We start from the raw sequence: 144,179 nt of genomic DNA, 5'->3' as shown, positions 1-144,179 counted from the left end.
ATGTTTCAGGGAAGTTCATTTGATAGCACTTTTAGCTTTCAAAGATGGTTTGTGTAGAAGAGAACATGTGTGCTGTATCTTTAAGAAGCATTTCAAGGACTGGACATGCATATAAATATTCAGCATGTGCTAGTTTTAGTGCCACTTTGAGAGTGCAGCCAGAAAGTGAGCATGTATGAGTGTAATAGCTAATTTGTTTATAAGTTTATCTAAGTTAAAGTTATTAAGCTTCAATCCTGATGTGCTTGTACATAATAAAGCTGTTTGAACAGAACCCTCAAAGTCTCGTCTATTGTAACCTGACTAGACAAGTGACATGTTGTCAGAACCGGATTCCAGAGACTGATATTTAGCGCTATGAGGTGCAGAGATAACAGTGAAGGTAAACTAAGAGAAACAAGCATGAAAAAGAGCCAGAAAAGAACCAAAGGTAATGAAAACTTGCACAAATAGTTTATTTTATAAAAAAGATAAAACGGAGCATTACAAGGACACAAACTGCATTATTAAACATGTGAGAGGCACAAAAGGTTTGATTAAAACAAAACATTTACAATTAAGATATTTGATAAAACGATTGTCAGAAAAGCACATAAAGGGTCAAAAATTACCTCAGAAAAGCAAAATATGTATTTCTAAATCAAAACAGGCATGTTTAGAGTAAAATGAGCACAAGAAAAGTACAATGGGCATGAAAAGAAATTAAATGAGCAAAATGAATATAATAAAGGCAAAAGTGGCACATTAAGCATAAATAAAGCAAGGTGACTGCATGTTTTTTGGCAAACTGCTGTGTTTTGGCATAACTACTATTTCATATTGTATTCATGGGATAACTAGTTATTCTAAGTATCTTAAAGTGTGTAAAAGTGCTTGCAGTGTGTGCTTATTACTGTGCATTTACTCTGAAGAGTTTGTGTGCGAAGTGTAACTATTTCATAAAGTGCAGTCAAAATGCAGCAATTTCAAAACGTTTCTTGTGCTGGGTGTGTCTGTTCACAAAGTGTTGCCATTACAGAGTGTTTCTTGCACTGTAAAGAGTTATTTAGCAAAGTACCACCATTTTGGGGAAGTTTCAATGTATTATGTACTGTTTATTTGCAAACTGCATTTATTCAAAATGTTTCTTTCTCTGAACTTCTGCTGCCCAGACCATTCACACAGTGCAGTTATTTTGAGATGTTTCTTACACAGATAAGTGGTTATTTCTTACAGTACAGTGATTTCAAGAGTATCACAGTGCCCAAGAGACTTATTTTGCTAAGTTCAGTTATTCAGAGGCTTGTTGTGCTACTGGGCATAGTTACAAATACTGGCATACATTTCTGGCATATGTATGTGTGTATGTTTCTGCATATTTGCAAAACCCTTCACTGGTATGTGTTAATATAGCAGATGGATTTCAAAAGCCCTCACCACTTGAATTTAATCAGAATATTGCAGAGAAGTAGAGAATACTTGAGTAAGAGTGTGATATTTTTATGCAAGTAGCTTATTTTGACAATGATGAATGCAGTAGGGCATTCATTTTGTAAAACCTAGCTGGGTCAGAGGCCATTGAAAGAGTGCATTAATTTGTGTATGCACCAGCAGTATATGAAGGAGAAGGTGAAAACCATCATATTGTTGCACAGGCTGAATCAAGGGAAGACCCTGAGTGTTTAAAGTGCAAATTCAGGCAAATATTACATTAGAGAGGCATTTGTTTTACACAAGAGATCAAAAACAAGGGGAAACTTTTGCAGCTTACATAACTCATGAAAACGAATAAACACAAATGTATAAAAAACTGTATAACCAAAAAAGAAAGAGGAAAAAAAACACACTGGAAACAACACACTTAAAAGTTAGCGCTTTCGTTTACTTGAATGTTGTAAACTTCTTCAGACAATCAAAATTCAATTCACAAACCTTAAATACAATTAAATTAGTGAGGTCATCAATTGAAAAATGACCCACCTCATTTTAAAGAAACAAATAACAGGCATAATAAAACATGGTATAAAATGCAATAAATAGTACTAGATAGCATGACATGTTCCATTTACTGTCGTAAAAGACACATAACGTATACCTAATGAGAGAAATCTCTCATCTTATTAAAGCTTTTAATTTTAAAATGCTTTTGATGGAAATAACATCATTTAGTCCTGGTGGTGTTGCATCATTCAATTTTAGTTGCCACAACACTTCTTTCTCCTCTAGTTTTAAACAAATAGGGCCACCCTTACCACTATCTGAGACCTTATCAATTATTAAAAACTGAAATTCATGTCCTGGAAAGCTAAACACATGTCTCGCTAGTGCATTATTGAAATTGTTCTTCCTAATAGCATAACAATGCTCATAAATTCTATTTTTCAGTGATCTATCCGTTTTGCCCACATAATGTCAAGTCACATAGTGTCAATAAATACATCACCGAATACCCCCAGTTTACCTTTAGGAGGGGAATGAATTTGAAAAGCATATTAGAACACAGTAAACCTTACTGCCACAAACCACACTGTGGTATGTACAAATGTGAGAACTGCACTTGGTGTAAATACATCAAAGTGACTAGTTCATTAACAGTGGGTAGAATTAAAATTTACATAAATGACAAATTCAATTGTAACACTAGAGGTGTAGTTTATTTAGGGTTATGTTCCCAATGCTCTTCTTTTTATGTGGGCAAAACGGATAGATCACTGAAAAATAGAATTTATGAGCATTGTTATGCTATTAGGAAGAATAATTTCAATAATGCACTAGCGAGACATGTGTTTAGCTTTCCAGGACATGAATTTCAGTTTTTAATAATTGATAAGGTCTCAGATAGTGGTAAGGGTGGCCCTATTTGTTTAAAACTAGAGGAGAAAGAAGTATTGTGGCAGCTAAAATTGAATGCTGCAACACCACCAGGACTAAATGATGTTATTTCCATCAAAAGCATTTTAAAGTTAAAAGCTTTAATAAGATGAGAGATTTCTCTCATTAGGTATACGTTATGTGTCTTTTACGACAGTAAATGGAACATTTCATGCTATCTAGTACTATTTATTGCATTTTATACCATGTTTTATTATGCTTGTTATTTGTTTCTTTAAAATGAGGTGGGTCATTTTTTCAATTGATGACCTCACTAATTTAATTGTATTTAAGGTTTGTGAATTGAATTTTGATTGTCTGAAGAAGTTTACAACATTCAAGTAAACGAAAGCGCTAACTTTTAAGTGTGTTGTTTCCAGTGTGTTTTTTTTCCTCTTTCTTTTTTGGTTATGCAGCTTACATAACTGACCTGAGGAACAAAGCTAAAATGTGTTGGTTTGATGACTTAAAAGATGAGTTGATAAAGGACAGGCTTGTGTGTGGTATTAATAGTGCTGCCATGAGAAAGATTTTGCGCTGTGACAGTGATGTAACATTGAGAAAAGCTATAGAGATTTGTCAAATCCATGAAGTTACAGAAAGGCACACAAGTATGCTTGCAAGTGATAAGAGAATGGTTTCAGCAGGGTCCAGAGCAAATGTAGACAGCATGCAACATGTGGCAAGCAAAACCAGGCCTAAGCACATGGCAGACACAGCCCCTGCTTGTTCACTAGGGAAATTACATAGTTTTCTAGCGAATTCTAAGAAAGGAGCATGCTCAGTGCAGTACAAGTGTGAGCCAGCAAAACCCAAATCCAGCTCTTTATTGTTAACTGTTGCAGTTGTGGTGACAATCATGAGTCTAAAAGAGAGAGAGAGATGCTTAGCATTTAGTCAGCAATGCCACAAATGTAAAAAATTAAATAATTTTCAAAAGTTTTGCAAATCGAGTAAACCTCATGCAGTTATAAAGAAACGTAACTCAAAAAAGCAAACTGATCAAGTAGAATTTTAGCAGTCTACTTTCCACATAGATGGTGTATCAGTAGTTGGTGAAAAGGCTGATGCAATGAATTTGGTGACAAAAAATGAAATGTTTTGTACTGTCCAGATCAATGGTAAGTCCACCAAGCTCAAAGTATACATTGGTTCAAAGTGTAATGTTATGTCAGCAGATACTTTTGCTAAAGTGAGAGCTAATGAACAACTCAATGTGGCTAGCTGTGTGAAACGTGTTGCTTATGGAGGTGAATAAATTCAAACTGAAGGTTCAGAAGTACTTTCATGTTATTTGGCTGAGAACTGTTACAGCTTGTTATTCTATGTAGTCCAAAGACATGTGCAGTCATTATTGGGTCTCAGAAACAGTTTGAGAATGACTCTGCTTTCTTTTACCAATAAGGTTCATCATATAGGCACATCTCCTACTTTCAATTTTACTGAAGCCATTTTTCTCAGAGTATGCTGATGTTTTTGATGACAAGTTGGGCAAACTTTCAGTTGTGTATTCTATGAAATTAGACCCAGAGGTCAGTCAAGTCATCAGACCAGCAAGAAAAGTTCCAGTAGTTATGTAGGATAGTGTTAAAGTTCAGTTGGATAAAATGGTGCAGCAAGGTGTAATTTGTCCAGTCACAGAACCAACTGAATGGGTGTCATCCATGGTAGCAGCCCACAAAAAAGGCTCAGACAAAATCAGAATATATATTGACCCATGAGATTTGAACAAAGCATTAAAGAGACCACATTATCCAATGCGTACAGTCAAAGAAGTCGCAACCGTAATACCGAATGCCACTATTTTTTCTGTCTTAGATGCAAAAAGTTCCTTTTGGCAAGTGATGCTTGATCACGAATCCTCATTACTGACTACTTTCAGTACCCCATTTGGCAGACATAGATTCCTAAGGATGCCATTTGGAATAAATTCTGCAAGTGAAGTTTTTCAGTGTGGTATGGAACAAATTTTTTCAGGTTATCCTTATGCCATAATAGTAGATGATTTATTGGTTAGAGGCAATGGTGAAGCAGAGCATGACACAAATCTTAAAGAGAGTTCTAGACAGACCACATGAAGTGAACGTAAAGCTCAATCCTCTGAAGTGCAAATTCAGAATACCAGAAGTTACATATGTAGGACATTTATTTACTAGTACTGGCATGCAATCAGACCTGTTCAAATAAGCAATCATTATTGAGATGTCAGCACCAGATAATGTGCAAGCTCTACATTGTTTTCTTGGTATAGTCCACTATTTAGGCAAGTTTATATCAGACTTCAGTGAGTTGATAGCACCTTTGAGAGATCTGACTGACGCTCAAAAATGTTACATGGTCTTGGTTGGAACAGCACCAGAAAGCATTTGAAGACCTTAAGCAGACAATTGCCACCCCACCTATATTAAGATACTATGTTAATAAACCAGTAACCCTTTCCTGTGATGTTTCAAAATTTGGTCTTGGCATAGTTATTCTTCGAGAAGGCAGACCAGTAACCTATGCATCAAGAACTCCTACCCAAACTGAAATTCAATATGCTCCAATTGAGAAAGAACTTTTGGCAATAGTATTTGCATGGCAGTAGTATTTGCATGTTCAAAGTTTCATGATTATATCTATGGTCAAGCAATTCAAATTGAAACTGATCACCAACCTCTAGTTACTATTTTAAAGAAGCCTATGCATTCAGCTCCAGCAAGATTACAAAACATGATGCTCAAATTGCAAAAGTACAACTTCAAAATGGTCTATACAAAAGGCAAATTTCTTTATTGGCTGGTACCTTATCCAGATCACCAAGAAATACAACGGAACAGCTTCATGCAGAGAGTTTTGACTTTGATGTCATGGAAGTACATCATTTTTCTATATGAGACTTGATGAGCTGAGAGATCATACAAAGACTGATCCAACTTTGCAAAAGCTCAACCACTACATTAATGCTGGATGGCCATCAAAGCAATCTAGTGTACCACCTGTAGTGAAAACTTATTTTCCTTACAGAGATGAGATGTTAATGGAAGATGGCATTATTTTCAAAGGTCTTAAAATTATTGTTCCTGCTTCTTTACAACATGAATATATCCAGATTTTGCATTGTGGTCACCCAGGTTCTGCATCTACCAAAGAAGGATGAGAGGACTAGTATTTTGGCCTTCTCTAGCAAACAACATTACTAAAGTACTTTCTTCTTGTTCAATATGCAATAGTACTAAACCGCATTTGCAAACAAAAATACTTCAGCTAAGTCAAGTTCTTGAACTACCTTGGTAAACAGTAGCCCTATTATATTCTAGTGGAACAATCAGCATTACTTGGTATTGGTAGACTCTTATTCAAACTGGTTAGAGATTAACTTACTACCTAAATTAACATCCACTGCTGTTATTACTAAGTTGAAATGTCATTTCTCAGTCCATGGTAGTCCACACAACGTTATTTCTGACAATGGTACTCAATTTACTAGTAAGTTGTTTCAGGAATTTGCAAAAGAATGGAACTATTTACATGTTACTAGCAGTCCAGAATATCCACAGTCAAATGGTCTAGCTAAATGTGCAGTGCAGAGTGCAAAGCATTACTTGAGCGATCAAAGCATGACAATACTGATGTCTTTTTGAATTTACTTAATCTCAGAAACATACGCTGTGATGATATACTTGGCTTGCCTGCTCAGAGACCTCAGTCTACGCAAACCAGAACAAGATTGCCAATCATTTCCAGTTTGCTGAGGTCTAAAGGTAAGAACAACAAGACAATTATAGCCCAATTACTCAGAAAGTGTTTTTACCAGAAGTCCAGCTATTTAAATTGGACAGATTTCTTCATCCATTGAAACAAGGAAAGACAGTGAGGATACACAAAGTGAAAGGTTTTGACCAGATTGGTCATGTAACAGTTATATGTACCAAGCTGAGTTCCTACTTGGTAGAATCTGAGGGTGTGGAGTACAGAGGAAATCACAGACATCATCTTCCTGTACCATAATCGATATTGCAGCATTGTTCCTGTTATACAGACTCTAGATCTCAGAACAATCCAGACAATGTACCTATTGCAGAAAGTGTCTTAACTTCTACTTCTCTTTCTGATGATGTTCTTGATGTCCCAAGTTAAACATTCAGCAGAGACAGTCCCAGTTGCCAAACATGATTCTAATTTCTATGTCACACAATTTGGCCATATTTTCAGACCTACTGTGAAATACACAGCAACTTGGGCATAACTGTCTATATGTATTTAGTTCTGTATTATTGCATGATAAAGAATCATTAACATTGACTGCATGTCAGTTAATGTTATCAACATTGCATGACTTATTTCTCAAAGAGGGAGGATGTAGAATAGAGCATGTGTACTGTTTCTTTAAGAAGCACTTCAAGGACTAAACGTGCATATAAATATGTACTGGCTTCAGTGTCATTTTGAGAGTGCAGCCAGAGAATGAGCACATATGAGTGTAATAGCTAGTTTGTTTATAAGTTTATCTAAGTTATAGTTATTAAGCCTCAATCCTGATGTGTTTGCACATAATAAAGCTGCTTGAACAGAATCCATCAAGTCTTGTCTATTGTATCCTGACTAGATGAATGACAGTGTGTTACCAAAATGTGTCATTTGCCTGTTCTTTGGGGGGGGGGGGTGCATTTCTGTTATGGCACAAACAAGGATATGTTGTCATTGTTGCTCTCCTTTTTTGGCATCCAGCCTGTTGTTCATATTTCACATCTCTAGCCTGTTTTATGTTTCTCCAGTGGGTAATACTGAGATGCTACTTCTTCTGTTTTATCTGGGAACAGTTATTTTGTAGTTATGTGATACTTATGTGTATTATCCTTCTGTTGTCTTTTAGGACACCTAGGACTATGCCTCCCATGCATCTCAGTTCTCAAAGACCACCCTTCATTGATGGAGATGCCAAAAAACAAGTTATAGTCAACACTTTTAGGCAACATGGTGTCTTCCTGCTTGAAAGAGGAAGGGGAGATATGTTACGCAGAATGCAGATTTGTCTACAGATTGTCATTGATGTTAATGCCATGGGTGGCCATGGCAGGACATAAGAGCAGGTGTGCCATAGGACCACTGACATGATCACATCTGTAAAGAGGACAGCATCTGAAGTGGGCCACGATCAGATGGGTACCAGGTTGGGGCTTGTTACAGAACCACCATTAATGCCAAATGAATAGTTTCTATCCACAGTTAGGATCCAGACAGCTCCTAGGAAAGTGCAAACAGTATGTCCTCCACATCAGTGCTAGAGTTTCAGGGACAACAAGCATGTCGCAGGAATAGCTTCCAGGTAGGCTGTTGAATAGTAAAACAATTTAAATCAATATGTTACTTCTGTTTCATAACAGTTTTTTTTTTGGGTGCGGTTGAAGATTGCTACAGTTAATAACACATTCTAATCATATGGCTTAGGTCAGAGTCATCATACAAGTTAATGGACATATAAAGGGGTAAAAGTATTATCCCCTGTGTTACTGTTACTCGTGATGATATTGTCCTTACCTTTTGCTTAACTTCTTCCAGGACTGTCTTGCTTGTAAAATATACCCTCATGTACAGATGGTAAGCCAAACATTTTTATGTCAGTATTGATGAGCAATTCAAAGACATATTTTATTGTGTGATACTGATGTCAGGACTGTTGTGTGTATTGCTGTACTGTCCACTAGTGGCAGCACTCTGTTTTGTTAGCATATATGGGAGTATAGGAGTTTAGGTTTTAATTGTTCTGATGTTTGTTGCTTATTATCACAGGTGATCCTGACAGTGGAAGTGTGGGACTTTTACCCCCTGATGTCAGTGTATCAGCAGACTCTGATAATGATGGTGTCCAAACAGAAGCACAGTCAGGGGTTTCAAAGTTTAAATCTGACACTAGGGTTAACATAATGCCATCCCCTGCAATTCCATTGGATACAGCCAGTAGTCCTATGCTTATCTATTCCAGTGAGCCTTCAGATATTGGACAGGTGGAGGGTTAGGCGATTGATCAGTGAAGTGTGGTTACCGTGGCTTCAGTGCCTGTTGACTCTTGCTGTAGCCAAAGTGTGGGTGAGGTTCCATGCAGGAGGTTTGTTACGGGTGCTTGGAGGAGAGGAGGCCTGCTGTCCATCCTTCACCTGATCCAGGTGTTTCTTCCCATGCCACTCAACATATATTTAGGGCTATCATGGTAGCGCAGGCATGTTTCCATAGGTACTGCAGATAAATGCTTATGGTTGTAGATGCTGCACATGCTGACATGCATGACTACCTCCACAGTGTTGCTGAATCAATGGACTGGATGAATGACAGGTTGGAAAGAGGAGTGTCTGTGATGGAACGAGCAGTGTCTGTGATGGGATGTAACCTGAGAGGGGAATGGTATCCTCTTGGACGTAGGTCAGCCACATCATCTGCTGTTAGCCAATGTGGCCATGCCTGATCACACTCCCATAGTGGCAGTAGTGCCACTGCTCTGTCAGTGCGCACATAGAAGTGGCATGCCATGGGGTCATGGTCCTGGGTGTCTTCATGGAGGGAGCTCATCCAGCAGAAAATAGTCACATTCAGGTAACAGCAATGCATCTGACCATGGGAGAGGATGTGCCAGTCCAATTCCTAGCAGAGCTAGATCTTGTGGTCAGGGATGACAATGATGAACTGCCACTTCTGCAATACTTCTGCAATGCATGGCTCATACCTTTATGACATACCATGATGTAGAGCTAGCACAGAACTTGGCTGTGTTCATGCAGATACTCACAGATCAGTTTCACTTGGAGGACCCCTACAGAGACACACAACAGTTACACGGTTTAGATGTGCAGTTTAAAACTCATTTTGTCTCACTGGCCATTTGTTGGTTTATCCAAATGTCTGCCTGCTTCTCTTTCTTACTCAGACACACATATACTCACCAACCTTTTTTATATCAGGCTAGGCTTCTTGTCCCCCCACACAGCATCTGTGCAAGTAATGATAACTGTGCCATATCCCTGTTTTGTATCATTTGGATTTAGGAATACATAAGCTTTGTGTCTGATGCTCAGGGTGCATAGCTGACTTGGTGCTTAGTGTATCTGTATTTGTCATGTTGAACTGGTAATCATGCCTTTGACTTATATTGGTCTAAGAAAGTTAGACAGTTGACAGCATCAACATTTCCCAACTTTATTGTGAATGAGCTTGTGAGGGATGTGAATTCTGAAACTGCAATGTGTATCATTACTTTCTAAATTCTATCTTTAATGTTTTTCTAGTACAAATGTATGGTGCTAAACTGAGGGCATGCAGTGACTATCACTAGTTTTGAGAGGTATGATTGTGTGAATCTTTGATGTCTGAGGCCTACTTCTTAATAATTGACACATATAAGTCAAATAAGTCTCTGCTGTCACATCTTAAAGTCATTTCTGTACAAATCTCCCACCTTTTACTTGGTTATAGTACCAAGTAATGAAATACAAGGCTATACAATTCATTCATATTTTTACACAATACACTCCAGGTTCAGTACTTACCTTGTAAATGCAGCATTTGCCACAGTGTTAGTCCAGGGCTGACTCTGCCTGATGCAAGCAGTACACAGCCAATACATGAGAGGTAAAAGTTGTGAGACTGCCGGGCATCAATGTTAGCATATGTATGTGCATAGGAGGAAGGTTTTAGGCCCTTAGGTGGTGAATGAGTGTGGTATGTGTTGTCTATTAGCCAATGCAAGGGCTGAATGAGTACACCTATGTCTGCCTACACCCACAGCAGCTGATGCTTCCCCCTCTGACTACTCAGCAGTTTGTGGCTGTGGTTCCCTTGACATTGGTGGTGACGTGTACTCCTTCCCCTTGTTAATCCTGCTGCAGCTGTTTTCTCAGAATAATGTTGTGTAGCATGGCACATGCTGTGAATATTTCAGTACATGTCCATGGATTGTACTGCAAGGCTCCCCCAGACGTATCTAGACACTGAAAGTGCGACTTCAGCAGCCCAAACACACACTCTATGATATTTCTGGTTTGAGCATGTGCCTCATTATAGCATTCTTCAGTGAGTGTGTGTGCATTTCTGATGTTTGTCATCAGCCACAGTTCCAGTGCATAACCTGCATCCCCAGTAAATTATCCTGTGGGATATCCTCCCTAGTGAACATCTGATGCAGTTAGGTGTGCCAGATATGTGAGTCATGGTAATTGCCAGGGTTGCCAGCACACACATTCAAGATTATTCCCTTTGCATTACACAGAACTTGGCAGTTAATAGAGTGGAAGCCCTTTCATTTTATGTAGAGCCTTCCTTATTCCCCAGGTGGTGCCTTAATTTCTACATGTGTGCAATCTATGGCACCCAGTACGTCAGGGTAGTGTGCTACAGAGTAGAACTCAGGCATTTTTCTGACCCTATCCTCAGGAGTATGGGGAAAATATATGTGGTCACTTGGATGTTGGACCATAACATTCAGGAATTGATGGAGGATCCTGGATGCTGATACCTGTGACACCCACATCATGCCCCTATTGGTCTCTGAAAGGTACCTGTAGCTAAGATTCTAAGTGCTATACATACCTTTATCTCCACTGGCATGGGTGGTTCTTGGTTCACCCTGGCTCTGAGTTCAGGATGACAGAAGTTGCAGAGTTCCTGTGGTGTCTCTATCTTCCCTGTAGTGCTTTACTATTTCCAGATCATGTATGTTGTGATAAGTTACTCATGGTCTGAAAACTCTTCTTCTTCTTGGCCTTGGTCTGTTAGCAGCAGCAGCAGCACCAGAAGAGACTTCAGCCTTTTGTACATACACATGAGTTAAAGCAACAGCAAGCCTTAATATTGTTTCTGTGCAGATTCCTTTCCGTGGCTGTATTCCAAAAGGTTTTGGAATTCACAGGGAAAACAACCACTGAGTCTACACAGTTGCTTTATAGCTTATTGAATAGCTCCTCCATTTTAGATTGGTTGATTAGCATACCGTTCAGCTGCTTATGCTGTAATTACATGCCATGGTGTTTACCTTGTTTGCTTGGCTCTATACTAAATTTAAAACAGTGTGCTACCGTGTATGTGCTGCTGTCTTCATGGCCAGTGTAGGCTTTATTGAATCTGGCTGCATATCCTTTTAACTAACGGTGTTATAGTGATAATTTAAGGAGTCTTACTACTATTGTTGGATGAATGGTTGGCGGAATTTTTTTTTGATAATAGGTAAATATAAAACTTTTACTCTGAATGTTTTTCTGTAACTGATTTTTAATTTATTTTGCAGTCTTTGAATTTCTCCCAGCTTTGAGGTAGAGCTGCATTTAATACTTGAAAGCACTCATACATATTTTACCTGACTTTTCTGTTTATACATAATGTGGCTATGTCTGGTTGCTGCTGTATCTTAATAACAAGTGCTGAATGTGTTTTTTTCACCCCAATATATCTGTATTGGCTAGTTTATCCTCCTTATAGGGATGCAGTATTATTTGTTTGACAAAGTCTGTGGATATCAGTTTTATAGCTACTCTATAATGTAGCATTCATTTTTTTTTAATAAATGCCTTTATATCTGCTCTATATTATACAATTACTGTGTATTACCTCTCAGTCTGTTATACTGGCAGCTGACTGCAACAATAGTTTGGTGCACTCACAGACTGAATGCTCAGGAGGCAGGCAGTCCTGCATAAGGCGTCTCTGAAGTTTAACCTGGATCTTGGCATCTCTTTTTGCATTTTTTTAAATGTTTACACAGTTCAGTGAACAATGAAGGCAGATGATTGATTGTGATGAGAAGAGAAGCCCTCTGTTTGCCCACAGGCCAGGAGCTGTAGTGTGAACATCTGAAGTTCTTCAAGCATCAGTGTGTGTCAAAAATGGCCTGCAGCTTGAAGAAAATAATGAAGGCTAAGCATCACGTTACTAGTATGTGATTATAACATAAGTAAGCTTTCAAACACATACAGATCAAGTGATCACCTGATCAGAGCCAAGCAGGGAGCATTCTTCTTTCACAAACACAAGGCAAGTTTTCTCTATCTACTTAACAATCTGTAGCAGGAAGCTAACACATTTCTAGGAGGCACTATATTTGTAGCTTTTACTTGATTTAGCATTTCTGCCAGTCATAACTGTAGCTAGTGTATAATTCTATGTATAACTTTACAAGTGTATAATGCTTATCAACTGTATGTAATGCGGAGCTTTTCTCCCCGGGCCTCTACTGAAAACGGGCCCCCTGGGCCCAGTGGACCTCCCCGGTTATCAAACTGGAAATAAATAAACAAAATAAATAAATAAGTAGTGTATACAACATTGTTGTAATTATACAGGCAAAATCAATATTCCTTATGTCCTAAAACTTCCCTTATCATGCCCAGTTCATACAGCAAAATGTACTGCAGTTATATAATGGTTGAAGCATTTTCTTTTGAGTCATTCAGAGTTTTACCCTCATAGTCTCAATGCCAGCTTAAGCTGTTTTCCTGCTTTAGCAAGGCATCTTTGCTACAGGCAATGCTATTGCTCTACCTATTCCCTTTCAAGTGTCTTTTGTCAAATGTAGGTTCAATCATATCATGTATTGTGTTACCACATCACATCTCAAAGTCTCCTTACATAAAAACAAAAAGGGCATTGCCTCCAATTGTTCAATGTTTTAGAACAATCTTTTTCAAGTTTTCAGGGGAGTAGGTTATTGCACAAAATTTAAATTGTAGAGCAGATTGATTTTCTTAACCTTGCTCAGTTTGCACATCTTTTAAAGGCAATCACATGTACCCTCTGATTCAATTCATCATGGCCAACTGTGCAATTTTTACATCAGGATCTATTTTCCAGAACTGCATTCCTTTGTAGGACTTCCGGACTAGGAATGTTAGCCATGAATTAGGATTATGCCTATTTCTAACTGAAGCTCTGGAGAGGTATCCCATTAATAATGGTGTTGAAACAAGGATATAACTGTTAAGTGCTGAATCTTTGCATTTTTTTCTTGTGTATCTAATGTAATATCCTAACTATGTTTGACAGATCTCCTTCAGGAATTGTAATCGCATTTCTCTGTGATTGTGTCTGTATTATCTTGGTTTCCATTTGCTCCTAATTATACAATAAGGGTCAAAAACATGCAGAAACATGCACACAGATTAAACACATCCAATCAGCATGTTCACTGTAAATAGTGCATACATGAATAAAAAGATGTCTGGCCACTGAAACATTGTTTGTTGTGAAGTCATACTTTCAATTCACATGTGCTCAATAACTCTGCCATTAAAAACATTTTGCAAAGGAGATAGCAAAAATATTAGAAAAAGCATGAACATTTTGCAAAACTTTGGACAGTTGAGAGATATGCTTATAACAGTAGTGCTATCAGTAACAATACTGGTAACCATTATCACTGAACTGTTATGGATGTTTCAGAATTTTCCCCAATTTTCTTTATGATTCTGCATTGTGGCTTATAAAATTTTACATTTTTATGATAAATTACTGAGAATTTGTATCAGTCAATCATACCAAACATTATACTTTATACTTATGACTTTTTAAAACAAAAGAGAAGGTTGACAGACAGACAGAGAACTGACTATGGAGATGTCATCTCCTCCACTGCTTCGTTTATGCTGCACTTATGTACTGCGTAAGCATAAGGATTTCAATACCATTGCATGGACAGTGCATCAGAATGTGACAGAGGGACAGCGAGAACACTAAAGTGCCATCATGCAATAGCAATAACCCACTCCTGGATGTGGGTATCACAAGATTTACTCACGTTTGGCTTTGTGTGATCATGAGGGTGCATACCATTTATGGGTAAATGATACCCACACTAATTGTAGGTTGTTGCTAAAAGATATATTGATAAGCTTATATGCAGATAATTTGCACTGCTTTGTATTACAGTATATGGCAGGTCTATACTAAACCTCACTCTATATTCCATTGAAACTCAATATATCAAGAAACACACACACACACACACACACACACACACACACACACACACACACACACACACACACACACACACACACACACACACACACTGGCCACTACAGCTGTAAGACTGTAAGATAATCAAGCAATCACTGAACCTTCAACTAAGGTAACAAGAAGCATTTTTACTGAAACAAATATAACTCTATGAGACACACCTGCCTCCTCAAAGAAATCTAAAACATACATAGGGTCATAGGAAGTTACTAGACAGGTTACGCTTAAAAAGGTTTAATGAGGTACTCTGCTTTACATAGAAAGAGAGTCTATTCAACAAAAAGGGGGCAGTCTCTGGGACACAAATCTGTCCCACCAACAAGTCCTGTTGATGTCACAGACCAGGTTGAGGTTGTGCATGTGGGTTACTCGAGTGGCGCATGACTTGCAGATATGCAGCAGTCCCATCAGGGTGGGGTCTGAGATTGCTTTGTATGCCAGACAGAGGTCACCTCTGAGGAATCTGTATGAGACTGAGTAGAGGACAGAGCTTTTAGCCTATCTCTGTAAGGTAGATGTTTATGGCCCAGGATTCTCTGGGGGAGGAACCTCTGTGGTCTCTCCAGCTGCTGCATGTGCTTTGTGAAGTACATGCCAAAAGGGGTATTGTACTTAATTATGGGTCTTATAAGGGAAGAATAAAGGGATATTATGACCACCTTGCCCCTGGATGAGGTACCCTTGCTAATGAGGTGGGCCATGTAGAAAGCTTTCCATACAACAGAGGAAATATGGTGGTCTAAAGTCAGCTTGCTATCAACCTGGGAGCCCAAGTCCCTCATGACTGATTGCATGCTTACTACCTTATTATCAATGCAATCATTTGTGAGGATGTCACTCTCCCCAAAAGGGATGATGATGCATTTTTTGGCATTCAGTTTGAGGCCATGTTTCTGGCACCAGTCATTTGTTTGTGTGAGACCCGCTTGGAGGATGTCCACATCAATAGGGGAATTGATGACAGCACCTAGCTTGCAGTCATCTGCAAACTTGGTCAGCCATAGCCCACTAGATTTGGCCTGCACCTCCCAGAAGTATATCCCAAACAACAAAGGCCCCACAAATGATTCCTGGGGTACAGGGGTACACCGCTGGTTATGGATCTACTACTTGAGGTGTCTTCCCCTATTTTGACTAGGTGGGTTCTATCAATGAGACATTTTGCTACTCATCTCGTAACATATGGATTGATGTCTAGTTGAGAGAGTTTATCTATTATACCTTAGTGGGGAATAGTACTGAAGGCTTTGGCCAGGTCAATGTAGGTGTTGTGCACTGTCTTCCCCTCATCTATGGCCTTGTTGACTGTCTCAAAGAACGTGACCAAATTTAACTGGCACAACCTTCCCTTGACAAAACTAAACTGTGTGGGATCAAGTGTCTGGAGGTTGCCAATGTCCTTGTTAATGAGGTCCATGATAATCCACTCCATGGGTTTGCAGTTCAGGCTAGTTAGGATGATGGACCTATAATTTCCTGGATCAGTGGACTTCTAGCTTTGTGCAAAGGGATAATAGTAGCTGTCCCCAACTCGGCTGGGATGAAGCTAGTACTCAGGCTTTGGTTGAATAGGGTGTCTAATGGTGCTGCAAGTTCCTGCCTGAGTTCATGTAGGATACACCTTGGGATGTTATCTGGTCCCATGGAGGCTGAATTTTTTACCTTTGAGAGGGCAGTGATGGCTTGCTCCCTAGAGATAAGGGGGGGGGGCAGGTACTAGGGATGTCCTGTTTTACTGATGGAGGGGACAGAGGAGTGAAGTTTTCACTGAACCTGTCAAACAGCAGGTTGGCTATATCTACAGCTTTTGTGTATGCGGTGTCCTTGACCACCATTTCTGAGCAGATCTGGGTGGTTCCCTTGAGACTGTGGATGTATGTGAAGAAGGCCTTATGACTGTCTTTAGTGGACGTGGCCAGTTTGGACTTGAAGTTTGCTTTGGAGGATTTCACTTGTGCGCTTATTTGCTTGTTCAGGCTAAGGAGAGATTGCTTCCAATTAGGCACCTGCTTCTTCTTGGTCCTGGACAGCATTTTTTCCTTTTATTATAGACTTTGTTTATTGTAGATTTCCAGCAGACAAGCTTACTCTTCCTTGAGGAGGAGGATTTTGTCCTGTCTGGTATTCCTGATTCCATGCAGCTATATAAATGCTCATATAGTACTTTGATGTAGGTTTGGACAGCTGATTACACATAGGTAGCTTACATAAAGCTCTACCCCCCAGTGTCAATACACTCACACAGCTTCACTATTACACAGATTATTTATCAAGCCTAGCTGCATCCCAATAGGATGATAAAACTGAGGGTGAATCTCAGCCAAATCTAACCGAAATTCTTAAATACTTTAACATCCTGCAGAAATAATAAAAGAAATGAAACAATACTATACATCAACTAAACACATCAGAAGTAAGACATAAAATATACATTTATGTGGGAACCTCACCCCCACTCCTTGCTTTAATATAGTTACTCCATGAAATACCACCAACAAAATCTACAGTTGGGGGTATGAATCTTGACTATAGGTAAATAATTACTCCACAAACATTGTTTGACAGAAGTAATTGTACAAAATGCATGATACACGCACACACACACACACACACACACACACACACACACACACACACACACGCATATATAGATGTTTAATTTTTCTTGTAGCTTCCCAGACTTAGTGTTGCTTATACAGCTATGATCAGTTAAGCATGCTCTATAACTATTAGTATCAGCGTTATATGAAATACAAAATGTTGTTTTCTGTGGTATTTAATTCAAATAACTATGGATTTATCTAATGATGCTGCCATGTGCATTCATTAACTGTATTCTGACATTTGCTTTTATTTGTGCATTTTATTTTGCTTTATATATTCATTTCCTTGTCACATCTAACTGAATAAGTAGGGTGAATGCAGAAACCTAATATGTGCAAACTATACTGATGCATTATAAAAAGGAACTGTGAATCACGAAAAAAGTACAAATATTTGTCTGAGATTCCAAAGTAATTCAGTCTCTTCTAAAGTGAGTTACCGCTCTGTTGCACAGCTTAGGAAGGTAGACTGTTAGTTCATTTTGCTAAGACATACTAGAGTCTTTATTATACATATACTGTATTTTTTAATTATATTGGGAGTGCTTCACATATGATATGATCTTATGAACATTTCTAAATGTATGCTTTTGTGCTCATTATTAATAAAGAATATTTGGCGGAGAAGTCACAGTAATGCAGGTATCTTTCTTGTTAAATATGGAATTTTACATGCAAAAAAGTGAGTGAGGAGAGACATGGTATGAAAACTCTGTTCTCAAATGGAGTAGTTAATGATACAAAAGTGTTTTTCCTCTTGCTGTCAGAACAGTAAATAAAGATACTGTGCACTGCATTTATAAGGGAGTTCTTTTATTGCAGTAATGTTAAGAAGCAAATCAGATTCTGCCTTAAATGGATGCAATGCGTTGGATTCTGCTGTTATCTCCAAAATCAGGAAAAGAGAACTTGTTAAGCTGTTCTTGTTAAATACACCCCTAGTGCTTGTAAGCTTGGGTCTCATGTTAGAGACTAACAGCAGACAGTGCCAGCTGGCAGAAAACAGCAGGAGTATGTAAAACAGCTTTAAAAAGCTGCAAGAACTTCTCATGGTCATACTTATATGCTGAAAGCATGACAGAATGAAGTGCCTAACAGCTTTTAAAAGCTGTTTGACCTTCTGCCAGAGAGCGGCTGTTTCCACCTGCTGTAGCTCTTAGCTGTTTCTGGTTTTGCAGAACAACCCTAATTTATCTTCATATTCTTTGTTTAATTTTGGGGTAAACTATAAAGGAGTACAGCTGGGCAATAATGCCAGACATTAGATTTAAGTGCTTCTTGTTGTTCAGGAAATGCATGCTGATAAAAACTTGTTGTTCTAGTAACTTTTTATGTGTATTAGTACAATATTTAAAAATGAAAACTGCCCCTAAATTTGGTCTTTTATCCCCCGTTATTTATATTTGTGCAGAATTCTCAAGCACTCTAAGTACTTTACTGGCTTTAAAACCTGGTAAACTTTTGCGTTCCTGCACTTTCTCTTTCTTTTTGTTCTTCCTGCAAATCTTAGTGCATTGAGCAGATGAAGCTCCATGCCCTACAAAAAATTATGATCAGGTCACCAAACATAACCTTCTATTATGTGTTCTCAACATGGATGCCAAGTTTCACCTCATGTGCTTCACTCACAAGACGAACTTCTCTGCATCCAGGTCTCAAACACATAATAAGCTAATTATGTTTTGGAAGCCCAGTCATAATACTGTATATAGTGCATGGAGAATGGGAAATGCAGTCTTATTAAGTATCTTTCTGACATTAGAAAGGTGAAAAGCACTGTTGAAGTAGAGTCCTGGGCTGTTGATTGACAGTAGATAGTATCAGATGGCAAATAGCAGAAGGTAGAACAGCTTTAAAAATTGCTATATACTTTACTGTACAATACTTATAAGCATAAAGTATGACAGAATGAAGTATTTAACAACTTTTAAAGCAGATGGATCCTCAGAGAGATGATTTATTTCTGTCTGTGTGACAGGGCTAAAGTGTTTTACTAGTTTTCAAAGCAGGCAACATTTTGTGATTTCCTTTTTTCACTCTGTGTGGTAGAACAGGGGGCAGATAAAGCTCTTTGCAGTACATATAACTGTGATATGGCTAACTAATTCTAAACCTCATTTTATTGTCTTGAGATATATGCCAATATTCACCTCTCAGGCTTCACTCTCAAAAGGTAACTTTTATGGCATCCATGTTGTAAACACACAGCACATTGGATTTGATTGAAGGCCTGATCATAATAGTCTATGTGTAGTGTTTTCATTTAAGATACAAAATGTGTTTCTTTGTAGCAGAGGTTATGTTATAACATGCATTATAGAGCTATTGTTAAAAAAATTAAAGCCTCTTTGTATAAAATGTAGAGGTATATTACAAAATTTAAAAAGAACAGGATATAGTTAGTGGGATCCATCTACTTATGCTGTGCGGATGAGGTCAATAAAAAGGCCAAAGCATGCATGTCCACAGCTAGTGGAGACTGACTTTATTGGCCTGATGTAACCATAATTTTTTCTAGGATTAAAAAGGCCCTTGTGGTCATTAGCCTAGTAAGCACCTATAAACCTTAATGGGGTGGAAGGTTAGCATAATTGTTAGTGTTTACCTTACAGATACAAGGTGCATGGTTTGATTCTCATATGAGGTAATTGGCTAGGTTTAAAATGGTCTACGTGGACAGTTAGCCTAGTACTAATCTATTAGCCTATAAATACTTTATTGATACAGCTTTTCATGCTTCTCTTTGTGATTAAACATGCGTGTCTGTGTAATTCCTTAAAGCAGTATGGTGGTCAAATGTGTATCTGTGTAACTCCTTCAGATAGTACAGTGATTAAGCATGTGTACCCTTGTAAATCATTATGATCATACAGTGAATAAGTATAGGCACTGGTGTAACTCCTTGAGGTAGTATGCTGATTAAACATGGGCTCCTATGTAACTCCTTGAGGTAGTACAGTGATTAAACATGTACCTGTGTAACTCATCGAGGTGTTACAGTGATTAAATATAATTACTCCTGTAACTCCTTGAGACAGTGTAGTGATTATAATATTGTGAAAGTCAGTCAGGTTGGTCTCATTATTCCATTGTCCTCATAAGAATGGCACCAGGTGTTAATTCTGTCAAAATACTAGATGTTTTCAAGAATGGATCAAAAATTAACAGCTATATTTTATGGCAATATTTTTCTACCTCATGCAAAATGAACAATTATACTAAACGTGAACTCCTAAAATACTTAAACTGTTTGGTTCATTTTTTTCTGATTCTGGTCTTATTCCATGTAAGGAAATTACATGGAAAACAGCCCAGAATATTGCTATCTACATAGCAAGGAGTAGTATATAAGCTTGTCAACAAGTACAGATGCATAACTATGGTAAGAAAATAATGAGACCTGTTATTTATGTGTTTCATGTCAGGCCATGTCAGATACCGAGTAATACAAGGAAGCAATGATATGTTTGAAAATGGCAAGTAACAGAGTCAAATCCTGCATAGATATGTTTAGGTATATAAAATGGTGCCAATATGTACAGAAGAGTGAAAGGGTATGCTCATAAAATCCTGATATTATTGGACATCGGTCTTGTCAGCTGCTTTACTGAGGATGGCATGCATCTATCCCTTCATGGGTTTTGATTCTTGGCAAAGACATTGTCCAACCCCATACTGCATTTTTTAGCCAATGCCAAGCTGATAAACCTGTCAACATAGTGAAACAAGCAAAGGAAAATATGAAGGTCTTACTCATTAATGTTAGAAGCCTAAGCAAGAAACTTTACAAGCCCTTCTCACCCTGAAGGACATTGACATCTGAGTAGTGACTGGAACATGTCACTCTGACTAAGGAGGACTATAACGCCTTCCTCATGTTTAGACTACATATGGTGGAGTAGGGGAAAAAGGTGGGGGCGTCTCAGTCTTCATCCAGAAGAGTCAGATCAATGTTGGTAAAGCAGAATGATGCACTAGAGCTTCTTCAAGTCCAAATAAACATCAGAAAGTTCCCATACCATATATTTGGTAGCTATAGAACTCTCTCTATGACATAAGAAAGCCAGAATGCCTATCTACAGGAACTAGAATCCCTCAGTATTAAACTCAATACTAGTTTCCTAGGTGATATAAACTATCTAACTATAGACTGGGAAACCTACACCACCACTAGAGCACAAGCACAGACATTCCTAGACTTTGTCAATACAAATGTACTGCAACAATTAGTCAATGTACCCACCAGGGAGAATAACATATTGGATCTTACCCTTACTAATATGGGAACATCTTTCAACATCCCTTGTGCATCTTTATCACTTGTTAGGTCTGACCATAAAGCAGTCTCCTTTGAAATAAAATTGAAACCATAGATCCCTTCCACTCAAGGTATCTTTAGAAATTTCTTTAAGACAAACTTCCTACTCCTAAGTGATACATTAGCAAGCTTCAAATACCCACCAAACCCAGTTACCTCCACTAAATATACAGAAACATACACTACCACACTATTCTAACATGTAAACAGCTGCATAGATGCACTTGTACCACATAGGAAGATGTACAAGGTAAACCCCAGAAAAAAACCCACATGGTGGAACCATAATAACAACAAGCTTTATAATAACAGGAAAAACATTTTGACAAAAAGTAAGAAGTGTAATTTGACAGAACCCTTGTTAATGAAATAAACAAGCAACTCAGGAGCTTAATAAAATCCACCAAAGCCAAGTATGAGGCTAAAATAACTACCCAACCAAAGACAGTCATGAAGCATTTTTTAGTTCTATTTGTAAGCTCAAAAGCATAGTACAGCAATGTACTGAGCTAACTGTGAACAGTGTTACCTACATTGAGGCTGACGATGTAGCAAACCTACTGGCTGATAAATTTAGCTCTAACTTTACCCTATTATCCCCAATGTCTGTCCTTTAAGATATATCTGAAACTGGATTGCCTGCAGCTATCATGAAAGGCCAGGTCCTAAAAGTGATATCAAAACCTAAAAATACTGCACCAGTAGGCCCTGACAGTATCCCTGGATAATATCTCTGGATGAATCTTAAATAACATGAAACATGATTTAGCCAGACCCCTAACATCACTCTTTAGTCTCAGCATCTGTGCAGGTTTTGCACTAAGTGGAATGGATAATAGCTACTGTCATTCATTCCCCTACATAAGGGAGGACCTTCTGCAGACCCAGGCAATTACAGACCTATAAGTCTAACCAGCCTCATATGCAAAGCCATGGAAAGACATCATAGGACTAATCACATTAATGATATGCCCCTATGAGATGACCTAGTTGTTTGGGATTTGGGAACTTATGTGGACTGTGACCTAACTTTTTACCAACATGTGCCCATTGTTGTAAGAAAGTCCTTGTATACTGCACAACTTATAAACAAATGTATTGAGTTTAGATCTAGGGATGTCATTACCTCCCTTTACTCAGCCCTCATTAGGCCAGTCATTGAATATAATGCCCCCTTTGGCATGTATCTCTCCAGACACATGCAACAACAGGAGCACCCATGCAGACACCTTACTAAAAGGAAATAATGCCTAAAGAACATATCATCAGTGAGATGACTCAAAGCCCTGTCACTTTACTTGGTATCCTACAGATGACTAAGAGGTGACCTGTCTGGCATACAAGGCATCCTCTGACTCAATATTGATGGCATCAGAAAAACGTAGTGTACAGATTTAAACCTCTTCTGCAGAATCAACAGAATGGATTGGAGGGACATATTTATCTTCAGGAGGATATTGCTGCTCTGGAACAGACACTCCATCCACATAAAACAAAGTTCATCCCATATTCAAGCACATCTTGGATCTATGGACTGGAAACAGAAAATTTACTCCAGGACTATCCTAAATGCTTTATCCTCTTGCATGGGTCCCCTCATATTATCTATGGTATGATCTCAATTATTCTCATTATAGGTGATATATAATTATTGACCATGGGCTTGGTAAAGCAAATCTCTAACCAAATGGGGTAGTTTAATTTGAGCACAAAAAGGGTAATTGGCTAGGCTTAAAATGGCCCATAAGGGCAGCTGGCCTAGTACTTATCTATGAACCAATGAACCAATATGTCTGAGATGAGTTTATGCTGACCAGCAGGCAGATTATTGACAAAAAAATGGAGAAAGGCCCAAAATGAGAGGGCATAATCTGTGATCTTTGCATAATCAACATAAAATTCACATATGTACTGAAATTATGATATATTTTAAATCTGATTAGTCTGAAGTACTGCTAGCTCAGCATTAGTTTACTTACATAACAGAGGTGCCGTGACACAACAGTCCCCTTGAGATGATGCAGTGACAAAGCTACCCCTCAAGACAACTTTTAATACCTTTGCAGTGAGTTTGACATTTGCTGTTTATGTTGCAGCCACATATTAGTGTTTGCAAATTTCTTACTTGATCTTTAGTACATCAGGCTTATGTTATGCAACCTACAAGCAAATCCAGCCAGTCAACACCTAGGGAGTGGGTTTTAGTCAGTAAGTACGAGTTCTAAGTATAGCACAGTGCACTAAGTTCACTGTATTTGCAGTCCATACTACAACATATATAGGGTAAAATTTTCAAACAAACACCTGAAAATTTTGTCATTATTAAAGCACACTACCCTAATCTGGGAGTCCGGGTGTGCAGAGCTCAAGCACATGGCACAGCCCTTCACACAGCTACAAGCAGCTACTGACTAATGTTTATTAAGCAGGACTGGTAGAATTACATACATCTCCATATCTCTTTATAAGTAATGCTCTGCAGTGTTTTGCAGAAGGATTCTGGTAGATGTTGACTGATATAGTCAAGATCATGGTGAGAAGTGCTGCAGAGGTTTGTTGTTTATCAGCTAATGTTTTTCTCTGATCATTAGTGACCCCTAATGAAAAGGTTACTGACTGGTGTCAGAGGAGCATATAGATTTCAGAGTGTTTCTTTAAGCATATACTCGAGGAAGGAAATATAGCCTGGTGGTGTGGGTGAGAGAGAGCAGAAAAAAAATTAAAAATGCATGTAATGGCTTTGTTTAATATAAGTAATGTAATACAAAATAAATAGCAGAAATATAAACAGACTATCCATGACAAAGTTATCTGTATTATAAACATATTATGTACAACAATCAACAAAAAACTAACAGCTATTTTCCCAGCACTGCAGTCAGTTTTCAATTACTGTGGTGTCTTGTTCGAAGCAACTCCATACCTGATGGGGTGGCCAGAGAATTCATGGCAAAAGCATTTCACCACAACATTTCTTTCCCTTCCCAAAGGGAAAGATTGACTTTATATCAGTTGTAAGGGAAACCTCTTCTATAACTCAATATGCTGGATTATCTTTGGTAAACTGTTCCCCAGTATTGTACATAAATAATCTCTCACACATTACATAAGGAGCACACATCTTGTCCCCACCCTTTACATTTGAATAAAACAGCCCCTGTCTTGCACTGGTAATACATGCTTCTTAGTCATAGGACCCAGCTATCGCTGTACCTTACTTTAAAAGCATTCATAAGCTGATGGCTTACTATTCTACCTCCTGGGATTTGCATTCCCCTCAGTGTTCCTCATATTACCTTCTGTGTGCACCTGCACCTTTTTTTCAAACGCAAGTGGCATTTTGTAATGATTGCAAAAGATTTTTGATGAATTTTTCAAGTATTATATGGAGATGACAGATTTTACAGTGGTGATTTTGCTGTTTGCAGGACTGCTGTATTAATTTTCATAAATATTATTTTACAGAACCATAAAAACATAACATTGGAATATTAAATTGTTTCCCTCACAAGCATTAAGCATTCAGGCCATGTAGTAGGAATAAAGGATTATTTTAGATACTCTAGTCTGTTAGATTTGATTAGAGAGTAGATCACACCCGAATAACCCCAAGCAAGACCAGCTAGTACAATGCATAAAAGACTAGGCAAAGTGTTCATATTGGTTTAAACACATTGCCACTCATGCTGTTGTATTATACCAAGCTATACTTGCACAGCCTGCCTCCTGGTGAGTTTAGGCAATGGACATTTTAGAACCTTACTTTCGGTTGCTGTATTTCTTAAGTGTCTGATCTCTGGAATAAACTTCCTCTGTTTGCTAGGCAGGACAATTCTTCTTTTAAGCATAACCTAGATAACTTGGTGGTATTTTTTATTTATTTATTTTTGTTTGCTGCTGAGGGTAGTGGTCTAATCCAAGGAAGAAACAATTCTGCCACAGCCCGGGAGTTACAGAAATTTTACATTAATATAGAATTGACTTAACATGAGTATAGGAGACTGTTAGAGGTCAATGTAAAGCACAATAGCACCTCTTCTTATGCACCTTACCCAGAAACAGACCAAAGTTCAGGGAGTACATGAATCATGAATCATGCTGACAGGCAGCCAGAGCTTGATTTGGAGATGTGTACTTTGGCAGGTCGATTCAAAGGAAGAAATGCATTCAATAGTGTATCTCAGTCAGTGACTTCTGCCAAGAAATTATCTATTAGATGAAATATAAGAGAATGCTTAGTAGTAGTTTGGGCTCTCCAAAAGCCTTAACCCTACCTATATTTCAGAAAATTCATTACAGGTATAATTTGTTGCAGCAGATACAGATCACACTGCCTTAAAGTGGTCACACAAGTCAGTGAGCAAATAAGTAAACCTCTTAGATGGAGCTTGAGATTTCAGTCCTACAGTATGAAAGCCAGCAAAGAAATAATGACTACAGTGTAAATGCAAATGGTCTGACAGAATAAGGGCATTGAGTAGAGTAACTAAAGGGATGCAGTTTTCCTTTGTGGTAATTAATTCAAAAAAGTTTGCTTGAGTCTGTGAGCGATGCAAAAAAATGTATAAAACCAGGAATAATTTTTCAGTTATGATGCAGCAAAGATATAAAATGTGAACATTTGGTTAAAATCTGAAACTGTTTTTCAGTAAAGCTAGAACATCATCTTCTTTCAGCTGTTCCCATTAGGGGTTGCCACAGCAGATCATCTGTTTCCATGCCTTCCTGTCCTCTGCATCTTGCTCTGTCACACCAACCACCTGCATGTCCTCTCTCACCACATCCATAAACCTTATCTTAGGCCTTCCTCTTTTCCTGTTACCTGGTAGCTTTATCCTTAGCATCTTTTTCCCAATATACTCAGCATCCCTCCTCAGCACATGTCCAAACCAACATAATCTTGCCTCTCTGGCTTTGTCTCCAAACCTTCCAACCTGGGCTGACCCTCTAATATACTTATTCCTAATCCTGCCCACCCTCGTCACACCCAGTGCAAATCTTAACATCTTTAATTCTGCCACATCCAGCTCAAACTCCTGCCTTTTTGTCAGTGCCACTGTCTCCAACCCATATAACATAGCTGGTCTCACTACCCTCTTGTAGACCTTCCCTTTCACTCTTACAGGTACTCGTCTGTCACAAATCACTCCTGACACTCTTCTCCACCCACTCCATCCTGCCTGTACTCTCTTCTTTACCTCTCTTCCACACTCACCATTACTCTGAACTATTGACCCCAAGTATTTAAACTCATCCACCTTCGCTACCTCTACTTCTTGCATCCTCACCATTCCTCTATCCTACCTCCCATTCACACACATATATTCTGTCTTAGTACTGCTGACCTTCATTCCTCTTCTCTCTAGAGCATATCTCCATCTCTCCAGGGTCTCCTCCACCTGTTCCCTACTCTCACTACAGATCACAATGTCATCTGCAAACATCATAGTCCACGGGGACTCCTGTCTGATCTCATCTGTCAACCTGTCCATCACCATTGCAAATAAGAAAGGGCTCAGAGCTGATCCTTAATGTAACCCCACCTCCACCTTAAACGCATCTGACACTCCCACCGCAGACCTCACTGCTGTCACACTAGCCTCGTACATATCCTGTACCACTTTTACATACTTGTCTGACACTCCCGACTTCCTCATACAATACCACAACTCCTCTCTAGGCACCCTGTCATATTCTTTCTCTAAGTCTACAAAAACTCAATAAAGCTAGAACAAAGATGTAAAATTTATCAAGCCATGCAGAGCTAATTTTTTCTCTGTAGAAATACAGCAGAGCCGTGGAAAGTGAAATGGCTTCTTGCACACAAACTCATAGACACACATGCATACACACAAACACACTACTCCCAATCAAATGATGTTTCAAAGCAGTTTATACATAAGCATGCCAACCTATGTATGTAGACCTGGTGTGTATGTCACGTACACACATCTATGCATGTGCATGTATCTCTCTCACAATAAATATATATATATATATATATATATATATATATATATATATATATATATATATATATATTTATATACACACACACACACACACACACACACACACACACACACATGAACTTGCATGGATGCACATACCACACATAGACACATACGCACACACCACACACACACACACACACACACACACACACACACACACACACACACACACACACACACACACCTGCTCCTTATCCATGTATGTAGGTATCGCAAGAAATTAATTCTTGTTTGTCTCAGGTCTGTCTTTCTGTCTCTCCATCTCTCTCTCATTCTCTCTCTGTTTTGTGTAAGACCTGATTGTCTATAAGAAAATTTGGACTTGCACCTGGTGTTCTCCATTCATGACATATATAGGCTACTGTACAATGCAAATTGGCTAGGTCAGCCACAAGCAGTTTATCAAAGTCTTAGCAATCAGAAAGTATGTTGCATAAGAAGCAAGCATCTTCATGCAATACACATGTTCCCACAACAAATTCTCTTAAGAGTTGATTGGGATATAGACTTAGAAACAAGAATTCCCATGCAATCAACCAGTTCCAGCAACAGGTCTTCCCAATGCAATGACCACATTTCAGCCATAATGCACACAGCATATTCCCCAATGAATTTACCAAATGTTTTTTTTTTTCCCACTGCATACTTATAAATGTAGACTGATTACTGTCATATGTAGACATAGATGCTCTGTGACTTGACCAAATGCTTCTCTTTATGCAAAGATGTAGTTTGCTTTCTTATATATATATATATATATATATATATATATATATATATGTGTGTGTGTGTGTGTGTGTGTGTGTGTGTGTGTGTGTGTCAATTGCTCTTATATATACATGTCGACTGGTTTCCTTTTCCATTTTTTAATAAAACATAATTCTTATATATTTCATGAGAAAGAAAGAGTGCCGTGCATACATACCTCTCATGTAACCTGCACTAATGACACAGTGAGATAGAACCCTGACTGCAGCCCAGGTGATCTGAGGTCAGTTAGCAGCTTAAGTATATAATCAAACAAGCCAGGAGCAGGGGCGTGTCTGTCTTGGTGGGTGGAAGCCTGCTGGGCATCATACTAGTGGAGCTAGTGGAGGTGTCCAGAGCTCAGAGGGAAGGTACCAGGCTGGAACAGAGAAGACATAGAGATCAAGGCAGCCCTATGCGTAAACAGCAGGCAGGGCACATGTTCAGGGATACTCTTTTTTGTCTACTCATCTTCACATGATTAATCAACATGTGGGTGAGGGGCATTACGGCTAGGGAAACAAACACAATTATTTTGTGGTGCTATCCATCTTTGCTCCACCAGTCAGGCAAGCCTCACACTTCATGTCATTTGCATGGAGAAGGAAGACTCTATGCTTAGGTAGTCTCCAAGCAGGAAGGCACTCCCATTGTGGGTCACATCAAGAGATGACAGGATGGGACTTAAGGAGTTCTTGGATTAATGGGCAGGCAGTACTTGAAGACATCAGCAATGGTCCCTAAAAGTGGTTAAATAAAAAACAAATTTTTCCTGTGCAGAGACTTACACCATAAAAACACAAAAAAGAAATTGCCTCTGTAGATACATGGGACTTGCATACACTGACTCCCCATTCCCATGTTTCACCCCTACTCAGCATATCATGTGATGGCTGGTTACATGAAAATCATACACATAATAATGTGCTAACACAGGAAAAGCAGTGATGGTTAGTGACAGACAACCACCACCAATGGTCCACAAGACTGCATTGTTGACATGTAAAAGTAAGTCAGTATGATCGCAACCAAGAGGTGGTTGACAAAATGGACTTGAAACATTCATGCAGTGGTTGCTAAATTCACAGCTTTATTAGCATTAGACTTGAAAATTTCCATCATTTATTTTTCTTGCAGCCTCATAGCAGATATATTTCTGTGATATATCCATAAATCTATATAATCGGACCAAAGAACTTTACATATTCAGTGTAAGAAGTGCTACTCATTCTCAGCCAAAAAGATTAATATTACTATCACTAAGGACCACCTCTACCCACAGTCAGCTGAGTTTGAGAATCCTAAAAGTGACTATGTAAGTGCATTTTATATTACTCCCTATAAACCTGCTATTCATGCAGACATAATTACCTCTCTCTAGCATGACATGGAGCAAGTATATCACGGGGAGGTGAGGGGGCTCAGAAATGTTCAAGCAAGATGTTACACAGTGAAATAATATAAAACTAGCCATGCTTCATAGCCGAATACAAACATCACAAAATATCACCAGCTTGAAAGTGTTAGCTTATAGATCAGCCTGCAGTATAATTTAAAAAGACACTGATCATAGTGACTGATTGGTGCTTAGTTTCTAGGGAATGAATGTGACTGCAATGGACTCTAGCCTTACAGCAAAGCTGGTTGTTCAGTTGTATTCTCAATTGCTGTTTCATGTGCTAGCTAAATTTGCTAAGTTGGTGTGGGAGGAAACTGCATACAGGATATATGTAAACTATTTAGAAAGTAGGGTTTTTATAGCATTTGAAAAATGCCAAAACATTATATGAACTCAAAGATAATGAAATTGCTAGTAGGATAACTATTAATGTATACGATGGAAATAGAATATAGCAGTAAACAGATAAAAAAATAAATAAAAGTATCTGATCAAAACAGTAGAATTACTGCAGAATAAAGAATGTGGATCAGTTATCCTCCCCACCAACTCATTCATTCTACAGCTTATATCTACACAACTGTTCCATGGACAGCAAAAGAAAATATAATACATTCTGTTACTAAACTTTTTTCAGGATGATAGAAAACAGAAAAGAATAATATGAATATCTGGCTAAATTAGTATTATTAGTAGTAACCTGCCTACTGAAATATTACAAGAGGCCATATTTACATTTTTAGTAAAATAAAGCATGCTTATAAAGTCAAGTAATTGAACTATTCTTTTGCCTCAAAAGTCAAAACTTCTCAGCAATCAACAAAATATCAGTCAACAAAATAAAATAATCCTTACTACCAAGTGTTTTGTACAAAAGAAATGAGAAGTAATGTATCATCTCATACTTAGAATGTTTTCATGTTTGATTTATTAAGTGCATGCAGAGCATCGGTCTCAAATAAATAGTTAACATGCCACTGTCAATTCTTAAATAGTTGCATTTCAGACAGGGTTATTTAAATAATAGTATAGGGCAACCTGGGCAGGGTTAGAGTCATGAATTCCAAACTCCTACAAACACTGCAGGTGTTAGCTGGATTAATTTTCCGATGTTGACATTGCAGTTCTATGTATCAGAGATGCTGCTACTCCTTTGGAAGAGACATTGAACTGAGGCCGCATCTGCCTATGTTGTGGTAGTTCAGGCAGATGGAAAAGATACCACAGCACTTATCAAAAAGAGTAAGGGAACTTCCATGGTGCCCTGGCCATTTTTTCCTTGTCAGTATGAATGCCATCTGTGGTTTCCCCTGAAAAGATGTCATTGGCCTAGTGGGACTAAGCCAGCCATTGAAGTATAAATAAAAAGGTGTAAGATATTAGCTTGCTGCAGGTATACTTGGTGATTCTAGACAGAAGACAAAATGAACCTTTAATAAATAAAATAATTCAGAAAAACTGAATTAGTATAGGACCAAAAGTGTAACACAACATTGTCACTTGCCATTTAATGAGAATACAACTCAAATAGTTTCATCTGTAACCATTAAAAGAAAAGTGTACCCTCTCCTACAGTTTAACTCAATTCTTAGGATTCTATTCTCTCTATAATATGGTTTAAGTATTGTGTAGATACCAGAAACCTGCTTGTACTTTTTAAAACTTTCCTTTCCTTGCTTTGGAATCAAAGGAAGAGAAAGCCCACCTATGTTGTTTAACCTTAACTTCTCACATACTTTGCAGAGGAATTCATCTTCACCTACATGACATATCATAGTCACAGATCAACTTGTAGTTTACTCTGTCAGGTACTGCTGTCAATCTTAAATAGGCAATTATTCCTGCTAATGTCAAGAAAAGACAGAAAGCTGTTCATAGGTTCATAGGTTCATACTAGGCTATCTGCCCTAGGGCATTTATAAGCCTAGCCAGAGTGTGTTTGGCTTTCGCCACACATTTTAAATTAATTTTGCTATGCCCTTTTTCGAGGTTAGTATACTGTGCCTCTGTCTAACAGTGACACAGAAGTGATACCCAGGGTAAACCTACGATCTCCCATCCACTCTTCAAGATTCCTCTTGAAGAGAGTCAGTGAGGGACTCTGCCTAACCTGGACTGGGATTTTATTCCAGAGTGAAGGGAGCCTCTGGGTTATGAATCTGTCCCTCCAGCATGTCCTATTAATTTCAGTGCTGAGGTTCAAGTCTCTTGAGCACATAGCTCGATGGGATTTGGATTTTCTGAGGTGCAGCATGTCCATTAATTCCGGGTTGGACATGGCTTTATACGTCAGGCACAGGTCGTCTCTGAGCAGGCGGTATGCCACTGAGTAGAGCTGGAGTTTCTTTAACCGGGCATATGGCATCTGTTTGAGCCCTTTGATCCTCTTGGTGAGGTACTTTTGGGGTCTTTCCAGTTGCTGCAGTTGTCTGGTGAGGTACATCCCAAAAGGGGCATTGTACTTAATTATGGGCCTGATGAGGGATGAGTAAATAGGCACGATGACCTCCCCTGATCTAGATGTGAATCCCTTCATGATTAGGTGGGCTATATAAAATGTTTTTCTAACCACTTTGGCCACGTGGTTTTCAAATGAGAGATTGCTATCAACTTGGGTCCCCAGGTCCCTAATTACTTCTTCCGTTCTTAATGGATTACCACCTATGTGGTAATTTGTGGGCACTTTGTTTTTTCCAAAGGGGATGACTATACACTTTTTGGCGTTTAGCTTGAGGCCATGGCTCTGGCACCAGTTGTCTGTTGTGGAACTGTTTTCTGCTGTTTTTGTAGCACAGAGGAGGATAACTTAACACTCCCCTTTCATAGCAAAACAAAGCAATTAGATCAGTCAGTGGTTTAAAGGCAGTTACCGCATCTTCTGTCAAGTTTACAGGAGCAGCAACACTGTATTGAAATGCTAAGCTTTAAATGTTGGTTATTTACAATAGCATATATGTTAAGATAACTTAAATGTGGTATCAAAGACTGCTGTGACATTTAGAGAAAAGTCAGACAATATTGTTTCATGTAAAATATCAACACATTTATCATTTTCAAGTCCCCCCACCCCACACACCGGACAGAACTGCAGAAAGAGAGACAAGTGGCGACCCTGTCAATTAGGTGCATTAATAATGTTCATAAAAAGGTCTTTAATGATTTTTGTGACATCCTTCCAGAGGGGATGCATATCTGGTACATGCAGGTCCATGGTAATATACTCCTAATGACATTGAATCAGTCCTTATAGTAGTAGAGTGCATGAGCACTTTGTATTCCACAAAGGAAATGCGACCATTGATGGTAACCATAATATACTACTGAATTTACTTTAACATACAGTTACTATGTGCCCTTGTTTTAAAAATTTTAAGAAATGGAAATTAGAAGTACTTAACTGTGTTTAAATGCACACAGACAGACATAGTCAGACATGCATTTAAATACAATAATGCATCCCACAAATAGTATTCTACATACTACATACATTTTATATACACACACATATCTCTCTCTCTCTATATATATATATATATATCTGTCTATATATATATATATATATATATATATATATATATATATATATATATATATATGAGATCCCTTTAAATCATCGAATGTTCAGAACATCGAAGTTCTGATCATCGAGACCAGAACATCAATGTTCAGAACATCGAAGGTTTAAAGTGGAAGTGCCAGGTAAGTGAGATTGTGGAATGCTGGGTTTGTATGCAGGGCAGCAAGGTGCCCTGCATGTTGTGTGTGTGTGTGTGTGTGTGTGTGTGTGTGTGTGTGTGTGTGTGTGTGTGTGTGTGTGTGTGTGTGTACCACCTGAGTGTTGGCATTGCATGTAGGGTACAGGAAATCTCCAGTTTAGCGCTACCGCATATAGCGATAAACAAGAGTTTTCCCTTACCTCACTGTAGTGCGATCTCGGAGTTGGGATATTAAAGTAGGGGGGGTGTGGGGGGCACAGCCCCCCACATAGGGGGGTGCAGGGGGCAAGACCTCCCTGCATAACATAGTGTTTGTGATTTATTTTTTTTATGGTTCATTTTGAACTTTCGATGTTCTGAACATTGATGTTCTGGTCTCGATGATCAGAACGTCGATGTTCTGAACATTTGATGATTCAAAGTGAATCCATATATATGTGTGTGTGTGTGTGTATGTGTGTGTGTGTGTGTGTGTGTGTGTGTGTGTGTGTGTGTGTATTGATATGTAGACACAAATATACAGTTAACACAACATTTCCATTTTGATTTGTTTTTATTTAAAGGACATGAAGTACACATACAAGCATATACTCTACTTCTCAATTTTATATACGCACACTCATATATGTGCTTTAAAGATATATAAATATGGGTCTACTTCATAAGATCGACAGACCATTTGATTGACATTCATTTGGTCGACGGCTCATTTGATCGACAACCAGTATTCAAGGCAAAAACTTGAGATTTGCCATCCTCCCCAATGTTGTGTGACCCTGGAGTTGGTATATATAGTTAGCTTCACCCCCCCCACCTGTTTTCTTTAAAATGTTTAGTTTTGTTGTATTTTCATGTTTTAAATGGAAATATATATGCAATATGGATCCATACAATTATTTTCTTTATAATAAAGTTAACATAGTAGAGTTAAGTATTATTAATTTATACATTCTAGTAAATGTTGCTTAATGTTTTACTTATCCACTGTCACACATTGGCTATGTATTGCACATGCAATCTTTGTCAATGGGCCGGATTCACGATGGCTTGCATGGAGTCTAAGAGTAGAGTAAGACTCCACGCAGCCATCATGTCCAACGAGCGATCCATGAGCAGCCTGTAGGGGCGTGTAAGAGAGCTCCTAAAACGGCTCTTACACGGACAGGGTTTGGATATGCAAAGTACCTCACTTGCAACCGAAAGGCATGCAAATGAGGCAAATTTGTGATCCAGAAAGCACAAACCTGTCCGTGTAGGAGCCGTGTTAGCTGCAGAAATGTACTCAGTTGACAACTGAGTACCGTCTTGCAAATAGCACAATGGAGCCTTGTCAGCTCCAAATAAAGGTTGCATATGTTCCAGGAAGCATACCAATGGCCAAATATGTGGCCACTGGCAACGTACCCACATGCAAAATTAAAATAAAAATGTTTATTTTTTTTTCCGTGATTGCCGATGTTTAAACATAGCACAGCGCCGCGCAAACGGTTACAATGTAAGGGAATAGCAGGCTGAAAACAACATGGTCACCGAGTAGGGGTTGCTAAGGGGGGAAGCTCAGTGTAAGACATGTAACTATGCATTAGTAGGCAATTCTATGTTAATGAGTGTTAAGATACTGAATCGCACTTTTACATAGCAAATGAGCACATTCCCTGGAGTGTAGGAGTAGGATAAGGGGAGTAACAGAGTAGGAGATAGGTGACATCACAGGGGGGTATGTATGAAAGAAGTGAAGCTCATTGGAGCAGAGTGGCATGTGAAAGCTGTCAGTTAGACATCATGGAAAGTGGTGTGTCAACAGGTAGACAAGGGAAAGCCAAGAAATGGAAGGTGTACACTGTGGATAACACCAAAGTTTCTTGCTGAGCATGCATGCAGCGTGTGCACGCTGGGTAGCCCGAGTAAGATGGAGTGCACATGTGTAAATGTGAGTGTACGCGTTTAAGCCGAAATAAGCATGTAGAAGCCTGTTTAAAGACTTGTAAGCACGTTTGCACTAGTGTGTGCACGTGTAAACCCGAATAAGCAAGTTGTAGTCCATCTAAGCATGTGTGTGCGCATGTTAGCTGCTGTGCGTGTGTTTGCCCTTGTATGCGCGTCACTCCCCCCTGAGAAAACAGACAGGAAAAAGGAAGCACAACAAATTGTAGGAAGCTACCAGGGAATACTAGCAGAGCTAACAGGTGAAAACAATCAAAATCAGGCAATTACACAGGCAGAACAGTAGCCCAGCCCAGCACTGAAAATTCTGCAAATGACAGTGCAGTATGTTTCTCTCAAGAGACACTGCAACACTGGAGTAAGCTACTAGAAGTGAAAACTGAAAAAGCTTCACTCAGACAAAAAAATGCTAGGACCTGCCATAGCTGTTATAAGGTGACATATGCAACATGCTGAGGGTGGTGACAATGCAAATGCTGCCGGACAACCCACAGTGAGGAGACGGAGAAGAGTGTACAGGCCCAGGGTCACCTACCAGGGGTTACATGAGCTGGAGATAGTGGAGCGCTATAGAGTGGACAGAAACCCATCCCAGTGGAAACCAAGGTATGTGTTGGCCTAAGAATACTAGCAACAGGTACCTTCCAGAGACCAACTGGTGAAATGATGGGGATATCACAGGCATCAGCATCCAGGGTACTGCACCAGTTCCTGGATGCCATGTCAGCACATGTCGGTGATCATGTATATTTCCCCAATTCCCATGAGGTATTGGTCAGCAATATGCGTCTCTTCCAGCAAATAGCGGAATACCCTGAGGTAGTGGGTGCAATAGACTGCACGCATATACGCATCAAAGCACCAGCCGGTGAGCGGGGTAGGGCTTACATTAACCGCAAGGGCTTCCCCTCCATCAACTGCCAGGTTGTGTGTGATGCCCAGGGCATAATAATGAATGTGTGTGCTGGCTGCCCTGGAAGCTACCATGATTCCCATATCTGGCATCTGACGCAGCTGTACCAGACATTTGCCAATGGGGACATCCCACATAGTCACCTACTGGGGGATGCTGGCTATGCACTGGAGCCATGGCTGATGACACCCATCAGAAACGCACACACACCTGAACAGGAATGCCATAATGAGTCACACGCACAAACACGTAATGTAATAGAGTGTGTGTTTGGGCTGCTCAAGTCACAGTTCCGGTGCCTGGACACATCTGGTGGAGCCTTGCAGTATTCACCAACTACATGTACCCAAATTGTCATGGTATGTGCTATGCTACATAATATGATTCTGCGAAAACAGCTGCTGCAGGACCAGCATAGGCCAGGCCCAAACAGCCCCCCACCATTGCCAAGGCCATCACAGGCAGAGCGTGACTCTGAGGAGGAACAACCTGAGCCTGCCCCAGTAGGCAGAAGGAGGCGTGCCAAGTATGCCTTGGCCTTGGCAAAGAGGCAACGCATAGCACATACACTGGCTCAGTAGGAACCCTGGAAATGATACCTCTCTCTGACTCACACATATAGTAAAAGGGATGCCTAAGTTGACACAACCTGCTTTCAAACATGTACAGGGAGTGTATTATGTGCATCCAACATAGGCAGCCCTGCAGCACCACCTGAGGCATGATTGCCATGTGTTAAGCAATGTAAAACCATGTAGTATATGCAAACTTGATGACCCTGAGTAACATCCTACCCTCACCAAGCATGATGCCACAATATGAAGACAAGATGATCAATTACAACAATTGGCTTAAGTATTGTTGTTAGTCAAAGAGGATCCAATGCCTGTCAGCCTGGGATGACATGCTGAGCAAGACACGATGATCCGCTAGGGATGGCTTGCACCTATCACCCCTGGCCTTTTGGATACTGGCAAAGGCTGTTGCCACCCCCAACGTGCCTTGAATAGGTAAGGCTCAAACACAAACCCACCTTCATAGGTATCACAAGGGATAAGAAACTAGAAGTAATGCTACCCAATGCCGGAAGTCTAAACTGCAAGATGCATGCAGTCCAAACTCGCCTCAGCATGGAGAATGTTGATATCTGTGCAGTAACAGAAACCTGGTTCAAGGCTCCCAAGAGCACCCTAGCACTACCAGGTTACACCTCATATCATGCTTTACAGCCTCAAAACATGGAACAAACTACAAAAGGAGGGTGAGTATCAATAATTGTCAAGGATACCCACACCCCCAGGTTGGTGCCACAGCATGAAGCAGCACAGACTATCCACATGCAAGTAACAGTGGCTAAAACTGCATCCCAGTTCGTAGCCTGCTACAGACAACCCTCCTAAATCCAGGAGAAAATATGAAGGTCTCTCCAAACAACATTATATTGGGTGACTGCAACTACCCAAAAATAGACTGGGAGCATTATTCTAGCTCCAACACCCTAGGCCAAAGGTTCCTAGAATTCATAAACCGAAATGCTATGGAACAACTTGTCACAACTCCCACAAGAGAAGTAAACATACTGGACCTGATAATCACCAACATGGGGACTCTATGGCCAAGACAAGAAGTGTATCCCTCACTGGTAAGATCAGACCATAGAGTAATCTCACTGGATATTCACATCCTGACCCCAGTCCCTGGCCAGAAAACCACAGTGAAAAACATGTGCAAAGCAAATTATGCACTCCTCCAAACTGAGGTGGAATCCATTAAAGCCTTTGTGCCTGTGGAAAATATGGCCCAGACCTCAGAACCCTTTATAAATTCATTCTATGAACACCTTCAGGAATGCATGGATTATGCAATCCCAAATAAAACCAAGATCCAATCCTCCAAAGGCAGGCATCCTGTCTGGTGGACCCCAGCCATTAACAAACCATGCAAGAGAAGGAGGAAGCTACTACATGATAGAGCAAAACCCAAAAAGGGAAGGCATCAATGATCAGTATTATGACAAAAAACTATGGCCACACATAAAATCCTCTAAGGCCAGCTACGAGATAAAAATTCTACAGGACACTAAGGATAATCACAAGGCTTTCTTTACTGATGGTAGGAACCTGGGTGGGAATTCCCAGATATGCTCAGAATTAGTCCAAAATTGCAAAAAATACACCAAACCCACAGCCATTGCCAACATCTGACCTGACAGGTTCAGTGCAAACATCTCCCCCCCCCCCACCAAAAGGCCAAATATCTGTCTCAGCAGAGTGCTGGCCCCCTGACATCGCAGATGCTCAAGTAACAGCCAGCATCTCCAAAGCAAAACAAGAGGAGACAATATACTAGACCTGATCATCACAAACATGTGGACAAAATGCTCCACACCGGAAGTATATCCCTCCTTGGTAAGATCAGACCTTAAATTAATCTCACTGGAAATCCACATCCCGCCCCCACCCCCTGCAAAAAAGACCACAGTGAAGAACTTCTCAAAAGCAAACTTCACACTTCCTAAGACTGAAGTGGTATCCTTCAAGGCCCCTGGGCCAGTGGAAACCACAACCCACACTGCTGAATCCTTTGCAAATGCCTTCTATGGGCACCTTCAAGAATGCATGGATCATGCAATCCCAAATAAAACCAAGACCCACTCCCCCAAAGGCAGGCGCCCGGTCTGGTGGACCCCAGCCATAAACAAACTTTACAACAGGAGGAGGAAGCTACTACATGACAGAGTAGAGCAAAATCCCTAAAAGGGAAAGCGTCTCTGATCAGTACTAGCAAAAAACTACGATCACTCATAAAATCATCCAAGGCCAACTTTGAGAGAAAAATCACAAAAGACACAAAAGACAATCACAAGGCCTTCTTTAGCTATGTTAGAAACCTGGGTGGAAACTCTCAGATATGCTCAGAGTTAGTCCAAAATGACACAAAATACACTGAACCCACTGACATTGCCAACATTCTGGCAGACAGGTTCAGTGCAAATTTCTCCTCCTCCCCCAAAGGAGAAATAACTATCCCAGCAGAGTGTAGCCTCCCTAACATCTCAGATGCCCAGGTGAGAGCCGCCTCTAAAGCTAAAAACACAGCATCAATGGAACCGGATGGTGTCCCGGCTGTGTGCTACATGAACTCCAAGAGGAACTAAACCCACACATAAGGCTGCTGTTTAATCTTAGCCTTACTACAGGATACGTACCCAAAGAGTGGCGTACAGCAACAGTGGTCCCACTTCACAAAGGCGGTGCTTCTATGGACCCTGAAATTACCGCCATAAGCTTGACGAGCCTGGTCTGCAAAGCTATGGAGAGGATCATTATGGAACTCATAAACAAAGACATTGGGGACCTACAGACATTGGATCCTACCCAATTTGGCTTTGTCAAGGGCAGATCCTGCCTTTTGAACTTGGTCGACTTTTTTGAAACAGTCACTAAGGCCATTGATGAGGGTAAGGCAGTTCACGCAGCCTACCTTGACCTTGCAAAAGCCTTTGACACAATACCCCACTTGGGCATCATAGACAAACTCACCAGCTTAAATGTAAACCTATATGTCACAAGATGGGTTGCAAACTGGCTCAAGGACAGAACCCACAGGGTCAGAGTTGCTGGAGCTATGTCAGACTCTAAGCCAGTCACAAGTGGTGTCCCACAGGGCTCAGTCCTGGGACCCCTCTTGTTCGGCATTTATTTTTCCGAGGTACAGGCAAACATAGGAGGATTGTGGCTGACAAAATTCGCAGATGACTGCAAACTGGGCGCCATAATTGATACTCTAGCAGACACAAACATCCTTCAGAGAGGCCTCATAGAAATGGATAATTGGTGCCAGAGCCATGGCCTTAAGCTGAACGCCAACAAATGTATAGTCATACCCTTTGGGAAAAACAAGGTACCGACAAATTACCACATAGGTGGTAATCCATTAAGTATGGAAGAGGTAATCAGGGACCTAGGGACCCAAGTTGACAGTAACCTCTCATTTGACACTCACATTGCCAAAGTGGTTAGGAAGACCTTCTATATTGCCCACCTTATCATGAAGGGTTTCACATCTAGATCAAGAGAGGTCATTGTGCCCCTGTACTCTTCTCTTATCAGGCCAATGATTGAGTACAATGCCCCATTTGGGATGTATCTCACCCAACACCTGCAGCAGTTGGAAAGACCCCAAAAGTTCCCCACCAAGAGGATAAAGGGTCTTAAACATATGCCTTATGCTGCCCGACTGAAAAAACTCCAGCTCTATTCAGTCGCATACCGCCTACTCAGAGGTGATCTGTGCCTGACGTACAAGGCCATGTCCAATCCTGAATTAATGGACATGCTCCACCTCAGAAAATCCAAGTCCATCAGAGCCACAAGAACAAGTGACTTAAACCTCAACACAGAAATAAATAGGACATGCTGGAGGGACAGATTCATAACCCAGAGGCTCCCTACACTCTGGAACAGAATCCCAGTCCATGTTAGGCAGAGCCCCTCACTGACTCTATTCAAGAGAAATCTCTACGAGTGGATGGGAGATCGTAGGTTTACCCAGGGGGTCATCTCTGTGTCACTACTAGACAGAGGCATAGTAAACTAAACCCTAAAAGGGCGTAGTATTCTCATCCTAAGGGGTGGTGTAAGCCACATACACTCTGACTAGGCTTATAAATGCCTTAGGGCAGATAGCCTAGTATGAATCTATGAACCTATGAACCTATGAACACAGCATCAATGGGACCAGATGGTGTCCCGGGCTGCATCCAACATGAAGTCCAAGAAGAATTGAACACCAAATAAAACTACTGCTCAATCTCAGCCTTACCACAGGATATGTACCCAAAGAGCAGTGTACAGCAACAGTGGTCCCTCTCCGCAAAGGTGGTGCCTGAATGGATACTGCAAACTATCACCCCAGAATCCTGACTAGCTTGGTCTGCAAAGCAATGGAAAGGATCATCATGGACCTCAGAAATAAAGATATTGGGGACCTACAGACACTGGACCCTACCCAGTGTGGCTTTCTTAAGGGCAGATCCTGCCCCTTATACCTGGTTGAGTCATTTGAAACAGTCACCAAGGCCATTGATGAGGGGAAGGTGGTCCACACAGCCTAACTGGACCTTGCAAAAGCTTTACATACAATACCCCACTTGGTCATTATAAATAAGCTCACCAGCTTAAATATAAACCCCTATGTCACTAAATGGGTTGCAAACCGGCTCAAGGACAGAACTGACATGGTCAGAAATGCTGGAGCCATGTCAGAGTCCAAACCCACTACAACTGGCATCCCACAAGGCTCGGTCCTGGCATTTGACAACCATGTGCCCTGGGACCCCCCTTGTTTGGTATATATTTCTCGGAGGTACAGGCCAACATGGAAGGACTGTGTCTGAACAAGTTTGCAGATGACTACAAACTGGGCGCCATATCTGACCCTCCAGCTGACACAAGCATCCTACAAAAGGGCCTTATAGAAACAGACAACTGGTGCCAGAGCCATGTCATCAAGCTAAATACAAAAAAGTGTATAGTCATCCCCTTTGGAAAAACAGTAAGTGCCCACCAATTACCACATAGGTGGTAACCCATTAAGTACAGAAGAAGTAATAAGAGACCTGGGGACACAAGTTGATAGAAATCTCGCATTTGACAACCATGTGCCCATAGTGGTTATAAAAACATTTCATATACCCACCTAATCATGAAGGTATTCACATCTAGATCAGGGGAGGTAATCGTGCCTCTTCAGTCATCCTTCATCAAGCTCACAATTGAGTACAATGCTCCTTGTGGGATGTACCCTAGCAGACACCTCCAGCAACTGGAAAGACCACAAAATTACCTCAGCAGGAGGCTCAAAGGGCTCTAACAGATGCCTTGTGCTGCCTGATTAAACAAACTGCAGCTCCACACAGTGGCATACTGCCTGCCCAGAGGCGATCTGTGCCTGACGTATAAAGCCATGTCCGACCTGGAATCAATGCACATGCTGCACCTTGTAAAATCTGAATCCCATTGAGCTATGCACATGAGAGACCTGAACCTCAGCACTGAAATAAATAGGACATGCTGTAGTGACTGATCCATAACCCAGAATCTCCCTCCACTCTTGAGTAAATTCACAGTCCAGGTTAGCCAGAGAATCCCTCATTGACTCTCTTCAAGAGGAATCTTGATGAGTGAATGGGAGATTGTAGGTTTACCCTGGGTATCACTTTTATGTCACAGTTAGACAGAGGCACAATATACTAACCTTGAAAAATGTCATGGCAAACTCCAGTTAAAATGTGTGTTGAAAGACAAACACACTCTGACTAGGATTAGAAATGCCCTAGGGCACATAGCCTAGTGGTTGTCAATGTCCACCCAAGTTGCGGAATACACTAGTAATGTTGGACAAGCCTGGTTTAAGTAGGCCATAGCTGAACAAAATCCAACATGGTCGTACCTTAGTCTGGTGTACTCAGTATAAATATTTAAAGCAGTGATGGGATTCAAACCCAGGTTACTGTGCACCAGAGTGAAAGGACTGAACCACTACACTATGACAATATTAGAGTGTTTGGTCAGTATGAAAGAATGTTGACAAGTGTATGCAAACTGTCCCATGGAAACCCTGCAGGCACAACATAATCCCTGTTGGGTTCAGACACAAAGCAGTTGGTCAGTAAGAGCACAACATGACTTCCAACACACACTATAAATGTCAAATATTGTTCAAGTTCACACACAACCACAAATGTAGTGGACCTCAGATCTCAACATATGGAAAGGTCACACTGGGCATGCTCACACACTTTGATAAATGAGACATATGTCAGGCAACAAACCATGGAAAGCCTGAACTGGGCATGCTCACACACGTAGGCCATGTCTCAGTATAGCAGTCAGCCACACATATCTGGCATTTGTATGTGTTAATCCAGGAACCTCCCACAATACAGCAATCTGCCTAGTGCACACAGTTAAATGACAACAGAGATATAAGTAATATACTGGAACCCTGGCATGATCAAACATCTTCCACAGATACACAAGTTGTTCATAGAAACAGGGAAAGCTATGGCAATAAAGACCTGCAAACAGTTTATCAGCAATAAATATTGTGCATCCCAAACATAAATATATGGGTGCAGAGGTCGATACTAGGCTGTTTGCCCTAGAGAATACATAAGCCTAGCCAGAGTGTATTTAGCATCTGCCTCCCCAGTACAGTAGCCTACTGTGCCTCTGTAAAGTAGGTCACAGAAGGAACCATTTAAGGCTAGTTTGCTCTGCCTCCGTCAAGCAGGGACACAGTGGAGATTTCAGGGGTTGAATTTGCAATGTCACATCCATGTGGCTTGAGTTTGCTGGAAGAGGGTTGGCGAGGGGCTATGTCTAACATTAATTGGGATTCAATTCCAGACTGAGGGGAGCCTTATCTGTAGTGTCTGGGCAATTTCACTGTCAAAACTTACAAGTGATGATTTTGAGGGATTGAAGTGTCTTGCCAATACTGTTCAGAGATGTCCTCCTTCTGTGGGATATTACTCTGTTATGTATTAGCTCCCTCCTTCTGTTGTACAGCTTATATATGGCTGGTGTCAACCAGACAGGTCTCCTGTTGTGGAGGAGTCTTGGTTTTATTTGGGATAACATGATCAATGAAAACCTGCAGGTGCTCATAGAATGCATTTGTAAAGGATTCTGCAGATTGGGCTGTATAATCCTCCAGCACAGGGCCTTTGAAGTATTCCACCCCAGTCTTCACAAGTGCAAAGTCTGCTTTTGAGAAATACTTTGTTAGCAGTGATTTCCTTGCCTGGGGGTGGGGATGGGATATGGATGTCCAGGGAAAGTTGGTTATGGTCAGATCTTAACAATGGTGGTCTACCTCTGGTGTGGAACATAGAGTCCCCATGTTGGTGATGATCAGGTCCAATATGTATTCCCCCTTGTGGCTGTGGTGACTGGTTCTGCCATAGCACATGGATTCACACATTGTGGCTGTAGGGTGATGTTGTTGAGGCCTGAGGAGTTCCCCCAGTCAATATTCCTGTACCTGAAGTTAACCACTGTAATGGCGTATGTGAATACCTTCATATCCTACACTGTTCCCAGGGAAGCCAAGTGTGGTTCCTGGATATGGGGGGGGGGGGTTGGTCTGAACTACACACCAAACCAAAAGGCAGTTTTGCACAATGGCAGTTGTATATGTATGGCCTGTCATGCTTAGTGCAGTGGTAACAACCCAGAGGTGTGTGTATCTGTGATGTATATGGATACACCCCCTGGTTGTGTTGTGTGTTATAAGTCCTGTGTTCATGAAGCATGGTATAAAACATAACCAGGCAGTGCTGACGTTCATATGTGACCCTGAACTAGGCGTCTGTTAATGCATATATATTGTTATCCCCTATACTGAGGGATAGTAATAGATGTACATACCTCTTTGTAAAAACTGATGTCAGCACCCTATATATACTGCAGGAGAAGAACCCCCCCCCCCAGTAATGTGAATAGCGCACTCTGCTAATGTGTCTTTCTCAAGTGTTGTAACATAGTTCGGTAGGGGGTTGAATCCTGCAAATGCTCAGTGTGTGTGTGTTGGGAAGGGCAGGGTGTGTGCATGTGTGTAGTTCTCTTTGAAAGAAATGTCCCTTTTGACAACTGGAATAACACACTACATGATGTGCATTCCTCTTTGTAAAGACTGATGATGTCAGCACCCTATAAGTACAGCAGGAGAAACAAGACCACCTACTAATGCGAATAGCGTGCTGTGCTAATGCTTCTCTCTCAAGTGTCATAACATAGTTAGGTAGGGTTTTGAATCCTACAAAAGCCATGTGTGTGTTTATCACACAGTTTGTCAATGTGTAATGGGTTTTGCTTTTATTATTGTATGACATATAATTATAACAGTAATTTCAATGCACACATCACGTATGTGTGTGGCACATACAGATATGTATCTGTGACTTTCAATAGTTCCTATGTGTGAAGCCTGCCTCATATGTATACAGTTGTTACCTTTCCCAGCATGTGCTGCAGATTCCCAGACTGTACGCCATACATGTATGTTGATGACAATGCAGACTACTGCAGTGATCTGTGTCCTAGGCTAACTGGGTGACACACAGTCATGAAAGCTGTGATATATTAATGTGGGTGAGGGTTCATGTCTGGAGTATATGTCACACATGTTATAACACAGCAAAGTCTGTGAGTAATGGACATCCAGTGTAGGTGTATGGCAACTGTTGCTGATATGCATAAAGACACCTTCTTGTTTAGGCGATACACCAAGAGACTGCACAATACCTTTGGAAATGTGAATATCACAGGATAGACAAGAAAACACTTGTCCATATGTACACACCATTACCCGTTCTACATGATGGGTGCTGCCACCTACATGGTACTATTGGAATACTATGTTAAGTACATGCTGATGACAAAATTGCAGTAATAGAGCATGGCTTGGACAACAAGTATCTGTCTGCATGATACCCTTGTGGTGGTCATGTGTGTCATGTACAGAATGCATTGTAGGCCACTGTATGCATTTCCAGTCATGGATGAACATACCCCTAGTGTGTTGGCATGTACGTGAGACTGCTATATGGCAAACAGTATTCTTCCCAGGGATGTGTGGGGCTCAGTAAGAATGGCTACATGGTATAGTGTAGTACTGCAGGGATATCACTGACACTGGGTTTCCTACATCTGTGTATCAGTTGAAGATACATCATGTAATAGGTTCATAGGTTCATACTAGGCTATCTGCCCTAGGGCAGTTATAAGCCTAGCCAGACTGTGTTTGGCTTTCGCCACCCATTTTAAATGAAATTTGCTATGGCCTTTTTCCAGGTTAGTATACTCTGCCTCTGTGTAACAGTGACACAGAAGTGAGACGTTTGTGCTGAACCTGTCAGCAATGATGTTGGCAATGTATGTGGCTTACATGTATTCTTTGTCATTTAGGACTACTTCTGAGCATATCTGGGAATTCCCACCCAGATTCCTAACATAACTAAAGAAAGCCTTGTGATTATCCTTATTGTCTTGTGCAATTATTCTCTTGAAGCTGGCCTTAGACGATTTTATGAGTGCCCGTATTTTGTTCCAAATACTGATCAGAGATGCCTTCCCTTTGTGGGATATTGCTCGATCATGTAGTAGCTATCTCCTTCTATTGTTTTCTGTTATGTGGCTGGGGTCCACCAGAAAGGACGCCTGTCTTTGGAGGATTGGGTCTTGGTTATATTTGGAATTGCATGATCTGTGCATTCCTGAAGGTGTTCATAGAATGTGTTTATAAAGGATTCAGCAGTGTGGGCTGTATTTTCCACAGGCCTGGGGGCTTTGAAGGATTCCACCTCTGTCTCAGTTTTGAGGTGTGTGGAATTTGCTTTAGACAATGTTTTCACTGTGGTTTTCTGGGCAGGGGCTGGGGTTGGTATGTGAATATGCAGTGAGATTACTCTATGGTCTGATCTTACCAGTGAGGGATACACTTCTGGTCTGGAGCATAGAGTCCCCATGTTGGTGATGATCAGGTGCAGTATGTTTTCCCCTCTTGTGGGAGTGGTAACAAGTTGCTCCATAGCATTTGAGTTTATGAATTCTAGGAACCTTTGGCCTAGGGTGTTATAGCTACAGTAATGCTCCCAGTCTATGTGTGGGTAGATGAAGTTGCCCAATATAATGTTGTTTGGAGAGACCTTCATATATTCATGTGTTCTTAAGTAGGCCAAGAGGGGTTCCTGGGTTTAGGAGGGTGGTCTGTAGCAGGCTATGAACTGGAAGGCAGTTTTACCCACTGTTAGTTGCACGTGGATAGTCTGTGATGCTTCGTGCTGTGGCACCAACCTGGGGGTGTGGGTATCCTTGACAATTATTGATACTCACCCCCTTTCGTAGTTAGTTCCATGTTTTGGGGCTGTAAAGCATGGTATGAGGTGTAACCTGGTAGTGCTAGGGTGCTCTTGGGAGCCTTGAACCAGGTTTCTGTTACTGCACAGATATCAACATTTTCCATGCTGAGTAGAGTTTGGACTGCATGCATCTTGCAGTTTAGATGTCTGGCATTGAGTATCATTACTTCTAGTTTCTTATCCCTTGTGATACCTATGTAGATGGGTTTGTGTTTTGAACCTCACCACCAGAATGCAAACCACTGACACTGGTAAACCGTATGACCCACAGCATTCTGTCAAACCATGTCATACATACATGTGATCCCAGGTGAGACATATGTGTAGTACAACACAAAGTGGCCACCAATATGAACTACAATGTATGACTACTGTGTCACATGGTGCATGTCACCCTTGCCATGTGTGCACTACGCATCTACATGCAGAGAATGCAACTTCACCTTGTTCACAAATGTACACCTGCAACTGTGTGCTGCAAACATCACACATGTACTGTCCAGTCCACAACACATGCAGGCACAGGTACACACAACTGCCATGTGGCACATGTGCAGACATTACATTTTTGGAATTAACACTGGTGTATAAAAAACTACAATGACAATCATAGTGTTAATGCATCAGGCATGCTGGGATATACCCGCAATGGTATCATTACACTGTACTGTTAACAACATGATAATATTACTACAGTGCTATGTAGTCACCCTGTGCATCAGCACCATGCTATCCTGTTTCTGCATCAATGTTACAGATTGCAGGAGGTGGCATAGTTTCATCATATGCACAGGGTGTTTACTTGGTTTGCCAGAATCTGCCATTGACACATGCAATCGACATGTATGTGTGTGTGTTGTGTGTTAGTGAGGGACAACAGTACAACATGGGGCAAAGTTGATGCAGTGTGTGTGTGTATGTGTTAGCCCTAGGTGTTAGCATTATGCATGTGTGTATGCATGCACACAGTTCCACCACATGGCTGCCATATACGGGTGTTTGTGGACAGCCACAGATTGTACCTGCCAGGTCATACAGATCACTGTCTCTGGCCACAGACACGGCACCTGTGCCTGGCAGGGGTGCTACGGATAGTATCAGGTACTAAGCCAGACTGGGTACTGTTGTCAGAAGCAGTGGGTTGCTGATTGGACACATGTTCCAGCTGGGACTGTCCAGAGCCACGTGCACGTGGTCTTCTAGGACGGTCTGATGACAGCACAGACCCAGCATTGCTGGGGCTGGTACTGGCACTATGGGAGTGGCTGCGGGTTTGTTGTCATCTGCGATGACTGCCAGCTGCTGATGTTGCTGGCATACATCCACGTCAATGCCTCAACCATCTTGCATTGCCCTGGCTCATGGACATGTAGTTGTGGAAAAGATCTAATGTGTCCCCCAATGTCTATCAATGACCTCGCTGACAGTATGGATGGCAGCTGCAACGTCATGCATAGTGTCATTCATAGCAGTGCGATGTGCTCTAAGCTCCCTCAGACCCTGTCTGGTGTACTGTTCCATACATGCCTATGCCTGCATTGCAGCCCGGAACATAGCTGAGGTTGAAAGACCTCTTTGGGCATGTCTGACAGGGGCAGTACAACCATGGATGCTCCCACGAGAACCCCTGGACATCTGCCTGTGTGGTACCATGTCAGGACTCTGGTCATGGCTGCTGTGAGGGGATGCATGTGCCACTGATACCACATTACCCTGGTCAATGCCCACTGTATGCTGTCTCTCAGCTAAGGACATTAGTGACAATGGATGTATCGGCAGGATGACTGTGCACATTGATGGGGTTAACTGCTGTGTACTGTCGATTGGCTGAACAACAACAGACCCTGTCACACCTCCCTGTGCCATTACACATGTATCATCATTATCACTATCACCAGCAGTGGCTTCAGGTTCCCTGCTGCACGCCAACAGAGCAACACCAGAACCTGTGAGAGGAAGACAGGAAACACAGTTTACAATGTGTACACAATGTTACCACACATGCACACGGGCACACATGCACATTGGCACACATGCACACATGCACACATGCACATGGGCACACATGCACACATGCACACGGGCACACATGCACAAATGTACATGGCACACATGCACACATGCACATGGGCACACATGCACACAGGCACACATGCACACATGCACACATGCACAAAGGCACACATGCACACATACACATGGGCACACGGGCACATATGCACACATGCACACATGCAGAAAGGCACACATGCACACATGCACATATGCACACATGCACACATGCACATGGGCACACGGGCACACATGCACACATGCACAAAAGTACACATGCACACATGCACACATGCACACTCCTCAGTACAGCAGATACAAACACACACACACCTGCAATCCAACACATACACAATACTGTTTGAGGGTATTATTAGTATTAATATTATTATTACTATTAATAATATCGTTATTACACCCTCACCAGCATGGATTGGCTGCATTGCTGTTACTCCAGAGGGACCTGCACAAATAAGTGAGTTATTGTCAGTCGCTACAACTGTGCCATTGATACTATGAGTATGCTACAGTACAATGCTACAGTACAGGAAGGTAGTCCACACAGCCTATCTGGACCTTGCAAAGGCATTTGACACAATACCCCACTCGGGCATCATAGATAAGCTATCCAGCTTAAATATAAACCCCTATGTCACAAGATGGGTCGCAAACTGGCTCAAAGACAGAACCCACAGATTGAGAGTTGCTGGAGCCATGTCAGACTCGAAACTGGTCACAAGTGGCATCCCACAGGGTTCTGTCCTGGGACCACTCTTGTTCGGTATATACTTTTCCGAGGTACAGGCAAACATGGAAGGACTATGGCTCACCAAGTTTGCAGATGACTGCAAACTGGGTGCCATAATCGACTCTCCAGCTGACACAAACATCCTTCAAAAAGGTCTCACAGAGACAGATAACTGGTGCCAGCACCATGGTTTAAAGCTAAATGCCAAAAAATGTATAGTCATACCCTTTGGCAAAAACAATGTGCCCACAAATTACCACAGAGGCGGAAACCCATTAAGTACAGAGAAAGTTATTAAGGACCTGGGGACCCAAGTTGATAGCAATCTCTCCTTTGAAAACCACATTGCCAAAGTGGTTAGAAAGACCTTCTACATAGCCCACCTCATCACGAAGGGTTTCACATCTAGATCAAGAGAGGTAATTGTGCCCCTTTATTCATCCCTCATCAGGCCCATCATAGAATACAATGCCCCTTTTGGGATGTACCTTACCCGACACCTGCAGCAATTAGAGAGACCCCAAAAGTATCTCACCAAGAGGATCAAGGGTCTCAAACAGATGCCATATGCTGCTCGGTTAAAAAAACTCCAGCTCTACTCAGTTGCATACCACCTACTTTGAGACAATCTATGCCTGACATACAAAGCTATGTCAAATCCAGAATTAATGGACATGCTCCACCTCAGTAAATCTAAATCCCTTAGAGCCACATGCTCGAGGGACTTGAACCTCAGCACAGAAATAAATAGAACTTGCTGGAGGGACAGGTTCATAACCCAGAGGCTCCCTTCGCTCTGGAATAGAATTCCAGTTCATGTGAGGCAGAGCACCTCACTGAATCTCTTCAAGAAGAATCTCGATAGGTGGATGGGGGAACGTAGGTTTGTCCCAGGGATTACTCCCGTGTCACTATTAGACAGAGGCACAGTAAACTAAACCTTAAAAAGGGCACAGTATACTCAAATCAAGGGGTGGCGTAAGCCATACAGAATCAGGCTAGGCTTATAATTGCCCCAGGGCAGATAGCCTAGTATGAACCTATGAACCTATGAACCTACAGTAATGTAACAGTTGGCTTTCACAGGTGTAGTGATGATATTCAGAATATCAATATTGCACAAGAATAGGCAGGATAACAGCTACACACACAGTACACATCTCACACATGCATAAACTACCAGTGCAGAGAACAGTCAACTACAGATATGGCATGTTACCTGCACACTCCATGTCCACATGCTGGGTGGCTCCAGCCTCCATTATGACACATGTCTGTGGATGTTGTTGTTGTTGGCCTGGAGCCACAACACTTAGGAGTAGCTCCTCCACTCTGGTGAGGGGGGGTGGATAGGTACCCCACCACCTGTGGCAAGCTGTTGGCTGTGGATATCAGACACACGCTGACGGACATTTCTAATTAAATCACTGCAGTGATGGCGTACCTGCTCATATGTCTGGTTATGCATGCCTATGTCATTTACCCGCCAGACAAGGTCTTGCCACAGTGCAGCCCTCTCCTGTTGGTTCTGGCTGGTCCTGGAAAACTGTGTATTGAAATCCCACACCAGGCTCTGGTGTATCTCCTCATCCTCTGCAGCTGAATAACACGGGTTGCGGTGATGCACCATCACCCTGGAAGGAAAAGATAAATATGTGAGCAAGTCATATGGCACACGTAATACTCTACTGTACTGATATCACTGAACTGCCATATATAGCATCTGTCTGTCTATCAGGGGATACACATGTACATTACCACATATCAGTGCTCAGCCTACAATTGTGTGACAGTGCCTGCCACACTCCATACAACAAACTAGTATACACCAGCACTCAGCACACTGTTTGAGGTACACTGCACAACCTCACACTGGGGGTATGTATCAAGCTACTGGATGGAGAATATTGTCATCCCATGCAATGCATGCAATGCACATCTACAGATTCACTGGTAATCCATGCCAGTCTTTGCTGCCATACCCCTACTACACCGCAGTCGTACACAGGGAACTACTGCACAACATATGGCAATCTAGTATGTTAGTATCCCAATAACTGACACATCTTTCTCTGGCCTCACACCAAGGACACAGACTACCGTGACAGACACAAAGTCACGCAGAGCAATCACACCATTACAGACCTTGCACACAGTCAGTGTCACACTCATTCCACCTCACATAGTTGGTATTGCACTGAGTACATGTGTGTGTGCATTGTGTCATAGGTAGGTACTATGCTATTGGCCCTGGGCCTACGGCAGCATAGCCTTATGCTACCCTGTCCCTTGGGACACATGTAATGTGATTGTACTTGCTCCTGTCAAACAGTTACACAGAGGTGACTCACATGGCATATTACCTATCTCCATAACATTCATCAGGGGTATGTCTGACATCTACTAATGAGGAGCCTTGTTTGTTAATGCTGGGTGGTTTAGTCCAGGGTATGGCATATTTGTGGATATCAAAGGGGAGGCTATTGTACACTTGTTTCCCATGTTCACTTCTGACACCTCCAGTAGTAGGTAGGCAACCACCTATGTGGTAGTTAGTGGTTAAAGTTTTTTGGAATGGGGTATGGTACTCCTGTATCCACACTGGTGTTCAGTCCATGCCTTGGTCAACAGACAGCTGTTGCATTTCATCTGCCCCCATGTCCCTCTCTCACTCTCTCTCTCTCTATATATATATATATATATATATATATATATATATATATATAAATAGATATATTCATATACATGTATGTATCTATATATATCTATATATGTATGTGTCTATTACATCTATATGTATATACATATTCTATCTATATATGTCTATCTATCTATCTATACATACCTCTCTATGTACATATATATATATATATATATATATATATATATATATATATATATATATATATATACACATACACATACACACACACATACTTATAAACATCCATTGCTGTACAACTACATGCACATCTTGGCACATAGAATGCCCACCTTTCATGGTGGGGATGTCACTTCTGTAACAGTTGTGAGACATACCATTCTGTAATGATATTGCACAGTGTTGTGCAGAATGCATTATGCTGTCCTCAGGCTGTATAGCTGTAGCAGGCTTCACTGGCTCAGTCCCACAGAAGTTCACCACCACATGACATATACCTGCACTGCATGCTGTTTTCAATGCCACACACTACAACCTACATTGATATGTGCACATAGCAACCTTCAACTACATATGTATGTCCATCCTTTGCTAACGGTTGCAGTATGTCCCTTGCTCTATGCACATCTTCATATGCATATAGATACAGACTGCTGACACATATGGAGGATTCACAGTATGTAGATTATTAGATTATGTAGTTTACATTACCTTTGTCTCTAACGGCTTTTTTCGTTTGGCTGGTTGGCTGGCTGGATGCCTGGCTGCCTGGTTGGCTGGCTGGTGGGCTGCCTGGATGGCTGGCTGGCTTGCTTGCTGGCTTGCTTGCTGTCTTGCTTGCTTGCTGCCTTGCTTTTTTTTTTTTGGGTCTCTGTCTCTGTCTCTGTCTATCTCTCTCTCTCTCTCTCTCTCTCTCTCCCTCCAGTTGCTGCAATGATATTATTGCATGTGTGGACTGGCAGTACAGACTGCTTTTGTAGGTATCTGCACATGTGCATGTGATGGCCTCTGCACCAATTAGTGGCCAGCATTTACTAATTGCATGCAGCCTGCTGTGTGGTAATTGCAGTTCTCACTGTGATTTCAGGACACTGCTATAAAATGTTAGGTTAGGTAGGCGTAGGCCTTTCAGTTTTGCAAGGTGGGGACCATGCTGGTTTGCTGTGGACACTGTTGTGTCAGTCAGAAGGTTGGTATTTCAGCAGTAAATTCTTATATGTTTGCTGTGGTTTGGTGGCATTGCATGCAGTCTGGTGAGACCAAGGTCTGGGGTTTGACACTTACAAGGGTATCGTATTTTGCTGCTGAGCAGTAGTAGGGCCTTGCATTTTGTACTAATAGTTATGAATATCAGGCACATGCAGTGCTTGTAAACTGCTATACTGTCCTTAGTTTGTTAGATGGCTACATCCTTTGATATTTCTGTGTTGTACTCCTACATGAGGGTGTGCTTGTGGAAGTAATTCTACAGCTATTTGCAGAGTGTGTAACAGCAGACAGGCTGATATGCCAGCGTGTTTCTGACACTCAGTATATATTTGAGCAGCCTCAGGGAAAGGTACATATCAGTGGGATACACCCATGATATTTTTCAGATATTCTGCAGTTGTGACTGTGGGGACTTTGTATGTGTTTTGAGCATATGTATTACTACACCATTTCTGACATGCAAGTAGTGTCTACTTTAACTTATTGATGGCGAACATTACGTGGGATTCCCCACCTTTCTGCCTACTGTTAGTACATTTCACAGGGAGTCAGTGGGGCACAGGTAACATTTTTTGACAAATCAAGGACATCCCTGTAAATCAGTCACAGTTGGGATGTCTGGCCTCATACCTATTCAAATATGGTGGTGTTTATCCTGCTCTGATACCGTGTGTGGTTTGTAAGGTGCTACTGTAACATTATTACCTACTAGCATGGCTGTTTCTCTTATCACACTCATGTAATGCAATTCCACAAGAATTGCCACTAAACATACAGGGAACAAGCTTTGTCTAATGGCCTTCCTATATTCCCTTTACATTCACTCCTTGTATTTCATGATATATTTCTTTCAGCACCATGTTCTTGTATATCTGATGTGGCTCAGTGGTAATTCATGCAGACTAGTGTTTCCAAGGTCCGAGGTTTAAGACTGACAAGGGTATTTTATTTTGCTGATGAGCAGACTACAGGCCTTGTCATACAGAGTGACTAAGGTACTTTTAAGCAATTCTAAGCGGGTTTGCGCTGGTTTGCGCAATGCCCATGCATGCGCACACTCGCTTAGCTAAGCACACACAAGCACACACCCGCTGACTACTGCTTAAAAGTGCTTACTCTTGCTAACACCCGCGCTAATTTCTTTTAAAGAAAAGAAAATGGGGAAATAGGAAAGTGGTGAAAAAGGGGGCAGAAAGAGGGTAGGACAGTAGGAAAACAAGCTTGGGATTTGCTGGAAGGATGTAGGGAAGGCCCATAGCTGCCCATTTCTTTATCAGCAACAGCTGTGCACATGTGTGTAATTTGGTGTGAAATTTGAAACCTTCCACTCCTGAGAGAGTGGTGAGGACAACAAAATATGTTGTACAGCCAATTTTAATTATCAGTTGACATGTCCAGCAGACATGCCTGCAAAATGGGCATTTATGTATGGGGCGTAATTTTTTTGTGGGAACAGAGTGCCCTTTTTTTATTTTTTTTTCAGGTGAGAGTGGAATGTGAGGTACAGGAAGTAGGTATATTTGGGGAGGTAGGTTGCGGAGGTTAACAGACAAGACAAGCAAGACACATACAGGGGCAGAGTATGACACATGTGGGGGGAAACACAATTGATGAGGATGGATGTTTGGATATCGCGAGCTCATGAACCCACAGATGGCAACAGTGGAACTGAGATCCCCACCCATGGGCAGTTACCACTGCACCTTCACTGCCCAGGATGGGGCTGTGCTGGGGGCTGTATAGGATGGGCAGGCACACCCATGAGTTGCGCCACCCTCGCCTCAAGCTGGCGTAGAGGATCAAGCACAGAATGCCTGATCTCGCTACACACCACAGACCGGACACTATGGAGGGTGAGTGGATGTTCTCGTCTGGCCACGCTTGCAGAAGGGGGACGAGCCCCATCCCCTGCAGTGCTTCCACCCGAAGGTGGCACAGGACCACCAGAGGAGGTTCCGGCCTGGGCACTGGTGCCAGGTGCACTCGCCAGCTGAGGTGGGAGAGGTGGGTCCGCTGGAACCCGCCTTCCCTGTTGTCATATGTTTATCGGTATTTTATGACATTTTGGGTTAGTAACAAACACCATTCAAAATTAGTTGTAACAGCATGCATCAGTATTCCCATTAACCAAACACCCATGAATTCCGAACATTGAACAGCAAGCATAACACATGCATATTTAGTACAACAGTATACATTCCAACAGCATGCAGGGTTGATTGGTGGCAACAGGCAATCAGGTTTGGATATGTGAACAGGGCACATGCATCAACGTACATGCAGAAATGTATGAACCAACAGGACAAATGTCCATGGGAATTAATTGTGTATACACATACCCAGTTTGGTGTGGAATGGCATCATTTGTGAAAATAGGGTAGGGTGATGAAATATTACATTAACAACTTAAACTACCTATACATATGCTGTACATTCTTAGTAGGTGCAGATATATATCCCCTACATGTATTAGTACAGTTTCCTATATGTAACCTTAGGAATGTTGGTGATGGGAATGTTACTGCTACATTAATATACATTCCATTTTTATTCATACATGTTCATATCTGGCTGTGTTCAGGTACAGCATCCTGCTACATTTGATTTATATGGCTCTAGACAACTGTGGATGTTCAGTATTTCATACAACCATACTATCTCCATATTGCAAGGGTACAGCAACATATCCAAATTGTGGGACAGACACATTCCAGGTTCAGTACTTTATTACACACATTTCACTCTTTGGTTGTGGCTGTCTCATTTATTTCATTATGTACTCACTGCACTATAACTTTATTCCAGACTTATTACAGCTTTCTTGGTAGATTCATGCCCTCTTTCTCACACTCTCACTTGTTTTATTTTTACATTTCAGGATGGTACTTAATTCTAGGCATTATTAACATTTCTTACTGGATTACAACAATCCTTTCCAACTGACTCACTTATTTCATATGTCAGATTTTAAAAGGGATGTATTTGACACATGTCTATCCTTTGTTGATTGATTACCACTCATTTTCAGGCTGAAGCAGTTATCTGATATTACAATACAGGTGGAAACTCTCTATTTGAGACTTGTTTAATGTTTACTTCTGGATTACAGGCTGCATCACTTATCTAATCTTACAGTACTAGCAGAATCTTTCTTCTAGGCTTATTTGAACTTTATTAATATGTAACAACACTGAACTCTTTTACAAGCTGTTTCACTTACATTCTATAAAAATTCCAGCAAAATAATTACTAACCTGCCTGGTGGCACAACCTCACCAACCTGTCAGCATAGGCTCGCTGATTCATGGAACGGACACCTGCAGCTTTAATATAAATGATGTAATATTGGAACATACATCTCCATACTATAGGCTAGGATAAGTTCTTACATACTTAATTACATGGATACTTACTCAGTAGTGGGACGTTGGGCATTTGCCGGGCCTCCTGGATCCAACGGTTCAGTTGGTCCTGCTTACGTCTCTCCAGGTCCGCATGGTGGTGACGGACCTGTTCACCAGTCCTTGGAATGCCTGTGGTACTGGTGAGATCATGTGCCAACGGGTTCCACGCCTCTGCCTTGTATGCACCCCAGTGAACCTGGCCCTGCATGAGTTGTGCCTCATGATCATGGACTAGGAGCCAAACCATATATTTTGACTCCTCAACACCCCACTTCTGTGCTCTAAAATGACTTCCCTCTCCTGCACCTGCCATCCTGACTGCAAATGGGTACCACAATCAGTTATACTGTGTATTCCCGCCTATGGGGCTTATATATGCCCGTTTTCCCGCACTTATCTGTGATTGGCCATTTTGGATATTTATCAGCTTTGTCATGGTTCTATTTCCATTCATTCCTATATATATATGCTAATACTGCATTTCTCAGTATATCTGTCATGGCTTAGTGGTTCAGTACTTTGACTATGGTGCACAGTATCCTGGGTTCGAGCCTGGGCATTGTTTTTTTTATTTTACTACTGTCTAGACAGGCTAGGAGGTGTGTCTGTGTAAAGGCGGCTTTGATGCAGCTTGCTCAACATTGCCCACCGGTAAGCTGGTTGGCACGGTGCGCAGCTCCACGCAAATGGCTTACGCTGGGTAACGCGTTATTTGGCTATGAGCACTCATATTACGCTGTGTGAAGCATTGCTCAACTACGGGTACTCATTTTAAGTGTGTTAAAGTGCTGCTCAAATCTGGGCACTCATATTACACCTGTTAAACCACTGCTCACCTGAGGGCAGTCATATTAAGCTTGTTACAATGCTGCTCACCTATGGGCACTCATATTAGGCTTCTTGAAGCCTTGCTCAGCTATGGGCACATAATCTTTTTTTTATATTTTATTGTGTCAGATTTATTCAAAAATACATGGCCCATTTCATTACATTTTACTTAAATTATAGTTTTATATATATATATATATATATATATATATATATATATGTCAAGGGATTGTTTAATGCTTATTTAACTAAAAATAGTGAATGATGTTGTGGGGGCTCGAACTGTGACTACCTCCGCTTTGACCAACGTCTCTACCGCTACGCTATTGCTACTTGGCTTAATTTGCATATTTAGATCTTATATGCTTTTCACTGTCTACTAACTGTGGCTGAGCGGAGGGCATACTTGCTCAAATGAGCACAACTATGGGCAAACATTTTGGAAATTAAAAAAAAATTAAACTGTTATTTTTACGTTTTACATTACAGTTGGGTTTATAGTCTGTGGGGGCATGTGTGGTGTTGTGTTCCTTGACATTTCTGCGGACTCGCTCGTGGGAGTTTACTTTCAGGACTCTGACTCTTCTGGGGACGTGTCCCTTTGTAGAACTCGGCATTTGGACACACCCCCTACTTTCCTACATGGACCGTGTTAGCCTAGGGTATGATTCAGCATGCCCTCATGAATATGCATGGCATGCTGATGTCATACCGTTAGACTGCAGCCTCAGTGTAAGACATATTAACTCTTACACGGAGGTTTCGTGAATCCTATCCAATGTCTTTATGTCAGTATTTTTTTTTAATTTGTATTGCTAAGTGCATTTATTACGTGCTATTATCTTTGCCAATGTAGCCTGAATAGTGGCTGAAAAGAGTCCTGGGACCAGTTCACTTCCTGGGTACCAAAATATACATAAATACGGAAAGGAAGGGTGGTGAACATGGCAGAAATAATCAAGCAACTAATAAAACACATTTTAATTATGCATCATTCATGAGATAGGAAACATTTCTCATTGAAGGCATTGGGAAGTAGCAGGCAGACTTACTTTGGAGTCCTACTAATTATCACCTGCACTTGATACAGGATATTTACTGCAGTGAGAGTTTTCACACCTCAGCATGAGAGTGTGGAGAAGGCCTGTCAATTCTTTTAGAACTACAAAATAATTATTTTACAAAAGCCTGCTTTTTATCTACTTTCTTTTGCTGGAAGTAGATAACAGCTGTTTATAGCATAGAACAGGCTCTTAAAGACACATAAATAAAGCTCAGTCAGGGAGACAAAGACATAGCTCTGTTACAGAAGGTGTGTTACATAACAATGCTTCACAGTCCTGCCATTTTATCTTAATGGCATGAGAAAACAACACCACTTCCTTATTTCTAGCATGACTCATATAAAGAGGACTTGAACTGTATTCTAGGAAGAAGGAATGAAAGCAAGAAAACAAGATCACATTACCAAGGCAGGCCCCATCATCTGCCATTTTGTGAAATACACTAACATTGTAAAACAAGCACTTGGAGTGATTTTGCAGCATTGAAACAGCTCAGAAAACAAAGACACAATAAAAAACACATTTTCTTAAATTTTAAGGTGGTGCTTTTCTTTAAGATAAGTGGTTGTAGTAAATCTAGATAGCTAAAATACAGCTATAACAGAAAAAAGCAAAAATAGAAAATAAGTGGTCCCTATTAAATCATCTCATTACATTTATCTGTAAACCGAGTTCCTTGCTATAACATACATAATGATTTTTTGTGATAAAATAATTCTTAGTGACACAAAAAAAACAAACAAACAAATAAATAATATTAACCATTTTTCTAAGAGTGACATGATCAACATAAATGAGCTATAACAAGGCACAGTAACCATATACAAAGTCAGGTCTTGGTGAATGCCAATATGATGGGTTAAGGGACAACCACACTGTGTCTGCATTATTAAGTAACAGGCTTAATACTTCCCCATGTATGGTCAAACTGAAGAGAAAAGAAATAATTGAGCATGACTTCCTCATGTTCTCATCAGTTTGTGGCTGTCCAGTGGCAAATGTTTTTGCCCTCTTTTTAAAGCAGTATATTACATAGATGGCTGTTTATTTTCAGTCACCATGGCATTACTGATTGCTTTGCATGTGATTGGACTTGAGAATGTAGCATATAGTGCATAACACTGCACAGCAATATTCTGCTTAGACACACAAGGCTGTGCCACAGACCACTGGAATGTGGTTTTTAGTACTACAGTCCACCAGACCACTACACAATGTAATCCATTGAACATTATGGGATCTGCTGAACGTTTTACATTTCAAATTTATGGAGGTGAACACAGCTCTGAGGAACTCTTTATTTGCTACAGCACAGAAGTTTTTTTTAATGCAGCCCTATCTGAGTAGCTTGCATCAATATTTCTTCCTTAGGGGAGTTTCTGCTATTTTGCTGATTTTGTGAGCTCTTTTTCTTCTAGTTTAGTAGGTAGACTCTCACAAATTGGTGCTGACGTATATGTGTTATCTTGCTCTAAGGATCTAAGCAGTTCAGTGAGGTTTTCCTGCCAATGACTGATCTAGGTTTGAATGGTAATGCTAGATTTTCAGAAAGATTGCTGCACCAGAAAAGTGAGCTTCAGTTATATAACTTAAATGAAGACAATGGGCAGGATTCATGATGGCTTGCACGGAGTCTGCGAGTAGAGTAAGACTCCATGCAGCCATCATGTCCGACGAGTGATCCAGGAACAGCCTGTAGGGGTGTGTAAGAGAGCTCCTAAAACGTCTCCTACACGGACAGGGCTGGGATATGCAAATTACCTCACTTGCAGCTGAAAGGCATGCACATGAGGTAAATTTGCGATCCAGGAAGCACAAACCTGTCCGAGTAGGAGATGTGTTAGCTGCAGAAATATACTCAGTTGACAACTGAGTACCGTTCTGCAAATAGCACAATGGGGCCTTGTCAGCTCCAAATAACAGTTGCATATGACTGAGGAAGCATGCCAATGGCCAAATATACAGCCATTGGAAAGTTTTCCAGACGCAAAATTAAAATAAAAAGAATTTTTTTTTTCGGCGATTTCCGATGTTTAAGCATAGCGCAGTGCCGCGCAAATGGGGTGCACTATAAAAATCATAAATTAAGACAATAAAAGCCACAAACATGGAATTTATGAAAATTGTTAAATGACAATGTAAGGGAATAGCAGGCTGAAGACAATATGGCCACCGAGTAAGGGTTGCTAAGGGGAGAAGCCCAGTCCAAGACATGTAACCAAGCATTAGTAGGCAATCCTATGTAAATGAGTGTTAGGATAATGAATCGCACTTCTACATAGCAAATGAGCACAGTCAGTGGAGTGTAGGAGTAGGATATGGGGAGGAACAGAGTAGGAGATAGGTGACATCACAAGGGGGGTATGTATGAATGTAGTGAAGCTCATTGGAGCACAGTGGCATGTGTAAGCTGTCAGTTAGAAATCATGGAAAGAGGTGTGTCAACAGGTAGGCCAGGGAAAGGCAAGAAATGGAAGATGTATACTGTGGATAACAGCAAAGTTTCTTGCTGAGCGGGTATGCACACGTATGTGTGCCTGTAAACCCGAGTAAGACAAAGTGCGCGCATGGAAGCATGAGTGCACGAGTATAAGCTGGAGTGAACATGCATAAGGTTGTTGGAAGAACTGTAAGCGTGTTTGCACTGGTGTGTGCGCGTTTTAACCTGAATAAGCAAGTTTTAGTCCGTCTAAGCATGTGTGCGCGCGTGTGAGCTGCTGTGAGTGTGTTTCCGCTTGTATGCGCGTTGCCCCCCTGAGGAAACAGAAAGGAAAAAGGAAGCACAACAAATAGTAGGAAGCTACCAGGGAATACTAGTAAAGCTAGCAGGTGCAAAAAATTAGAATCAGGCAATTACACAGGCAGAACACAAGCCCAGCCCAGCACTTAAAACTCTGCAAACAACAGTGCAGTTTGTTTCTCTCAAGAGACACTGCAACACTGGAGTAAGGTACTAGAAGTGAAAACTGAAAAAGCTACACTCAGACAAAAAATGCTAGGGACTGCCATTGCTGTTATAAGGCGACATATGCAACATGCTGAGGGTGGTGACAATACAAATGCTGCTGGACAACCCACAGTGAGTAGACGGAGAAGACTGTACAGGCTCAGGGTCACCTACCAGGGGTTACATGAGATGGAGATAGTGGAGCACTATAGAGTGGACAGAGACCTCCTGCAGCAAATTGTTGAGCTGTGCAGGCCACGCCTCACACACAGAACCAACAGAGGAGTACCCATCTTAGTGGAAACCAAGGTATGTGTTGGCCTAAGAATACTAGCAACAGGTACTTTTCAGAGACCAACTGGTGATATGATGGGGATATCACAGGCATCAGCATCCAGGGTACTAGACCAGTTCCTGGATGCCATGTCAGCACATGTCGGTGATCATGTATATTTCCCCAATTCCCGTGAGGTATTGGCCAGCAATATGCATCTCTTCCAGCAAATAGCAGACTACGCTGAGGTAGTGGGTGCAATAGACTACACGCATATACACATCAAAGCACCAGCTGATGAGCGGGGTAGGGCCTACATTAACCACAAGGGCTTCCCCTTCATCAACTGCCTGGTCATGTGTGATGCCCAGGGCATAATAATGAATGTGTATGCTGGCTGCCCTGGAAGCTACCATAATTCCGATATCTGGCATCTGACACAGCTGTACCAGACATTTGCCAATGGGGACATCCCACATGGTCACTTAGTGGGGGATGCTGGCTATGCACTGGAGCCGTGGCTGATGACACCCATCAGAAATGCACACACACCTGAACAGGAACGCCATAATGAGGCACACGCACAAACACAAAATATAATCGAGCGTGTGTTTGGGTTGCTCAAGTCACGGTTCCAGTGCCTGGACACATCTGGTGGAGCCTTGCAATACTCACCAACTACATGTACCCAAATTGTCATGGTATGTGCTATGCTACATAATATGATTCTGTGAAAACAGCTGCAGCAGGACCAGCATAGGCCTGGGCCAAACAGCCCCCCCACCAGTGCCAAGGCCATCACAGGCAGAGCGTGACTCGGAGGAGGAACAACCTGAGCCTGCCCCGGTAGGCAGAAGGAGGCATGCCCAGTATGCCTTGGCCTTGGCAAAGAGGCAATGCATAGCACATACACTGGCTCAGTAGGAACCCTGGAAATGATACCTCTCTCTGACTTGCACATATAGTACAAGGGATGCCTAACTTGACACTACCTGTTTCCAAACATGTATAAGGAGTGCAGTATGTGCATCTGATATAGGCAGCCCTGCCGCACCACCTGAGGCATGATTGCCATGTGTTAAGCAATGTAAGGTAGTGCTAAACAGCATTTACCACCATGTAGTATATGCAAACTTGATGACCTTGAGTATCATCCTACCCTCACCAAACATGAGGCCACAATATGAAGACAAGATGATCAATTACAACAATTGGCTTAAGTACTGGTGTCAGTGAGAGGGGATACAATCTGTCAGCCTGGGATGACATGCTTGACAGGACATGATGCTTCACTAGGGATGGATTTCACCTGTCACCTGTGGCCTTTTGGATATTCCCAAAGGCTCTTGTCACCCCCATAGTGCCTTTTTTAGGTAAGGCTCAAAACACAAACCCACCTCCATAGGTATCACAATGGATAGGAAACTATAAGTAATGCTACTCAATGCCAGAAGTCTAAACTGCAAGATGCATGCACTCAAAACTCTCCTCAGCGTGGAGAATGTTGATATCTGTGCAGTAACAGAAACCTGGTTCAAGGCTCCCAAGAACACCCTAGCATTAACAGGTTACACCTCATACCATTCTTTATAGCTGCAAAACATGGAACAAACTACAAAAGGAGGGTGAGTATCAATATTTTTCAGATACCCACACCCCCAATTTGGTGGCTCAGCATGAAGCATCAGAGACTATCCATGTGCAGCTAACAGTGGCTAAAACCACCTTCCAGTTCATAGCCTGCTACAGACCACCCTCCTAAACCCAGGAGCCACACTTGGCTGACTGGAGAACACATGAAAATATGAAGGTCTCCCCAAACACCATTATATTGGGCGACTTCAGCTACCCAAACATAGACTGGGAGCATTACCCTAGCCCCAACACCCTAGCCCAAAGGTTCCCAGAATTTATAAACCAAAATGCTATGGAACAACTTGCTACTACTCCCACAACAGGGGAAAACATACTGGACCTGATCATCACCAACATGGGGACTACATGCCCAAGACCAGAAGTGTACCCCTGACTGGTAAGATCAGACCAGAGAGTAATCTCACTGGATATTCACATCCCGATCCCAGCCCATGGCCAGAAAAACACAGTAAAAAATATTCACTAAAGCAAATGTTACACTCCTCAAAACTGAGGTGGAATCCTTCACAGCCCCTGTGCCTGTGGAAAATATGGCCCAGACCTCATAACCCTTTATAGACGCATTCTATGAACACTTTCAGGAATGCATGAATCATGCAATCACAAATAAAACCAAGACCCAATCCTCCAAAGCCAGGCATCCTGTCCGGTGGACCCCAGCCATAAACAAACCATACAATACAAGGAGGAAGCTACAATATGATAGATCAAAATCCCCAAAAGGGAAGGCATCTCTGATCAGTATCATTGAAAAACTGCAGCCACACATAAGATCATCTAAGGCCATCTTTGAGATAAAAATTGTGCAGGACACCAAGGATAATCACAAGGCATTCTTTAATTATGGTAGGAACCTGTGTGGGAATCCCCAGATATGCTAAGAAGTAGTCCAAAATGAGAAACAATATACCAAACCCACAGACATTGCCAACATCTGAGCTGACAGGTTCAGTTCAAACTTCTCCCCCCCCTCCCCACCAAAAGGGCAAATATCTATCCCAGCAGAGTGCTGGCCCCCTGACATGGCAGATGCTCAGGTAACGGCCAGCCTCTCCAAAGCAAAACACACAGCATCAATGGGACCAGACGGTGTCCTGGGCTGTGTCCAACATGAACCCCAAGAAGAATTGAACACAAACATAAAACCACTGTTCAAGCTCAGCCTTACCACATGATATGTACCCAAAGAGCAGTGTACAGCAACAATGGTTCCTCTCCACAAAGGTGGTGCCTCAATGAGTACTGCAAAGTATCGCCCCAGAAGCCTGACTAGCTTGGTCTGCAAAGCTATGGAAAGGATCATCATGGACCTCAGAAATAAATATATTAGGGACGTACAGACACTGGATCCTACCCAGTTTGGCTTTGTTAAGGGCAGATCCTGCCTCTTAAATCTGGTTGAGTCATTTGAAACAGTCACCAAGGCCATTGACGAGGGGAAGGTGGTCCATACAGCCTACCTGGACCTCGCAGAAGCCTTCCATACAGTACCCCACTTGGTCATCATAGATAAGATCACCAGCTTCAATATAAATCCCTATGTCACTAGATGGGTTGCAAACTGGCTCAAGGACAGAACCCACATGGTCATAAATGCTGGAGCCATGTCAGACCCCAAACCAGCTACAAGTGGCATCCCACAAGGCTCAGTCCTGGGACCTCCATTATTTGGTATATATTTCTCAGAGGTGCAGGACAACACAGAAGGACTGTTGGTGAACAAGTTTTCAGATGACTGCAAACTGGGCATCATAATCGACCCTCCAGCTGACACAAGCATCCTACAAAAGGGCCTCATAGAAACAGACAACTGGTGCCAGAGCCATGTCCTCAAGCTAAATGCAAATCAGTGTATAGTCCTCCACTTTGTCAAAAACTAAGTGCCGACAAATTACCACATAGGTGGTAATCCATTAAGTATGGAAGAAGTGATAAGGGACCTGGGGACCCAAGCTGATAGCAATCTCTCATTCGACAACCACGTGGCCAAAGTGTTTAGGAAAACATTTCATATAGCCCACCTAATCATGAAGGTATTCACATCTACATCAGGGGAGGTCATCGTGCCTCTTAACTCATCCCTCATCAGGCCCATAATTGAGTATAATGCCCCTTGTGGGATGTACCTTATCAGACACCTGCAGCAGCTGGAAAGACCACAAAAGTACCTCACCAGGAGGATCAAAGGGCTCAAACACATGCCATTCGCTGCCCGGTTAAAGAAACCACAGCTCCACTCAGTGGCATACCGCCTGCCCAGAGGCAATCTGTGTCTGATGTATAAAGCCATGTCCAACCTGGAATCAATGGACATGCTGCACCTTGGAAAATTAGAATCCCATCAAGCTATGCACTCAAGAGACCTGAACCTCAGGACTGAAATAAATAGGACATGTTGGAGTGACAGATTCATAACCCAGAGGCTCCCCCCACTCTAGAGTAAACCCCCACTCCAGGTTAGCCAGAGTCCCTCATTGACTCTCTTCAAGAGGAATCTTGATGAGTGGATGGGAGATTGTAGGTTTACCCTGGGTATCACTTCTATGTCACTGTTAGACAGAGGCACAGTATACTAACCTTGAAAAATGTCATGGCAAACTCCACTTAAAATGTGTGTTAAAAGCCAAACACACTCTGGCTAGGATTATAAATGCCCTAGGGCAGATAGCCTAGTATGAACCTATGAACAGAATCACACACACCAACTAATACAACTGTGGTCAATGTGGAGTAATGTTTGGCAATGTCCACCCAAGTTGGTGAATACACAGCAATGTTGGACAAGCCTGGAACTCATTCCCTCCAGTGCAACTTTTTTGAGTGTGTACCTTTAACTCCTAGTGGGTGTGGCCTGTGCCTTTAAAAATTAAGTTATCACCTTACAAATACTCATTGACAGAGGTCAAATATCAATATAATTGTTTTTGTCATCATGTATACTTGAAGATAAAATATTCTGATACCTTGTATGAAGCATGATTTTGGAATTATTAATGCAAGTATGAGCAAGTAATATTTGACGCCTAGAGGAGCAGTAGGAGATAACTGCAGAAACACCTGGAGACATCACTTGGATGTAATGAGTTAAGTTGGCCATAGCTGAACAAAATGCAACATGTTCATAGTTGCCCAACTGGTCCTTAACCAGTCTGGTCTGCTCAGTATGAACATTTAAATCAGTGATGGGACTCAAACCAATGATACTGTGCACCATAGTGAAAGTACTGAACCATTACACCATGACAGTATTGCAGTGTTTGGCCAGTATGAGAGAATGTTGCCAAGTCTTTGCAAACTATCACATGGAAACCCTGCAGGCACAGCATAATCCCTGTTGAGTTATGACACAAAGGAGTCTGGCAGTAAGAACACAACATGACTTCCAACACACACAGTATAAATGTCAATATTGGTCATGTTCACACACAACCAGAAATGTAGTGGACTCCAGATCATGACATATGGAAAGGTCACACTGGGCATGCTCACACACTTGGATAAATGAGACATATGTCAGGCAACAAAGCATGGAAAGCCTGAACTGGGCATGCTCACACACTTAGGCCATGTCTGAGTATAGCAGTCAGTCACACATATCTGGCAGTTGTATGTATTAAGCCAGGAACCTCCCATGATCCAGAAATCTGCCCTGTGCACACAGTTAAATGACAACAGACACATATATTAATATACTGGAACCCTGTCATGATCAAACATGTTACTCAGATACACAAGTTGTTCATAGAAACTGGGAAAGCTATGGCAATAAAGACCTGCAAACAGTAGCAGCAACAAATATTGTGCATCCCGAACATAAACATAGGTGCAGAGGTCAACACTAGGCTGTCTGCCCTAGGGAATTCATAAGCCTAGGCAGAGTGTATTTGGTGTCCACCTCCCCAGTACAGTAGCCTACTGTGCCTCTGTAAAGTAGGTCACAGAAGGCACCCTTTAAGGCTAGTTTGCTGTGCCTCTGTCAAGCAGGGACACAGTGGAGATCCCAGGGGTGAATTAACAATTTCTCATCCATGTGGCTGTATTTCGCTGGAAGAGGGTTGGCGAGGGGCTATGTCTAACTTTAATTGGGATTCAATTCCAGAGTGAGGGGAGCCTCTGGGTAATGAATCTATCCCTGCAGCATGTCCTATTTATTTTTGTGCTGAGGTTTAAGTCCCTGGAGTGTGTAGCTCTAAGGGTCTTGGATGTTATGAGGTGGAGCATGTCCATTACTTCTGGGTTTGAAATGGCTGCATACGTCAGGCATAGATCACCTCTGAGTAGGCGTTAAGCAACTGAGTAGAGCTGGAGATCCTTTAGTTGAGCTGCATAGGACATCTGTGTGTAGCCCATGATCCTCTTGGGGACATACTGTTGTGTTCACTGTAGTTGCCGCAGGTGTTGGGTAAGGTACACCCCAAAAGGTGCATTGTAGTCAAACATGGGCCTGATGTGTGACTAGCAGAGGGCCACAATGACCTCCCATGATCTACATGCAAACACTCATGTGATAAGGAGGGCTATATAAAGGTCTCTGCAATGACTCTGTCAATGTGATTAGCAAAGGAGAGGTTATGATCTATGTGGGTCTGTAGGATATTGCTCTGTTATGTAGTAGCTTCCTCCTTCTATTGTACAGCTTATATATGGCTGGGGTCAACCTGACAGGTCTCCTGTTTTGGAGCAGTCATGGTTTTATTTGGGATAGCATGATTAATGCATACCTGCAGGTGCTCATACAATGCATTTGTAAAGGAGTCTGCAGATTGGTCTGTATTATCCTCCAGCACGGGGCCTTTGAAGTATTCCACCCCAGTCTTCACGAGTGCAAAGTCTGCTTTTGAGAAAGTCTTTACAGTGATTTCCTTGGCTGGGGGTGGGGACAGGATATGGATGTCCAGGGAAAGTTGTTTATGGTCTGATCTTAACAATGACGGTTCTACCTGTGGTGTGGAACATAGAGAGTCTCCATGTTGGTGATGATCAGGTCCAATATGTATTCCCCCTTGTGGCTGTGGTGACTGGTTGTGCCATAGCACATGGATTCACAAATTGTAGTGGCTGTAGGGTGATGTTGTTGAGGGCCTGAGTAGTATCCCCAGTCAATATTTGTGTACCTGAAGTCAACCACTATAATGGTGTGTGTGAAGACCTGCATATCCTACACTGTTCCCAGGAAAGCCACGTGTGGTTACTGGGTATGGGGGGGTGGTCTGAACTACACACCAAACCAAAAGGCAGTTTTGCACAGTGGTAGTTGTATATGTATGGCCTGTCATGCTTAGTGCAGTGGTACCTACCCAGAGGTGTGTGTATTTGTGATGTATATGGTTACACCCCCTACTTGTGTTGTGTGTTACAAGTCCTGTGGTCATGAAGCATGGTATAGAACATAATTTGGCAGTGCCAGTGTGCATATGTGACCCTGAACTAGGTGTCTGTTAATGCACAGATATTGTTATCCCCCATACTGAGGGATAGTTAAAGATATACATTCTTCTTTGGAAAGACTGATGATGTCAGCACCCTATAAATACAGCAGGAGAAGAAACACCATCCAGTAATGCAAACAGTGTGCTGCGCTAATGTGTTTCTCTTAAGTATCATAACATAGTTAGGTAGGGGTTTGAATCCTGCAAGTGCTGTGTGTGTGTGTTGGGTGGCAGGGAGGTGTGTATGTATGCAAGTCTCTGTGAAAGGAATGGCCTTTTTGAAGACTGGGATAACACACTAAAAGATGTATATTCCTCTTTGGAAAGACTGATGATGTCAGCACCCTATAAATGCAGCAGGAGAAGGGAATTCATCCAGTAATGTGAATAGTGCGCTGTGCTAATGTGTTTCTCTCAAGTATCATAACATAGTTAGGTAGGGGACTGAATCCTGCAAACGCTCTGTGTGTATGCAATTCTCTGTGGAAGGAATGGCCTTTTTGAAGACTGGGATAACACACTAAAAGGTGTACATTCCTCTTTGGAAAGACTAATGATGTCAGCACCCTATAAATACAGCAGGAGAAGGAAAATTATCCAGTAATGCGAGCAGCGTGCTGTGCTAATGTGTCTCTCTCAAGAATCATAACATAGTTAGGTAGGGGTTTGAATCCTCCAAACGCTGTGTGTGTGTATGCAATTTTCTGTGAAAGGGATGTCCTTTTTAAAGACTGGGATAACACACTAAAAAATGCATATTCTTCTTTGGAAAGACTGATGATGTCAGCACCCTATAAATACAGCAGGAGAATGGAGTATTTAAATTGATTTAACTGTGTTGCAGGAATATTAACTGAACTGGAAGTTTTGACTCTGCTCTTCAGTTAGTCCCACCCACCCTCCCTGTTTTTGTTTTGGTGTTAATCTTAGTGGCCTTGAAACTGTCCGCTCCTCTTGTAAATTTGTATCTGGATACTCCTTCTGGGCCCATCTCATTTGCTCACTCAACTGAGTGCAGTGAGATCATATTCTGATATCAGGCACTCCTACTGTGTACAAAGAGAGCATCTGGGAAACAGAAGAAAAAAAATATTTTAAGCTTGTTTCCTGCCTTCCTAGTGGAAAGCAGTTTTTAGTACTTAATAAATAAGCACTTATCCAGTCATGTCTAAGGGTCATCTCTCAGTGATTTCTCCTGTCTACCTGATGAATCTGGGCATCTTGGGAAAATGCAGCAATTGGCTCATGTACACAGACAACCCTCTCCTCCTACCACCCAACACTACAACCTGTGAGAGATGCACTTATATAGCCAAACTGGAAGCAAAGCTCTCTTCACCCAAGACTGGACTAGACAGTCAAGAGGAGAAGGTAAACACTTGCACCACACCACACTCACCACATAGTCCTTCAAAACCTACACCACCAAAATACACACAGAAACACAAAACACACACCTACATTTGCAGAGGCTCTCAATAAATACCCGCCCAGGCATCAGGGACATCCAAAGCATAAACGCAAGCAAACTCCACCCCCAACACAATCCAAATGACACATAGCCCACAAACTCAGTGTGCCACTCAACCACAGCCCATAAGGCATAACAACGTACCCAACACTCTAGTCATAGGTGACTCTATAGTCAGGCACACTGATGTTCCACTCACTAGACTAAACAAGGAGAAAGTTACTGTCAGCTGCCTGTCAGGTGCCAGGATCCACCACCTAATGCATGCACTCAGGTCACTCCACAATAAGTACAAATATCACACTTTCATTGTCCATGTTGGTGTGAATGACCTGAGACATACCTCCCTGGACTACATGAAAAGAGACATGGAGGAGCTTTCTGATCTTGTATCCCAGGCAGGTATGACCCTAACCCTGAGTAGCATCCAGCCATCACCCAGAATGATACCACAGTACAAGGACAAAATGATTGACTTCAACAATTGGCTAAGCTTCTGGTGTCATTCTAAGGGGATCCAGTATTTGTCTGCCTGGGATGACATGATCAACAGTCCACGATGCTTTGCCAGAGATGACCTGCACCTGTCGCCCTTAGGATTCCAGATACTGGCTAAGACTCTTGCCACCCCTATAGTGCCTTTTTTAGGCAAGGTTCAAATGACAAATTCACCACCATAACAGGTACAAGCAAGCAAAATCTAAGGGTAATGCTACTCAATGCTAGAAGTCTAAACCTCAAAATGCACTCACTTGAGGCACTCCTTAAAATGGAGAATATTGACATCTGTGCAGTGACAGAGACCTGGTTCAAAGCTCCAGAGAGCACCCCTGCATTACCGGGCTTCAATTCATACCATACCTTTCGGCCACCTAACCCAGAAAGAATCACTAAAGGCAGAGGCGTGTCCATATTCATTAAGGATATCCACACCTCCAGGCTAGTTGCACAGCATAATGCATTCGAGATTATCCAAGTGCAACTAACTCTGGGCAAGACCACAATCCAAATTGTAGCTTGCTACAGACCCCCCACCATGCCCCAGGATTCACACTCCTCATTTCTTGATACACTGGAAAGTATTAGGGTACAACCCAACACCCTAATAATGGGCGATTTCAACTACCCCATCATTAACTGGGATAACTACTCATGTACCAACTCTTTTGCTCATCGTTTTCTAGAATTCATAAATTCCAACACCTTGGATCAACTTATTCACACTCTGACCAGTGGCAGCAATATCATAGACCTGATCATTACCAACATGGGAAACCGGTGTTCCACACAAGAGGTCAATTCCTCGTTGGTCAGATCTGACCACAAGCTAATCAGCCTAGACATCCACATCCCACCCCCAGCCCCAATTAGGGAAACCATCATAAAAAACCTCTCCAAAGCCAACTTCACACTTCTTAAGACAGAAGTGGCAAACTTCATGACACCCATGCAGATGGACAATAGGGGTATGACTGCCGAATCCTACATAAATATACTTTATAAGCACTTACACGAGTGCATGGGTCATGCTATCCCTAATAGAACCAAGATGTTATCCTCCAAAAAAAGGAAGCCGATCTGGTGGTCCTCTGCCATAAACAAACTCTACAACAGAAGAAAGACATTGTTGCAAAAAAGAGTAGAATCCCATGACTGGAGGAACTCCCTGGTCAACCTCAGTAAGAAGCTGAGATCCCTCATAAAATCCTTCAAAACTAGTTACGAAAACAAAATTGCCACTGACTCTAAAGACAACCACAAAGCATTCTATAGCTATGCCAAGAATCTAAATGGGAACACTCAGATCTGCTCTAAGTTACAGCATAATGGCACTAAATATACAGAACCAACTGATATTGCCAACATCCTAGCAGAAAGGTTCAGTGTTAACTTTACCCCCCCTCTCACCCCCTAGAGGGCCCATCTCTATACCGGAAGAATGCAAAGTTCCTATAATCACGGCTGCACAGGTAAAAAACACACTCTCCAAAGCCAAGAACACAGCATCCATGGGACCTGACAATATCCCAGGCTGCGTTCTACACAAACTACAGAATTAACTGGCACCCTACCTAAGTACCATGTTCAATCATAGCCTCACCTCAGGCTTTGTACCCACTGAATGGTGCACCATGACAGTTACCCCACTCCACAAAGGGGGAGCCATGATGGACCCCAGGAACTACCGCCCCATTAGCCTAATGAGCCTGGTCTGCAAGGCCATGGAACGTATCATCATGGAACTCATAAACAAAGACATTGGTAATCTCCAAACTCTGGACCCTACTCAGTTTGGATTTGTAAAAGGCAGATCATGTCTCCTAAACCTGATTGACTTCTTTGAAGCAGTCGCCAAAGCCATAGATGAGGGTAAAATGGTTCACACAGCTTATCTAAATCTTGCCAAGGCTTTCAACAGCATCCCCCACTCTGGAATTATAGATAAGCTCACTAAACTAGGTATAAATCCCTATGTCATAAGATGGGTTGCCAACTGGCTCATGGACAGAACCCACACTGTGAAAGTAACAGATTCCAAATCTGACATCAGACCAGTGACAAGTGGAGTAACACAGGGTTCAGTCCTGGGTCCTCTCCTGTTTGGTATCTACTTCTCTGAGGTGCAGGCCAACACAGAAGGTCTTTGGCTAACAAAGTTTTCAGATGACTGCAAACTAGGAGCCATAATCAAAACTCCTAATGATGTTGTCAAACTACAAAAGGGCCTCACTGAGACAAATACTTGGTGTCAAAGCCAAGGCCTGAAGCTCAATGCCAAAAAAGTGAATTGCCATCCCCTTTGGTAAAAACTCTGTACCCATGAACTACCACATAGCTGGTAATCTACTTAATGCCAAAAATGTGATAAGAGACCTTGGGACACAGGTGGACAGTAGTCTCTCCTTTAAAAATCACATTGTCATAGTGGTCAGGAAATCCTTCTACATGGCTTATCTCGTCACAAAAGTATTCTCATCCAGAAAAAAAGAGGTCATTGTTCCCCTCTACTCATCACTCATTAGACCCATTATAGAGTACAATGCCCCTTTTGGTATGTACCTCACAAGACATCTACAACAACTGGAAAGACCACAGAAATACCTCACAAAGAGGATTACTGGCCTCAAACAGATGCCCTATGCAGACCATCTCAAAAAACTACAGCTTTACTCCATCACATATTGCCTACTCAGGGGCGATCTCTGCCTAACATACAAAGCTATGTCAAACCCAGAGCTGTTGGACGTGCTCCACTTAAAGAAATCCCAATCCCTCCGAGCTACATGCTCTAGGGACCTTACCTTATCACCACAATAAACAGAGCATGCTGGAGGGATAGATTCCTGTCCCAGAGACTTCCCATATTTTGGAACAGACTACCTATCTATGTCAAACAGAACTCCGCATTAGCACTCTTCAAGAAAAATCTTGATGATTGGATGGGAAATGGGAAATTCACCCTGGGGATCACTTCTGTGGCTCTGCTCGACAGGGGCACAGGAAAATGATTTTTTGGCTAGGCTTGTATGGGCCCTAGGGCCGATAGCCTAGTACCTACCTATGAACCTATGAAATCATCCAGTAATGCAAATAGCGCACTGCACTAATGAGTGTCTCTCTCAAGTATCATAACATAGTTAGGTAGGGGTTTGAATCCTACAAATGCCATTTGTGCTTTTGTCAATGTGTTGTGTGTTTTGCTTTTATTATTGTATGACATATTATTATGACAGTAATTTCAATGCACACATCAGGTATGTGTGTGCCACATACAGATATGTACCTGTGACCTTTAATAGATCCTATGTGTGAAGCCTGCCCTATATGAATACAGTTGTTACCTTTGCCAGCATGTGCTGCAGCTTACCAGACCTTAGGCCATACATGTATGTTGGTGACAATGCAGGCTACTGCAGTGATCTGTTTCCTAGGCCAACTATGTGACACACACCCATGAAAGCTTTGATAGATTAATGTGGGTGAGGGTTCATGTCTGGAGTATATGTCAGACATGTTAAAACACAACAAAGTCTGTGAGTGATGGACACCCAGTGTAGGTGCATGGCAACTTATTTTTTTAAAGTAATGATTTGTTTATGTAATGTACTTAGTATTTAGTGGAGCTTTTCTCCTCGGGCCTCTGCTGAAAATGGACATGTATCCAGCCAGACTAGCCCGGTCAACAAATGTAAAATAAAATAAATAAAAAACTGTTGCCGATATACATACAGACACCTTCTTGCTTAGGTGATACACCGAGGGACTGCAGAATACCTTTGGAAATGTGAATATCACAGGAAAGACATGATAACACTTGTCCACATGTACACACCATTACCCGTTCTACATGAGGGGTGCTACCACCTACATGGTACTGTTGGAATACTATGTTAACTACATGCCGATGCCAATGCCACAGTTGCATTACAGCAATGCAGCATGGCTTGGACAACAGGTATCTGTCTGTATGATACCCTTGTGGTGGTTAGGTGTGTCATGTGTAGAATGCATTGTAGGCCACTGTATGTATTGCAGTCGTGGATGGACATATCCATAGTGTGTTGGCATGTTCGTGAGACTGCTATATGCCAAAGAGTATTGTTCCCAGGGATGTGCGGGGCTCAGTAAGAATGGCTACTGTTATAGTGTAGTACTGCAGGTATATCACTGACACCAGGTTCCTACATCTGTGTATCAGTTGAGGAGACACCATGTAATGACCACTGAATGTCAGGCTATGTAAGCTGTGTATACTACCAGAATGCAGACCATTGGCATTTGGAAACCATACTACCCACAGCATACTGTCAAACCATGTCATGTTCCATGCTAACCATGTTCACAAATGTACACCTGCACCTCAGTGTTGCAAACATCACACATGTACTGTCCACACCCCAACACATGCAGGCACAGGTACACACAACAGCCATGTGACACATGTGCAGACAGCACACATTGGGAATTAACACTGGTGTATACAAAACTGCAAAGACAAACATAGGTAATGCATCATGCATGCTCAAATATATCCACAACAATATCATTACACTATACTGTTAACAACATGATAATATTACTGCAGTGCTATGTAGTCACCCTGTGCATCAGCACCATGCGACCCTGTTCCTGAATCAATGTTATAGATGGCAGGAGGTGGCACAGTTTCATCATATGCACAGGGTGTGTACTTGGTTTGCCAGAGTCTGCCATTGACACATCCAACTGACATGTATGTGTGTGTGTGTGTTAGTGAGGGACAACAGTACAACATGGGGCAATGTTGCTGCAATGTGTGTGTGTATGTGTTAGCCATAGGTGTTAGCATTATGTGTGTGTGTATGCATGCACACAGTTCCACCACATGGCTGCCATATACGGGTGTTGTTGGACAGCCACAGACTGTACCTGCCAGGTCATACAGATCACTGTCTCTGGCCACGGACACGGTACCTGTGCCTGTCAGGGGTGCTACGGACAGTATCAGGTACTAAGCCAGACAAGGTACTGTCATCAGAAGCAGTGGGTTGTTGACTGGACACATGTCCCTGCTGGGACTGTCCAGAGTCACGTGCACATGGTCTTCTCGGATGGTCTAATGACAGCACAGACCCAGCATTGCTGGGGCTGGTACTGGCACTATGGGAGCTGCTGTGAGTTTGTTGTCATCCGCGATGACTGCCAGTTGATAATGTTGCTGGCATACGTCCACGTCCACGCCTCAACCGTCCTGCACTGTCCTGGCTCCTGGACATGTAGTTGTGGAAGAGATCTAATGTGTCTCCCCAATGTCTATCAATGACCTCGCTAATGTTACGGATGGCAGATGCAACGTCACGCATAGTGTCATTCATAGCGCTGCGATGTGCTCTAAGCTCCCTCAGACCCTGTCTGGTGTACCGTTCCATACGTGCCTGTGCCTGCATTACAGCCAGGAACATAGCTGAGGTTGAAAGACCTCTGTGGGCATGTCTGACAGGGGCAGTACAAACATGGATGCTCCTACGAGAACCCATGGACATCTGCCTGTGTGGTACCATGTCAGGAATCTGGTTATGGCTGCTGTGAGGGGATGCATGTGCCAATGATACCACACTACCCTGGTCAATGCCCACTGTATACTGTCCCTCAGCTAAGGACATTGGTGAGAATGGATGTATCGGCAGGATGACTGTGCGCATTGATGGGGTTGACTGCTGTGTAGTGTCAACTGGCTGACCAACGACAAACCCTGTCACACCTCCCTGTGCCATTACACATGTATCATCATAATCACTATCCCCAGCAGTGGCTTCAGGTTCCCTGCTGCACTCCACCAGAGCAACATCAGAACCTGTGAGAGGAAGATAGGAAACACAGTTTACAAATGTGTACATGATATTAGCACACATGCATACATGCACACATGCACACATGCTCACATGCGCACATGCACACAGGCACACAGGCACACATGCGCACATGCACACATGCACACAGGCGCACATGCACACAGGCACACAGGCGCACATGCAATCAGGCACACATGCACACATGCACACAGGCACACAGGTGCACAGGCGCACAGGCACACATGCAAACATGCACACATGCCCACAGGCGCATATGCACACATGCACACAGGCACACATGCACACAGGTGTACAGGTGCACATGCACACAGGTGCACATGCACACAGGCACACAGGCGCACATGCACACATGCACACAGGCGCATATGCACACAGGCGCACAGGCGCACATGCACACAGGGACACAAGCACACAGGCACACAAGCACACAAGCGCACAGGCACACTCCTCAGTACAGCAGATACAAACACACTCACACCTGCAATCCAACACATACACAATACTGTTTTAGGATGGGTGACAGTATCACAAGGAAAAACATCACTGCACTTATTTCACCATGCAGATTATGTGTCACACAGGAACATGCAGTGCAAGTGTAGACAGCCCTTGTTAATAACAGTATACATGTACTTGATGCTTGTGTGTACTTGTTCAGTGATTGTCTCCACCCTGGGACACAATGTGTACAAGGACACAACAATGTTGTGCAAGTGTTACAAGCTGTGGGTGCATAGATTTGCACACACACACACACACACACACACACACACACACACACACACACACACACACACACACACACACACACACACACAACACATGATGGTGCCTAGCAATGACTGCTAAGTGTACTTTTGTGGTCGGCGGAACTGGATGTGGTGTAGTAACGTGAGCCATGATCAACATGCTTCTTGTGGTCAGTCAACAATAATAATGTGTGCCAGACAGGCAGCTAGCATGCTGTACCTGATGTGCAGTAACATGACTACATCCACAATTACACAGCCACTTGTTACATGGGTTTATAAGGTGGCCAGTAGTGAGCATTGCCTAACATGAATGTATTATTTGTTCAAGACTGTTGCACAAAGACATGATAGGCCTCTACCCCTCAGGTATATTATGTGTGTTGCGTAGATGACAAGTGGGATACTGAAGGGTGGCCATACAGCAGGTGTCATAACTGGACATGTGTAGCAGGCTAAGGTGTAGTGTGTATGCCAAACATGTGTGTGTTGTGCACATGTGTATCAGGTATGCCTATGCAATGTCCAGTACTGTGTTGCCACACATGTGTGTCATGCTCTGTGTATTGCATGTGAGTGAGGTAGCTATTGAAAATAATGGGATATGCATAGTCTCACAGCAAACATGCACAGCATGCATTATGTGTAGGTGTGTTACATGTGCACAGACTACACCTCCATATTACATGCACATGTCATTAGCAATAGTATTGTTATGACACACTCACCAGCATGGATTGGCTGCCTTGCTGTCACTCCAGATGGACCTGCATAAATATGAGAGTGATTGCCAGTGGCCACAACTGTGCCATTGATACTGTGAGTATGATAAAGTACAGTAGTACAACAAGTGGCTTTCACAGGTGTATAGATTATGCTCAGAATAATAATCTTGCAGAAAAATAGGCAGGTTAACAGCTACACAAACAGTACACATCTCACACATGCATAAACTACCAGTACAGAAGAACAGTCAACTACAGATATGGCATGTTACCTGCATGCTCCAGTTCAACATGCTGGGTGGCTATGGCCTCCATGATGACACATGTTTGTGGATGTTACTGTTGGCCTGGAGCCACAACACTTAGGAGGTGCTCCTCCACACTGGTGAGGGGGGTGAATAGGTACCCCACCGCCTGTGGCAAGCTGTTGTCTGTGGATATCAGACGTACGCTGCCAGACATGTCGAATTAAATCACTGCAGTGATGGCGTACCTGTGCATATGTCCGGTTATGCATGCCTATGTCATTTACCCGACAGAAAAGATCTTGCCACAGTGCAGCCCTCTCATGCTGGTTCTGGCTGGTCTTGGAAAATAGCACACAGTAATTCTGCACCAGGCTCTGGTGGATCTCCTGATCCTCTGCTGCTGTATAAGGTGGGTTTCGCTTATGCACCATCACCCTGGAAGGAAAAGAAAAATATGTGAGCAAGTCATGTGGCACACAATATTCTAATGTACTGATATCACTTAACTGCCATATATAGCATCTGTCTGTCTATCAGGGGATACACATGTTCGATACCACATATCAGTGTTCAGCCCGCAACTGTCTGACAATGCCTGCCACACTCCATACAACAAACTAGTAAACACAAGCACTCAGCACACTGTGTGGGATACAATGCGCAACCTCACACTGGGGGTATGTATCAAGCTAATGGATGAAGAATATTGTCATCCCATGCAAGAATGCAATGCACATTTACAGTTTCAATGGTAATCCACCCTAGTCTTTGATGCCATACCCCTGCCTGACATATGTGCACAGTTGTTACTATAGCCAGCATACTGCTGTCACAGAGTATACATGCTGCCAGGTGCACACACATACCCTGTAACACACATGTGATTGCGCCCATGGTACAGGCATCATTACACACACATTACACATACATACAATACACAAATGTATGACAACACAGAAGAGCATTAACTGTGTACCTTATAGTACAGTGTGCCCCTACCTACAGATACCTATGCATGAGGTATGTAATCTGTGCAGACTACAGGAAACACACCAGACAGTGTTACCAGGGAATGTGAACATACACCATACTGTAGTGTTTAGGCCTACAACATCAGGTAGTACAACAGTTCATATGTGAGCTGGATTCAACAGCAGTACCACTTACTGAGCATACATGTATTGCTTCTGCCTATGATGGGACACCGCAGTCGTACACAGGGAAGTACGGCACAACATATGCCAATCTACTATGTTTGCATCCCGATAACTGACACATCTTTCTCTGGTCTCACACCAAGGACACCAACTACCATGACAGACACAAACTCACACTAAGCTCTCACACCTTTACAGACCTTGCACACAATCAGTGTCACACTCATTCAATGTCACATAGCTGGTATTGCACTGAGTACATGTGTGTGCATTGTGTCATAGGTAGGTACTATACTATTGGCCCTGGGTCTAGGGCAGCCTAGCCATATGCTACCCTGCCCTTTGGGACACATGTAATGTGATTTTACTTGCTCCTGTGAAATGGTTACACAGAGGTGACTCACAGGGCATATTACCTATCTCCATAACATTCATCAGGGGTATGTATGACATCTACTAATAAGGAGCCTTGTTTGTTAATGCTGGGTGGTTCACTCCAGGGTATAGCATATTTGTGTATAGAAACCCGTACCTCCAGCATGTGCTGTTTAGTGAGGTGACAAGGATTAGGGCCCTAGGTCATGTAGGCTGGATGGATTGTGAGGTGTTGCCATGGTGGTTGGCCAACTGGTATGGGTGTGACATAACTGTGTATGTCCAGCAGTGGTAACCTCTGTGTAGGAAGTATGCAAGGCACTCTAGCTGTGGTTTTGAGAGTCAGTCTGCATAGGGAATGTGTTTGAGGGCATTATCAGTGTTTGTTAGGTATGTCTGTGGCCTTTCCACTTGCTGTAGTTCTCATGGGAGGTACATACTACATAGGACATTGTGAGGTGTAGAGGGGTACACTGACTTACATTTCCCTAGCTGACACACCTTTTGTGATGACACATACCATGTACAGGGATTACAAGACTAGTGTGCCACTGTACATATCAAAGGGGAGGCTATTGTACACCTGTGTCCCATGTTCCCTTCTGACACCTCCAGTGGTATGCGGGAAACCACCTATGTGGTAGTTAGTGGGTAACATGTTTTGGAATGGGGTATGGTACTGCAGTATCAACAATGGTGTTCAGTCCATGCCTTGGTCACCAGGCACCTGTTGCAGTACATCTGCCCCCATGACCCCCTCTCTCACTTTCTCTTTATATATATCTATATATCTACACACACTTCTAAACATCCATTGCTGTACCTATACATGCACATCTTGGCACATAGACTGCCCAGCTTTCATGGTGGGAATATCACTTCTGAAACAGCTGTGAGACATACCATTCTGGAATGATATTGCACAGTGTTGTGCATAATGCATTATGCTGTCCTCAGGCCGTATAGCTGTAGCAGGCCTCACTGGCTCAGTCCCACAGAAGTTCACCACCACATGACATATACCTGAACTGCATGCTGTTTTCAATGCCACACACTACAACCTACATTGATATGTGCACATAGCAACCTTCAACTACATATGTATGTCCAGCCTTCACTAACAGTTGCAGTATGTCCCTTGCCCTATGCACATCTGCATATACATATAGATACAGACTGCTAGCACATATGGAGAGATCACAGTATGTAGATTATTAGATTATGTAGTTTACATTACCTTTGTCTCTAGCAGCTTTTTTCTGCTGGCTTGCTGGCTTGCTTGCTGGCTTGCTGGCTTGCTTGCTGCCTTGCTTGCTGGCTTGCTTGCTTTTTATTTTTTTTTTGTCTCTGTCTCTATATGTCTCTCTCTCTCTCTCTCTCTCTCTCTCTCTATCTCTCTCCCTCCAGTTGCTGCAATGACATTATTGCATGTGTGGACTGGCAGTACAGGCTGCTTTTGTAGGTATTTGCACATGTGCATGTGATGGCCTCTGCACCATTTGGTGGCCAGCATTTAGTAATTGCATGCAGCCTGCTGTGTGGTAATTGCAGTTCTCACTGTGATTTCAGGACACTGCTATAAAATGATAGGTTAGGTAGGCGTAGGCCTTTCAGTTTTGCAAGGTGGGGACCATGCTGGTTTGCTGTGGACACTGTTGTGTGAGTCAGAAGGTTGGTATATCTCTCATATCTAACGCTGTGTTGTAGCCACTGAAATGCATGTTGTACTGAAACCTGACTGTTGCTTCTTCCAGTTCATTCTTCTCAGTGTGTATGTTAACTCACACCTGCTAATGCTAACACTGTTTACATGGGAGTATGTACTTACCTGTGGGATTTGAGGATTAACTGGCATACAACAGTAGTTCTTGCAATGTGTTGCTATGGCTTTTGTATTTTCCCTTTACATTCACTCCTTGAATGCCTGCTATTTGTCTTTACAGGAATGTGTTGCTATGGCTTTCATATTTTCCATTTACATTCACTCCTTGTAATGCACGATATATTTCTTTCAGCACTAAGGTCTTATATGTTTGCTGTGGCTTGGTGGCACTTCATGCAGTCTGGTGAGCCCAAGGTCTGGGGTTTGACACTTACAGGGGTATTTTATTTTGCTGCTGAGCAGTACTAGGGCCTTGTCATACAGAGTGAATAAGGCACTTTTAAACAGTTGTAAGCAGGAAGCAGGAAGTCAGTGGGGATACCAGCTAGGGATGTGCAGGCTGGGTGTAGGGAAGGTCCATAGCTGCACATTTCTTTAACTGCAATAGCTGTACATATGTTTGACATTTGCTGTGACATTTGAAACCTTCCACCCCTGAGAGAGGGGTAAGGATAACTAAGTATATTGTACTAACAATTATGAATATCAGGCACATGCAGTGCTTGTGAACTGCTATACTGTCATTAGTATGTTAGATGGCTACATCCTTTGATATTTCTGTGTTGTACTCCTACATAAGGGCATGCTTGTGGAAGTAATTCTACAGCTATTCGCAGAGTATGTAACAGCAGACAGGCTGATATGCCTGTGTTTTTCTGACACTTGCAGGCCTCAGATACTCTCAGGTATATATTTGACCAGCCTCAGGGAAAGGTACATATCAGTGGGATACACCCGTGATATACTTCAGATATTCTGCAGTTGTGACTGTGGGATATTTTGAGCATATGCATTACTACACCATTTCTGACATGCAAGTAGTGTCTACTTTAACGTATTGACAGTTACCATTATGTGGGATTCCCCACCTTTCTACCTACTGTTAGTACATTTCACAGGGAGTCAGTGGGGCACAGGTAACAGGTGTTTGCAAATCAGGGACATCCCTGTAAATCAGTCACAGTTGGGAGGTCTAGCCTCTTACCTATTCAAATATGGCGGTGTTTATCCTGCTCTGATACTGTGTGGGGTTTGTAAGGTGCTACTGTAACATTATTACCTACTAGCATGGCTGTTTCTCTTCTCACACTAATGTAATGCAATTCCACAATAATTGCCAGTAAAGATACACAGAACAAGCTTTGTGTAATGGCCTTTCTATTTTCCCTTTACATTCACTCCTTGTATTTCATGATATATTTCTTTTAGCACCAAGTTCTTGTATATCTGCTGTGGCTCAGTAGTAATTCATGCAGACTAGTGTTTCCAAGGCCCCGGGTTAGAGACTGACAGGGGTATTTTATTTTGCTGATGAGCAGACTACAGGCCTTGTCATACAGAGTGACTAAGGCACTTTTAAGCAGTTGTAAGCGGGTTTGCGCGAGTTTACACGATGCTTAGCTACGCTTAGCGAAGTGCATACAGGCGCACACCCGCTGACTACTGCTTAAAAGTGCTTACTCCCACTAACACCCGTGCTAATTTCTTTTAAAGAAAAGAAAATGGGGAAATAGGAAAATGGTGAAAAAGGGGGCACAAAGAGGGAAAGACAGTAGAGAAACCAGCTCGGGATGTGCAGAATGGGTGTAGGGAAGGTCCATAGCTTCCCATTTCTTTATCAGCAACAGCTGTGCATATGTTTGAAATTTGGTGTGAAATTTGAAACCTTCCACCCCTGAGATAGGGGAGAGGACAACAAAATATGTTGCACTGCCAATTAGAATTATCAGTTTACATGTCCAGTGGACATGTGTGTGAATTGGGCAGCTATGTATGGGGCGTAATTTTTTTGTGGGAACAGAGTGCCCTTTTTTTATTTTTTTTTCAGGTGAGAGTGGAATGTGAGGTACAGGAAGTAGGTATATTTGGGGAGGTAGGTTGGGGAGGTTAACAGACAAGACAAACAAGACGCATACAGGGGCGGAGTATGACACATGTGGGGGGTAAACACAATTGACGGGGACATATGTTTGGATATCAAGAGCCCATGAGCCCACAGTTGGCAACATTGGAACTGAGATCCCCACCCATGGGCAGTTACCACTTCGCCTTCACAGCCCAGGCCGGGTATGTGCTGGGGGCTGGATAGGATGGGCAGGCACACCCGTGAGTTGCGCCACTCTTGCCTCGAGCTGGCGTAGGGGATCAGTCACAGAATGCCTGATTTCACTATGCACCACAGACTGGACCCTATGGAGGGTGAGTGGAGGCTCTCCTCCGGCCATGCTTGCAGAGGGGGGATGAGCCCCATCCCCTGCAGCGCTTCCACTTGAAGGTGGCACAGGGCCACCGGAGGAGGAGGTCCTGGCCTGGGCACTGGTGCCAGGTGCACTCGCCAGATGAGGTGGGAGAGGTGGGTCCGCTGGAACCCGCCTTCCTTGTTGTCCTATGTTTAGCAGTATTTTATGGCATTTTTGGTTGGTAACAAACAACACCATTCAAAATTAGTTGAAACAGCATGCATCAGTATTCCTATTAACCAAACACCCATGAATTCCGAACATTGAGCAGCAAGCATAACACATGCATATTTAGAACAACAGTGCACATTCCAACAGCATGCAGGGTTGATTGGTGGCAACAGGTCATCAGGTTTGGATATGTGAACAGGGCACATGCATCAACGTACATGCAGACATGTATAAACCAACAGGACAAATGTCCATGGGAATTAATTGTGAATACACATACCCAGTTTGGTGTGGAATGGCATAATTTGTGAAAATAGGGTAGGGTGGAGAAATATTACATTAACAGCTTACACTACCTATACATATACTGTACATTCCTAATAGATGCAGCTATATATCCCCTACATGTTTTAGTAAAGTTTCCTGTATGTAACCTTAGGAATGTTAGTGATGGGGATGTTACTGCTACATTAATATACATTTCATTTTTATTCATATATGTTCATATCTGGCTGTGTTCAGGTACAGCATCCTGCTGCATTTGATTTATATGGGTCTAGACAACTGTGGATGTTCAGCATTTCATACAACCATACCATCTCCATAATGCAAGGGTACAGCAACATATCCAAATTGTGGGATGGACACAGTCCAGGTTCTGTACTTTTGTTTAAGACATTACACTCTTTGGTTGTGGCTGTCTCATTCATTTCATTATGTAGTGACTGCAGTATGCCTTTATTCCAGACTTATTACAGCTTTCTTGGTAGCTTACTGTCTTTCTCACACTCTCTCACTTATTTTATATTTACATTTCAGAATGGTACTTAATTCTAGGCTTTACTAACATTTATTACTGGGTTACAACAATCCTTTCCAGCTGACTCACTTATTTCATATGGCAGAATTTACAAGGATGTATTCTACACTTGTCTATCCTTTGTTGATTGATTACCACTCATTTTCAGGTTGAAGCAGTTATCTGATATTACAATACAGGTGGAAACTCTATTTGAGACTTGTTTAATCTTTATTACTGGATTGCAATACACTCTTTTCCAGGCTGCATCACTTATCTAATCTAACAATACTAGCAGAATCTTTATTCTAGGCTTATTTCACCTTTATTACTGGGTTACAACACTGAACTCTTTTACAATCTGTCTCACTTATATTCTATTACAATACCAGCTAAATAATTACTAACCTGCCTGGTGGCGCAACCTCAGCAGCCTATCAGCATAGGCTCACAGATTCACGGAACGAACACCTGCAGCTGTAATATAAATGAAGGAATATTAGAACATACTTCTCCATACTATAGGCTAGGATAGCATTTCTTACATATGTAATTACATGGATACTTACTCAGTAGTGGGGCATTGGGCATTTGGCGGGCCTCCTGGATCCAACGGTTCAGTTGGTCCTCCTTACGTCGCTTCAGGTCTGCATGGTGGTGACGGACCTGTTCACCAGTCCTCGGGAATGCCTGTGGCACTGGTGAGATCATGTGACAACCGGTTCCACGCCTCTGCCTTATACGCTCCCCATTGAACCTAGCCCTGCATGAGTTGTGCTTCATGATCATGGACTAGGAGCCAAACCATATATTTTGACTCCTCAACACCCCACCTTTGTGCTCTAAAGTGATTTCCCTCTCCTGCACCTGCCATCCTGACTGCAAATGGGTACCACAATCAGTTATGATGTGTATCCCTGCCTATGGGGCTAATATATGCCGGTTTTCCCACACTTATCTGTGATTGGCCATTTTGGATATTTATCAGCTTAAAGCAAACCTGCTTTGTCATGGTTCTATTTTCATTCATTCCTATATATATGCTAATACTATATTTCTCAGTACAACTGTCATGGCTTAGTGGTTCAGTACTTTGGCTATAGTGCACAGTATCCCGGGTTCGACCCTTGGCATTGCTTTTTTTATTTTACTACTGTCTAGACAGGCTAGGAGGTGTGTCTGTGTAAAGGCAGCTTTGATACAGCTTGCCCGCCGGTAAGCTGGTTGGCATGCTGCGCAGCTCCGCTCAAACGGCTTATGCTGGGTAACGCGTTATTTAGCTATGAGTACTCATATTACACTGGGTGACACGCCGCTGAGCTACGGGTACTCATATTAAGCTTGTTAAAGCACTGCTCACCTCCGGGCACTCATATTAAGCTTGTTAAAGTGCTGCTCACCTCCGGGCACTCATATGCAGCTTGTTAAAGCGCTGCTCACCTACGGGCACTCATATTCAGCTTGCTAAAGCGTTGCTCAGCTATGGGCAATTATAATCCTTTTTTTATAAATTATTCTGTTGGATTTTTTTCACAAATACATGGCCCATTTCATTACATTTTACTTAAATTATAGTTTTATATATATATATATATATATATATATATATATATATATATATATATATATATATATATATATATATATATATATATATATATATGTCAGGGGATTGTTTCATAATTATTTAAATAAAAATGGTGAATGATGTTGTGGGGGCTCGAACTGTGACTACCTCCTCTTTGGCCAACGTCTCTACTGCTACGCTATTGCTACTTGGCTTAATTTGCATATGTAGGATCTTATATGCTTTCCAATGTTTGCTAACTGTGGCTGAGCAAAGGGCACACCCACGCAAACAAGCTCAAATGCGGGCAACATTTTTGAAATTATAAAAAAAATAAAAATGCTATTTTTACATTTTACACATTTTCAGTAGGGTTTAGTCTGTGGGATGTGTGGTGTTGTGTTGCTTGACATTTCTAAGGACTCACTCATGGGTGTTTACTTTCAGGCCTCTGACTTCTCTGGGAGTGTGTCCTTTTGTAGTACTCGGCATTCGGACACACTCCCTACTTTCCTACATGGGCCGTGTTAGCCTAGGGTATGATTCAGCATGCCCTCATGAATATGCATGGTATGCTGATATCATACCGTTCAACTGCAGCCTCCGAGTAAGACATATTAAGTCTTACATGGAGGTTTCGTGAATCCGGCCCAACTTGTTTGAATGGAAGAAAAATGTGGTGATTTCACTTCATTAGTAGACGCAATTCCTACTTATTAATATTTATCAAGTGATATGTATATAACAGCCTTATAGTTCATTGAAAGAAGACACTTTTGTTTATCTGACAAGTCCTGTAGAAGTTACATTCATTTGTTTAATATCCTGCAGACTATCTTACTGAGTCAATGTGCTGAGTTTATGTATGCAAGCCAGCAAAATCTATGAAAATTAAAGTCAGCCTGGCACCCTGGCTAACCAGACAGGCAAAACAAATCATAATTTAAAGGGACAGGGTCCTGAAAATGGACATGCAATAAAACTCTGACAAACCTAGGAAACTACAGATACATGAGAAACACTGCAAAATATATGATTAAAACAAACAAGAGAACATACTACACCAAGCTTCAAAATTCTAACCCAAATAATTCCCAAATCTTTTGGTCATCCAAAAATCAATTCCTAAATCCTGCACACTCTAAACCTGCACCATCCATTAATAGTCAAATAGGCAGCATAGCAAAACAATTCAATGCTCTCTTCATACAAACAGTATCCTCTTTACTCAACACTAGTCGCACATCTCCACCAACAGCTCCACAAGCAGACAAGTACAACAAGTTCATCTTCCAACATATTTTGATATCCAGTATTAGACCACATTTCTTCAAAGTTAAGCCAACACTCAAGTCCCAAACAACTTACTAGTAGACTACATTAAAATATCACCTGATGCCCTAGCATATCTAGTTAATATCTTAATAAACATATCCATTACTGAATTATATGATCCAAAATAGTGGGGGAAAAATTACATTCTTTCACTGCTCAAAGAAGGCAACTCTACTAATGTCATAACCTATAGACCAATAGGTATCCTACAACCTTGTCCGGACTTTTTCAGAAATTTGTTTAATCTCAGCCACTTGAATAAATCACAGAAAATAGCTGCCCAACTCAAACTCAGCTTGTTTTTTGTCCTCATCATAATACTTCTACTTCCCTTCTCAATTTTATCAACACTGTGAGCCATCATAGAATTGCAGGCTGCCTAATATTTGAATGTTGCTTGACAAAGCAAAAGGACTGTCATAAAGTAACCCACTAAAAACTACTACACAGGCTCTCCACTGCAGTACTGTCAAACGTGTTACTCTCCTGGTTTCAACATTGCATTCCCAACAGAAGTCAAACAGTTAAATGGCAAAAGGACATCTTATTATTCTTCACAGTATTAATAGGTGGCTTCCCAGGAGTCCATGCTTAGTCCTCTGTGTTTTAATACATTTATAAATGATCTTCTCAAAGCCAAAAAACATCCTACTGTAGTCCAGTATACAGATGATTCAGTCGTGATATGCTGTGCCTAAAGCCTGGAAAAACCTCAAGAAGCAACTCAAAATACTTTTACTTACATTGGAACTTGGCTGAGTGTTAGGTACTGTTAAACCAAAGGCAGTAAATTAATTTTAATTGCACCAAAATAATTCACACTACAAAAATACTTTTCATTATAACATAATCAAATTGTACAAAAATTGAACTAGTATTATATACCAAATTCCAAGGCAATTATAGATGAAAACATTAAATTTAACCATCAAGCAAACAGTAAACAAAAAACAAAAAAACAAAAAAAAACTTGACTATCTCTACAGGATTAAATATTATCTGACAGATAATGCTAGGCAACACAATGCACTGACCTATATCCTACCAGCACTTTCTGTACCACTCTCATACCCTCTAAGCTACAATCTACCCAGGGAAGCAAACTAGAGCAAAGCTATAACAAGATACTCAAATGCACACATAATCTACTTCACAAGACACACACTTTACAAGGCACACAATTGCCTTGCCCTGCAGCTGATAAACTAGATGAGGGGTGTGGCTTAGACCAGAAAGAATTAGCTTCTTAGTTCAATCTCACTCGTTACTCTGTGATTTTGCTATAAAGCAAATAGAAAATGAAGAGTTGGGCAGCACAACTCAAAGGCAAATGGCAGGAACACCATTTCAAAGAAAAAATGCACTGCTTGCTCAACTTAAGAAGCAAACTCAGAAGAAAACTTGATCCAGCTGTTTGAGCATCTTTCAGTATATGGCATGGAGGTTTACTATTCAGCTGTGTGGCATACTCAGGAGGCACTTACCAGACTGCAAGGACAAATTGCCACTGCATTAGAGTAGAACAAATAAGAGGAAAAAAGATGAATCAGTTAGATGTCAAGAACAGATAGAAAAATGCATATGTGACAGCTGAAACTGGACGATTTAGAAAACAGAAGCCAGAGGTATAAAGTCTAAATTACTGCTGTACCTGAAAGAGTAAATGCTCAGGAATTGCTAGAATATGTGGAAGGTATGATCAGAGATGTGCCAAAAGTTCTATCTAAGTTTGAATTCAGAATAGAAAGAATTCACATCCTCGGATGTCTTTGTGGAGGGCTTTTCTGCAGACTTATATCAATATCATAAGGAAGCAGTGTCTCTGAAGAGGAAATGACCTTCTCCACTCTGGTCATTTACCCATCTACAGTATTGGAAACAGCATAGGACACAGTGAGGAGATTAATAGATATTCCTGACACATGGCACTTTTACAAAGAAGAGAAGGAAAAAGAGATAAAGGCCATTGGAGAAGTTTGGAAATATTATCACATAAAAAGAAATGGAACAGTAGGCAAATAAGTCCAGAAAAAAAAGAGATGCGGGTTATGCCCAGTCAGTGAGGAAAAATGCCAAGAAGGATGGAGATCAAAAGATAGCAAGGCAAGAAACTATTTGGAAAAATTAAAAAGGATCATGAGCTTGAAAGACAGCAAAGGCATGCCAGAAAGGACATTTAAAGATAATATAACTACTGAGAGGAGTGCAGTAATAGATAATGACAGTATTATGACACAGACAGATGCTCAATAAAAGTTGGCAGTGGAAGGCACATCTCCTAGTAAAAAAAAGCAGAAACCACAATGAATAGCAAGGCTACACGACAATCCATGATACAAAAGAGTAATATATGGTGATCAACAACAGTGGAGGGAAGACAGATGTGACTGTGATATAAGAGTATTGCTGGAATACTAGAGACAGACTTCAGAGACTTCTTCATAGAGCTGCTTCACCAGTTTCCAGCTGTGACAACACTCAACAGATGCAGAAAGAGAGGAATACATGAGAGTAAGTGTAAAACAGACACTGGTTTATCAGCAGTGGTTAAACTGATATACAAGTTGCAACTGGAGTTCATGTACTATGTACAGACATTAATGCATATGTGAAAGAGTGGTACTGGACAATATATAAAACATATGCACTTTAGACAGGCATATCCAGCTATTCTGAAGAACTTACAACATTAGGATTTTAATACTTCATCTGCTTAATGATTATGGCTCTTATTCTTTGCTAGACATGTTTATATTAGCATTTTTTACAATAATGTTCTTATTGTAAAAGAATATTGGAAAAAATAAAAATGTTATACAATAGCATGATGAGATGTGACATTTCCCAGATAAGGGATGATAAGGCATCTAGCTTCTTACTTTTAACCTTTGTATGAGTCATCACAGGATGAACAGAAAAGAGATAAAGAACCAAATAAGCTTTACATTTTCCAGTTGATTTAAATCATGGTTTCTTTTTTCCTAGATTTTCCTTGTTAAATTATTGTAAAACAACAAGTATAATTTTTTGATGCATGTGAGCTAAATGTATGAGACATTAAGACGCAGACTGAATAAAGTCTACACAGCACATGGTAGCACACAGTTTTGTATTCAGTAAGCAGTCTTACATGGTGTGTAGAGCTGTCCAAACATGGTAAACATTGCAGCATGCTAATTACAGCATAAGCAGCTGCTAATTAACCAATTCAAGATGAAGGAGCTATTCAACAAGCTATAAAGCAATCATGTAGACTGAGTGTAGGTTTTCCCTGCAAATTCCAAAACCTATTGAAATACAGCCTCAGAAGATACTCTACACTGAAATACTGTTAGGGGCTGCAGTTGCTGCTATACATGTGTTTGTGCAACAGGCACACGTCTATGCTACTGATGCTGCTGCAAACAGATCCTGGCCAAGAAGGAGAAGGATATTTTGACCACTATTAACTTACCGTGGTCTGCATTATGTGGAAATTGTAGAATGCTAAAGGGTGTATAGAGACACACTACAGGAACTCTGCAACCTCTGTGGTCCACAACTGAGAGCAAGAGCAAACCGAGGGGAACCAAATAACTGTGGAGACTAAGGTATGTGCACACTTATAGTTTTAGCTACAGGAACCCTTCAGAGGCCAGCAGTACATATGCTGGGGATATCAGAGGCATCAGAACCCAGAATCCTACATTAATTCCCAAATACTATCTTACAACCTGTCACTGATTACATACAAGTTTCCACGTACACCCTAGGAAATACCAGGATGACTACACAATTGCAAGAGCAAAAGTCTTGAAACCCAACTTACCCCAAGAACAACAGGAAAAATACAGTTTGTAGAATCCAAGGAATAACACATAAGTCACCAATTATGAATGCTTTCCAGGCAGTCTTTACAAAATGTGTACACATGTACAACACAAAAGTCAGTCGCATATGATTTGTTAATCACCTCTGACTGTGCCCATCACTCCCCTGGTGGTGTCTATGAGCCATCTTAGAAGCATTACACCCCTGTGTTATTGACAGTATAGTACTTTACAACGCCATGAAATATGATAGAAAAGACTGTAAGGTAACCCGTTTTAACAATAATATTTGTAATGACAGTTAATAAGGCTGCCTATCTGTAAAAGTCAATGCAGGGCAAAAATGGCTATGCTAAGAGTGAAGTATAAGAAGTGCATACAGATGTGTTAGATAGCGGAGCATTTCTCCTCGGGCCTCCACTGAAAATGGACATGTATCCAGTTGGACTAGCCCGGTTAACAAATGTAAAATAAATAATAAAAATAAATATAAACAGCTTTCTTCATAACACGTGCACAAATTTAGCATGCACCTGAAAAATGCAAGCATACCTTAGTAACATCAGTCATCTGTGTTCACACAGGTCTTCTCATTTTCAAGTTTCCAAGCTACACTGTTTACCTTGCTAAGGTGTAGACTCATGCCTCTGACCACAGTGAAGATGCAAATGAGGTGTAATCTCATCGGAACTGATGAATCCCAAACTTTTGGATTCATATTTCAGATGTAAACATAGTGTAGGCACTGCCTCAATGTTTGTTGCTAATTGATTGTAAATGTGAATGGTTAGTGAGAGGGAAAAGAAATACACAACAATTCAGGGTCCCTTACCTGCAGTGGGTGTGTCAGCCAGGATACACTTGCAAAGTGTAGAAGTAATTGCATCAAGCTTTTAAATGGAAGTGAGCAGCGCACATTTATTTGTTTCTGTTCACTAATATCCAGACTCCCCTTTCTTTTTGAAAAACTGCATATTATTGTCATTTAATATTCTCATACATTTATGGGCAATGATACAAAATGCCTTAAAGACTTCATGTCTGAAATTACTGCTCAGGTAAGAGAAAAATGAACATAATACAAAGAGAAGACAGAGCTGTATCGCTGCAAACAATACTCATAAATGGTCATGTGATCAGTCATTGCACTAAATATGCAATTAACACCTGTACAAATGACTGATATTATGCAAGCGCTATATGTCTCGTCAATACTGTTAATGAAATGGGACTTGCTTATACTCACAATGATTTGCATTCCTGCTGTAAAGTTGTTTCCTTGGCAAAGAGGGATAAGACACCCTTACTATGTGCTGTAGATTCACTGGTGTAACAGATTAAATCCAGACTTGTGTAAAATTCTGTAATGCGTGCTAAAATTTATTTTGTAAAATTGTTTATGCTTTTTTTTATTTTTTTATTAATATTTGGTCTGTGCATGGCTTAGTGCAAACATGATAAAATGGATAAATCAAATAAATTTAATGCAATGAACTTCTATGATAAAGGCTGTATCAGTTATAAGGGTGAATCAAGTTTGTGTTTACCATGTCATAAACATTGCTTAGAAAGATACAACAAGGTGAACTTTGCCTGTCACATTTGTGCGTCACTTACTTTCATACAAACACTGTCTTATGGCCCACACAAGAAGCAGACAGAAAACCTGCAGACAGTAAGACAACAGTAGTCAATTTCAAAACAGATACATTGTTGCATCTTTTGCTTACCATTGCACAAACCCACTAAGCTGCATTGTGCGATGGTCAGCAATCTTCCACAACACCTGCAGGTCCCAAACACTTGCAGACATGAACTAGAAAGTAGACAATTTCAAAATGCAAATTTCATCAATTTCAAAATGCAAATTTCATTGTATTCTGTATGGTTTTCCACTGTGCAAACACACTAAATGGAGTTGCGCTACAGTCAACACATGTACAGAATAATGAATGTGACAGCAGTTGTAAGGTAAGGGCCATAGTAAAGGTGAGCCTGAGTTCTAATCCAGTTAAGTCCACACTTTTGTTTCTGATGTTCCACTTTACTTTATATAAAAGTTAACAGTATAAAAATACTTCCATATAGGAATAAATATCTATAGCATGTGCATTGAGCATACAAAAGATATCACAGATATATTACATGTATGACTGTGGGCATCAGTACAGTTTTGGTTGTACAATTACACAATTACAGAGACAGTAATGTTTGTCCACTCACTTTAATAAAATATAAATCAATGTAAACATAATCATAAATAACTATAAGTATGTATAGCATTGGAGGTCATATGAATTATATGTGTGACTGAGGATATACTGACAATTATGCTTCTGCAAATATAATTGTCTTTTCTGGCCTTGGATGGACTTAATACTTCCATGATACTCATACACACATGAAAGTATAAGTCAGATCACATCAGGGCACACACATATATGGTAACCCCTCAGTCTGTCATGTCTATTTATATATAATTAATGAGCATGGGCTGATGAGCACTTCTTCTGTGGCAAGGATGAAGAATAACTTATGTGAACAAATATAATTTGTCTTTGTTGCATAGGTTTAAATCCCACATTGTACAAATTAATTTTATCAGTGTGCAAAGGCACACAAAAATGTGTCAGGTCATATAATTTATTCCCCCAATAAGTCTGCAAAGTTAAATCAACTAACAGATACAGCAGCATCCAAACCAAAAACTAATGCCAATTATCACATTACCCTTCTTAGTTCATAAACTGTTTTCATCCCTGTTCGGCACTGTAGCTCTCTACTTAATATCATGCAAACATGGTTGGCATGTTTTCTTTGGGGGAGGTGCACAGTACCATTAAATGTAATAACATCAAAATTAGTGTGAAAACACTCTTAACTATTGTTGTTTGTCCTGAGTGGACATGTTTGGAGGTAGAAGAGAATTTATGGCTCAAAGGCAGAGTGTCGAGGAGTACATAATTTTTATTGGAATCCTTGTAAGGTGCCACAGCCAAAGGCTGCTGCAGGGAGATTATACCAGGTTTCAGTACAAATATGAGGCTTGGAGTAATTTTGCCAAGGCTGTCTCCAGTGCAACTGGCATTCCACGCATTGAAGACACTACTTTAATGACTTCAAAAGGTGCAAGCAGAGTGCATTCAACCTGTGGCTGGATGAGGCTAGGACTGCTGACATCCCACAGTTGTATAAATATACAGATAAAGAGAATTTAAATTAGATGTAAAGCTGCATATAGGCAAGACTGGTATGCATACTGTTCTTCTCTTGTTCTCTCCTTTTCATTCTACACCCAACCTGGAGATAACAGTGAACAGGGAAGCCCATGCTGAGCATTTAGACAGAATGAGGGAAACATGGGGTTTGTATGCAGCACAAATTAATATTATTTTACCTAAAGTATTGCTTTTGTGTACATTTTAGCACCTTAAGCAGGCATACCATAACTGTAAAATCAGACATGCATGCATCAGTCTGTAGTACAAGCCAATTGTAGGAGTCAATTGTAATACTGTAGTCAGACGTTGTAGGTTCAGATACCACAAGTAAGAAATAAATAGTAAAATTGTTTAAAAATATTAGATAATTTCAAAAGAAGTGGCAAAAATGTTGTTCTGTTAACTTAATCTGTATTCTTTGATCAAGCATATGTGCAATATATGCATATTGTAAGTATTGCTTGGACAAATCATCAGTTATAGTTTGTAGTTGTTAAAAAGTATTCTTAAATATAAATGTAGAAATAAATTCTTTATATTGTATTACTTTATTGTATGTCACATATGATGGCACTAATTATTTTTTTATTTTTTTTCTAACCCAACCATCTCTCTTTTTTTATTTTTATATGTGTGTTCACCAAGTTTTGATGTCATCAATTTCTGACAACTCACTAAATGATTTATAGAGGTAGGCCAACCACTGTGGCTCAGCCTGCCCCAACTCCAATGGCTCCTGCATTAATGCCCAGCACATTGAGAACCCATCCTGGCAGTACTGCCTCTGCTGCCCGTCCACAGCTTGGGCCTTCCACATTACCCTGCCAGCTGGTACAGCAGTACTCTCTGGGAGTATTGGCAGATGTAGGGATTTTGTCACCCACCAGGAGATGACAGGCTGTATGTGTGAGGTTGTGGAGAGCACCACTGGTGCATGCCTCCACCAAATGAAGAGTATGCTCTCTATTATGCTGTGTAAACAAAGATGTCAGGCACTCCAACAGCCAGTGCAGTGAGGAGACAGTGATGACAGTTCTGCAAATGAGGACTAGATTTTCACTGTCCCCACGATTGATGGACATAGGCATCCAGTATCCACAACCTGTTATGTCCCCTCACTGTCTGTGTCATGTCGTTTGTTCTGTTTGTCTGCATCTGTTTCCTCACCTACTTTACTTACCTGACCCAGAAATACCTATGTCCCGTAACCAACATTCCTCTCTTACTGAAATAAAAAAAATCATAGATGGGCATGTGTTCCAACAAAAAAAAATATCATCCCATACATAGCTCTCCACTTTGCATGTGTCTTCTTGACACAGTTGATTCGGTCCAATTGGCTATGAAACATGATTGTGTTGTTGTCACCTCTCTTTCTTGAGGTGACAGTCCAAATTCAGCCAATACTCTACACATATTTTCATTTCACACTGTTGAAGAAGTGGATAACTATAGTTCTTTCCTACCTCCCTCTTTCACATTTCTATACTCCTTTCCCTTTGTTCTACCCCCTGCATGTCCCCATTTCACTATTTTCTTATCTACCCCATTTTAATACTTTTAACCTGGTCAGAAAAATAGAATCACACACCACAGACTTGGCAGAAATAGGTCTTAATGAAGGCCTTCACTTTTTGTCCTCTGTGTTTGCATGGAGTTTTGCATCATGCACCAATGCCAGGTGACATTGGATGGCTCTTCACATCCTATGGCATGGTGCAGTTACCTCTGCATAATGCTGCTTAAACCTGTTGCACTATGGAAACACAAAGGTAAAGTAAATAAACAATTATTTAATTACATTATGAATACAGATTTAAAATTATTAGATATGTCTAGATTGGAACTCTGTATCATATGGTCTCAAAATAAACATTTCAATGCACTTACTCCTGCTGCCAGAGAGTCAGCTAAGCTGCAGGTTTGTTTCTTCCACTCAGTACTGCCCAAAGTTCTGACTACAGTGCTTCTCCACTTAGCAAGTTTGCACAGAGGAAACCAAATCAATAGAACCCATATAATTTTATCAATGAAGCAAAGGCCCATGTTTCCTTGTAGCTTAACTATGCACAAATGGGAAAGCAGTATAAATACTTTTTTAAGGTTAGACAATTTATGACACAACACTTCCCATATGAACTGTTAATGAACACCATAGTATCTGTTAGATGTGTCTTCCATAGCCAATATGGATACATATTTCTCAAGTTCAAGTAGGAGACCTTAAATGTGTATCTTGCATGTATAAACACTTTGCCATCAATTGCTCAAACCCGCTGCTTGGCGATGCACTGTGGAAAGTGAGCATAAGCATGTTTTACTTATGTTTACTCCCTACTTAGTTTTCATCACATTAAAGTACACGTAAAAACACAACTAAAGGGAAGTCACTTTTTAAGGACAAAACACATATTTACACTGTATTCATGTTTTGCCTGCACCCATGTACTTGAAATTGGGTCTCTCAGTGCAATCCTATGGAATACAAATATTCTGACAGTTGTACATGCCTACACATCCATTTAATTTAGACTTCCAGACATCTTCTCTCAAACAATGATAATGAAGTCATACACTATAAATTATCCTGTAGAATTATAAAAGTCAGACTTGTTCCATGGTGCTTGTGTTAAGTACTGAGTTCTGTAGCTGGTGCACCTAGTTAGTTAGGGGGTTCTAATCTCACTGTGGTCACCTTGTGTGTGTGTCTAGTCAGAAGAGTGTAACTGTGTATCCTACAGTCATCAGTGCTATCCAGTGGAGTACAAGCATTTTGACAGTTGTACATGCCTACACATCCATTTAATTCATACCTCCCAACATCTTCTTTCAAACATCCAGCGGTGATGCCTTCCACTATAAATTGCCCTGCAGCATTTTAAAATTCAGACTTGTGCTGTGGAGCTTGCATTAAATACTGAGTTCTGTAGTTAATGTACTTAGATAGAGGTTCTAGTCTCACTATGGTCCACGTATGTGTATGTGTGTCTAGTCAGAAGAATGTGACTGTGTATCCTACCATCAGCAACACAGCCCCATTGAGTGCAAATATTTTGACATTTGTACATGGCTAGCTATCCATTTCATGTCATCCACTAAAAATTGTCCAGCAGTATTATAAAAGTTAGGCTTGTGTCATGGTGCTTGCATTAAATACTGAGTTCTCTAGTCAGTGTACTTAGTTAGATAGAGGTTCTAATCTCACTGTGATTAGTGTGTGTGTGTGTGTGTGTGTGTGTGTGTGTGTGTGTGTGTGTGTGTGTGTGTGTGTGTGTGTGTGTGTGTGTTCACTTTGTTGACATTTGAGATAGCATTTTATACCAGTACATGGGACACTGCTATAACCATCTTCTTCACACCACACACTACTGAGTCATCAGTTATAAAGTGTTGTCTGATACTATAAAAGGTACACTTATGTTGTGGTGTTTGCATTACGTAGTGTCCTCTATACATAGTTAAGTATGGGTTGTATTCTCACTGTGGGCAATTGGGGTGTTTGTGTTAGTTTAGTTCGTTGACATTCAAGAGACCATTTTACACCAGCATGTGGGACACTGCTACAACTAGCATTGCCACCTATCTGGTATTTTTCTGGACTACCCAGAAATCAGAATCATGGTCTAGTAGTCCAGAAAACACCGTACAAACTCCGGTATTATATGTATTTGAATAGACAGAATGCCAGAGTCTTTTTTTTTAAAAGCAGGCATGGGATACTTTTCAATTCATGTACATCACTAACAGGATGTGTTTAATACTGGAACTTTTTAAACAAGGGAGAAAATGTATAGGAAGATATTCCACCTTGAGATGACGTAAGCATTTATGTCATAAAATGGGTGGGAGAGAGGGTGCTGTGGGCAGGGAAACAGGCAGAAAGAAGCAGGGTTGTAGGAAATGCAAGGGGGTGTGACTCTGGTCTGATTTTCACCACATAGAAAGGTGGCAACCCTAGCTACTGCCATCTTGTTCTCACCAGACACTGCTGATGTCATCAGTTATAAAGTGTTGCCCCACTCTATAAAAGGCACACGTGCTGTGGTGCTTGTGTTAATTACTGTGTTTTGTAAATATTTAGATAGAGGTTCTACTTTCACTGTAGTCAACAGTGTGTGCATTCAGCAATAACTATGATGACAATTTAGAATGATTTGTGAGTTCACAGCTATGTCAAATCCTCCTCTGAACATGTTATTATAGCATACAATGATTATGTCATCCAGTGTAACATGCACCCTAGCATTATGTAAGACAAACCTTTGCTGTGGCAGTAACATTAACTACTGTGTTTGCAAGCTACTTTACCTACACATATAGCTGTACTAATTTGACAGCAGGCATGCTGCATGCCTATGCATACAACTATCACTTTTGAAACAATTTTACATAAGGATGTGACTCCACACATAGTATGAGAGGAATGTGACATGTTTGACATGGTATGATACATTTTTATGTATATTGTTGGTGTATTAAGACATTTTGTGCTGTAGTAGAGCTGGTCAACCTTTTACAGAGTTCACATTCCACTATCACTGTGACACCTGCAGTATGGGACATCTGTGCATGTGTCTACATACCATTTTTAAATGTTCTGTGATGGATATCAATATAAATTCATATTGATCATATGGTCACATATGTCTTGTCTCATACATATGTTGTAATGCTGTGATATACACGACCAATGTATTGCATGTTTTGATTCAATTACAGCCTTGTGGAATTCATTGTATGTGCAGTTGTGTTGCTATACCCAAGAATTTTTGAGTGGTCAACAGCACCATTGCATGACTAATGAAGTTTGGCAACAAACCAAGTTGTCCAGGGACATCTTCATGGGGGTTAGGTTGTTATCAGGGGGTGTTAAGTGGGTTGGGGAGGTGAAAGGGTTAAGTGGAGGCAGGGATGGTTGGGAGGAAATGAGAATAAGGATGGGGAGGGGCTTAAGAGGTTTAGCCTAGTGTAGCTGGGTTAAGCAAGCATATTTTGGCATGAACTTGCTACTGCAAGTATCATATTAATGATGACCTGTTGGTGCAGGTAGGCCTCGGGCTACTGTTAGGAACTGGTAGTGAAGGAGTGCATATAGAGAAGGGATGTTTGGTTGTGGTTGGCATAGTCTTGGTTTATTTGGTGAGTAGTAGCTCTAGCGAAAGTTTTTTTTTTCCATGCCCTGAGCTCCTCAAGGGACTGGAAGCAGAATTGAGCAGTGGATGCTGTGCATAAGTGTGTCTTATTAAATTGTGACTTGTTGTTGATTTATCTTGTTTTGGACTTTGTTGCTTCGTAAACTGCAGATCACCCTCAAATACTGTTTCTTGCATTGCCTTGTAGAGAAGAACTTTTGTTTCCCAGCAGGTGACAAGCCTAAGGGGTTAGTTTGTGAGTAATGGATACCTTAAAGGTGGGGGTGATTGCTTGGTCCTGGTGGTCTTGTGGTGTGCTCTGTTTGCAGCCAAATCCAATGGTAGTTGAAACACGGAACCAAGAAAAAAGATTTCAACTACGGAACTGAAGCACCAAACAATAATTCCAAAGGTAGAAAACTTTTATTGCACACGAAGACAAAAAACTGGTATCACAAGCGCTTTCACTCAGATGTTCCGAGCTTTCTCAAGTTAGTGCTTTGCTGTGTAGCAACTGCTTATATAGTTACTTACATCAATTAGACCTCTGTTCTCTGTTTGCAGCCAAGCAGTACATCTGTGGAGAGTTTTTTGCAGGCTGTGGAACCTGGTTTACTCTGTTTTCAGCAGAGTGGTAAGTTCTTGAGGGGTTTTCGTGGGCTGAGAGACTTGCCACACATGTGCAGTGTGTCCTTGGTGGGTGGGGGGAGGTGGCCTTGTGGAACGGCTGTGGGTTATTTGCAGGTTTTGGGTTTTCAAGGAAATCTAACTCAATTGCAGAAGGTTCATGTGGGTGAAGCGGTTGTGGGTTGGTTCCCGAAGGGAAACACATATCATAGTTTATTGTGCCACATCCCTACTCTATTGTACTTGATGCGCGAGTTTTGTAACTGACAGTATGGATGTTTTTAAATCAGAGTTGATATGCCTAATGAGTTATATTTTAGTACACCAAATGAGCACTGTTGTGGAGAGTGTATGCCACACTAGTTTTTGCCAAACCCATTAGGATACATTGTGGATTCCTTGATTTGGCTCTTAGATTTGATTTGTGCTTTTTCATTTCTGCATGTTTAGGTTCTCAACTTGCATGGTTGATAAGGACTGCAGACGGGATCAAATCCAAAAATATATGTGCAATATTTTGGTCTGCTGACAAAATTAAAATAACATTTTCTCTGTGCCTTGTTCTTTAGTTTAAGGCAGTCTTGATTTTTGTGGACAGTATTGTCACTTTCGGCATTCTGTAGTCATCTATGGAGGATTTCAGCAGGCATGTGGTCATTGCTTATAGCTTTTGTTATTATACATGAAGATTTCATCAGCATCCATTAACACTGATAGGGGCACATATCAAGCATTGTGTCTTTCTTTCTTAAGCTTGTGCTCCCACATTTACTCCAAGCTACAAGTACATCCTTCCTGTTATCACCTGGTCATGGCATATAGTGAAAATTATGGGTGGGATTAGTTGTAATGTATGTTTCAGTGAGCTACTGCGTAAATCCTAGTGGAATCCTGAGAGTTCAGGTAAACATTTAGGGTGCATTTTCTTCTGAGTAACCCAATTGTCATTTCCTTATTTGATATAATTGGTTGTGGTTTTCGATCAGGTTTAGGATTTTCTGGTGGGGTCAGTCTACTGTGCTTATTTTGAGGTATTCCTCAGTTGAAGCTGCGAATGGTCTTTCGTGGGCTCTGAGCAAGTGGTGTGACAGTTGTTTTCACAAATGCACGGTGATGATTGGAGAAGTGGGACTGACTCATATTTCTAAAATGGAGGTTTTTGGATGAATTCACAAATCATCGAGGGTGCTTCTTGAGTTGGGGGAGGATGGGTAAGTCAATAAGCTACAAATAAACTATGGGGTTAACAAGTCATGCTAAAAAAAGAAGTTATACTATGTAGCTGTATGATGCAGGATTGGGTAGAGGGCATACACAGTTTTGTTCTGTGTTATGGTTGGGTCAATTCTGCATTAGGTTTGTGATTTGTTGGATTGTCATGGCTAATCAGGCAGAACTGAATTCTCTACAGACTGCCAACTCAGTTTCGAATGCATGTCCTTCAGTAAATACATGGTAACAGAAGACCTTGGCACTCTGGTGGCTTTATTAGTGGTGGGAGCAATGACTGGAATTGGTCCTTGAATTCAGGGCTTTGTTCCTCAATTAATTTTGGTTTTGTCCAGTGATTTCATGGTACAAGGTTAAGAGCTATGGTTTGGGCTCATTGGCAGTTGCGATGCTAGTGGCAACAGCTCCGGGCTTTTCACTGGTTGGGAATAGCCATTATTAGCAACTTGTTGGGGTTGGCAAACAACAGTGTGGTCATGGAGTAGCCGTGTCTCAGGTTGACTGCAGTCAGTTGAATAATAAAAATAAATAAATAAAAAATAAGAGTGGAATGGAAAATGTAGCCTTATATTTTGATCTGGTTCTCATGGATTGGGGCTGCTTGACAGATCATTTGGTGGTGGAGTAGTCAATTCCTGCTCTTGGTGACTGGAATGTTTTCAAGTTAAGAGTGTCTGTTTGTGGGCTGCAAGTGCTGTGCTGTGGTAATGGCGGTGGAGGAGTGTATGGTTAGAGTGAGGATATGGGTCAGCGATACAGCAGTTGTGCTGTGTCCATTTGTTCCATATTATGTTGGTTAGTGTGCCTCATTTGGAGATGGAAGGTTAAGAGCTAGGCAGATGGTTTTACAATATAAGTTAGCTTGGCTTATACAGGGTGCTAATGGATGTGGTCTGGAATTGCAAGTTTACCTGGTTTGTGGATATTGATAGGTCCCTTCATGTGAGGGGTTTAGTTTTAAAATACTCGACTGGTAGTTACATTTATCTTGGGTATTTGATATGGTCATGGGAAGCATAGCTTCAGTAATGGCTGCTTTGTCATAGATGTGAGTGGTGGTGGTACATTCCTTCCTGGGTTGGCAGGATAGGTTGTCCTTGAAGATGTCTTGGAATGTGTGTTATGTATTTTGGATGATTTACATGTCATTTTTTTTTCTTGCAGATGGGTCTTGGAACACTGCTGCTGTAATTTGGAATTGGTGGGTAGAAGGTGGAGCCTTCTCTTTACATATTAGAGGGTTTACTTTTGTCCTTTTCTTTCTAGATGGTGGTGTGCCAAGTACCAGTTGTGGCGATACACAGTGAATTCGGAGATGATGGAAGCAGTGGCAAGTGAGGAGGTTACACATGGGGAACACAAGTGGGCAACAGTTACTGACGGAAGTAAGAGGATTTCAAAGTTGTTGAGTTTTGGTAGAGGATTTACACTGCTAGTTAGAGAAGCACAAGCATTTGAGTTTCTGATCTCAGGGTTAATTGGTTGTACAATTTGTTCTCTTAACCATTCAGTATGCTAGATTAACACTGAAAGTTATCCCTGCTTTTAGTGCTCATTAAGACATGTCAATGTGGATGGGGTTCAGGTAGGTGGAGTGGAGTCACAGCACTCTTAGTATCATAGAAAGTTGTTAGGTTACTGGCTCGGGGATGGTTACAAGCTAGACAGGTTTGGCTCATTTTCTGAGGGTAGCACTTATCATTCATGTCCAAGGAGATATGAGTCATAGTATAAAAAAAAAGGGGGGGTAGTTGGTGCCATACTTTGGTGCAGAGTTTGGCAAATACTTGATGGGGTGGCAGGGGTCCTTGTCAGTGCCTCCAGGTTAAGTAATTATTGGTATGTGTACACATAGAATTTATTGTTTTTTTCTTTTCCTTGCAGATTATTGAAGTGCAATAGGCATCATTTGATGGCTTGAAAAGGGGATTTGAAAGGTGATGCTTTGATAGGATGGATGTTCTTGCCACTGGAATGGGGCACAAGGAGGGTCTGAGTAATTACCTTAGTAAGACATGTTAAAGCTCTGTGTTTAATTAGTGGGAGCTGATTATTGCATTGGTGAGGGGGCAGGTAAGGAAGAGGTAGGGTAGTGGGGCCAAGAGAAAACTGTCAGGAATGGTTTATGGTGAGTGTGGGGATCCCACAGGATGAGTAGAGTCACGACATTCATAGGAGTACAGGAACTTATTAGGCTACAGCCATATGGTTCTTGCAAAGCGGTAAAGTTCAGTCCTTGCTTTCTTGGAACCTTGTGGTGGTTGTATTCACTCATCCAGTTGTTTGAACCATATGTGGGGGAAGGGCCAATGAGGTGTTTGACAGGATGCTAGAGTCTATTCCTAATGGGTGGTATCTTTGGGGTGACAAATTTGTCCCTTGAGTAGGTAGTGTTAATATTACATACCAGGTTAAGGTTTTACAGAATAGCACAAGGATCATTTCACTTGGGGTTGGGTGAATTTTGTAGACAGGGCTTTAGGAAGCATGGTAGGTAGGTGGTTGTGTTTGGGGTAGTTTTATAAACTGGGTGCATTGTTACAGGGGAGTTAGAAGGTTTAAAGGAAGCTTGGTTGCAGGATAAGGCAGCTGTAGGACAGGTCTTAATTACCTACTAGTGGTATAGTAACATAAGGAAAGAGACCTTTTGAGGGGAAAGGCCAGGGACAAACAGAGGTTAAGAATGGTTTGGTAATGAGTGAATTGGGGGTGTTTATGGCTGGGCACGTAGAGTACGTCATTGCTGAGCATAGGCAAGTCTTCAGGAACTAGGTCAAGGGGTGCTGGTTTTCTGCCATTTAAGGTTAGGACATTAAAGTTTTGGAGTTAGACTATTCCCTATGGTAATTGACTTGTTTCACATCCAGAACTGGGCAGCTGGTGGTCTAAGGTGATATGCTACAGCTGACAGGGTCCTGGGTGTGAGACTTGATACTATTTTTTTGACTGGGTGTCGATTTGAGTTCAAGGGGTTGTAGTTTGTGGTGTTTGTTTTGGTTATAGGTTGTCAATCCGTTCAGGTTGAGCCATGATTTCAGCTTTGAAGGAAGCAGGCTAAAAGGGTATGTATTCTCTTGGTGTGGATGTTCTGGTGGTACAGTGGGGTCATGGTAATCCCAACTTATTTAGTTTCATTAGGGTGTGTTTCAGTGATAGTATGGCAAGGTGGGTTTATGATGGGATTCTAAGGTGCTTTACGGATGATGGGTACACCGGATGATGTTTGGCTTGACCTTTCCCTTTATGGGAAATAGTGGGTTGAACAATTTTGGGTAGAAGGGAGGGGGAACAGCTTGGTCAGGCTGGTTGGTGGAGAAGAGGGATAGACTTGCCCTCTTCTGTTCCCCTCTGGTGTCTGGATGTTCATTTCAAGGATTTGGAGAAAGGAAAATGAGTAGTTGGAGGAAGCTTGCTGAATAGAAAAGCAAGCTGAGGTAAGGATGCTGCTTATTTGATGGAAGGTAATTCAATGAATGGTGTATGAAGTGAGATGGGATTCTGCTTCATAAGTAAAGTAAGGGAGCAGAGGTATGGACCCTGCTTGTTGGGCATGGTGAGTAGGTACACTGCCCTGATTAACATTACAAGGATGGCGCTTCATAAGTAAAGCAAGTGAGCAGAGGTATGGACGCTGCTTACTGGGGCAGGGTGAGTAGGTACACTGCCCTGATTAACATTACAAGGATGTTATGATGTGTTTAGAATCAATTATATTATGCATAGTCGTAATTAATGAATTTGGTGAACAAAGCTATGTTATGGAAATTTAATAAAGGTCATCAAATGTCATTTGGTGTGTTTATTTATGGGGACTGAGACAATTAGCATTTGTGTCAGGAAGTGTTCTGCATGAGCCACAAACAACTGATCTCTAATGTGTGCTGATATGACATTATGCTGCTCAAACATAGATTGCCTCTAATACACATATAGACATATGTTGTGCAATTGATTTAAATACATGACATTGGTACAGTTGTACGCTGTGCGCATAGTGCCAGTGTGTGGAATGTGATTAATGGCCAAGGCTGTATTTTGAGGTCTTGTCACAAATCATTTTATTCCAATGAATGTGTACTCTTAACTGGAATACACATCTTAAGCACTAGTCCGTATGTGGATGCCACCAGTCATACCCAACTATAGGAAATAGACAATCTGCTTGCTGACAGTTTGTCTCACACATCCCTGTCCTGTCACCACTAACCATCATCTATATATATATATATATATATATATATATATATATATATATATACACAAACACACATTATGTAGTTTTTATTCTAAGGAGTGCAGCTCATCTGTGCACTCTCTACAGCTAATAACACAGAATCGATGGGCCCTGACAACATGACATGACTCAAAATATGGACTTATCAGACACAGTCAGATCCAAACTTCAACACAGCCTCCAGATGGCCTATATTTCCATAGAAGGATGTATACCAACATGCATCCTTCTGACTGGGGGAAGATCACTTGTTGCATGCATGTATAAAACCATCTTTACTCTCCTCATCTGTGAGTTTGACCAACAAGTCCTTATGGACCTTCTCTAAAAGGACACAGGTAATATCCTGACAATGTACAAAATACATATGTGATTTCTTCAGGCTACATCACGTCTGTTACATCTGTTCAATGTCCTCAAAAGGTAATCAAGGACATGCATCATGACAACACTATCATCCTGCATAACTTGACCTGGCCAAGGCATTTGTCACAAATCCACACTGAGGTATTACTGGGAAACTGTCACAAGTGACCATAAACACATATATCACCAAGTAGGTAGATCACTGGATCACATATGTGACAGATAAATATGGTGAGGTATGTGAAGTGACCTATATCGAGAGTCCAGTAATCAGGTCTGTACCTCAGGGCTCTGCTAAACCCTTTTCTGTTCATTATTTAAGTCTCAGATGGCAAGAATGACTTACACATCCTTCTCCATCCAGCTCTGTGGAGGACTGCAGATTGTGGGCAGTCATTGAATCTAAGTGTGGTATTAGTATAATACAGACGGAATCACCATACACAGCCATGGAGACACAGAAGATGAAATAAATAATGGGGGATTAGTTCCATTATAAAAGCAAATACACAAGCTAATTGTAATAGCACACTCCTATGAGCAGACCAAGTGGGATGTAACCTGTGTTCTCAGATAGATGGTATGTGGAGTGTCCGTCAGTATGTGCCCATACTGGTGACTACTCCCTTGTGTGTAACACAGGTCCTGAGTATGTGTGGAATATCCACATCAAAGGGCATTATAGTTCAATAGAGCTCAGTCATCATCACACCAATAACTGAGTACAACTCACCATTTTTCATGTACCTCACAGTACATCTTCCAGGATGCGTTACTTACATGTACCTCATTTGCCACAGTGAGGTCACACACATCTTATTGGCTATATCTATGTATCCTTTTTGTTTCATAAACATTAGTGTTTGATGTTATGAAACCCCCATCTAAGCATTATACAAGATACATGTGTGATACATTTTCCTGTGATGCACACAGTAAATACATAACTGATTGACAACATTGATGGCACAGGTTACATTCATAATAGTATGGATTGTGCCATATACATGCCATGTACACCTGTCAGCTAGCTAGGACTGCTCCTAATTTTGAATACAGATATAACAGTGTTCCTCCTAATACCTCTGGCAGATGTTAAATTTTGAGGAAGGTGTGCTTGTTTACCCTCATAGATTGTTGACAAATCATGACAGTTGTACAATGTGTTCTTGTAAAACCATGTATGATCACTCACAATCACATGTGTTATGTCAAAGACATATGATTAATGTTAGTATTATTCTGATATTGTCCATGAAAGTGCCTGCTTCTGTCTACTGCTGTCTATGAGCCTATTACTATGTGTCCCACTTGGATGAGACCTATGCTGACATTGCATTCATATTCAGGCAATTAATTTTGCACAGCTTCACAATATGTACTTAACCCCTATTGGATATGCTGTCTTTAATATATGTCCTCTCTATTGTTCATGCCAGGATCCTTATATCACAAATAATCCTCTCCACTGATGTGTCATCTTGTGTGACAGTCACATGATATACAATAACTGTGCAGTACATATTGTATCATGTAGATATGTCATTAGTGTTCATGCTACAGTTGCCTTCATTGACATACCCTCATTTGCTGTGCATTACCAGTTTCACCTTTCCCCTGTGTTCATTCCGAAAATTCATCTGCATGTCCCTTTTCAGGGCACACACTTCCCCCTGACTATTTATTTATAATGCAATCTATGTACCTTGCTGATCATTTACAAAACTTTTATTCAGTATGCCTGAAACAGGTTTCCACAGTACTCTGCACTGTATATACTTTCATGTAACGCATTGGCATTGTATACAATAATTTATTAATTACCCTGGTAATCATTGTGGCATTTTGCGCAATCCCGCAGACCTAGTCTGCCTGTTGGTAAACAGGTGTACATGTCTGCAGGTGTTTGTGTTGCTTTACATGATACTGGCCATATTTGTTTACATTTAAACACAGTGCACGACATGCAATATGTTATTAGCACTGCTGCTCATTGTGAAAACATGTAGGCTTCGTACTAAGCCTACGCTAAGTTTGTTGAATTCCCAGGTATGAGTTTATTTAATAACAAACTAGTTTGTCATATTTTATGTAAGAAGACTTAAGGGGATCTAAAATGGATGTCTAAAAAAATGATCCACAATACATGTCAAGCATGCCATTGTTTATGATTTGTTTCATTACAGGAGGACCAATTATATTTGTGTTTGATGTCAGCAGGAGAGGAAAATGAAAATGTGTTCTTTTTCTCTGTTCCCACCATAATACAATGCAGTAGAACTTTCTTGGGCTAGGCATAAGGTCATATATTATGACCAAAGGAATTAGGATCTATAACAAAGAGTCAATTCACCAAACATATGCTGGGTAGGGATGAAGATGCGGGTTAGTTAACAGAGTAAAAGTGACTGAAGGAAACAGTAAGGCTACACACATTAATTTTTAGCGCTTGGAATGTAGTAGGGTGTTCACAGCCCATTAAACATAAGTGAATGTTTCCAGAATTAAAACAATTAAATATTTGAGTGGCCTAATTACACGGAAATAAGCTAAAGATTAGGGGAGTGTATAAAGTTACAACAGTAGCAATACCAAGGTGTAGTAAAGGATCACGAAGCAGGCACAAAAAAAAGAAAAGGGTAGTAATTCTATTTCAGTGGAGCCTAAAAGTTAAGATAATCTTGTAAGCTAAGTTTAATAATTTAATAGCTTAATAGGGCTATGGATTATGTGCAAGTGTATAATGCAAGGTAGTGAAATAGTGATAAGCAATATAACATTAACGAGTGGATGGGGAACAGAACGTTTACCCCGGGGATCACATCAGTGGCTCTGCTGGACAGAGGCACAGGGAACTAATCTAATGAGGCAGCTAAAGCCAGCACATTCTGACTAGGCTTATAAATGCCTTCGGGCAGATAGCCTAGTACCTATCTATGAACCTATGAACCTATAAATATACCGGATGTTGATGGCTTGATATTTTGAGGACCTTTTTAAAAAAAACTAGATAATGAAGGAGGATGATTTACAGGTCCTAGGAGGTGATTCAATGTTATACTGAATCCAGAACTGGGCTGTTTGCTTGGAAAAGAAGGGAATACAGTGTTGGGGTCAAGGAGTGGTTGAAGGGGAAAAAAGCAAGATTTAGTAGATATACAGAGAAAAATACAAGGTAAAAAGATAGTATCCAACTTTTCAAGAGAGGGAAGGAGTGCAGAGTAGTAGGCTGGATTATTCTCTCATTGTCAGGGATGAACAGGCAAGAATAAGTCAGATTACAATATTAGATCTATATATTTCAGACCATGTTCCTGTCAACAGCTGTATAGTAAAAGCAAGATGGATTACATGCTTGGAGATGTAATTGTTATAAATGGAGTACCGAAGAACAGCAGGAGATGTTTAGAAATGAAATGCACATGATGATATTCAATAACACTTGTGAGTGGGACACTCTGTGAGTTTTATGGTATGAGAGGAAAATGCAGCTTTGACAGTTTGTCTAATGGTGATATTTATTTGCTTATTTGCTTTATTTACTGGGAAAGTCCATCTGGCTATAATGCCAATTTTCAGTGGAGACTCACACAAAAAAGTCCGAAGAACAAACTTTAAAAAGCTTTGAAGAAACATGTACAAAAATAGTGAAATTCATTAAAAATTGAATATATAGGCAATATCACAAAAGGTATAAAGTGTAGTAAGTTCAAAGAAATGATATTGATGCATATTGTAAAATATCACTGAAGCAGGAAATTATCAATATAAATAAAATAACATCCTTACACAGTAGAGAGCATCAACATTTGGTAGCTGGAGTAATGTAGTATGTATCTTTATCAGGCTGATTTGTTAGCTAATAAAAGAACAGCTATGCCTATGTTTCCCATGGGAAAAGTTTGAAAAATTCACAAAGATTGAGTTGGGAAGAAATGGTTTAGTGGGTAAGAAGAGGAAATGGTGAATATTTGGGTATTTTTAACCTGGAGATTCAGGACATTTGCAAATTTTAGTATGATTTACACATAACTTAATATCAGGAGAAATCAATAAAGTTTTGTATCTGATTAAAGAATTCTATATATTAAAAGGAGAGCTGGAGCAGTTCACAATATTACAGATAGAAGCAAAATGTATAAGCAGAAATTACTTTTGGTGACTGTAAGGAGAGAGGATGAAAAGCGTTTAGTATGGGCATATAAAGAGAAGCTTGGAGATCTGGTTGTGGACAGACAAGAAGATAAATGCAGACAAATTTTAGATTCACCCAATCAAATAAGGGAGGCTTTTTGATTATATTTTGAAGGAATGTACCGGAAACATGAAGGGCGTGCATATAAGGATGGTTTCAAAGTCTTTTGTATAGAAAGACGTTAGGCAAAGAGAACCAGTTGAAGTTAAATGCTCCAGTTACTTTACAGGAGATCCAGAATATCATACAGAGCATAACGTGAGGGAAAATATCAAGTTCAGATGCATTCCCTCTGAATTTTATAAGTGCAGAAAAAATGAGGTTGCACCCATCTTATTGAAACATACTAATCAAATCTGATGGATAAAACAATCCCAAATGGCACAAGTCATGCTAGAAGTAGTCTAATACAGAAAGAGAGGGACGATAAAACAGGCTTGCCTAATTATAAAGCAATATCACCCCTGACTTTGAACATTAAATTTTTGGCAAAATCCTGTCAAAAAGGTTGAGTGGGGGTCTTATCCAAAATGTTAAGGCAAAAACAAAATTGGTTTATTAAGTGTGGGCAGAGTATTGATAACTGGTGAACTTTGATTAGTTTTCTTGAAAACCTTTGAGTAAGATTTTATTATGCTGGGGAAGTTTTATTTAATATAAAAAAGCTTTGATATGGCACATTGAGACTTTCTATTTGATGTATTGCAAAGGAATTTGGGGGATGTGTTAATTCAGTGGATTAAGAGGATATATGTGAAACCCACCTTTGATGTTGCAATAAATAAAGGAATATCTATAAAAGGAAAAATTTCCAAAGGAACCAGGCAAGGACGGGGGGCCTTTATCACCAGAATTGTTTCTCTCAGTAATTGAAAATTTGAATTTTGATTTTATGAGACATTACAACAGAAGGTAAGGCCATGTTTCACCTGTGTGCTGATGACTGTATTTTAATGGCTGAAAATATAGAACCAATAGTATTGGATATATTTGACATATTCAGTGCAGTGCTGGGACTGGAAAGGAATTGTACTAAAATAGAGCTGGTCAGGGTGGGAGAATGAGAAGGTTGGGGTGTAGCTGGTGATTTACAAGAGGTGAAATGTCCTACTAGCTAGGTTTACAAGCAAGCCATATATATGCAGTGGCAGTTATAAGAAACTTGTATAATCTTCATAAGAATATAAATAAACTCTAACAAAAGAGAGGTGGTATGAAATACACAGTGGGTATCAAAATAAATGCTAGCAAGATTATGATTCACCCTCAAATTATACATGTCATTAGACACATACCAATATGTTTTGGCCACCCTTTAGTGTAAAAGATTCAGGTCACACTTAAATAGTATGTCAGTGAAGAATGCCAGCATAGACTTCCAAAACAATAATTCCTAAGCCTACCCTCCAAAAGTGGATGAAGTTTGAGATATCTTCCTTTATAAGTGGTAGAATTTAATATAGCCCATTGGATTAAGGTGCAGAAAAAGAGTAAATATTATGAGAATGTAATTCTGTGGTTTTGCACAAAGAGAACCTATATCTGATAATTTGATAAAACTGGGAGACTGGGATTGATCAACTATGAGATATGTGCTGGAAAGCATCTGTCTACTAGACGATCAGGGATAAGGCATACATTAAAGATAGAAAATATCCAGGAGTAGCCACCAAACCACGATGCAGAAGCCAAAAAGATATTTTATTGAAGACAAAAGCTCAAATCAAATAAACCGTGAAGCGCTTTTCGTTTGATCTATGTCAAACTTCCTCAGACAAACAGCAGCAATGATGTCATTTCCTTATATAATTTCAAATTGTCAGCTGATGAACAATCTGATGATGTCATTTCCTTTTCACATATTGGTTATCAGTAATGCTCCATCTACTGGTTGGTTACCAAAATAACTGGATGTTTTTACAAAATTCATTAAAAAGAGCACAAAAATTCATTTAACAAAATTCTAATAATAATATTCTGAAAAATGTATATAAAATATATTAAAAATCTAATTTTTTTTAAATTTTTTATATAAGCATTAGTAAAAAATCTAATTACACACAACACTGTGCATCAAACATTGCAAACTTGTAAAGCATAATTCTGAATATTAATATTAATATATTAATGTATTTTTCCCCTGTGCAACGCTTTAAGTTTTAATACTGGAGTGATAGATGTTCTCTCATTGAGACCTGGCCATGTATCAGATTGTGTCAATATTTGCCATCTTAATTCTTTCAATTCTAATAAAACTGGCCAAGCAGACCTATCACTAATAGTAACATGATCTATAATGGCAAAACCGAAAGAATGAGAAGGAAATTCTTTTATATGCTTGGCTAAAGCATTATGTTTAATGCTTTTTTTGATGGCATAATCATGCTCATACAACCTACAAGTAAACATCCTCTCGGTTTTGCCTATATAAAATGCTGTACATTGGTTGCACTGGGCAAGATACACAATCGCTTTACTTTTACAATTGTATGTATATCTAATTCTATATGTGATGTCTCTGATTTTAAAAATAGAACCTGTGTTGATTTTATGACACCATTTACAGGCACCACATTTCACCATACCTCTATTTTTCTTATTACGATCATAACAACCATATTTCAATATTTCTTTAAAAGATTTCCCTTTCTTATATACCATGTTCACTGTGTTGGGCAACATGTTATGACACAAGTTGTCTTCCATAACAATGCTCCAATTACGAATCAAAACATCTTTTATAAGACTGTGATCGTAAGTGAATGTGGTAATAAAAGATTTCATGAATATGTTGTTTTGTTGAAAAGTTGTTCTAGTAATAGTAGTATGCTCATCATGTGAATCTGCCAGGTTGACCATGGGCTTGTTCAATATGGGTTTATAAAATCCAATTTGACGTTTAGTAACAACTTCCTGAGTCACTACATCAAGTAAATCATTTGGGTATCCCCTGCTCAAAAACATACATCGCAGATTGTCACATTCAACTAGAAATTCCGTGAATGTAGTTATCATGCGAGCTGCTCTTACAAGTTGACCTTTTACCATTGCTTTCCTTTGTTGAAAAGGGTGACAACTTGTGTAATGCAGAAAAGAGTTACTGTAAGTTTTTTTCCTATAAATGGTTGCCATGTAACATTTATCAAACTCATTTTTGACCAGATGGACATCCAAATAATTCAAAAAATCAAATGTTACTTCATAAGTAAATTTTAAAAATGTAGTAGTACTATTAATATGTGCCAAGAATTCATTCAAAGAATCTAAACTACCTTTCCAAAAGATACAAATGTTGTCTTGGAACCTCTGATAAAATCTGATGAACTTGTTGTAGATACTAGAAAAGACATATGTCTTCTCCCAAAAGATCATCGCAATGTTGGCATAAGCACCCCCACAAGGGGAGCCCATGGCAATACCACTTTTTTGGAGATAATAATGGCCATCATGGGTAAAGAAATTGTGGCTCAAAACAAGTTCAAGTAGTTCCATAATTAAATTAGTTAATGTGTTGTCAATTTTTTGTTCAAGTAAAATTTCACTTACCCATTCAAGACCAATATCTTGGGAATAACTGTGTATAAATCTTTTATGTCAACTGTCACCAAAATGTCACTAGTGCAATATTCTACTTCATTTACTTTTTCTAAAAAAGACCATGAGTCTTTACAAATATGTGCAAATTTCTGGATGATTTTTTTAAGTTCATAATCAACAAATTGCGCACTAGCTGACGTAATTGACTGAAGTCCATCAATAAGAGGTCTCATTGGAGGATCCAGGCTGTTTTTATGTATCTTTGGTATTCCGAAGAAAACCGGAATTCTTGGTGTAATGACACGTAAATAATTATATTGCTCTATGGTAATTCTCCTCTCTAAAAAAATGTCGTTAACTGTGAATATAGCCTATTGTAAGCCTGGTTTAATTCATTCAAAGAAACCTTAACATATGTTTCTGTATTTAAAATATTACATCATTTTTCATTATATGAATGTTGATTCATTATAACAGCCCCCCCCACCTTTGTCCAGTTTCATAACTCTTACTTTGTGTGTTTTCAAATTATGTAGTGCAGAAAGTTCAATTTCAGATAAATTAGATTCAACATCAATGTGAGAAGCCATGTTCTTATAATTAAGTAATTCATGTTGACAAACCTTCTCAAACAAAACTAAGTTGGGGTGCAAAGGTGGGTTGAAAGTACTACTTATATGAAACTTAGAAACATTATTCTGTAAATTATCTTGGTATAATAAACTAAAGTTTAATTTACGTAAAAATAACTTTAAATCAATAATAAAATCAGTAAAATTAAATTTAGCTGTTGGCACAAAAGAAATACCTTTTGACAAAAAATTAGCTACATTCACATCAATCTCACAATCTGAAAAATTGTATACAGCAAAATCACCAGATGTATTAAAACAAATGTGGTTTGAATGGTTTGAACATGCGTCCATATCATCATTTTCACAATTGAAATCATCACATACATGATTGTCCACACCAGACACTATAGGACTTAAGTCCTCCATTCTTTGCTCTTTGGTCTGGCTCCCATATACCCCGCTGCATCAGCGCAAGAACTGACTGACTTATTCTTTAGTCTTTGGGACCTTCTAATTTCAGGAAAATCATGTTGTGGTAAGGATGTCATGTGTCCATCAGAACCAAAATCATCATTATTATTAAGTGCGCGTTGACCATTATGGCTAGGTGTGCATCTATTTTGAGGCACGGAAGGTTTAGGGTAAGCTACCCCATTAGCATATTGTTTAAGGTCTCTTTGTAATTTTTCTATTTTAGTTTGCTTCAACCTAGCCATATATTGGTCTATGGAATTATAAATTCATGTCATTTCGTATTTTACATTTTCAAAATGCTTATCTTGTCTTATATTATTGTCTAAAATGTCCAAGTCTTTAACCAAAGTATCAATTTCAAGCTTATTGTATTTTATCATTATGAGCAAAAGTTCCTTACCGCTTTTGTCGAATAATTGCAATAATTCTGTATGCATAGAAGAATTATTGATTACCCCCATGGGATATCTCCAAAATCGAAGTCCCTTTGGAATGATGTTATTTTTCAAGCACTCTTTCAAATACGAATTTTCGAGCTGAAGTTTGCGACATCTAGCAAGCTTTAAATCGTATGTGTTTAACAAAGATTCAGATGTCTTTTGCTCATAATGATAAAATACAATGAGCTTGAAATTGATACTTTGGTTAAAGACTTGGACATTTTAGACAATAATATAAGACAAGATAAGCATTTTGAAAATGTAAAATACGAAATGACACGGATTTATAATTCCATAGACCAATATATGGCTAGGTTGAAGCAAACTAAAATAGAAAAATTACAAAGAGACCTTAAACAATATGCTAATGGGGTAGCTTACCCTAAACCTTCCGTGCCTCAAAATAGACGCACACCTAGCCATAATGGTCAACGCGCACTTAATAATAATGATGATTTTGGTTCTGATGGATACATGACGTCCTTACCACAACATGATTTTCCTGAAATTAGAAGGTCCGAAAGACTAAAGAATAAGTCAGTCAGTTCTTACGCTGACGCAGCGGGGTATATGGGAGCCAGACCAAAGAGCAAAGAATGGAGGACTTAAGCCCTATAGTGTCTGGTGTGGACAATCATGTATGTGATGATTTCAATTGTGAAAATGATGATATGGACGCATGTTCAAACCATTCAAACCACATTTGTTTTAATACATCAGGTGATTTTGCTGTATACAATTTTTCAGATTGTGAGATTGATGTGAATGTAGCTAATTTTTTGTCAAAAGGTATTTCTTTTGTGCCAACAGCTAAATTTAATTTTACTGATTTTATTATTGATTTAAAGTTATTTTTACGTAAATTAAACTTTAGTTTATTATACCAAGATAATTTACAGAATAATGTTTCTAAGTTTCATATAAGTAGTACTTTCAACCCACCTTTGCACCCCAACTTAGTTTTGTTTGAGAAGGTTTGTCAACATGAATTACTTAATTATAAGAACATGGTTTCTCACATTGATGTTGAATCTAATTTATCTGAAATCGAACTTTCTGCACTACAAAATTTGAAAACACACAAAGTAAGAGTTATGAAACCGGACAAAGGTGGAGGGGCTGTTATAATGAATCAACATTGATATAATGAAAAATTATGTAACATTTTAAATACAGAAACATATGTTAAGGTTTCTTTGAATGAATTAAACCAGGCTTACAATAGGCTATATTCACAGTTAAACGACATTTTTTTAGCGAGGAGAATTACCATAGAGCAATATAATTATTTATGTATTACACCAAGAATTCCGGTTTTCTTCGGAATACCAAAGATACATAAAAACAGCCTGAATCCTCCAATGAGACCTCTTATTGATGGACGTCAGTCAATTACGTCAGCTAGTGCGCAATTTGTTGATTATGAACTTAAAAAAATCATCCAGAAATTTGCACATATTTGTAAAGACTCATGGTCTTTTTTAGAAAAAGTAAATGAAGTAGAATATTGCACTAGTGACATTTTGGTCACAGTTGACGTAAAAGATTTATACACAATTATTCCCCAAGATATTGGTCTTGAATGGGTAAGTGAAATTTTACTTGAACAAAAAATTGACAACACATTAACTAATTTAATTATGGAACTACTTGAACTTGTTTTGAGCCACAATTTCTTTACCCATGATGGCCATTATTATCTCCCAAAAAGTAGTATTGCCATGGGCTCCCCTTGTGGGGGTGCTTATGCCAACATTGTGATGATCTTTTGGGAGAAGACATATGTCTTTTCTAGTATCTACAACAAGTTCATCAGATTTTATCAGAGGTTCCAAGACGACATTTGTATCTTTTGGAAAGGTAGTTTAGATTCTTTGAATGAATTCTTGGCACATATTAATAGTACTACTACATTTTTAAAATTTACTTATGAAGTAACATTTGATTTTTTGAATTATTTGGATGTCCATCTGGTCAAAAATGAGTTTGATAAATGTTACATGGCAACCATTTATAGGAAAAAAACTTACAGTAACTCTTTTCTGCATTACACAAGTTGTCACCCTTTTCAACAAAGGAAAGCAGTGGTAAAAGGTCAACTTGTAAGAGCAGCTCGCATGATAACTACATTCACGGAATTTCTAGTTGAATGTGACAATCTGTGATGTATGTTTTTGAGCAGGGGATACCCAAATGATTTACTTGATGTAGTGACTCAGGAAGTTGTTACTAAACATCAAATTGGATTTTATAAACCCATATTGAACAAGCCCATGGTCAACCTGGCAGATTCACATGATGAGCATACTACTATTACTAGAACAACTTTTCAACAAAACAACATATTCATGAAATCTTTTATTACCACATTCACTTACGATCACAGTCTTATAAAAGATGTTTTGATTCGTAATTAGAGCATTGTTATGGAAGACAACTTGTGTCGTAACATGTTGCCCAACACAGTGAACGTGGTATATAAGAAAGGGAAATCTTTTAAATAAATATTGAAATATGGTTGTTATGATCGTAATAAGAAAAATAGAGGTATGGTGAAATGTGGTGCCTGTAAATGGTGTCATAAAATCAACACAGGTTCTATTTTTAAAATCAGAGACATCACATATAGAATTAGATATACATACAATTGTAAAAGTAAAGCGATTGTGTATCTTGCCCAGTGCAACCAATGTACAGCATTTTATATAGGCAAAACCAAGAGGATGTTTACTTGTAGGTTGTATGAGCATGATTATGCCATCAAAAAAAGCATTAAACATAATGCTTTAGCCAAGCATATAAAATAATTTCCTTCTTATTCTTTCGGTTTTGCCATTATAGATCATGTTACTATTAGTGATAGGTCTGCTTGGCCAGTTTTATTAGAATTGAAAGAATTAAGATGGCAAATATTGACACAATCTGATACATGGCCAGGTCTCAATGAGAGAACATCTATCACTCCATTCTTAAAACTTAAAGCGTTGCACAGGGGAAAAATACATTAATATATTAATATTAATATTCAGAATTATGCTTTACAAGTTTGCAATGTTTGATGCACAGTGTTGTGTGTAATTAGATTTTTTACTAATGCTTATATAAAAAATTTTAAAAAAATTAGATTTTTAATATATTTTATATACATTTTTTCAGAATATTATTATTAAAATTTTGTTAAATTAATTTTTGTGCTCTTTTTAATGAATTTTGTAAAAACATCCAGTTATTTTGGTAACCAACCAGTAGATGGCGCATTACTGATAACCAATATGTGAAAAGGAAATGACATCATCAGATTGTTCATCAGCTGACAATTTGAAATTATATAAGGAAATGACATCATTGCTGCTGTTTGTCTGAGGAAGTTTGACATAGATCAAACGAAAAGCGCTTCACAGTTTATTTGATTTGAGCTTTTGTCTTCAATAAAATATCTTTTTGGCTTCTGCATCGTGGTTTGGTGGCTACTCCTGGATATTTTCTTCAGTTTGTTATCATTCATACATTAAAGATAGAATTTCTACACATATGCAGTTATATGGAAAGATGCAAGCATGCATGAATATTAACAGTTAAGCAAGATATGTAAGCAAGACAATGGACTGAAGAGAAGAGCCCTTCTTCCACAGGATCTGGAAAACTGTTCCTAGTTTAGGACTCAACATAATTTCACTATTAATGCATGTAGGACAATATACATTGCATGCTCAAACTCTCCAAAATAGAATAAGTACTGCAAGGTCTCTTGGGGCAAAGGGATCAACATGGAAATGTGTAAAATATCAGGCATCACACAGGGGTTAAAAGAAGACCAAGACTACAGATGGTCTGGATGATTCAGGAAAATATTAATGAGGAAATAAGTCAAAACAATTTGAAACCTATAAAGGAAAGTGCTTTTTATAGTAGTAAATGGCCATGTGTATGTGATCAGTCCCTGAGGATCCTTTATTTATGGGATGTTGCACCTAAAAAGTAGCTTGGAATAGAGGAATTTCTAACTGGAAATGCTGGAGATGTGTCACTGAAGAAGCAGCAATGATTCATGTATTTTGGAAGTGCCGGACAGTGCAACAACACTGGAGGCAGACTAATCAAGAGTTAACAAAGATATTTGGTGAAACCTCAGCCTTGCCCTGGGTACACTTAGACTCAAGTTGAAGGTTGAACTGTCCAGTTAATGCTATTGGAATTTGTACCCAAAATTGTCATAGCAAGGGAATGGGGAATGATGCAGTCCATAGTTGCATGTAGAGTATTAAAACTGAATAGAAGTGCTGAACATTATTACAAACTAAAAGCCATGAAAACTAAATGCAAAAGCTGCATTTCTATGGCACATTTTTATTGGAAATTGAATAAAAGTAATAGTCTATATATTATATTGAATGAATAGTGTTGTTCAGATTTGATAATCATGTATGTGGAGGATATAAACCATCTTGGTCATATGTAAATATACAGACAATGTTCAGATATTCTTTAATTTTGTTACTAAGTCCTCCAGATTCTTTATACTTGCTATAAAATTGTTGAATTTCTTTACATTCTAGATGTTTGAATTGTTTTGTTTTGAAAATCTAATACAAATAAAGTAAAACCAGATGGAATTATTGCACTACCTAACTTTCTCACAATTAATTACTTCTCATTCTCATCCTCAAACCAGATAATTGTCCATCTCTACATGGCTCTGCCATGCAATACTCCACAACCAGGTCACTGCACCCTCCAGAAACATACAAGCTACTTACAACCAAATCAAACAACTCATCAGGGTGCCCACAATACTCCAGCTATATATATCAAAAATATGGAACGCCATTGCAGTCCCCCGGAGACAAATTTAAAACCTGAATCCTTCGAACTGTACCTAAACCAGTACCTAACAGACTCATGGTTGTTCTCTTGCACTTCCCCAGGTTAATCACCTGCATATCTCCCTTACAATTTCTTCCATCAAACTATTATTGTCAAGAAGGTTTAAACTGTACCTTATGCACCTAGACTATCAATATAATCTTTCCACAATAACTTTCTCAATGTAAAATTATTTTAATGCAAATCTTCCTTCCAGGTGATAATTTGTAACTGTTGATTATAGTTTTCACAGCATGTACAATCACTCTAGATACATTTTCTTAATGTTACAGTATTGCATTTTCTAATTGTCATTTGCTATTATTGTACATTGTTTGCAAATTAACTATGAAACTCAACCTTTATGTTCGATTGTATTGTATCTACGTTTTCTGTTGGAGCTTTTCACCACATGCCTCTACTAAAAAGGAATTTTACCAAGTCACACTTTCCCAGTTAACAAATGCAATAATAAATAAATACATACATGCATACAAACATTCATAAACAGATAAATAAATCAAATGATGAAAAGACAGGAGAAAGAGAAAATAATTTTTCACAAAAGTCCTTGGGCAGGATTCATGATGGCTTGTATGGAGTCTAAGAGTAGTGTAAGACTCCATGCAGCCATCGCGATCCAGGAACAGCCCGAAATCCCATGTAAGAGACAGCTAAAATGACTCTTACACGGGCAGGGCGTGGATATGCTAATCACCCCACTTACAGCCGAAAGGCATGCAAATGAGGTAGATTAGCGATCCACAAAGCTGAAACCAGCCCGTGTAAGAGTCGTGTTAGGTGCAGAAATGTACTCAGTTGACAACTGAGCACGTTACTGCAAATAACATAACGGAGCCATGACAGCTCCAAATAAAGTGTGCAAATGTTGCAGTCAGCATGCCAATGGCCAAATATGTGGCCATTGGCATGTTAACCTGATGCAAACATGAAATAAAATAATTTTTTTCGGAGATCGGCGATGTTTAAACGCAGCGCAGCCCCGCGCAAATGGGCTGCGCTATATAAAACAGAAAAATAAAGGTTTGAAACCCACAAATGTGGGTTTTATGTAATGCATGGATTTGCAATGCAGGGACTAGCAGACCAAAAACAACATGGCCACCATCTTGTGGTTGCTAAGGGGGGAAGCTGAGTGTAAGACATGTAACTAAGGATTAGTAGGCAATCCTATGTAAATGAGTGGTAGGATAGTGAATCACACTGTCAGATAGCAAATGAGCACATTCTGTGTAGTGTAAGAGTTAGATAAGGGGGAGTAACAGAGTAGGAGATAGGTGACATCACAGGGGGGAATGTCAGGAAGAAATCAAGCTCATTGGAGCAAAGTGGTATGTGAAAGATGTCAATAACACAGCATAAAAAGAGGAGTGTCAACAGATAAGCATGGGAAAGTCAAGAAATGGAAGGTGTACACTGTGGCCAATACCAAAGTTTCTTGCTGTATGTGCATGCGCTCGTGTGTGCGCTGGGAACCACGAGTAAGACAGAGTGCGTGCGTGTAAGGCAGAGTAAGCATATAGGAGCCTGTTTAAAGATCTGTAAACCTGTTTGCGCTGGTGTGCATGCGTTTTAACCCGAATAAGCAGATTCTAGTCCGTGTAAGCATGTGTGCACGCGTGGTAGCCACTGTGAGGGTGTTTTCGCTGGTATGTGCGCTGCTCCCCCCTGAGGAAACAAAGAGGAAAAAGGAAGCAGAAGAAATAGTAGGAAACTAGCAGGGAATACTTGTAGAGGTAGCAGGTGAAAACAATTAGAAGCAGGCAATTACACAGGCAGAATACAAACCCAGCACTTAAAACACTGCAAACAGCATTGCAGTATGTTTCTCTCAAGAGACACTACAAGACAGGAGTAAGCTAGTAGAAGTGAAAACTGAAAAAGCTGCACTCAGACCAAACATGCTAGGGGCTGCCATAGCTGTCATAAAGAGACATAGGAGACTTGCTGAGGGTGGTGACAATGGAAATGCTGCCAGACAACCCACAGTGAGGAGACAGAGAAGAGTGTATAGGCCCAGGATCACCTACCAGGGGTTACATGAGCTAAAGATAGTGGAGCTCTATAGAGTGGACAGAGACCTCCTGCAGCAAATTGTTGAGCTGTGCAGGCCATGCCTCACACACAGAACCAACAGAGGGGAACCCATCCCAGTGGAAACCAAGGTATGTGTTGGCCTAAGAATACTAGCAACAGGTACCTTCCAGAGACCAACTGGCGATATGATGGGGATATCACAGGTATCAGCCTCCAGGGTACTGCACCAGTTCCTAGATGCCATGTCAGCACATGTCGGTGACCATGTATATTTCCCCAATGCCCATGAGGTATTGGCCAGCAATATGCGTCTCTTCCAGCAAATAGCGGAATATTCTGAAGTAGTGGGGGCAATAGACTGCACGCACATATGCATCAAAGCACCAGACGGTGAGCGGGGTAGGGCCTACATTAACCGCAAGGGCTTCCCCTCCATCAACTGCCAGGTCATGTGTGATGCCCAGGGCATAATAATGAATGTGTGTGCTGGCTGCCCTGGGAGCTACCATGATTCCCATATCTGGCATTTGACGCAGCTGTACCAGACATTTGCCAATGGGGACATCCCACATGGTCACCTAGTGGGGGATGTAGGTTATGCACTGGAGCCGTGGCTGATGACACCCATCAGAAACGCACACACACCTGAACAGGAACGCCATTATGAGGCACACGCACAAACACATAATGTAATAGAGCATGTGTTTGGGCTGCTCAAGTCACAGTTCCGATGCCTGGACACATCTGGTGGAGCCTTGCAGTACTCACCAACTACATGTACCCAAATTGTCATGGTATGTGCTATGCTACATAATATGATCCTGCAAAAACAGCTGCAGCAGGACCAGCATAGGGCTGGGACAAACAGCCCCCCACCATTGCCAAGGCCATCACAGGCAGAGCATGACTCGGAGGAGGAACAACCTGAGCCTGCCACAGTAGGCAGAAGGAGGCATGCCCAGTATGCCCTGGCCTTGGCAAAGAGGCAACGCATAGCACATACACTGGCTCAGTAGGAACCCTGGGAATGATACCCCTCTCTGACTCACTCATATAGTAACAGGGATGCCTAACATGACACAACCTGCTCTCAAAAATGTACAGGGAGTGTAGTATCTGCATCCGACAGAGACAGCCCTGCAGCACCACCTGAGGCATAATTGCCATGTGTTAAGCAATGTAACACCATCTAGTATATGCAAACATGAAGACCCAACCTAACATCTCACCCTCACCAAGCATGATGCCACACTATGAAGACAAAAAGATCAAGTACAATAATTGGCTGAGGTATTGCTGTTAGCAAGGGGTAACACATGGCTGACAGCCTGGGCTGACATGCCGAGCAAGACATGATGCCTCACCTGCTAGGGATGGCACGCACCCAGCACACCTGGCTGTGTAGATACTGGCAAAGGCTGTTGTCACCCCCACTGTGCCTGGAATAGGTAAGTCTGGAAACACAAACCCACCACCATAGGTAGCACAAGGGATAATAACCTGGACGTAGTGCTACCCAGCGCCAGAAGTCTAACCTGCAAGGTGCATGCAGACCAAACACACCACAGCATGGAGAATGGTAATATGTGTTCTGTAACAGAAACCTGGGCAAGGCCCAGAAGAGCACCCTAAAGTTACCAGGTTATGCCTCATACCATGCTCTACAGCTCCAAAACATGGAACACACGACAATAGGAGTGTGGCTACCAGTAATTATCAAGAATAACCACACCCCCAGGTTGGTACCACAGCAAGAAGCAGCATGGACTATCCACGGGCAGGTAACACTGTCTCAAACTGTGTACCTGTTTGAAGCCTGCTACAGACCACTCACACAAACCCAGGTACCCCAGCCAGCCTTCCTGAAGACACTTCAGAGTATGAATGTCTCAACAAATACCAAACAAGACACACACAAATATGACACAGGTGGCAATCCATTATGTATGGAAGAAGTAATCATGGACCTAGGGACACAAGTGGATGGTAACCTGTCATGTGACACTCACATTGCCAAGGTGGCCAGGAAGACCTGCTATATTGCCCACTTTAATATGAAAGGATGCACATGTAGAGCTACAGAGGTCACTGTGCCCCCATACTCTTCCCTTATCAGGCCCATATGTGACAACAATGCCCCAGTTCGGATGTACCTTACCTTACACATGCAGCAGTCAGAAAGACCCCAAATGTACCCCACCAACAGGATAAAGGGTCCAAACATTGGACATCTGTAGCCTGGCTGAAGAAACCACAGCCCAGTTCAGAAGCATACTGCACAGTCAGAGGTGATGTATGCCTGATGTACAAGGCCATGTCCAATCCAGAATGAATGGACATGCTCCACTGCAGAAACCCCAAATCCAGCAGACACACCACAGTGAGATATCTGAACCTCCACACATAGATTAAGAGGATGTGCTGGAGGGACAGATCCATAGCCCAGAGGCTCCTGACACTCTGGAACAGAATCCAAGTCCATGATAGGCTGAGCTCCACACACAAACTCAACAAGAGAAATCCGGTAAAGTGCATGGGAGATAGTAGGTGTACACTAGTGGCCATCCCTGTGTCACATCTAGGAAAGTAAACCCTACGTGGGCATAATATGCACATTGCAAGGGGTGTTGAGACCCACACACAGTCTGTCCATGCTCAAACAAGGCCAGGGCAGATAGCCTAGTATGAACCTATGAACCTATGATGATACAAATTGTGCAGGTCACAAAGGATTATCACACAGCTGTCTTACCTGATGGTAGGAACCATGGTGATAATCCACAGATATGCTCTACAGCACTCTAATATCACAAACAATACACCAAACCCACACACATTGCCAACAGCCTACCGAACAGATTCCTTCCAACCTCCCCACCAGCACCTAACTGCCAAATATCTATCCCAGGAGAGTGCTGGCCCCCTGACATTGCAGATGCTGAGGTAACAGCCAGCATCCACAAAGCACAGCACACAGCATCAGTGGTACCAGATGGTGTCCTGGGTTGTGTCCAACAAGTACTCTAAGAAGAATGGAACAGCAAATAGCATTACTGCGCACTATCAGTCCTACCACAGGATATGTACCCAAAGAGCAGTGTACAGCAACAGTGGTCCCACACCACAAAGGGGGTGCCTGAATGGATACTGCAAACTATCAACCCTCAACCCCGACTATCTAGGTTGGCAAAGTAATGGAGAGGATGATCATGGATCCCATGAATAATGAGATTGGGTACCTACAGACATTGGACCCTACCCAGTGTGGCTGTCATAGGGCAGATCCTGCCCCTTACACATGTCTGACTCATGTGAAACGTGCACCAAGCCCATTGATGTGGGGAATGTTGATCACACAGCCTATCTGGACCTTGCTAAACCCTTCCATACAATACCCTAGTTGGCGGTACAGATAAGCTCACCAGCCTAACTATAAACCCCTATGCAAGTAGATGGGTTGCAAACCAGCTCAAGGACAGAACTGACCTTGCAGACATACTGTAGCCATGGCAGACTGCAAACCAGGTACAATTGGCATCCCACAAGGCATGGTCCTGGGACCTCTCATGTATGCTATATATGTCACATAGGTACAGGCCAACATGGACGGACTCTGTCTGAACAGGTTTGCAGAGGACTACAAACTGGCCACCATATCGTACCCTCCAGCTGACACAAGCAACCTACAAAAGGCACACATAGAAACACACAAGTGGTGCCACAGCCATGTCAACAAGCTAAATGCAGAATAGTGTATAGTCAACCCCTGTGGAAACACAGTAAATGGCCAGAAATTACCACATAGGTGTTAACCCAGTAAGTATATCAGGAGCAATAAGAGACCTGGGGACACAAGGTGATAGATATCCTGCATGTGACAACCATGTGTCTGTAGTGGTTACAGAAACATACCATATACCCACCTAATCATGATGGTAAGCACAGCGTGGTTAGGGTAGGTCAATGTGCCTCTCCAGTCATCCATCAGCAGTGAGACAATTGTGTACAATGGCCCTTCAGGGATGTACCATAGCAGACACCTGCAGCAACTGGAAAGACCACACAAATACCCCACCAAGAAGTTCGCAGAGCTGTAACAGATGCCATGTGTCACCTGAGTAAAGAAACTGCAGCTCCACACAGTGCCATACTGCCTGGCTGGAGGAGAACTGTGCCTGATGTATAGAGCCATGACCAACCTGGTATCAATGGACATTTGGCACCATGTAAACACTGAATGCTGGTGACCTATGCAGCTGACAGGCCTGAACCCCAGCACAGACATAAACAGGACATGCTGTACTGATTGGTCCATGACCCAGAAGCTCATTCCACCCACGACTAAACTCCCACTACAGGATATCCAGGGAGTCCCTCAGTGACTGTCATCCAGAGGAATCATGATGACTGGATGGGAGATGGTAAGTGTACCCTGGATAACACCTGTATGTCACGGGTAGACAGAGGCACAGCACACTGACCATGACATATGTCATGGCAAACACCAGTAAATGTGTGTTGAAGGACAAACACTCTCTGACTAGCATTACAAATGGACTAGGGCACATGGCCATTGTTTGTCACTGTCCACACAAGTTGTGGAATACATTAACAATGTCGGACAATCATGTACTATGCTGTCCATATCTGAACAAAATGCAACATGGTCATATCTGCACAACTGGCCCTCAACCAGTCTGGTGTGTTCACTATAAATATTACAAGCAGTGATATGACTAAAACCGATTATACTGTCCACCACAGTGAAAGTTCTGCACCAGTACACTATACGACAATACAGCTGTTTGGTCAGCAGGAAAGGATGATGACAACTGTATGCAAACTATCCCATGGTGACCCTGCAGGCACAGCATAATGCCTGTTAGGTTCAGGCACAAAGCAGTTGGGCAGTAAGAACACAACCTGATGTCCAACACTCAACTGTACATGTGATATATAGATGGCGTCCACACACAAACAGAAATGTGGTGGTCCACAGATCCCAGCACAAGGAAAGGTCACACTGGGCATGCTCGCACACTTAGATAAATGAGACGTGGCAGTCAAGAAGCCATACAAACTGCGAACTAGGCATGCTCACACACTTAGGCCATGTCACAGTTCAGCAGTTGCATACACATATCTGGCATTTCTATGTGTTAACACAGGAACCTCCCACAATACAGACATCTGCCCAGTGCACACAGTGAAGTTACAAAAAATGCATAGTCATACCCTTTGGGAAAAACAAGGTTACCCCTAGCTACCAAATAGGTGGCAATCCACTGAGCACAGAAGAAGTTATCAGGGACCTGGGGACCCAGGTTGATAGTAGTCTGTCATTCGACACCCATGTAGCTAAAGTAGTTAGGAAGTCCTTCTACATTGCCCACCTTATCATGAAGGGATTCTCATCTAGATCAAGGGAGGTCATAGTCTCCCTTTACTCATCACTCATCAGACCAATGATTGAGTACAATGCCCCATTCGGAATGTATCTGACCCGACACTTGCAGCAGCTGGAGAGGACACAAAAGTTCCTCACCAAAAGGATAAAGGGTCTCAAAATCTGTCCTATGCTGCCCGACTGAAAGAACTCCAGCTCTATTCAGTCGCACCGCTGCTCAGAGGTGACCTTTGCCTAACATACAAGGCCATGTCAAACCCAGATTTGAGGAATTTCCTTCACCTCAAAAAATCTAGATCCATCAGAGCCACAAGGGCAGGAGACTTAAACCTCGACACGACTATTAATAGGATGTGCTGGAGGGATAGATTCATCACCCAAAGACTCCCTATGCTGTGGAACAAAATCCCGGTACATGTGAGGCAGAGCACCTCGCTGGCCTTGTTCAAGAGAAATCTTGACCAATGGATGGGAGATCGCAGATATACCCCAGGAATTACCTCAGTGTCACTGCTCGACAGAGGCACAGCAAAATAATGGGTATAGTTCCCCATACTAAAGGGGTGGCGTAAGCCACAAAACGATGGGCTAGGCTTATAAATGCCCTCGGGCAGATAGCCTAGTATGAACCTATGAACCTATGAACCTAAAAGAGACATAAGTAAAGTACTGGATCCCACTCATATGCAAACATCTCCCACAGTACACACGTTGTTTACAGAGATAGGGAAGGCTATGGCAATAAAGACCCACAGACAGTATATGAGCAATAGATACTTGCATCTGACAGGTAAACATATGGCCGTAGAGTGCAATGCTTGACTGTTGTCCCTAAGGAATACAGAAGGCTATCCACAGTGTATTTGGCATCTGCCTCCACAGTACAGTAGGCCACTGTGCCTGTGCAAAGTTAATGCATAGATATGCTCTCCCCTGTACTGATGGATAGTCACAGATGTACATACCTCTTCATCCATAATGATGTAAGCACACTATACATATGTCAGGAGCAAAAATTTTACCCAGTAATGTAAATAGCGTGCTCTGCTACTACGTCTCTAACAAGTGTCATAACCTAGTTAAGTAGGGGTTTGAATCCTGCAAGTGCTCAGTGTGTGTATGTGAATGTGTGTGGGGGAGTAGTGTGTGCAATTCCATGTGTCTGAGGAGTGTCCCTTTTGGCAACTATTACTACACAACACATGCTGCATATTCCACTGTCTAAACACTGATTATGTCAGCACCCTATAAGTACAGCAGGAGAAAACAATTCCCCTGTGAAACAAATAGCGCGCTCTGCTAATGCGTCTTTCACAAGTGTCGTAACATAGTGAGATAGGGGTTTGAATCCTACAAGTGGTGAATGTGTGTGGGGGAGTAGTGTGTGCAATTCTATGTGTATGCGAAGCGTCCCTTTTGGCAACTATTACTACACAACACATGCTGCATATTCCACTGTCTAAACACTGATGATGTCAGCACCCTATAAGTACAGCAGGAGAAAGCAATCCCCCCAGTAATGCAAATAGCGTGCTCTGCTAATGCGTTTCTCACAAGTGTCATAACGTAGTTAGGTAGGGGTTTGAATCTTGCAAGTGCCCAATGTGTGGGGGGAGTAGTATATGCAATTCCATGTGTATGAGAAATGTCCCTTTTGGCAACTATTACTACACAACACATGCTGCATTTCCCACTATCTAAACACTGATGATGTCAGCACCCTATAAGTACAGCAGGAGAAAGCAATCCTCCCAGTAATGCAAATAACACACTCTGCTACTGCGACCCTTACAAGTGATCTAATATAGTTAGGTAGGGGGTTGTATCCTACAAATGCCATGTGTATTTTGTCACACAGTTTGTCCATTTGTGTGGGGTGGTATTCCCAATATTGCATGACATACATTATATCAGTAATGTCAATGCACACATGATGTATGTGTGTGCCACCTACACATATGTACCTGTGAACTGCAAGAGTTCCCATGTCCAAAGCCTGCCTCATGTGAATACATGGAATATGCATCAGACAACTGTATGACTGTGGTGTTCTGTGCAGGGGCTGCATGTGGTATGTGACTATACAGTGTGGGTTGTAGATGGTGTCATCCCACCAGCCAGGGATACATGATTGGTCTGGAGCATATAGTCCACATGTTGGTGATGAACAGGTGCAGCATGTTGTCACCACTTGTGGGAGTGGTAACAAGTTGTTCCATAGCAATACAGGGAATGAATTATAAGAACCCTTCAGATAGGGTCTTGCAGCTAGAATAATGCTCACACTGTATGTTTGGGTAGTCGCAGTACAACCATATAACGGTGTGTGTAGAGACCGTCATATTCCCAGTGTTGTCAGGAAGGCCAAGTGGGTTTCCTTGGTATGGGAGGGTGGTGTGTGCCAGGCTATGAACCTGAAGGCAGTCTAATCCACTGTGTGTTGCACATGGAGAGGCTCTGATGCTTTGTGCAGTGCCACCAACCTGGGGGTGTGTGTATCTCAGGTGCCTTTGGATACACCCCCCCTGTTCTGGTTTGGTGCATGTGTAGGGGATGACAAGCATGGTATCAGGAATGACCTGGCACTGATGGTGTGCACCTGGGAGCCTTGTACCAGGAGTCTGTTACTGCATGGATATTTCTGTATCCCATGCTAAGGACAGTTTCCACTGCATGCATCTTGAGGTTTACACTGCTGCTGTTGAGTAGCATTGCTATTAGTGTCCTATCCCATGTGATACCTGTGTAGGTGGCTATGTAATGTCAGCCTTGCATACAAAGGCACTATGTGTGTAGCAACAGCCTCTGCCAATATACAACAGCCCATGGGTGACAGGTGCAAGCTGTCCCAAGCAAAGCAATATGGTTTGTCCAGCATGTAATCCCACACTGACAGGCATTGGATCCCCTTTGAATGTCACTGAAAGATACATTAATTGCAGAAACTGATGATCCTGTCTACATATTGTGGCAGCATTCTTGGTGAGGGTGAGATGCTACTCAAGGCCAGGGTCATACCAGCCTGTGCCACAAGCTCAGAGAGACCCTCTATGTCTCCTAACGTGTAGCCCAGGGAGGTGCATCAGAGGTCATACACACTGGCACAGACAATGACTGAGTCATACTTCTACATGCCTTGGAGTGACTGGTATGCTTGTGTTATGTGGTGGATCATAGTGCCCGACGGGCAGCTCAGCGTGACCGTCACCTTGTTCAGCCTGGGAGCAGGACCTCAGTGTACGTGACAATAAAGGTACCTCATACAACTGTAGCAGGTGTGTTGTCAAGCCATATGGCCTGTGACTGTTTGGCACACAGGCTTTGTGAGCTATGTGTTGCATGTGCTCTGCTCTGGCTTAACGTTTGCTTGTGTGTCTGTTTTGCAGGTGTCAGCTGCTCAGGCAGGATGCTATTCTGAGAGCCCAGTAATGTACCTGTGTGTGTCTGTGTTTGGATTGCGGTCGTGGCAGGTCTATTGGAGACTGGTACTGTATTCACTGTAGTATCCCACTCCACCTGACAGGAAATGCCAGTGCTGTGTTAACAGAGCTTAGCCCCCAGTTTGGCTATGTTGTTGCATCTCTCACATGTGCTGTGCATGTATGGGAAGGGGATAGGGTTGTCTGTGTACATGAGGCCGCTGTAACATTGCCACATGACTCACAGATTCACCAACTGGACCTGAGAGTACATCGACAGTCGACCTTTGCACATGCTACCATAGCATTGTGACTCCCATACTAAGTAACGACACATAGGGCCAATGGGGAACAAGGTACTCAAGGTGCAATGTGAGGGTGCAGTGCTCCTGATTTGTTAGTGCTGGCATATATGATTGCTGTCTTGAGCAAATGTGAGGTAAGTCATATGCAATGTGTTACAGGCAAGCTACATGCAAACAGGACAAACAGTGGCGTTCTGTCAAGTGACACATGGACATCAGTACAGTAAGCAATACAGATGTCACTAGGGATCCACAGAGGAACTGTATATCTGCACTGCAGGTGGAATCAGTGTTTCAGGAACATAACAGGCAAACATGCATACAAACAAAGCTACAGTCAGCAGGCCTGTATGTAGACTATGCTACAACAAACAAGGTGTACGACTTCCAGTAGGTAACAGTGCATATATGCAGGCACTATAAGCCAGTACCCAGACATTCACAGGTCAGACGGGCTGGGTCCAGCCGCACCCCACACAAGTGTATAGACGACGTACCTTCGTAATGTTGAATAACTAGCCTGATACCCAAGTGCTCATACCAGTAATAATACACATGTCAAATAACAGACATTGAGCCCTCACTCAGCAGTTCCAGACTTAGTATGATGTATGCTACCTGTCCTGGAACCACAGTATCCTTGACATGTATGGACACTCTCCCTCCTGTCATAGTTAGTTCTGTGTTTTGGTGCTGTCATGCATGGTATGAGGTGTGACCTTGTAGTGCTAGTGTGCTCTTGTGAGCCTTGAACCTGTTGTGTAGTACTGCACAGATATCAGCATCCTGAAACATCTGCATTGCAGAGTCATGTGTGGACAGCATGCAACTCGCAGTTGACATGGCCATCATTGAGTATCAATATGTACATTGTTGTATCCCCTGTGCTACCTATGTAGCTGGCCATCCCTTCACAGCCTCACCACCAGTATGCAAAGATGTGCAGACAGAACACTGTGGTAATTACTATGGGTGTACAAAACAATACATTGACATTCATACTGTAACTGCATCAGGCATGCTGGTATATATACCCACAATGCTATCATTACACTGTACTGTTGTCAACATCATACTATTACAATACGTCTATGTACTCACCCTGTTCATCAGCACCATGGTAACCTGTTCCTGCACCGATTTTACAGATTGCAGGAGGTGGCACAGTTTCATCATATGCAAAGGGTATGTACCTGGTATGCCTGAGTCTGCCACTGATACAACCAATTGACATGTCTGTGTGTGTGTGTTAGTGAGGGACAGCAGTACAAGATGGGGCAATGTTGATGCAGTGTGTGCATGTATGCAGTAGCCCTAGGTGTTATCACTTTGCATGTGTGTATGAATGCACACAGTCCCACCTCATGGCTGCCATACACAGGTGTTTATGGACAGCCACAGACTGTACCTGCCAGGTCATACAGATCACTGTCTGTGGCCACGGACACGGTACCTGTGCCTGGCAGGGGTGCTACGGACCGTATCAGGTACTAAGCCAGACTGGGTACTATCATCAGAAGCAGGTGGTTGGTGACTGGAGACAGGTCCCTGTTGGGACTGTCCAGCGCCACATGCACGTGGTCTCCTGGGGCGGTCTGATGACAGCACAGACCCAGCATTGCTGGGGCTGCTGCTGGCACTATGTGAGCGGCCGTGGGCCTGTTGTCATCCGTGGCGGCTGCCAGCTGCTGCTGTTGCTGGCAAAAGGCCACGTCGACACCTCAACCGTCCATCATTGCCCTGGCTCATGGACATGTAGTTGTGGAACTGATCTAATGTGTCCCCCCAATGTCTGTCAATGACCTCGGTGAAGTTGCGGATGGCAGTCGCAACCACACATACTGTCACTCATGGCTGTGCGACATGCACTCAGCTCCCTCAGACCCTGTCTGGTGTACCATTCCATACGTGACTGTGCCTGCATTACAGCCCGAAACATAGCTGAGGTTGAAAGACCTCTTTGGGCACGTCTGACAGGGGCGGTACGCCCACGTATGCTCCCACGAGAACCCATGATGAATGTCTGCCTGTGTGGTACCGTGTCAGGACCCTGGCCATGGCTGCTGTGTGGGGATGCATGTGCCACCGGTACCACATTACCCTGGTCAATGCCCACTGTATCCTGTCCATCACCTAGGGACATTGGTGACAAAGGATGTATTGGCAGGATGACTGTGCGCATTGATGGGGTCAACAGCTGTGTAGTGTCAATTGGCTGACCAATAACGAACCCTGGCACACCTACCTGTGCCATTACACAGGTATCATCATTATCACTATCCATAGCTGATTCAGGTTCCCTGCTGCACAACACCAGAGCAGAACCAGAACCTGTGGGAGTAAGACAGGAAACACAGTTTACAATGTGTACACAATGTCACCACTGATGCACACATGCACACATGCACACATGGGCACATGCGCACATGCACACATGCACACATGCACACATGCACACATGCACACACCTCAGTATATGAGATATCAACCCACAGACACAAACACACCTGTAATCAAACACATAGCACTACTTCAGCCTATTATTACTATTAGTATACAGAGTATTGAAGGTAATGGTATTACACACTCACCAGCATGGATAGGCTGCCTTGCTGTTACACCAGAGGGACCTGCAGAAAAGAGACATTTATCGCCAGTGGGCACAACTGTGCCATTGATACTGTGGGCATGATACAGTTCAGTAGTGCAACAGTTAGCTTCCACAGGTGTACTGCAGATATTGAGGATATCACTATTGCACAATAATTACCAAGATTACAGCTACAAAACAAGGACACACCTCACACATGCATAACCTAACAGTGTACAGAATGGTCAACTATACACATGGCATGTTACCTGCACACTCTGTGTCCTGCTGCTGTGTGGCTCCAGCCTCCATCATTACACATGTTTGCTGCTGCTGTTGCTGTTGTGCTGGAGCCACAACACTTAGGAGTAGTCCCTCCAGTCTGGTGAGGGGAGGATGTCTAGCCACCCCACCACCTGTGGCAAGCTGCTGCCTGTGGATATCCAACGCACGCTGATGGACATTTCTAATTAAATCACTGCAGTGATGATGTACCTGCTCATATGTCCGGTTATGTGTGCCTATGTCATTTACCTGATGGACCAGGTCTTGCCACAGTGCAGCCCTCTCCTGCTGGTTCTGGCTGGTGCGGGAAAAGAGTACAGTGAAATCCCGCACCAGGCTCTGATGTATCTCTTCCTCCTCTGCAGCGGAGTAGACAGGGTTCCACTGGGGAACCATAGCCCTAAAAAGGAGAAGGAAAATATGTCAGCAATATCTGTCAGCAAACTATGGCACACAGAATACACATAATACTCGACTGCAGTGATATAACTTAAGCACCATATATAGCATATGTCTGTCTATTGGGGGATACACATGTAAATGACCAGATATCAATGCTCATCCGACAACTGTGCAACAGTACCTGGCACACTCCATACGACAGACTAGTATACTGCAGCAGTCAACACACTGTTTCAGGTACAATACACAACCTCACACTGGGGGTTTGTATCAAGGTGCAGTATGGGGAACATTATCAGCCCATGCACTGCACACAATGCGCGTTACATATTTCACTGGTAATGCACACTACTCTTACTTGCCATAACCCTACCTACACCACAGTCACATACAGGGTAACACAGCACAACATATGGCAATGTAGTATGTGTTGATTGCAATACCTCACACACCTGTCTCTGGCCTCACACCAAGGACACACAATGCCATGACAGACAGACAGTCATGGTGAGCAATCACACCAGTACACAACATGCACCCAGTCACTAGCGCACTCATTCCACCTCACATATTCCATTTGCAATGTGTTCATGGGTGTGCATTGTGTCTTAGGTAGGTAGTGTGCTTTTGGCCCTGGGCCTACAGCAGCGTACTGTTATGCTACCCTGCCCCTTGTGACACATGTGTTATGATCGTACCTGCTCCTTACAAACAGTTACACAGGATGACTCATATGGCATATTACCTAACTGCATAACATTCAGCAGGGGTATGTCTGACATCTACTCATGGGGATCCTTGCTTCTTAATTCTGTGTGGTCTACTACAGGGTATGTCATATCTGTGGGTAGGGTCCTGTACCTCCACCATGTGCTCTATACTGCAGTGACAAGGACGACAGACATAGGTAATTTGTGTTGTGGATGTTGGAGGTGTTACCATGGTTGTTAGACAACTGTCATGGGTGGGACCAAACTATGTATATCCAGCATTGGTAACCTCTATGTAGGTAGTCTGTGTGTGCTCTGTGGTGTTTGAGTGCATTGACACAGTTACTTGCATATGTCTGTGTCCTTCTCCATATCTGTAGCTGTCATGGGAGGTACATACCGTGTAGGAAATTGTGGGGTGTGGAGGGGTACAGTGACCTACATGTCCATAGCTGACACACCATGTCCGCTGACACATTCCATGTACAGGTATTACAGGACTAGTGTGCTACTGTGTATATCAATGTGGAGCCTATTGTACACTTGTTGCCCCTGTTCCCCCCTGACGCATGCAGTGGCGGGCAGGCATGTACATATGTGGTGGTTACTGGTGTCAGTGTTTTTGAATGGGGCATGGTACTCCAGTATCCACACTGGTGTTCACTCCATGCCTTTGACACCAGGCACCTGTTGCAAGACATCTGCACACATGTGCCTCACACAGTCTATATATATATATATATATATATATATATATATATATATATATATATATATATATATATGTATATTGATATATTTATATCTGTATATAGATATATATGTGTTTGTATATATGTATATAAAATATGTATATATAGCTGTAGATATATACATATAGATGTGGGGAGAGAGAGGGAGAGAATGAGAGAGAGACACAGGGAGAGTGAGAGTGAGGGGGTGGGACAGAGAGAGAGAGATAGTCATATACAGACATATCTGTTGTCAGTCAGATCTATCTGTATATGTATATGTCTCTACAGATATCTATATATGTATGTGTGTATTACATATATCTGTACGTACATATTCTACCAATCTCGATGTCTGTGCAGTAAGTGAGAACCTGGTTCAAGGCTCCTGAGTGCACACCAGCAGTACCAGGCTATACCCCCGTATCATGCTTTTTGGCCCCAGGACTCGGAACAAAACAAAAAGGGAGGGGGTGTGTCCATATTCATGAAGGACACACACACCTCCAGGTTAGTGGCAACACATGAAGCATCACAGACCATCCAGGTGCAGATAACCATAGGCAAACCTGCTATACAACTGGTAGCATGTTACAGACCACCATCCCAATCTCAGGAACCACAGTCAGCCTTCCTGAAGACATTGGAGGATATGAATGTCCCACCACACACCATCATATTGGGATACTTCAACTACCCTAACATACACTGGGTGCATTATTCTACCCCAAACACCCTAGCCCAAAGGTTCCCGGAATTCACTAAATCAAATGCAATGGAACAGCTAGTCACCTCTCCCACAACAGGAGATAATATACTAGACCTGATCATCACAAACATGGGGACAATGTGCTACTCACCGGAAGTATACCCCTCACTAGTCACATCTGACCACAGACTAATCCCCCTGGATATACATATCCCACCTCCCCCACAACACAAAAAACTACAGTGGGAAACCTCTCACATGCCAACTTTACACTTCTTATAACTGAGTTGGTATCCTTAATGCCCACTGGGCCAGTGTAAACCACTTCCCACAATGCAGACACCTTCACATATGCTTTCTACGGACATCTCCAAGAATGCATGGATCATTCAATCACAAATGAAACCATGACCCTCTCCACCAAGGGCAGGCATCCTGTCTGGTGGACCCCAGCATTGAACAAATTGTATAACAACAGAAGGTAGCTACTGCATGGCAGAGCACAATTCCATAGAGCTACGGCATCTCTGATCAGCAGTAGTAGAAAGATACGTTTTGTCGTACAAACATGCAAGGCCAACAATGAGAGGGACATCGCTATGGACACTACAGATAACCACAAGGCCTTCTTCTGCTATGTTACACACCTGGGTGGGAACCCTCAGTTGTGTTCACAGTTAGTTCACAGTGACAAACGCTACACTGAACACACAGATAATGCCAACATTCTGGCAGACAGGTTCAGTGGAGATTTCTCCCCTCCTTCACCCACACATGAGGAATTACTTATCCCAGCTGACTGTAACCTCCCTGTCATCTCCGATGTCCAGCTGGGAACCACGCTCAGCAAAGCTGTAAACACAGCATCAATGGGACCCAACGGTATTGCAGGTTGCATGCTACGTGAACTGCAAGAGGAGCTACACATGCACATTAAATGCTATTCAGCCATAGCCTTACTACAGCATATGCACCTGGACACTGGCATACAGCAACAGTAGTCCCACTCCACACAGGAGGCACCTCTACAGACCCTGGCAACTACTGCCCCATAAGCTTAACCAGCCTGGTCTGCAACACTATGGAAAGTATCATTATGGTACTCATACACAGAGACATTGGGGACTTAGAAACTTGATCCCACCCGGTTTGGCTTTGTAGAGGGCAGATCCTGTCTTATGAACCTGGTTGACCTTTTCAAATCAGTCACTAGAGCCATTGACGAGGGCACAGCGGTCCATACAGCCTACCTGGACTTGCCTATGGCTTTCGACACAATACCGCACTCTGGCATCATAGACATGATCAACAGCTGAAATGTAAATCCATATGTCACAAGATGGGTTGCAAACCGGCTAATGGATAGAAACCCTACAGTCAAACTCACTGGTGCCATGTCAGACTCAGAGCCAGTCACAAGTGGTGTCCCACAGGGCTCTGTCCTGGGACCGCTCATGCTCGTCATATAATTCTCAGATGTGGAAGCAGACATGGGAGGGTAGTGGCTGACAATGTTCAAAGATGACTGCATACTAGGCGCCATAGTCGATACACCAGCTGACACATACATCCTACTGACAGGCCTCACGAACACCAACAACTGGTGCCGGAGTCATGGCCTTAAACTGCATGCCACGTAATGTATACTCATACCCTTTTGGACGGACAAGGTACCCACATATTATCACATAGACAGTAACCCACTGAGTACAGACAAAGTAATCGGAGACCTGGTGACACTGATCAATGCTGACCTCTCATTTGATACCCATGTTGCCAAAGTGGTTGGATAGACTTCCTACCTTGCCCACCTTATCATGAAGGGATTCACATCCAGATCAAAAGGGGTCATTGTACCACTATACTCCTCCCTTATCAGGCCCATGACTGTGTACTATGCCCCATTTGGTATGTACCTCACCTGGCACTTGCAACAGCTAGGGAGACCCCATAAGTACATCACCAGGAGGATCAAGGGCCTGCAACAACTGTCATATGCTGCCAGACTAACATAACTCATGCTCTATTCCATAGCATACTGCCTACGTAGGGGTGATCTGTGCCTGATGTAGTAGGCCATGTCCAATCAGTTATTGATGGACATGTTCCACCTCATACAATCCAAATCCATCAAAACCACAACAGCTATGGATTTAAACCTCAGCACACATATGAATAGGATATACTGTAGGGATAGATCCATCACTAAGAGGCTTCCCATACTGTGGAACAGGATCCCAGTTCATGTTAGGCAGAGACCCTCACTGACACTCTTCATGTGCATTCTTGATGAGTGGATGGGAGATCATAGGTTTATAGCAGGGGTCATCTCTGTGTCACTACTAGACAGAGGCACAGTAAACTAATGCTATTATGTAGGGGGGGTCTTCACTGTGTCACTACTATACAGAGGCGCAAGTTTCTAAATCTATTCTATACACTGTCTGCAGATAGCCTAGTACTAAACTATGATACTGTAAAACTATATATGTCTATGTATTTCTACATCTCTCTCTATCTATGTATACACATATGCATGTTATATATATATGTATATACATACATATCTCAATATACATACGTATACACAGGTTTTATATATATATATATATTTATACTCCTTTTTAGTTCCACATATGTATACACACAGTAACGTACTGCTGAACATCCATTACTGTACAACCTACTTGTACATTGCACTACAACCTTCATTGCTATGTGCACATAGCTACCGTCACATACATATGTATGTGGAGCCTTCAGTGACAGTTGCAGTATGTCACCGGCCCTATGCACATCTTCATATACATAGATACAGACCAATAACACATCTGGAGGGTTCACAGTATGTAGAGTATTATAGTAGTACTTTACTTTTGTGTTTGTTGCAGCTCTTTGCGTAGGCTTGCAGTTACTTGGCCTGCTGTCAGCCTCTTTGTTTTGTTGTTACAGGTTTTTTTTTCTCTTTCTTTCTTTCTTTCTTTCTTTCTTTCTTTCTTTCTTTCTTTCTTTCTTTCTTTCTTTCTTTCTTTTCTCTCTCTCTCTTTCTCTCTCTCTACCTCCAGCTGGTGCAATGAAAGTATTGCATGTGTGGACTGGGAGTACAGGATGCTTTTGTAGGTATCTGCACATGTCCATGTGATGGCCTCTTCACCAATTATTAGCCAGCATTTACTAATTGCATGCAGCCTGTTGTGTAGTGATTGCAGTTCTCACTGTGATTACAGGACTGTGCTATAAAAAGGTCTGTTAGGTAGGCGTAGCCCTTTCAGATTATCAGGGTGGGGAACATGCTGGTTTGCTGTGGACACTGTTCTGTGAGTGTAAGGGTTGGTATGTCTCTCATATTTCAGGCTGTGCTGTAGACACTGCAATGCATGTTGTTCTGTAAGCTGAGTATTCCTTCCTCCAGTGTCCTCTTCTCCGTGTGTATGTAAACTGACACGTACGACTAGTAATACTGTGTATATGGGTGTGTGTGCTTTCCTGTGGGGATTGTGGTGTAACTGGTATATAGCAGTGGCTCTTGCAATCTGTTGCTATGGCTTCAATATTTGGCCTTTACATTCACTCCTTGTATGCCTGCTAGGTGTCTTTCCTGTAATGTGTTGCTATGGCATTCCTATTTTCCATTTACATTCACAGCTTGTAATGCTTGCTAAATCTGTTTGGGCAGCAATTCCCTATGTGTTTGTTGTGGTAGGGTGTTACTGCATGCAGTGTGGTCTGGCCATGGTGTGGGCCTTGACACTTACAGGGGTATTTGATCATGCTGCTGAGCAGGCCTCAGATACTCTCTGGTGCATCTTTTATCAGCCTCATGGAATGGTACATAGCAGTGGGTTACTCCAATGACATATTCTGATATTCTGCAGTTGTGACTGTGGGTTATTTCAAGCATATGTATTAGTACACCATTTGTGACGTGCAGGTGGTGCATACCTTCTGTCAGTCATAGTTACCATTGCATGTGTAGTTACACCTTTCTGCCTACTGTTAGTACATTTGACATGGTGTCAGTGGGGCACAGTTTACATTTGTTTTTACATCAGGGACATCCCTGTAACTCAGTCACAGTTGCTATGTCTGATCTCTTAACTATTCAACTATGGCAGTGTTTATCCTGCTCTGAGTATGTGTGTGGCTTGCCAAATGCTACTGTGACATTATTACCTAGTAGCTACCAACTAGCATGACTGTTTCTCAGTACACAGTACTATTTTACAAATCCACTAGATTTGACAGTAAATATACATGACATGCTTTGTGTACTAGACTTGCTATATTCCCTTTACATTAATTCCTACTATTTTATGATATATTTCTTTCAGCACAATGTTCTTGTATAGCAGTCATGGCTTAGTGGTACGTCATGCATACTAGTGTTTCCAAGGTCCTGGGTTCGAGACTGAGGGAGATATTTTATTTTGCTGCTGAGAAAACTACAGGCCTTGTCATTCAGAGTGACTAAGGCACTTTTAAGGAGTTGTAAGTGGGTTAGCGCTGGTTTGCGCGGAGGTCACGCATGCGCACTGCCACTTAACTTTGCGCACACACGCTTAGCTAAGCGCACAGAAGCGCACTCCCGCTTACTACTGCTTAAAAGTGCTTACTCTCGCGCACACAAATGCTATTTTCTTTTAAAGAAAAGAAAATGGGGAGATAGGAAAGTGGTGAAAAAGGGGGCACAAAGAGGGCAGGACAGTAGGAAAACAAGCTTGGGTTTTGCAGGAGAGATGTAGGAAAGGCCCATAGCTGCCTATTTCTTTGTCAGAAACAGCTGTGCATATGTTTGTAATTTGGTGTGAAATTTGAAACCTTCCACTCCTGAGAGAGGTGTGAGGACAACAATAATGTTTGTTGTACAGCCAATTGTAATTGACAGTTTACATGTCCAGCGGACATGTGTGCAAAATGGGCAGCTATGTATGGGGCGTAATTTTTTTGTGGGTACAGAGTGCCCTTTTTTTTTTTTCAGGTGAGAGTGGTATGTCAGGTACAGGAAGTCAGTATAGCTAGGGAGGTAGGTAGGGGAGGTCAACAGACAAGACAAACAAGACGCATATAGGGGTGGTGTATGACACATGTCGGGGGGGTTACACAATTGACGGGGACGGATGTTTGGATATCTCGAGCCCATGAGCCCACAAATGACAACAGTGGAACTGAGATCCCCACCCATGGGCAGTTGCCACTGTGCCTTCACTGCTCAGGATGGGGCTGTGCTGGGGGCTGTGTAGGCCGGGCAGCAGGCACACCCGTGAGTTGTGCCACCCGTGCCTCAAGCTGGCATAGGGGCCCAAGCACAGTGTGCCAGATCTCCCTACGCACCGCAGTCCGGACACTATGGAGGGTGAGTGGATGTTCTCCTCCGGCCACGCTTGCAGAGGGGGGACGAGCCCCATCCCCTGCAGCGCTTCCACCCACAGGTGGCACAGGGCCACTGGAGGAGGGTCCGGCCTGGGCACTACTGCCAGATGCACTCGCCAGCTGATGTGGGAGAGGTAGGTCCTCTGGAACCCGCCTTCCCTGTCGTCCTATGTTTTGCATTATTTTATGAGTTTGGGTTAGTAACGTACAATACCATTCACAATTAGTTATAACAGCATGCATTAGTATTCCCATTAACCAAACACCCATAAATTAAAGCCATTGAACAAGCAAGCATAACACATGCATAATTTGAACAGCAATACACAATCCAACAATATGCAGAGTTGATTGATGGCAACAGACCATCAGGTTTGGATGTATGAACAGGGCACATGCATCAACATACATGCAAATATGTATGAACCAACAGGACAAATGTCCAGGGGTGTTAATTGTGAATGCACATACCCATTTCACGTGGAATGGATTATTTGTGGTTATAGGGTAGGGTGAAGAAATATTTCATTAACAACTTCAAATACCTATACATATGCTGTACATTTCTACTAGCTGCAGATATATACACACTACAGGTCTGACTACAGTTTCCTATGTGATAACTAATTCAGGTTGGTGATAGGAATGTTACTGCTACATCAATATAAATTTCATATTTATTCATACACATTCATATCTGGCTCTGTTCAGCTATGTCATCCTGCTACATTTGCTTTA

This window comes from Protopterus annectens, chromosome 1.part0 (assembly GCF_019279795.1).
Source record: "Protopterus annectens isolate FY-2018-M chromosome 1.part0, PAN1.0, whole genome shotgun sequence".
NCBI lineage: Eukaryota > Metazoa > Chordata > Ceratodontiformes > Protopteridae > Protopterus > Protopterus annectens.
This window is presented reverse-complemented; position numbering follows the sequence as displayed.